This window comes from Saccostrea echinata, unplaced genomic scaffold (genome assembly GCF_033153115.1).
Source record: "Saccostrea echinata isolate AGI-Se365-2 ecotype Australia unplaced genomic scaffold, CSIRO_AGI_Sech_v1 ptg000007l, whole genome shotgun sequence".
Taxonomy (NCBI): domain Eukaryota; kingdom Metazoa; phylum Mollusca; class Bivalvia; order Ostreida; family Ostreidae; genus Saccostrea; species Saccostrea echinata.
In genome coordinates this window covers 2871888-3016066 of record NW_026889756.1, presented here as the reverse complement: position 1 = coordinate 3016066, position 144179 = coordinate 2871888, and the positions used below count along the sequence as shown (strand labels likewise).

Below are 144179 nucleotides of genomic sequence, written 5' to 3'. Positions count from 1 at the left end.
AAAATGGAATAGAATACATGAGAAAAAAACATTTGATTAACACTAACGACTTGAAATACGAAAAATTCCTTTATCACATGATTCATCTGTGGATATAGATGTTTTTAAAAAAGTCACCTAATTGTTAAGGTAAATATGTAGCCCTAAAATTGTCTTTGTACATGTATACCGTGTGTTTAGGTTTACTTTTAAATTTCAATATGGAGGGTATCATTCTATTTTTTTTTATTAAAGAATAACGGATTACAAAAAATAAAACAATCGACACCGTGCAATGACAAAAATGTCCCAGTCAATGTTTGAATTTCCTCTCATGTCTAAATTCGTAATGAAAGGGTGAAGATAACGAGTGAGGCGATCGACCTTAAAAAATAAATCTCCAAACAATACAAATACCCGGAAATTGCAGAGATGAATATTTACGACACCATTGTTGGCCAGAAAAATAAATAATATTCCGATCATGGTAAATTAATTTAATCTTTCTATTTCAATATTGATAATTAATATTTAATAATGATATCTTTTACTGGTAATTAAAAAAACATATTAATACTATCGCTCTGTCGTTACCAAGTAAACCTATTTTATATAAAAATATATAAATTGTTTATAGAAGTTTTACGCAAAATTAAGCAAGAAACGCGCAATGTTGATTACCAAAGACAGATTTCCTGTGTAATGCAACGTGTATATGGATTTTTGGCATGTTGAGTATTAGGGCTCTGTAACTGGGTTAGTGAATGAATTAAAGCCTATTAGGTCGTTCTGTTTATTGTATAGTTAAATAATTTAATTCTGGTTGTAACATTGTATTTGATTGGATAAAAAATTTACTTTATATCGTATAAAATGGGTTGCCTACGTCACAATGGCTTGTGTCAAAAACGTATCGATCCGCCTGACGTTATATTCAAATTTTGTACAAATTGAAATCATTTTTATGGACAATCATTTTTTTTTCTTACACCAAATTAATGAAAATTAAATTATAAGGAATGAATTTAATAGCTACCCAATTTATACGGTATAAACTGGGTTGGAACAGTTTACACTTTTTTGTAAACCGCTTCGCGGTTTATAAAGCGTAAACTGCCCCAACCCAGTTTATACCGTATAAAATGGGTAGCTATTAAATTCATTCCTTAAATAACATTGCCTTGAAATATATAACATCAATATTGAGAATATCATAAAATCATTAATGCACAATCCAATATTATACACAATACTGCATAAAGGGAGATAACTCTTACATTCATTATACATAATCCAATACTCCCTTTGAAATACACTTTGTGAATACAATTAAAAATACTTTACAACAAAATAAATATTACTATTTAAGCTTATAATATCTTCAAAGACATTATATACCTTTTGTAAATAAACAAAAAATCATAACAAGTAAATTCAAAGAAATGCGGTCCCCCTTTCAGTGTTTTAGTGGATGGGATGCCATTATTTATGGCTATAATATTGTAATTGTCTTATTTGTGTGTCCTTTCTTATCTGTGCATTAAACAAAATAAATAAATTATTGAATAAATAACAGTTATAGCAAACAATATAGCTTATCCAAACTATATCAAACTTAAAGATCAAGATCATGAGGTCATATATCATAATAAAATCCGAAAGGTCTCGTCACAAGTAATGCACATGTGAAAAAAATATCGAAAACCAGAGTATACAATCGGAAAGGTCGTGAAACAGGTAAGACATATATCAAATTCAAATGCCATATCTTCTCTCTATCAAAAGTTCTTAGCAATGTTAAATTTTTGAAAAGTAGGTCAAACTTTAAGGTCAAGGTCATGGGATTAAAAATCATAGTACATTTTGAAATGCTTGTCACAGGTAATGCAATTGTCAAATATGATTGCCCTATCTTCGCTCCTTCAAAAGTTAATAACACTGATTAAATTTTTGAAAAATAAATCAAACTTTAAGGTCAAACTCACGGGGTCAAATATCATAGCATATTCGGAAACATTTTGACACAGGTAATGCACTCGTCAAATATGAAAGGCCTATCATATGTCATTCAAAAGTAATCACAAAAGTTCAAATTTTTGAAAATTAAGTCAAACATTAAGGTCAAGGTCAAGGAGTCAAAAATCATAGCATGCTCAGATACACCTTCTCACTGGTAATGCACATGTCAAAGCCCTGTCTCTTCTCAATCAAACGTTATAAGCAAAGATAAAAATTTCGAAAAGTGGGTCAAACTTCAAGGTCAAAGTGACGGGGTCAAAAACCATAGTATGTCTGATTGTACACACAAGTACTCTGAAGTTGACATTAAAAAGATGCTTGAGTTTCTGATTGACAATATCTATGTGGTTTTTGGAGACCAGGTCTTCCAACAATCTATTGGAATTCTATGGGTACCAATTGCGCCCCGTTATTAGCAGACCTTTTTTTGTATTCATATGAAGCAGAATTTGTCCAAAATCTTGTACGTGAAAAGAAGAAAACACTTGCTGTGGCGTTCAACTCGACATTTAGATATATCGACGACGTATTGTCAATTAACAATGGCTATTTTCATTCTTATGTCGATACGATATATCCTGGTGAACTTGAGATAAAAGATACCACAGAGTCTGACACATCTGTTTCATATTTGGATATTTTACTTGAAAAAGACGTTAATGGTAATCTAACAACCAAGCTTTATGATAAACGTGATGACTTTAACTTTTCAATCGTCAACTTCCCTAACTTATGCAGCAATATACCTTCATCACCTGCATACGGGGTATATATCTCTCAGTTGATTCGATACGCAAGAGCATGCTCTACGTATGTACAATTTCTAAAACGAGGTAAATTATTGACAAATAAGTTGATGAAACAAGAATATCAGCTGTCTCGTTTAAAGTCATCATTTCGTAAGTTCTATGGTCGATACAATGACCTTGTCAGCAAATACAATTTATCATTGAGTCAAATGCTGACTGACGTTTTTCATACTAATTGTTAGGCCATTATTTACACACTGAATTGTCAGCGGATTTTTCCGTTATTTCCCGATCATGACAAGGAGCACACGGCGGGTGTGACCGGTCGGCAGGGGATGCTCACTCCTCCATGGCACCTGATCCCACCTCTGATGTTTAGAGGTCCGTGTTTGCTCTGCTCCTATTTTGTATTGTTTAATGGGACTTTTGAGCTTGAATACTGTTCGTTATCTCCATATATTTCATTGGGAAGGTCTTGTCACAGGTATGGCACATGTCAAATACAAAAGCTCTATCTCTTCTCAATCAAATGTTATAAGCAAAGATACAATTTTTTAAAAGTAGGCCAAACTTCAAGGTCGAGGTCTCGGGGTAAAAAATTATAGCATATTTGGAGAGGTCTTGTCACAGGTAAAATACACATATAATAGAAATTTTTGAAAAGTAGAAAAAACTTCAAGGTCATGGGGTCAAAAATCATAGTATATTTGGAAATGTTTTGTCATAGGTAATGTATATATGAAATATGAAAGCCCTATCTCTTCTCATTCAGAAGTTATGACCAAGGTTAAAGTTTTTGTGACAGACAGACTGACAGCTAGACAGATTGACAGACTGACAGATGGACAGCTAGACAGACTGACAGACGGACAGACTGACAGACAGACGAATGAGATTTAATATCCCCTCGCTTTCGCGAAAGAGGGGGACAAAAACAATAGCATACCATTCTGAGGGAATAGGCAAGCTCCCGCACATTAAATGCATCTACATCATGACTTGCATTCCAGATGATAACTATAAACTATCATAGACTTTATATAATTCTCTTATCATAAATTATATATGTACATATTTTCTGGACCATAAAATACGCTAGCTTTAATGCTAATAGCTAATAAAAAATCTGACTTCCAAATATCCTTCTTATAATATCAAATATATTAATATATTAAAGATATGTTAAAATTAGTAAATAAATATTAGCTTACCATAAGATGAAGATATTGTTACAGCCAGTTGGTCAAATTGTCAGACACAAAATCTACATGACCTCTCTGCAAAATATCTGGACAAATAGTGACTAGAAAAACCAAGAATATTTGGAGGGAATTTGACAAACCAATAAAACACAATGCAAGAATACAAAACTAAAACCTAATAGAAACAAAGAACTGATAGGACTATGGCCAGAACCTTAATTATGACCATTAAGGCAAATAACAGGGTAGCATTGCATGTTACACCTGGGTGACCTGAGTGACCATTAAACTTATTTAATAACCTGAAATAAAATATATACAAAAAGAATACAAGACATTTTGATATTTATTCATTAATTAGAAATTAATTGATTAATAGATTAATCACTCTTACAGCTCTCCAGGTAAATAACACCAGTGATCCAGAGACCACACCCCTCCTCAGGTTAATTTTTCTTTAAGAGAACAGTGCTAGTAATCGTTTATTTATTCATTTATTTATTCTCTCAAAAAAAAAACTACGTAAATGGTACGATAGATACTTATAAACATATATGAAGAGAGAGGTTCAAATCCGGTTATTTTGACTGAGGATAACAGACAATGTAATAAAATTTAGTTATAAATTTACCTTGTGTTTTAAAGTATACAAGATTGGTGCTTGTGATCAAATTATATTACTTTACAGCATTTGGATGTACATAATATTTTGTAGCAAAACAACCTTTAAAATACCTGTTTTGCTCATTTAATTGCATTACAATAAGTAGTGCAGTTAATCTCTAATTTGATAATTATTACATAAAAGAGGATTCTTTTATTTCTTTGAAAAACCAACCATTTACTGGAAAATAGCATATTTCTTTATCAATTTAAGGTCACCTGAGTAACTCTAGTGACCTATTGCTATATTTTTTTCTCCCTCATTCGTGTGTCGTCTGTTGTGCGACGTGCGTCAACTGCTAATATTTGAATATTTCAGCTTCATCTTTGGAACAGATGAACGAATTTCAACCAATATTAGCATATGGCATCTATGAGTGAAGGGGAACAAAAAAGTATTGATTTCATGGTCCCTGTCCCCTGTGGGCTGAAGCGCAGCTAAGTTAAGGACTCCCATATATACGTCAGCCTATGCAGAGGTTCGGGAAAGCTATTATGACGTCACGTTAAAACAATACAAATTAATCTCGATGATAAACACTATATGTTCTTTTTGAAACACACTAAATACTTTCGTTTCTCATAAATATTATAAAGATAAATGGATGTGCAACTTATCTTACAATAATAGCACTTAGCGTAGGTAGAATGAAAGCCAGCTTGATCTCGCTGTATTTACTGAAATGACGTCATTTCTTAGTTTGACACGCAGTTTCTCTGTACTTGAGGCGTGGATCAAGCTTTTATCGTAGCTTGTAAAAAAAAAATAAATATGAAACATGTGTAGTCGGACCAAAAGAGAGACATATTCTGAAATATATTAATCCACATTTTATTGTCAAACTAAATTGATAATGTGTAGGCTTTAAATAAAACTGTAGGGAGCTTATTTGTACAGTAATGTGCTAGAATGACAGGTCCAGCCCCTCGAAAATATCAAAAGTTCAACGATATCTGCTTCAATATAAATTCTGATTTTTTAAATAACACTCCTAAATACTGTGTACACAAGCTAATTCAGAGAATTTGTGTCCCCCGCTTAGGGAAAAAAGAAGAGCATGCGCAGTTTGGGGGGGGGTCACACTGCCCCCCCCCCCTCCCCCCCGTATTTGTAGAATTATTAAATGTATTCATGTATATTGAAGCAAATTCAAAAAAATGCCAATATGGATATAAAGATTTGATTGCTTATTCTTTAATATGTGTATAGAAAATTCTTTTAATATACAGAATATTTATCACACAGTAATGATGATTTTATGAGTTTGTACACGCCAGACATCATAACTTTTTCATTTCACATGTTGAATAGTATCATTAAGTAAATCCAAAAAAAAAAAATATTCAAAAAAGAAAAATAGAATCGATCGGGGATTGAACCCGGGCTTCTCGCTTGCTAAGCGAGCAACATATCCCTACACCACGGAGGCACTTGATTATACAGCAAATTAAAGGCAAACACTGGGTCACACACAAAAGTCAGTAATGATAATGTCGTAAGTGTATGCTTCTTTGACTATTTAACAAGAAGTTGATCTACTCATTTCCATAATATGACTCATATTGAGTTAAGTCTGATTAAATGCGGACATTAGGTCACATATAATCTTTATATTCACGTTCGATATTGTCAAAATTTTACACATTACACATTGTCTAATTTAGCCTTTACTAAACAGCTCTAATAGATGTAATTAGAATATAAAGTCGGCAGACAACCTGTATTATACGTAATAACTCTCCACGTGCCCCTGTGCTTAAAATAGTGCCAAGCGACTTTTGAATATACAATAAATTAAAAAAAAAACGGGGCGGGACACTTTGAGAGGGGCAAGAGATGCCATAGGGAGTTATGGTATAAAATTTCTTTGCAAAAGCTCAAAAGCTTTTTTAGAGATATCGCCCGGAAACGAAAGTGTTACACACAGACAGAATTTGTGAATTTACGACCTTGAACTTTGACCTTTTGACCTCAAAATCAATAGAGGACTTCCTTATGCCACAGGGAGTTGCTATGTAAAATTTCATCGCAAAAGCTTAAAGATTTCGCGAGATATCGCGCGGAAACGAAAGTGTTAAAACAGACAGAATTTATGAATTTATGACCTTGAACTTTGAGCTTTTGACCTCAAAATCAATAGAGGTCTTCCTTAGGCCACAGGGAGTTGATATGCAAAATTTCATTGCGAAAACTTAAAGGGTTCTTGAGATATCGCGCGGAAACGAAAGTGTTACAGACAGACAGAAATACATACGGACGGACAGACAGACCCAAATTAATATCCCCGACTTTCAGTGAAAGAGGGGGACAAAAATTGCATCAGGTACTATTGATAACAAAATAAAAATAACCTTGACAAATTGATAAATAGCGATCAAAATGGTCTTATTTCCAATTGGTACATAGGAGAAAATACACGTTTGATTTATGATATTATGCAATACACAGAAGAGGAAAATATACCAGGCTTGTTGCTATTTATTGACTTCGAGAAAGTTTTTCACACCATCTCATGGAAATTTATTCAGAACTCCCTGCAGTTTTTTTTTTATTTTGGCCCCACAATACAAAAATGGGTGAAATTGTTTTATACTAATATAAGTTCCACAATTAATCAAAGTGGTAGTTTTTCACAAAGTTTCAATATTTAGAGAGGCTCTATACAAGGGAATCCTCTATCACCCTTATCTTTATCTTGTGTGCAGGAATTCTAGTATTTCTGATTTACCTCTTTTAAATCATATACAAATGGCTATTCCCAATACATCAGAAAATCTTTTGAAGGAACTTGAATTTTTTATTTCATTTGTATGGAATGGTCAACATCGCAGAGTGAGGAAAGATATCTTAACAAAAAAATATGAAGAAGACTTACTAAAAATGATAAGTCTTAGAGCTTTCACTGCATCACTTAAATTATTTTGGATGAGACAGTTCATTCTGTAAGATAAAGGTTTAAAGAATGTTTTACCTAAATGTAGAATTGATAAAAATATCAACATGTGACATGAAGAATTTGAAAAACAAGTTTGGGAAAGATGTCTTTGAGGCTTGGGCTGAATAAAATAATATACACTCTATGGATCTAGGAGACACACCAAATTTTTATAATCCTAAAATTGTTATTGGTGGGAAATTTATTAGCAGTAAAAATAAGTATGACCTAAATATTAGGTTTATAAATGATCATACAGATGAAAATGGTTTCTTTTAGAGTTATGTGGATTTGTGTGTTACATATCCAAATATAAGGCTCAATTTCTTATAATTTGCAGGAATGATACATAGTGTAAAAGCATGGAAGAAGGCAATAAACATTATTGATATCACTGCAAATTTATCTAACCCATTAATTTTGTTAAGCACTCATATTCTTAAAAATGTAAGAACGGAAAGCAGTTTTTTTTTTAAATAATTGATGTTAATGATGTTGAACCCACTGGGAAAACAAGATGAGATAATATTTTTAATTTGAGGGAAATGAATGGAAGATGAGTTTTAAACTTCCATTTAAAATTACAAAAAAATAGGAAACTTCAATGGTTTCTATACAGAATTGTAAACAGAATACCGGGTACAAATTCTTATCTGTGCAAAACTAGGAAAAGATATGATAAATTATGTTCTCTTTACAATGTTGAATAAGAAACAATAATACATTTTCTATAGGAATATGATAATGTGCAGTCTTTTCTACACAATTTTGGAGTATTTTGTGAGCAAAAGATAGGGTTGCAACTGTATTTTTTTATTTTTCAATTTTCAAGTTTTATTTTGGGATTTCTAGAAAAAAAAAACAAAGATATTCATAACTTGTTGGCATTGTGGATAAAATACTTAATTATTCATACAATGAGATGTTTAGGAAAAACGGGACCATTAAACTTACATGATTTCACTTTTGATCTCAGTCTCACTTTTCCCTTATATATCCCTTTTGTAAAACTGAGACTGAGATCAAAAGTGAGCTCGACTAAGTTCAATGGCCCTGGAGCTAGATGCCAGACTTGCCAGACTTGCTTCATATATTAAACTTTTTTATGAAACTCAAAAATATTTAGTATATAATAATGGCGACAAAGAGATTTTTGACGCCAACTAGAATCAGTGGAATCAATTGTTTTTATAAAATCTGTTATGAGAATCAGTCTTTTTCATGTAAATGAAATATTTGATAACATCCCAACTCTCTCTCTCTCTCTCTCTCTCTCTCTCTCTCTCTCTCTTAAAAACCACAGTCTCAAAAATGTTCATTTTGAATTATGATATGACAGATTGTGTATTGTATGTCTTCCCCATCATTAATTCAAGTCCAAGGTCTTTGCCACCATTGACAGCTGATTTTTCAATACAAAATGAAACTCGTAAATTTACTTTTAATTTAAAAAAAAAAAACACACCGATTGTACATTTAAGTACTCTGAAGTTGACATTTGAAATATGCTTGATTTTCTGATTGACATTATCTATGTCTTCCAACAATCTGTCGGAATTCCCATGGATACAAAGTCGCCCCATTATTAGCATACCTGTTTTTGTTTTTATATGAAGCAGAATTTATTTAGAATCTTATATATGAGAGGAAAAAAAAACGCTTGTTGTGGCCTTTATCTCGACATTTAGATATACCGATATGGTATTAGCGATTAACAATAATTGCTTTCATTCATATGTTTATCGATACATCACGGTGAGCTTGAAATAAGATACTACAGAATCTGACACATCTATTTTATTTGGGTATTTTACTAGAAAAAGACGTTCATCGTAATCTAACAACAAAACCTCATGATAAAATGTGAGGACTTTAACTTTTCTATCGTCAACTCCCTTTACTTATTTAGCAATATACACTTATCACATGCATATGAGGTTTATGTTTTTCAGGTGATTCGATTCGCAAGAGTATGATCTACGTTAAAACAATTTCTAAAACGAGGGAAGCTATTGGCAAACAAGTTTATGAAACAAGAATATCAATAGTCGCTTTTGAAGTCACCATTTCGTGAATTATATGGTCGATACAATGACCTAGTCAGCAAATACAATTTATCACCAAGTCAAATACTGTCTGACGTTTTTCACACTAATTTTCAGTATTTACACTCTAAATATTTTGCTGATTTTTCCGTTATTTCCCGATCGTGACAAGGAGCTCACGGCGTGTGTGACCGGGCTGCAGGGGATGCTCACTCCTCCATGGCATCTGATCCTACCTCTGATGCTTTAAATGTAACAGAGGGTTGTGTATAAATAAATAAGCACGCCTCTCTCAGGGTTCAGGTCTAATTTTATTGACACAGTGAGCAGTATGTAAAGATATTAACATAGCCCTGAAATATAATAAAACAACAATATTATATCACATCAAATCAATTCTATTAATGCATCATTTATACATACATCTAGCTCTCATAGATAACATATTGATAATGATATATTATAGATGCATATATGTACATTTACTCTCAATTAAGGGAGATAAGTTTCAGATAATTCTTACAACTGATATATAGATATTACATATTTTCTCCTGTTTAAAGGCATAAAAAATATTACTAATTAAACAGTTCCTCACCATTCTGTGGGAAAAGGCTTTACCACATGAATGCATGGTGTAAACATCTAATCATGAACATGTATATGGACTCTGTAATTTAATACAGTATACATTAAAATATATATATTCCATTAAACTAAAAATCACCTGTTCACTTTGAACAAAGTAACCAAATATCTGGGTCATAAAAATATATAGTGTAACTTGAACATAACAATTTACACTTTCAATATATAGCATTACTGATCTTCAAAATCAATAATTCAAATCATAAAAATAAATATGTTTCTCTCATGGTCATTCATTCCATTAATATAAAGTGTAAATGGGATTCATTATAATTGCATATTTACAGACTGGACAAGTTAATTAACTATTAGCAATAAAGAAAAGTTAGTACTTACCAGAAAATGGAAAAAAAAAAAGTCTCCATGCCAAGGTCATGATAGAGTCCATAAAATTAAGTCTTGGCCATAACTCAACAAGACAAAGAATGAACATTTTTGGCCGTAAAACCAATGACCATAAGAATAAAACCAACGAGATCCAACTTCATAAACAAACTACCAATGAAAACCAATAAAACACCAAAACCTTTGACCTGCCCTAAGGTCACTAATCATCTATATACAGGTGTACAAGTTTACAGGTAGGGCTAGAGATATAAAGGGGTGGATTCAACTTTTTATGTTTATCTATTATGGTAGTTTAATTTATTCATATTTAATTTAAATATTTATTTATCAAGTATAGTCCATACTACTACATAAATGTCCGTGTTTGCTCTGTCCCTGAATTGTATTATTTGAATGGACTTTTCAGTTCGAACACTTTTTATACTTCATTGATATTAATTATGTAGTAAAAATGCATTAGTGGTTTACCACTAGCGGGTACAGGCCAGTAGATAGAACTGCTTATTTGATTTGTTACCGAGTACTAGACTAGTTATTTTTCTGATCTAGTCGTTTAAACAGTTCTTGAGTTTTGGTTTATTGAAATAGCAATTCACTAAACAGAGTAAACTTTGTTCATTCGAAACAATGAACAGTTTAATTTCGTTTAGATTATAATGTACACTAGTTATTATGGATTACTTATCTTCTTTTAGTAGATCTATTATAAAGTTGTGAATAATTAATACCACAATGCTCATTCTCATTTTCATGTAACAACTTTCCCTAGAAAGATATCATTCTCTTATAAATGCACACATACGCTGGGTAATGTTTGTTTCCAGCACACCATACAATTTGCTAAAGTATAATTCATATTTGTAGATTTGAAATACATATTTTAAAAACCAAACATGAAGATGTTCAATAAATAAATGTAATTTCTTAAATTCCCATATTTTGCAACCATATATCCAAATGGATACTACCACTATGTCAAACAGGTGTAATTGCCTATCAAAAGGTTAATTATTTTTCCTATTAGGACCACACAGTGCTTTTTGTGCTTGATCACATAGCTGTTTCTTAGTTTGATCTTGATAATAAAATACTTAGACAATTAAGTTCTTTGACTTTGAAATTAAACGCAAATTTAGAAGTGATTGTCCTTTTGAAAGATGACATTTTTATTATAATCCGAACTCCAGAAGGTCTCAATATTTGAAGTTGTAAAATAATTTCTTTAAAAGTGCTTGATAACTATTTTTATCAATTTGACGATTTCAGCAGATGTCACAGTTAAACAGTGAACAGGTGTTTAAAAAATTGTGCAGTGTTGTACTCTGCATTATTTGTGAAACAAACTATATAGCATATAGTTACAATTATAATATCTTGAGAAAAATGGATTTCAAAGAACAATAACTTTACTTGTAAGTTTTCAGCTAATTTATTAATTTTGATATTAAAGAAAAAGAGGATGAGATTTTTTTCTTTTATTTGAGTAAATGAACGTAGCAATTTTTTATACATTTTTGGATTGGATTCATTTTGTTATTCAAGTAATATATCTAGAATGTCCTTTTTTACAGCTATTTTGCTTAAAAATGGATTAGTTTGATTTATATAAGAAATGTGTGAGAATAGATTTTACTTGGGAACAAGGATATGCTATAAACTTTACACCAATGTCAATAATATCGAGGTTCCTTATTGAATTAGTACTTGTGACATATTTCACACTTAGTAATATTAGGAACCTTCATCAACTTTATTTTTGGGGTGACGTGAAATCTTTAAAAATGATTTTCATTTCTTTTATTCATGTATTAGGTATATTTGTATGCTTCAAGTTCATAAATAAATTTCCATGTCATCATTCCACAAGATGGAATGGAGAAGCTTGAAGCGTGCAAATCAAGAACATCGATATATTGGTGCTTTGATATCTCATTCCTTTAAAGGTGTTTTGAATGTCTATTTGAATACAAGTAATCGCATAAAATAATGATCAGACAAAAACCGTGACTAGCGATCAACGATTAAGTAACAAAATGAAACCTGTGAGTACGCATTTTTTTCACAACTTTTAGAAATTGTTTAAATAAAAATTGTAAAATGTCCGACAAAAGAGAGCTAGATATTTTTTTTTTTCAATTACGATATTATATTTTTTGAAAGCTAATGAGTAACATAATCATTTTCTTCTTGCCTCGTGTACGGAGGGCAAGGAACCTCAGATAGAGAAAGAAGTCTTTTAGGTTTAAGATAGCGAACAATTGAAATAATATTTTATTGTATGATCTTACAAAGTTGTTAAAGAGTAATTAGATTACCATTAACAGAAAGGGAAAAAAACGTGTATCCTAACTTTAGCATAATAGTGAGCTGGGAAAAGAACGAAACACGAAAGTAGAGAACAAAATTTTAAAACTTACATCATAGTAAATCAAATAATAGAATTTGTTTTGTTTATGCAGTTTTTCATTTCCTTTTTGTTTTTTGGTGTAAATTTACAATAGGACCTGTTGTTGTTATTATGCTGCATATAATGTAGATTATTCAACAATGTTCCTATACAGTATTTTAAATGCATTGATTTAAACATTTATTTTGATGTTTGTAGATAGTTCGTTTGAACTGCTGGGTTTTTAAATAATTAACGTACTATTTTGGTAAATGTTAAGTCCAAAGCATTTTAATTCTAAAGCACATACGAACATTTCATAATGAACTTAATAAAGCAAGTTTTAAAGTAATTATCCAACCATATAAATGTAACATTTTACTTAACCATTATGTATAACGGATGAATTTAATTGCGATTAAAATCAGTGTATGAACATTCCTCAATAGATTTTCTGAAAGTAAATTAAATTTTGCTAAATTTTGAAACCTTTGCATTAACTTTCATATCATCTAGACGAAAAACTGAATTGTAAATAGCGCAACCTCAAAATATGATGTACATCTATTTCTACAGTGAGTCTTATGGAGACAAATCATTTGATACCAATATTTGTCAACCAGTTTTCAAATTAGGTTACTTACTAATGTGTCAAAATGACAAATTTATCTCATTTTTGAGAGCTCAGTTTATTTCAAATTCTATAGAGAGCATTAAAAAATGACGCAGGGGATCTTTTCCCCCCATTCATGAATATAAAGTTTCACTTTGGAAAAATTTGCATAGACCTTGAAAATTTTTGAACAGCGTTGAGAAAGACAAAAAAAATTAGAAAGTGGAAAGACACATAGAATGGCAAGAGATCTTAACATTTCAGCTTGTGATAGTCCAAGTTCAAACCAGTCTTTCGTTTTTCATTGTAACGAAAAAACTAGATCACTAAATCAAGAGAAAATGGACACTTATACAAATGTCTCGGTTTTACAGCAAAAGTATAACCTTATAACGCGTATATTTGCGAATTTACAAAGGGAAAGTTACCCGTTGTATCGCTTTTTCTTTTTTCTTTTTTCTTTTTTTTTTTTTTTTTTTTTTTTTTTTTTTTTGGTAATGAGCTCAATGGGCTTTTGTAATATAAAACTATACATAAAGAAAAATAAAACAATAAACTGCACAAACTGTAAGGTAGATTTATGTAGTTAGAGTGATTTGCCCTTAGACTTACAACGGAATAAATGTGAATCTACAGTTACTGAGGTAATGTGTATACACTCAACTATTCTTAATACTATTTTATACCAAGAAAAAGTAATTGAAAACAATATCTACTTGTTGATTACATGTACCAATGTAAGTAAACAACAGTAAATTTTGTCAACTCTTTTCCTCTGAATGATTCCACTCCGTTTGATTTGCAATTAATTTTCAATTATTATACTCAAACACATGTTAGAATCGAAAATGGTCATTTATTAGGAAAATGACGAACAACTTTTTTTCATATACACAACATATGTACAATATGGAGGAATAATAACAAAACTATTTAACTGCTGAATACTTGTAGTTCAAATTGTGTCCCTGAAATTCAAAGGTGAGGGATCAATTAACTTCTGCCAAAGTATTACTTAACAAGTACCCAGATAGCAAGACATTGTTGGGCCAACGTTGGCCCAATTTTTTTTCCAACGTTGGCCCACTGTTGGTAGTCCTACGTTGGCCCACGGTCATTTTGCTCATCGGCCCAACATTGGTCCAACATGATGGCATATTGTTGGGCCAACGTAGGTATAATTGTAAGCCAACTAACAGCCAACCTTAACAACTGGTTGGTTAGGTTGGCCCAATGTTGGGCCTTTGTTGAAATGTCAGATGACATATTGTTGGGCCAACGTAGTTAATATAGTAAGCCAACTAACAGCCAACATAGAAACAACATTTGCAATCGGTTAGTTAGGTTGGCCCAACGTTGGCCCTTCATTGAATGATTGCTCCGATATTTACGGTTTATTGGCCTTAAGCTTCTTTCTGTTGGCCAAATGTTGGATGAAACTTACATCTGCATGTTTAAATAAATTTAATGAATTCTTCTTGAAAATGCATTTATAAATAATTCTTTATAATATAGACCTTTCTCATAATTGTTTAAAAAAAATACACACTTCAACCTGTATTCATAATGCATACACGTTCAAAGAAAACATTACAAGTGATTCACTGTAAAATTATTTTATAGATATATATCAATTCAATCAGAATTTACAAAATTACTTTTAAAATAGATAATGGTGGAAATGTATGAAAAAATATTAATTTAAAGTTCTTAATCCTGGCTCACTTCCTTTATCACTGTCCTTTTGTTTTGTTTCCCGCTCTTTCTTTTTTCCTCCCTTTGTTGCCTCCCCAGGCCTCCATCTTGATCTTAGGCAAACGTACTTCATACAGTCCTTTATGTTCTTCAGTTTCATTGTCAGTTACCGCTACAACATTTGTTTTCCTTACAGTCTCTGATTGAAAATACAAATAATTTGGTATTGGAAACAAAGCAAATACTGGTACAGACTCCAATATATAAATCTTGTAATTAAGTCTTTTAAAGACAACGATGTAAAATACTACTAGTACATGTTGATCTATAAACCTTAGTATCCTTGTTAAAATCATAATCGTGTATGCAATAGACAATAGATGGAGACAAGTTGAAAAATGTTTTTTTACCTTACTTATTATTGTATTTCTTAATGAGCACTAGAAGTTATTGTAAATAAAAGTTTAAAGTACATGTATGTGCCAACTGTATACACATATATAATTCATATTTACATTAACTTATATAGTGCTTGTGAGCATAAACAAGAAAAGGATGAATTCAGAACAATTTTAACAGTAAACTTGAATTAATAAGAATAATCATACTTACATCGCTTCTAAGATGCAGCTGTAACAATGGTATAATCCATAGTTTTTAAATCTCCCTTCTTACTTGCTCTGCATTTTGAGTCTATCACCCACCTGTGAGCAATTGAATCTGACAGCTCACTCAACAGTTTGGTGTTTTAATCGCCGCGACTCTCCAAGCTTTAACGAACGCCTAACTTTTGTTTCAATTTAAATAAAGCTGTGTTATCTTGATTTATGTATATGTAGGCTTCATTCACATCCTGTTCTCAGGGAACTTTTTAAATGTTATTCAGTCTTCTCTTATTCTCATGAATACAACGCTCATGAAATAATTCATAATTTAGAGCTAAGGATTTTAAAACTAATAAATAATCATGCACCCACTTAAAAAAAAAAAAAACAGAACAAAAAACATTTTGGTGTTGTGATCACTTTAGTTCAAAGATAAGAATGGTGAAAATATCAGATCTAAACAGATGCAGTCATCCATTTAAAAGCAAGGACAGCGAATGCCCTCTATTATTTCAGAATGTGCATCTAAATAAATGTTTTGCAATCAAATAAGCTTGCAACACAACAGTTCAATGGGGCAACATTGGGAACATAACGATTTAAGAACTTGGAACCAACGTTGGCCCAACGTAACGCTCATCAGCTTACATGGACACCATCATTTAGTTGGCAGTACAATAATTGGGCCAACATTGGCCCAATATAAATATCCCATCTTGAAACACTTATACATGCTAACATCGGGCCAACGCTGGGCCGACGTACTACTACCAACTTGATTAGACATTTTCAGTAAGGGTGTATTACAAACGTTGGGCCAATGTTGGGCCAACATTAGTATCCTAACTCCCTTTGAAAGTTGAGCGAATATAGAAGTTGGTTACGTCGGACCAACGTTGGGCCAACATAGGAATCCCAACATGATCAAGAAGGTTGACATGGTTACATTGGTCCAACGTTGGCCCAACGTTGTCCACCCAACGCCAACCATACAACCATTTACCAATGTTGGCCCAACGTAGTCATGCTATCTGGGTAATACCCCCACCCAGAAATCATTCAGAGGAATTCATGACATCAACATACATGCAGAACTAAAATACATATTTGAACACAATGCTAAATCTGTTGAAACATAGGCCGCTGTCCCCTGTTTCTTTTTAGTTTCCAGCTGAGGTAGGACACTGTTTAAATAAGACAAGAGGTTTATGAACTTACTTTAAACTGCTACAATTTTTTTCATTCGATTGAAACTGAGGCCCATTACCTATGCTCCGATGTAATTGATAAAGAAGTAGAGGTAGGTTAGAATTACAAGACACAATATTTATGACAAACATCATGTACATAAAACGGCTACAATTAAACTTCATTCAATTGAAACAAAGGCCCATTTCCCATGTTTCTAAGACGGTGTCAGCTGATGAGGATTGTAAGAAAAACAAGGGCCCATAACCCTATCTTTTTCTGTTATTTGTTGACAGTTCAAATGAAATTCAAATTAGATATTCATCAATGGAAAGGGAATATAATTTTTGTGTGCATTTGAATTCCATCGCCATAGCAACTGGATCTGTTAATCTGAGATTTCCTTTGATTTGGCTAATGAAGCTGCACCAATTCGGAATGAATGTCTTTTATAAAGTTTTGTGTCATAATTTAAATAATTAAGTGATATCTTTAATTGCTGATTAAAGTAATGTCTTGAAACTGGTGACTTGTCTGAAACTTGAAAAGTGGTCCATCACTACCTCCTCTTAATTCTTTGTATTCCCACTTTGCCAAAACTGCACATAATTGTGGCTTGTCTTTGTTGGCATTTAAATGAAATGTCACAGGTGCTTTTCCTCTATGATGTTTAGAATTAATTAGAATTAATCATTGTCGAAGGCATACTTTCTTGTACATAATTCTGTAGTTTCTCAAAGGACACTGCTGATAAATTTAAAGTGTTATTTGTCGGAGAAGTAATTTTAAAACCAACTGCTCACTCGTCATTGGAAACATCGGGGCTCCTGGAAAGTACTTGGATAAGAATTCGTTGCAAGTCAGTTTGGCTCTGTTAAAAGAACAACGCGATGAAACTGTCAAAGCATTTTCTGCGAAGTATTTTGAGAGGGATTTTAGAGCTTGAACATCTCCTCTGGTACAGGTGTCGACTGGTAATCCATATGTGATGCTAGTCTGTGAAACTGTGATATCAGTAAACGAGACAATTTGTCACTGAGCACGTTATTTACTCATGGATCATGTTTAGCAACAAACAATATATTGAATTTTAAACATTGCATAATGAGTTTACATAGGAAGTTTCATAATGGTTGTTTCTTTGGCTCTTTGTTAATTTATCACCAGCACAACTGCCATGTTATCTGAAAAGAAACACATTTCTTTATTTGACATATCTTGTCCCCATAACTGACAGCAATGGGAAAAAGTTCTTTAATAGTTATGTGATAGCTATGCCACTCTGAAATTCATTCCCCATAAAGTGACCATGCCTCTAGATCAGTTTTCACTTCCTTGTTTTGCCGACATTTGTTGTGTTGTTTACGTAATCCTTTAGTCAGGTCAATTATTCTGCAAAGAAAAGTGCGTCTTGGCTGTACTAATGCACAAGCAAAATTGAAGAATCCCACTAGAGACTGAAGTTCATGGAGAGTAATCTCTTTTCTTTGCTTGTACAGTGAAATTTTTTCACGCATTTTTTACAACTTATCAAAAGGTAATCGGATCTCCATATTGTTGGTATCTAATTGCAATCCTAGAAATGTTAAAACATTTGTAGGAAGCACAGTCTTTTCTTGCTTAAGGGACACCCCTATCTGTTTCATGAACTTTAAATATAACTCTAACTGACCAGTACACAGAGGAAGACATGGGGGGCCAACTAATTAAAAATCATCTAACATATGTACACAACCTTCAATACCTAGCTTATTATTGACAACCCAATGCAAAGAACTTGAAAATCTTTCAAAAAGACTGCATGCTGAACTTAAACCCATGGGCAATATCTTATCATAAATACTTTTTCGTACTCAGTGGGTTAATTGGATTGTTTTTATACCCATGTTCAACGTCAGTCTTTGCAAGTCTTCCAAACTGCTTAATCAGCTTAACAGCATCATCTACGGTTTGATATGTCTCACCAGAGTATTCTTTTTGAAATTACATCATTTATTGATGACCCCTTTGGTTAGGAAAAGTGATGTATAACTCTGAATTCTCCCTGCTTCTGTTTAAGCACCAACCCCAGTGGAGATATTTGAAGGTTGCTATAGGGTAAATTATCAATTGTAAATGGACCAGCTGTACGCCTTTTATGAACTTCAATATCAATTTTTTGCTGAAGAATATTTATGTTCTCTATGGCGATGAACTTAACTTGGTCCAGTGTAAGGAATTTTGAATCTAAAGTAAAACTATCAAAAATTTTTTTTTGATTTTTTAGAGTCATAGCCATGAAGCCAAATTTTAACGCTCCTGCATCAACAGGGATTTCAGCATCATTTAACATTATATCACTTTCTAGACTGGCTTGCTAGGTTTTGATGTTTACTAGAGTTTGCAATGAATTCAATGTTTTGTTTGGCTCTGAGAACATGCTGCAATCTTTCTGTGGGCGCTCTACCAAACATCTGCTGCAGATGTGTGCGTACTCACTGTTTGGTCGGACACAGTTTCAATTGTTGTTGTTGTAGCTGAAGCATGGCTTCTTACTTTTCCCACGAAAGGGCTCTTGATTCTGTGTTTCTGTTTGTCCGGTTTTTTTTTATTTATATCTAACCAACTTTTAAATTTTGATTTATCAGAGTCATAGCCATGAAGCCAAAATTTCAACGCTCCTGCATCAACAGGGGTTTCAGCATCATTTAACAGCATATCCTATCGTATCCTATCGTTCCTATTCACAGCTGTGAAGGGGAATGATATCACAAAACCTTGACATTGTGAAAATGTAGGTTATCACGGATAAAACATCGTTAAAGCATGCTTTCTGTTCAATAACCCGTAGATCCTAAGATATTTGTGTTGGAACAAGCTGCAAATTTGGAAAAAAAAGATAAATTAACAACTGCTAACGTCGAAGTTGGAATATTTCAGAATCTTCTGAAACAAAAGGATAAATGACCGTTCGCATGCATTCGTTCTTTTTTTAAAGGATATGATCTGCTTTGGTAATGATTTCTGAAATATTCCAACTTCGACGTTAGCAGTTGTAAATTTATCTTTTGGACAGTGCAAATAAATTATTATAATAAGTAGACTCAGGTAAACTTATACTAATTGAGCCACAGAAAAGCAATGTCAAGAACCTGCGGAAAAGTAAATTGTGGGTTTTGAATATAAAATGCAGAAAAGCAGGAAGACTGAAAGATTGCGTGCCATACTGACATACGCACAAAATCATTGTTTATCACTTGCAATCAAATGAGACATCCGCTTTAAGATGCAATGTGCACACCATTTTCTCCTCATGATAAAAACTTTTAAAGCCAACCATACCAATTAATTTAAAGATTTGACTTTAATTATGAAAAATAATTTAATAAGCATTGTATGCTATCACGTGTACCAATACATTGCAATGTACGTTTATGAAAATGAGATTTATCATTGAGTCAAATGCTGACTGACGTTTTTCATACTGATTGTTAGGCCATTATTTACACACTATATTGTTTTTTTCCGTTATTTCCCGATCATGAAAAGGAGCACACGGCGGGTGTGACCAGTCAGCAGGGGATGCTCACTCCTCCATGGCACCTGATCCCATCTCTGATGTTTGGAGGTCCGTGTTTGCTCTGCTCCTATTTTGTATTGTTTAATGGACTTTTGGGCTCGATTACTGTTCGGTTATCTCCATATATTTCCTTAATAAAAGCACATAATGAAATATACATGCTAACTGAATTATAAAACAGGACGTTCATTGCTTGTTCAAGACATACGTCGCAAAAAGCAACATCAAAACAGCACAACGTCATCGTAAACCAATTGCTACCTTTGCATTTATATACAACATATAAAAAGCTTTGTACATACAAATATTGATGATGTCATAAAATATACAGTCTAGTATTAAATGTAAAGCAAACTAGCACGGCGCGGCGCAATGCCCTTTTTCCTCGGCGTCATGACCTATTTCCAGCGCCATGCTGTTTTTTTTGTTTGCCAAAAATAAATAATTTGCACAAAAGTGGAGACTGACTAGCTGCTCCGTTTATTCAGTGCATACTGATAAGCCCCCTGTTTGTTTAATGTGTACTCGAAACAGGAAATTAATTCTCGCTTGAACGCACACAGCCACCTGGCCAGGTAACATGCCTCAGGCTTTTAGGGTATAGGAGATAACATGAGAAAACATTATTTGATTGCATTGAATATGAAAGAATTATCCCAATGTCTAAGATAGATGAAGATGTGAATTAAATAAATTAAGACAGAATCTTTTTTATACCGAAAGTAGAAAAAAAAATATTTGATGATGAAAAGTGTAAAATAGTCTGCTGATTTAATCTGAATAAACTCAACTTCTACCAAAACTGAATATTATGTAAGAAATGGGCTTGGAAACAACAAAGTATGAAGTGAATTTCTTGAATAATGATATATTCTTTAGAGTTGACACCCTGAGGGTCAATTGAAAGTTTTTTAAAAGATATATGACATTAAAGTTTTAATTTTTTGTTAAGTTCAAAATTTTCACTTGAAAATATTGATGGATTATTTTCCATATAAAGAAACTGCCCATAACAATTATTTTCTAAGTACCCCCCCCCCCCCTTTGAAAAAATAGTGTTTTGCATGTCATACACAAATAACACACATGTACTCCGAACAGGAAAAAATCCTGGAATGCCTCCAACTGATAATTCTTGGTGCATGCAACAGCTAGAATCACACTTATAATGGTTTTTAGAGTAACCTATCTAATATCTGTTTAAGAAATTATATGTAAATATATACAGTACTCGCATCGTTATTCTTTACAGGATACACGATACGATAGGATACACGCACGATGCGATAGGATAAACGCACGATACGATAGGATACACGCACGATAGGACAGGATACACGCACGATAGGATAAACGCAAAATACGATAAACGCAAAACACGATAGACCTGATAAACGATCTTCACGATAGGATAAACGCAAAACCTGATAGGATTGTTTCAAAATGCGAAACGTTTTTTTGACAAGACGAAAAGTTTTCTTTTTGATATACTATAGTATGATAATTTTAATTACTTACAAAGCCGCAAATCGAAATGATAAAACATTTTAAATTAATCATGATAAAACATTTGAAGTAATTATGCTTTGTAAAAGATATGGTGTTTTTCTCAATAAAATTGATCGTCATCAAATTCAAACTGTAATTATTTTAAGATTAATTCCACTCTAAGATGGAAATTAGGCGATTTTTTGTGTAATTATACAAATGTCGAAATTCCTTCGAATCGTTAAATTTGAATTTTGAGTCCGCAGACAAGCGAAGTTTTAAAGCCAAGTGCAATAAATTCACGAAACGCTATAAATATATTCATTATTTTAAAAAATAAAACCTTATGAAAATCATAACAAACATTGATTATTTTTACGGAAAAACATGTAAAAAAAAAATGAAATATTTGGATTCAATATATTTTGCTAGAAGTCTGTGAAGTATCCAAAATCGCCTTTAATAGTTTGAATTTAATAATTCAAATCTTACACACAAAAAATACTAGTCATAATTTAGGGGGGGGGGGTGTAAAATTATTGTTATAATTATTTTAAGGTTAATGCTTTCTCCTCCAAGTTTTTACGAATTTGATTTATATTTTATATAAATTAATTAATTTTTTTACGTTTTAAAATTGCTGAAATTGCTAGTTGCATTGAAACAGACCGTGCACTGGACTTTGAATAATTAATCTCTCCTATATATGTGACACATATCCCGTGCACATAGAAATTATTTACATATTCCAAGTACATTCCAAGTACATACATTGTATATGTATATATGAGGAAGGGGACCTGCGAAAAAAATCGAATTTGATAAAATTAATAAACGTCACTAGATCTTTCATTATCTATTATCCGAAAAAAATATCGCATTTCCATTCTTTTGTATTTATTTTGGTATTTTTATAGGCCTGTAAGATTAAGCTAGAAGAGAGCATGCAGTCGTATAAATAAAAAAAATGTTACAGTGTACGTACCAGCATGTGTAGTATACAGTAGTAATATAATGCTTATATAATATTGCCCATCGACAATAATAATGTCTTTAGCCAATTTTGTTAGCTTTTCAAAACATTTTTTTAGACCCCCCCCCCCTCCCCCCGGCCGCCCCCAAAGAAATGATATTGCTTTCTTAGCGTGCTTGTGTTATAAACATTTACCATAACAGAATTTGTATGTACTATAGATACGTGTAAACTAAGCTTACAATGTATATGAATGTATTTATTGGGTACTTAAACTTTGTATTAAATAACATTGAAAGGTTACGTACACTTGTTTACAACATGTTAGAACACACACAAAAAAATAAATAATAAATCAATTTCCACAATTTGACAAGTGGATTTTCGGATTGAATAATTGTCAATTATTGCTATTAGACTTTGTAATAATTGTTACAAAACCTATCTTATATAGGACGACATCGGCAAAATTAGACAATTAAAACTTTGTAAATTATGAAAGTCTTAACCCCATTTGAGGCACAGTGTCAGCGGGGAAGGGGGTCTATAACCCCCCCCCCCCCCCCATCCAAAAAAAAAAATCCAACTCAAAAAGCCAAAAAAAAAAAAAATAAAAAAAAAAAAAATAAATAAAAAAAAATAAAATAAAATTAAATTAAAAAAATAAATATTGACTTCTTTAATATACTCACGTATTATATGCAATCGATGAACACGAAAAAAAAATTAAATACAAGGTATTTACCAGTCTTGTGTATCACCGCAGAACCGGGTGATTTTTTTTTTCATGCATCTTTGAGACGCCTTTACATGTAAGAACGACAGACAACAAAGAAAACCCTAATATCCAGAAGTACCGCAAGCGCATTTTTTTTATTTGATCACACCAATCATGTTTATGACTGTAAACCTATAAAAATTACATAAAAATATACAAATGAACTAAATCAACGGAGTTTGGAGGACAAACAATTATTCAATTTTTAATCTGTAACGGAAGTGTACATTTACCAATTTTCTTAGTATAAAATCTTTAATTGTTAATTAAGTGTTGTTCATGAAAATTATGAACAATATCCAGAAAATAAGTAGATGCATTTCATTGAAACCCGTTAGGGTTCAAGGTAAATACTTGACACCAGGTGAGAGCTAGAGTTCAGGTATGTCTACGTTGAATACACACGGGCCGGTCATGTAGGGAAAAGCGGGGGGTGGGGGGGGGGGGGTCTTGACTTGACAAGAAGACAGTGTACTGATTAGGCAGGTAGGTGTCAGTTCTCTTGTCACGGGAGCGCTTCCACCTGTCACTAAGTTACGGTATATATTACTTCATCTCCGCGCCGAAGTAGGTAAGATGTATAATAAAAATTTGTGTGGTTTTGTTTATTTATTTATTTATTTATTTTTTACATCTTCTAAATGCAGTAGTCAAATATGAATGGCAAACATCTATATTATAATATATACTTATCAGAAAAAAATAATAATACAAAGGAACAACAAAACTTGCGCGCATAGACAAAATTTATGCTTCTTTTATAGATAAAAAGGATAGCCTTAATAAAGAAACTGATATTTTTTTTTTATTCATAATTTATTGTTTGCACAAATACTTAATGTTTAATGTTTCTATAATTATCAAAACAAAGTTAATAAAGGTCTCGCTTTTGTGACTCTGACTGTGTAAAGGGATTATAATATTTCTATCTTTGACAAAAATATTTCTTACATATCGACAAATTAAAAAAAATAATAATAACGAATGACTCAAATAATTTGACTTTCGATTTATGCTCTCTGCTTGGTGACGGTACTTGACGTTCATTTATTTATTTATTTATTTATTTATTTATTTATTTATTTTCTTTCTTTAAAAAATATACTAGAGTTAGAGTATTAATTTCTCTTTTTGTTCAACAGTTAGATTAATCCTAAATTAACAAAACGAAAGATGAACTCGAGATATCTCGGGTGTTTCTTTTCAAGGTAAGGATAAAAAGCGATGGTTTCCGAATGCACACGATAAACGCAAAACACGATACATATTGAACCTGATAAACGATCTTCACGATAAACGCAAAACCTGATAAACGGAAAACACGATACGATAGGATACACGCACGATACGACAGGATACACGCACGATACGATAGGATAAACGCACGATAGGACACGATAGATTGTGAAGAATAACGATGCGGGTACTATATATATATATATATATATATATATATATATATATATATATATATATATATATATATATATATATATATATATATATATATATATATATATATATATATATATATATATATATATATATATATATATATATATATATATATATATATATATATATATATATATATATATATTGTCTCAGTAATTGTCATGTCAGTGTGTGAATTGTGTTATGTTGTTTGTCTTTTCTAAAAATAAATAATTGAAAACAGATTTGTGAATTACATTACCTTTTAATTACTTGTATAAATAAAAATTTCAGTATAAGAATAGTTAAAGTACATAATGATTGTATGTTGTTTTACGTCCCATTCGAGAATTTTTCACTCATATAGAAACGTCACCATATACCGGTAAAGGGCTTCAAATTTTGACCTTTACTCGGCACTCAGGGCTATTGAGCAGTGAGGGATCTTTATCGTGCCAACGCCTGCCGTGACACGGGGCCTCGGTTTTAAGGTCTCATCCGAAGGACCCGCAACTTTATCTTCAAAGTGCCGACCGCATGGCGAAGGAACAGTTGCTACCCATTTTTTATCGACTTAGGTCAGTTGCGGCCGAGATTCGAACTCACGACCTCCCGATCACGGAGCGAGCGCTCTACAGACTGAGCTACCGTGAACGTATGTTAAAGTTCATAAAGTAAAAGTTTATAATTTCAACACGTTAAAGAGTGGCCCCATGAAAACGTGTCGTGGCATAAAGTGCCCTTTTGATTTTCGGATTACCATGCCCTTTTTAGGGTCTAGATTTAGCACCATATACACTCTCTGAAAGAATTGTAAGGAATACATTTTTAAAAATTTTAAATGGGGCCAAATTTGTCTTTTTCTGAAAGAAAAGGTTTGGAATTAGTTCTGAATCAAGATGCCGTCTTCAACCAATTGAGCATCAACTAGTCAGTAAAAATTCCATATCAAATTAGGAAAATTAATTATGTATAATTATATATATCACAAACTAAGAAATAAATACACATTGATAGATAAAATTATTTTTTTTCAGAGCAATAAAGGTAGTTAGAGAACAAATACAAACCAGATCATGTCCCATTCGAAGTATGCCGCTACACCTCAAACAACTAACCGAGCACGGATCTTCCATCTGATACTGGGGCCCTGTGCTGACGTCATGAGGGAAGTACTTCTCAGAGAGGTTCCAGCAACTAACCTTTCTAAAGCGGTTAAACGTTGGTTAAAAACACAGAACAGAAATCCGCTCTGTAAATCACAAACTGATACATGTATAATATTTCCGCAACCGACAAAAACTTACAGGCCATTGGGAAATTATTCAGATATTGATATATCTTTGCTTTATACTCTTTTGCGTAATGTGACTAACCTACCTGCACACAATCAAGGTTGGGGTAATAATCCAGACCAAACAGATAGGAGTGTATCGGCAAATATCGAACGTCTAAGGCTGATCAGAAACAAACATTTCGGACACGCTGTTGAAATAGACATGTCTGATGCAGATTTTCAAAACGAGTTCGATGACATCCGCAAAATTGCGACAGAACTGGATACGTTCCTTGGCGTTTCCAAATATCAACCATCAGTAGACTTAATCAAAACAGAACAATTGGATCCCAAACGGGAAAAAGAATTGATCGAAAAATTTTGGGGTATAAATTTTCTGTATTACTCTTTATGTATTTAAACAGATTCCGATTTTTCGGTCTAGAAATTATATAAATAATAAAGAAAATATTCAGTGTGATATTTGGGTCTGGCTATTGCATTGCCTAAGTAAGGACAATGTCAACGACAGGTTTCCGTGCAGTTTTTTGTGAATTTTTCCACAATAGAACGTGTTACCCGTCCTCAGAGAGGGCGTAGCAAGGTGTCTAACCAACCGTGACGATGACATTGACGCGTATCAGCGCCACGTCATGATCGGGCTATTAACCCTGCCACCTGTATAACCACCATCACAATACCTTAAAACTGCTATTAATACAACAGGCTATCGTAATCGTTATATTCACCCCAAAACCGAAGGAAATCGATAGCGCGATTTTGGTTTGTTAGCCCGTCAACTTTACGTTAGTGTTCCTCTAACACTCGCATGCGTGCGTAGTTTGCCTATTTTGGGGGGCATGTTAACCCCCCTCCTAATGCTGCAAGAGTTTGTCAAGATTTTCTCGCAAAAAATCACATTTATCCACTTGACTGGTCTCTTTAAGTCCACCTTTTTCGCATCAACCATCTGTGGGACTACGTGGAGGATAGGGTTTAAAATATTGAAGCTGGTCTCAATCAACTAAGGGCTAATCTTCGGAAGGGTTGAATAATATCCCTATTAGAAGGATAAACACACTGATGAACTCCATGCATAGGAGAATCAAGGCTTTGACTGATGCGCGAGTGAGACATGTGAGATAATGAAAATTTTCATTTTTCACATTTGGGGGATACCGTCATATGAGTTTAAATAACTTATGAATTATTGAAAAAAAATCGAATGAAATTTTGGTTACAATATCAAAGATGATATTAAACGTTAGATAGGAAAACTGGAAAATACGTCTGAAATATATAACCTTATTTCACCTAAAAAGTTTAACCTGCGTTTCTTTTTCCTTTCAGTATATTTTGCTTCTTGCTTCGTTTGCACTTAAATATTTCAAATCTCTCTCACAGACCAGCTAGCATTGCTCTCACTTTAGATACACGAGTTCTTTTTATACCTTATAAAGTTTTTGGTCCGTATATTTTTAAATGAATGTAAATTTTCAGTAAACCTAATATCGGTACCTGTATCGTGTATATTGAGAATCATAACACAATTAAATACGATTAATTAATTTGGAAGAGTGTTCATTCATATCGGAGGATGAATTGTACACTTCTCTGTTTTTTCCTACGAAAAAAAAGACATATGCAATATGTCCCAAAATAAAAGATAATTTATAGGCTGTGAAACGTCATAACAGAAAACACAAACGCATGAAAGAAGGCTTTTTTTAAAGTTATGTAGTATAGTTGAAATATCTCTTGGATTATAAGTATTATACGGATGAAATATGGAAATAACGAACAGTATTCAAGTCCATCAAAAGAATACAAATCGGGAGCAGAGCAAACACGGACCTCTAAAAGCATAGGTGGGATCAGATGTCATGGAGGAGTGAGCATCCCCTTCCGACCGGTCAAACCCGCTTTGTGCTCCTTGACATGATTGGTAAATAACGGAAAAATCCGTCGGCGATTCAGTGTGTAAATAATGGCCTAACAATTACTATGAAAAACGTCAGTCAGCATACAACGATAAATTGTATTTGCTGACAAAGTCAATGTATCGACCATAGAACTTACGAAATTATGATTTTAAACGAGACAGTTGATATTCTTGTTTCATGACCTTGTTTGTCAATAACTTACCTCGTATTAGAAATTGTTCATACGTAGAGCATACTCTTGCGTATCGAATCAATGAGAGATATACCCCCAGATGCAGGTGATAAGGGTATAATGCTGCATAAGTAAGGGAAACTTACGATGGAAAAGTTAAAGTCATAGTTGAACTGACTTAAAAAGATGCATCTATAAAGAACAATGAAACAATCTAATTCATATTATGTTTCCTCTTTCAGAGAATAACGTCAGAGCAAAGATTGGTAAGCCTTGGGTCATATTATTTTTATTTTAATACAGATACAGAAACAAGTATTAAAGAAATGAAAATTAAAAATAACAAAAACAAGCTTTTTTGACGTAAATTATGCAATTTAATTCAAACATTCCTCTGGATATATATTTAGATACAACAAGAGTTGCCTTGGAAGATCAAGAACAAAACATCAGGGAAGTATTCGTTCACACACGCGCAATACAAAGAGTATTAAATCTTCTAGACGCAAATTCAATTTTCTGTTGGCAAAGGGCTTTGACATCGAAACCAAAAGAAATGATGGCAAAACTGTCCTTTACTAATGTTGTATGAACGGAAAACTAGATATGTGTAAGTACTTGGTCAACACTTATCCTCATTTACTAGATGTCAAAGACAATGATGGAGGGACTGCCTTACATGATGCAGCCAATGGAGGTGACATTGAATTATTCAATTTTCTGTTGGGAAAAGGCTTTAGTATCGAAACCAAAAGAAGTGATGGGACAACTGTGCTTCACCTATGTTGTATGAACGGAAAACTAGATATGTGTAAGCACTTGGTCAACACTTATCCTCATTTACTAAATGTCAAAGACAATGTTGGAGGAACTGCCTTACATGATGCAGCCTTTGGAGGTAACATTGAATTATTCAATTTTCTGTTGGGAAAAGGCTTTAGTATTGAAACCAAACAAAGTGATGGGAAAACTGTGCTTCACCTATGTTGTATGAACGGAAAACTAGATATGTGTAAGCACTTGGGCAACACTTATCCTCAATTACTAAATGTCAAAGACAATGATGGAGGGACTGCCTTACATGATGCAGCCTTTGGAGGTAACATTGAATTATTCAATTTTCTGTTGGGAAAAGGCTTTAGTATCGAAACCAAAAGAAGTGATAGGAAAACTGTGCTTCACCTATGTTGTATGAACGGAAAACTAGATATGTGTAAGCACTTGGTCAACACTTATCCTCATTTACTAAATGTCGAAGACAATCATGGAGGTACTGCCTTACATGATGCAGCCTTTGGAGGTAACATTGAATTATTCAATTTTCTGTTGGGAAAAGGCTTTAGTATAGAAACCAAACAAAGTGATGGGAAAACTGTGCTTCACCTATGTTGTATGAACGGAAAACTAGATATGTCTAAGTTCTTGGTCAATACTTATCCTCATTTACTACATATCAAAGACAAAAATGGAGAGAATGCTCTACAGGATGCAGCTTGGGAAGGTAGCATTGATTTATTTCAATTTCTGATAGAAAAGGGCTTTGACATCGAAACCAAAAGAAATGATGGCAAAACTGTGCTTCACCAATGTTGTATGAACGGAAAACTAGATATGTGTAAGCACTTGGTCAACACTTATCCTCATTTACTAAATGTCAAAGACAATGTTGGAAGGACTGCCTTACATAATGCAGCCTTTGCAGGTAACATTGAATTATTCAATTTTCTGTTGGGAAAAGGCTTTAGTATCGAAACCAAAAGAAGTGATGGGACAACTGTGCTTCACCATTCTTGTATGAACGGAAAACTAGATATGTGTAAGCACTTGGTCAACACTTATCCTCATTTACTAAATGTCAAAGACAGTGTTGGAGGGACTGCCTTACATGATGCAGCCCTTAGAGGTAACATTGAATTATTCAATTTTCTGTTGGGAAAAGGCTTTAGTATCGAAACCAAAAGAAGTGATGGGAAAACTGTGCTTCAACTATGTTGTATGAAGGGAAAACTAGATATGTGTAAGTACTTGACCAATACTAATCCTCATTTACTAGATGTCAAAGACAATGATGGAGGGACTGCCTTACATGATGCAGCCTTTGGAGGTAACATTGAACTTTTCAATTTTCTGTTGGGAAAAGGCTTAAGTATCGAAACTAAAAGAGGTGATGGGAAAACTGTGCTTCACCAATGTTGTGTGAACGGAAAACTAGATATGTGTAAGTACTTGGTCAATACTTATCCTCATTTACTAGATGTCAAAGACAATTATGGAGAGAATGCTTTACATGATGCAGCCCGGGAAAGTAAAATTGATTTAGTCACTTTTCTCTCGGGTAAAGGCTTAAAAGAAACAAGGAAGAAATCTAATCTTAAAACTGTTCGCAACTTGTGTTGTATGAGTTGAAACTAGATATCTTTTAATACTACATGTAATAGGACTTATTTCTTCGTTTAATTGATTTTGTAGACTTAAGTTTTCAAAATGCTTCATTTATCGCTTCTTTGTTTAAGTTCCCCAGTTTAGCAAATATTCTTTACACAATTTTTTTAAGTACAACGAGGAAAAAACGAAAGGAATGCCTTAATTCCTCAATAAAAGTCTTAAAGAAAAAAATGTTTGGAATCCGAGATTTTTAAACCTCTCCTCATTTCATGTTTGACCTTGTGACATTGCTTATTTTCGCCGTGTGCATATTGTCGGCGGCGATAATATGTACCTTCCCTCACTGCACATATTGTCGTCTATCGGAACATATTGTCGTCGTCTGAAAAGTTACACATGTACACATTGTCGCTGACCTACCCTCACTACACATATTATTGCCCCACAGATATTGTTGGTTAAAGATTTTTTTTTTTGATTTTTTTTTTGGGGGGGGTGTAGTTTGTAAAATGTAATTGATGTGTAAATCACACTGACGTGTCTCGTATTCTAATTCATGAAGCGCAATTTGACGGTACATATTGTCGTGTTGTCGTCTCGTCGGCGACAATGTGTACCTACCCTCACTGCACATATTGTCGTCCATCGATACATGTCACATGACAATACATGAACAGTGCTTCCATATAAATATGACTAATCATTGCTTTGCTGATCTTCAGAAGATTTTAAAGAATTTTCCTATACATTCCTATGTAAAAATTTGATAGCTCATTGTGACCCCACCCTAGCCCCGGGGGCCATGAATTCTACACTACCTGAGTATGCTTCCATATAATCATCACAAATCATGGGTTTGTTGTTCCTGAGAAGATTTTTAAAAATATTTTCTGTATGTATTCCTATGTAAAACTTTGATCATCTATTGTAGCCCCATCATTCTCCCGAGGGTCATGGTCTGAATAAAATCAACCTACACTTTATATATTATGCTTCACATAAGTTTCAACTTCTCTGACAAAGTGGTTCTTGAGAAGATTTTTAAAAGATGCCACTAAATTATTACTTATTCTTAATTATCTTCCCTTGAAGGAGGGCATGGCTCTTCATTTGAACAAAATTGAATCCCCTTTATCCATGGCAAGTTGGGTTGAAATTGGCCGCTAGTTCAAGAAGCTGAAAATGTAAAAAGTTTACAGACGGACAATAGACAAAATGTTATCAGATAAGTTCCTTTGAGCTTTCAGCTCAGGTACGTGAGATAAAAATGTTGATCCTAACCCCAATTATATCGGCACATGTATAAAAATAACGCAAAAATATTTTCCAGATAATCATTACTACTGAACAATAAAAATCAACATTCAATCTCCTAGTATACATAACGAGAATGAAAGAATAGGCTGATTTATCAGATATTTCAAGATTTTGTGGCATATAGTAGTGGTGTACATCGATCCTGGACCCCATTTTCTGACTAAAACCTAAATAAATACTTGTTTATTCTTATTTATCTGCCATACATTTTGTTTCTCTCTCTCTCTCTCTCTCTCTCTCTCTCTCTCTCTCTTCATGACCTTAGTAAATATTCTTCAACACAATATATCAGCGACAATGTGTGCAAATGTTAACAGTACATATTTTCGCCGACGACAAAATGTGCCGATGTGTGTACATTTTGTCCTCCATTGTGCAGGAGGAAAACAAGGCTCATCTAGGTACCGATGGACGACGATATTTGCAGTGAGGGTAGGTACATTTTGTCGCCGACGACGACAACAATCTGTCCTGAGGATATGAGGACATGAACTAAGACGCTTCACACTTGCATATATCATGAAGCGCGTTAGCGCTTCGTGATAAATATGCAGGCTTGAAGCGTTGTGGTTCATGTACCTAATGAATTCTCAAGAATTAAATTCTTATATAACATTATTTTTCTGATGATTTGCCACATATTTTTTTTCATTCGATGATCTTTTTTTTAAAAAAGTTTGCACTAATTTTTTACTTCAATCACATCACAATGGAAATATTCCTACTCATCCCACGTTAGGTCATGAGAAAATGAACTTTTTCTAATCTGCAAACAATCTTAAGGAAATATAATTGGAAATGTACACATTTCTTGATAATTACACCTGAATGTAAATTTCACCAAGTGAAAGGTCAGAAGCCTAATATGCATGTCAATCTCTGCTGCTTTCTTTCTATCTGACGTCAGTGGGTGGGGACTACACATTGCAGAAATCGTATATATCTCGATTAGTACAAAAAATATCTTCTCCAAATTAAGATGCCAGATTGTTGAGAAGAGAAAATAAGCAGAAATTTGTAAAAAGGTTTTTGAATATGTGATAGGGTAATGTATTTTATAAATATTTATAAACAAATAGTACTTTTATTAAGTGTTCAAATATGCAAATCTGTGCTTTTTTCCGTATAAATCTTTGCACATTTACGACGGCAAATATTACTCGAGTTATCTACTAGTATATAAAAATAAATCTTAGATCTATTGCTGTGTCTAAAAGAAATGTGTTATTTATTCTTAAAACAATCTACATAAATAGTGCTTTTAACACTTAGCCGACTAAAGATGATGTGTATTTTGTATTGTGTTGATTTCAATGAATATGAGTGGGATATTCATTTTATTTAGAATAAAACTTTTATTAATATTTAGAATTTTCTAGAAAATAATATAGTATGTGATATATCTGTATTGCAAAGTGAACAAAATCATGAATATATTACATTTTATCATATGTTAAAAATATTCACTTCACTAATATTATACATAGAGTACATTGACTTTTTGATTGTTATATTTGTATTCTAGAGATCAATAAAATTTGTTCGATATTGGTAAACAATTAATTATCTTGTTTCTTATGGTTGGGTCTTTGTTGTTTTTGCATACGTATCGGCCAGTTTGGATGCTGTTTGTCCAATATAATTTTCCTCACATGTAGGGCACGTCATACAGTAGATGAGATTTTTTTGGATTGATATGTCATGATGAAGTTCAAATTGAAGTTCATTCCGTTTTTTTTTAAATATGGACTGACCGGATTGTGTAAACCTATAGGGTTTGAGACAATTATTTTAATCAGAAAATAAACATATTAAACTATTTACAATGTACTTCAGATAGAGTGCATTGACCTATAATCCAATCGGGATATGAAAGTGTAAGACTTTTCCGTAAGAATAAACAAACCTGGTAATCGGATTAAGGACAATGTAAGCTACCAGGATGTTTATCTGTCTTGGGACGACGATGCAGGAACAGTAATGGAACATTGTTAAAAATTATCTTAACATTATATTTACTTTTGCACAATACTAGGACGTTGGACTGAAGCTTATTAAAGTTTATGTTTCAATTACAGTTTATTTTATAAAATTCCAGGATTTTGTACAAATTTATTGAATAACTTGTTTACTTGAATCTGATTTGTCTATTTCATACGTAAATGCGTATTATGTATTGTACATTATAAAATACGATCTACGGCGCTCTTCGAGAGAACGACTGTACGATCAGCTTTACGACTCACAACTTTCAGTTAATAAACTCTTTGCAAACATTTTGGTTTCATTGGCTTACAATTGTATTACTTGACAAGTCCTGCATCGTTGATCTTCGCACTTTTGAAAATTTTGGTCTTTCAGGGTTTAAATTAAATTTCAAATATTGGCTGTAGTAAGGTTTTTTGTAGTTAGGTGGTTGAGTCTGCTGTGTAGTATATCCTTGCGGGTAATGAATTATCAAGTGTGCAATTTATGAGGGTTGTGGTTCTGCAGCATAACAGTTTAAGTTTGGAAAGGGACATTGAATTAACATGATTCAATATTTTAAACAACGTTCGGCCATCTAAAATCTGTAAGTCATATGCGGCATTCTCAGCATGTTTTGTAGTTTGCATCTTCGGATGTATTTTCCACACTAGTTTGATCTGGATATTTGCTTATCTAGAAAATAAATGTCATCAGGTACATTACCTCAAGCTAGTTTAGCCTGGGATACACTTATCGTTAATCTGGAATGAACTTGCTCGAAAAATGTTAACATTTTAAGTCATCAAACACATGTCGGTCAGCATACAAAGCATGTCTTGCAGCATTCATCGTTTATGCCAGCTAGGTCCAGGTGGGACCAATATTTGCCTTGGAAATAACCTTGACCTCGCTGTGCAATCATCTAGAAAATGTTGGTTAGATGAAAGCATTGAAAGTATCTAGTTAGTGGACATCCCTAGATGAATTCTACATATTACTTGTACAGATAGTGCCTTATAGTAACCCGATAATGGACCAGCTCTAAAACCCTTGAGCCTTGCAGGTCAATATACGAAAATATAATTGCCAGTTGTAGCATCTGAAGCAGTTCTGGTAAGGAAAGGGATACATAGTTACTTGGAAATGGAAAACATGCTCCAAAAATATTAACTATTTAATCATCTAGAAAGTGTCAATAGATGCAGCATCCACAGAAAGTCTGGTAGTTTGCCTCTATAGATGCATCAGTCCTAGGCAGTATTGATATACATGATATACTTGGAATGGACTTATTAATCAACAAAATGAAACCTTATTCATCTAGAAAAAGTAGGTCTACTCAGATGCATGACTCTTAGTGTACATTCCATTTCTTGGACTTCCTCGTATATTTTATCTTGAGATGCCAAGGACAGAGGTGTAGCGTCGTGATGAGTTATAAACATGACATTGAAATTTGCAAAAGATCATTCAGGGGTTGAGGGGTATACGTAATTTGAGGCAAAAGGATATTGCTAGTAAATTATTAGAATCATTTCTGTGAATGGTATTCTGCGAACTTGTACGGTGAAAATAAAATAATATTGGTCAAATAACACAGTAAAGGCAGAACATCAAACAGGAGAAGGTATGGTCATTCAGAATAAACAGGACAATATCAAGTTAATAAAAGGAAGCATTAAATATGTTGATTTACACTTTGGCTATATAGTATATTTAAAGCAGGAGGTCAATGCCTCATAATGATAACCTGTGCCATCTTGCTTCTCTGACTAAGGAGATTTAAAAACTGTTTTTCCTTTTTGTCATGTCAAACTTTAATTTTTAACTCTACTGATCAGAGATCAAAGGAGCTAATGCATTTATAAAATGCCCGTCGTCCGTCCATCAATCTGAGTGTCTGTCTCTCCATCTACAAACAATTTTACAAAATGCTTTTGGTCCAAGATTTGTTAACAAGGTGGTTTTTCTATGATGCATGATTCTGTATATCAGTCTTTGATTTTAACAATCGGTGTTGCCATGGTCATCAAAAATAAAGTGAAAGTCTTTCAAAAAGCTACAATCTTAATCCAATTTCAGTTAGACTTGGTACACAATGAAATATGAAGATAACAAAGACTAATCGAGCGCAAAAGTCCAATGAAAAAAAATAATTTGGAGCAGAGCAAACACGGAACCTCTAAAACATCAGAGGTGGGATCAGGTGTCATGAAGGAGTAAGCAGCTGTAACAGGGTTTTCTTAGTGAAGACAAACTCTGCGGTTCAGGTTCTCATACATGTAGTTTATTAAATGCTGAATGTATAAACAAACAAACAAAGCCCTGAAAATATCAATAACAAATAATAAATATTTAGAAAACAAACATGTTACATTTATAATATTATTCATCATGAATTTAGGTACGATTTCCTTTAAAATAATAGATCATAAAAGTAATACACGTTATACTGAGCATAGAAAAGTAAGAGTATATATATGTAAGAACTATTTCAAATAGAACTATTGCAATAAAATGAATAGTTCACAATCTATTTACAATAATAATTAAATAAAATAAATGGAAAATAATAGCATGTATACCTGATTGTGGATCAGGGCTCAACAATAAGACCACACCCGATCAATAACGGATCTTGATACATATAGACTCCTATTAAGGACCCTCTATTCACCAATGAAAAATGATTTTTAGGCTCTGAGAAAATTATATCATATAAAGATATAAATATGGAGTTTATCTATTTAATTTCCAACATAGGACACCTGTCATTTATCTCCAGGATTAATATTCAAAGACAATGAATTGTTGGTGAACTGAAATCACTGTTGCTCACAAACATTATGGATTCTGTAGAGGATTACGCCAGGCGATGGGCCAGACATGAAAATGAAGACCTTAAAATTGACACTGTGTCAGAATGAATTAAATGTACAGTATCAGATGTATGTTAAAATTGCGCATTAAGAGTCATTCTCTGTAAGCATCAAAATGTGATATGGAAATTGACTCTCGCCGATTTTGTTGAAACTTGCTGAAATAATTACATTATAAGCCCATTTTATAAAAATATTATTGGAAATGATCGATTGGTCTTGTTTCGATGGCAACAGGTTACCTATTTTCGCACATCGGTGGAAAATACCTATATATGTCATTTCATCCGGTTATAATTAATGTATATTTAATTAATATAGGTGACTGTTATTATTTTTTTCTTAAAAATATTTTTTTAATTTGTATTTTCTATACAAGAAAGTTTCAAAAAAAATCTTGGACCTGCCGATAAATGCCAAATGATCTTGGACCTGCCGATAAATGCCAAATGATATCAAAAATTAATTGCTTTTAAAAAAAAGTGGGGAAAATACAACAGTGTGCACAAAAAACGCAGGCACTGGTGGAATATTTTGATGCTCTGAATTTTACCCTAAACAATTATGAACATATTAAAGAATTGGAGAGGTATTATATATTTTAAGAAAATAAATTGATTTTTAAGTTTATAAAAATCATAGGCACTCCCCAGCTTAATTGTTAAAAAATATATATCTACTATACTATAAATATGTTTATTGTATAGTAGATATATATTTTTTAACAAATAAGCTGGGGAGTGCCTATGGACAGTAAGAAGATCACTATCGGCAAGTACCAGTGAAAATTTTTACTTTTCTCAATATTTACTCAAACTCACACGTTTTGTAATAATAAGTTAATTAATAACAGGGCATGACTATCCATAGGAAAGAAACATTAAAATATCCAAAACATAATACTGACATGAATCTAATTATATCAATAATTTAATGTCTATTACTATCTATATTTTTAAACCATCTGTTCATGAAAATTATGTTAACCTAATAGTTAACCTAAAGCATACCTGTAGTATATATGTCAAAAGCTACATTGATTTTAGGCATAGTATCACTCTCTAGGTGTGTTCTTTTAGAGGGGGAGGGGTAACAAGTTATTGCCGTGCAATGTATATCATCCATTTATTCTTTTTTTTTTTTTTTTACATGTTGACCTCAGTAGACACTATAGACAGTATACACATCTTAAATAACATCGCTAAACTGAACATATGAAAATATTGCAGTTTTTTTAGATTTCAGTTTGTGCAGGGCTTATAAATTTGTTGTTGCACATTGTTAAGGCTTTTTTTTTTATTTTGTTTTGTTTTGTTTGTTTGTTTGTTCTTTTTTAAAGGGGGGGGGGGGGGGTTGGGATTTAGGAACTTATTGCATAAAATTGTAAGAACTTTGAAATTTATCTCTTATCAGATTATAGAATTGCAGCAAAGTAAGAAAGTTAATTGTATATTAAGATTTTTTTCATCATTATTATCATTATCATCATTAAATAATTATGGGTGTAAAATTTCTTTGCTTTTTATTAGTTCAAATTTGCCGCTCAATAATACAACCATAGTAACGGAAGTGATGGGAAGCGAGGGGAGGTAAAAACTGATACATAGTCCTAGCAACCTCGTTGTTTGTTTACATGTGGTAAAATCGAATTATTGTTTGAAGTTAAAGGTACATTTATTTAATCTGGAATTTTCCATGAATCCCGAGGACTGGAAATGAGAGGATTGTATGGATACAGATGATTCAGCTGGTTGTCGGGGGGGGGGGGGGGGGGGTCCCCATACCAAACCAGGTTATACAGAAATAATTTGTGTTCCTTTTTGGATATTAACCAATCAGAGGCTAGAATACAAAGAAAATTAAATTATACCAAGTTACAATGTGTATATACTTTACTGAAATAATATCAAACAATACGATAAGGTGGGGAAAATATGGCAATTTCCGGTGTATAAGAGTTCCCTTTACATGCATCCAGATGTTGAGGATATGTATAATGCCCATTGTTGAAATCTTGATTCCCAAATATTAGCAGAGAAAGAGTCACATTATATTTTGATTTTTATGTCATATTTTATGAGGACATCTCATTATTCCATTTATTACAGACTTTATGTTCTGGAAAATATTTTAAAGAAGCTTTCCAAATAGTTTTAGGTAAAAATGAACCTTAAAAGAAATATTAATGTTAATTGATCAAGGCCCTTTTTTAAATTTCATTTTTTTTTCCGGGGGGGGGGGGGGTTCAAACTTTAGTGTTTCCCCACTTAAACCAAAGAAAAATATTTCAGGTATAGTTTCACTGTCATACATCATGTACATGTGTACTAAAGGTAAAATTACACTCACTTTGAGTCAAAATGACGTTCTCTGTTTAATGAATTTCAAAAGCTTACAGGGAGTTCACTATCAGCTCAAGATAACTAATTTATAATGTAATGCGTTCATTTAGATTTTGTATGGCTGAGATGAAAGAAAAGTAAAATTTACCCCAAATAATTATTATGAAAATGACCAAAACAAGAGGGCCATGGGCCACAACGCTCACCTGAGTAACGTTGGCCTTGCTGTTTTTCACCTGATTTACCCCCCTTGTAATACCTATTTTGGCCCCGCCCTAATCCCGGGGGTCATGATTTGAACAATTTAGAATTTGCACTACCCCAAGATGCTTCCACTTAAGTTTCAGCTATTCTATCTCAGAAGTTCTTGAGAATACAATTTTTAAAGATTTTTCCTATATATTTCAATGTAAAACTTAGATTCCCTATTGTGGCCCACCCTACCCACTGAGTGGGTCGTGATTTGAACAATTTACAATCTACACAACCCCAGGATGCTTCCACATTAGTTTCAGTATTTCTGACCCAGTGGTTCTTGAGAAGAAGATTTTTAAAAGATTTTTTTCTACATATTTCAATGTTAAACTTGGATTCCTTACTGTGGCCCAACCCTACCCCCGGGGGTCATGATTTGAACAATTTAGAATCTACATTATCCCAGGATGCTTCCATATAAGTTTCAGCTTTTCTGGCCCAGTGGTTTTTGAAAAGAAAAGATATCTTTAAAGATTTTTCTAATATATTTCAATGTTAAAATTAGATTCCCATTTGTGGCCCCGTCATACTCCCTTGGGGGGTCATGATTTGAACAGTTTAGAATCTACATTACCCCATGATGCTTCCATATAAGTTTTAGCTTTTCTGACCCAGCGGTTCTTTAGAAGAAGATTTTTTAATGAGCCCACCCTATTTTTGTCTTTTCTTGATTATCTCCCCTTGGAAGGGGGCGTGGCCCTTCATTTTGACAATTTAAATTTCCGTAAACTTTACCTAAGAATGCTTTGTTCCAAATTTGACTAAAATTGGCTCAGTGGTTCTTGAGAAGAAGTTGAAAATGTGAAAAGTTTACAGACGGACAGCTAGACGGACGACGGACATCGAGTGATCAGAGAAGCTTATATATTATTATTCTCTTTTCTTTCTTTCACATCACACACAAACATGAGTAAATATATGAATACAAAAATTAAATTAGCAAATATCTGATAGTTGAATAACATTTAACCGCAAGTCCTTGTTTCACAGAACGTATCAGATATTATAATTTCAAGATAACCGTTCTTTTATTAGAAATTAGAAAAAAGTTCAACTTCAGTGGATTAACCCCTCAATAAATAGAGATGGAATCTATGAGGTCGTACATTATCATCCATTAGGATAAAATCAAAATCTAGATAATGAACAGTGATAGATCTTTTAAAAAATCTATATAAAAGGAGGACATTAAACACAGACCCCTGGAAATTCCAGAGGTGCGATCAGGTGTCTTGGAGGAGTAAGCATCCCCTGTTGGCCAGTCACACTTGCCATGAGCCCCAAGTATAGGTCAGGTAGATGGAACATTCCGTAGTCGAATTCAGTATAAAACCAGAAGTCTCTGTCAAGACTGTAGCTCTACTTTGTACTTATAACAAAAGAAGAGAAAAGTAGCACTTGGGCTTGAAACTTTGCAACAGAAATAAATAAATAATAATCCTTGTTTTACTCTCTTTTTGTTGCAAGATGAATTGCAATCAGACTAAAACTGTAGAAAGAGTAGCCTTTTAAAAGAATTTTAGAGAAATTTTGATTCTAGTTACCATGGCAACATCATTCATCAAAATCAACCAAAAAAAAAAAAAAAAGAAGACTTTTATGTATCTCAGTGTGGTCTACTTGCATGCCATATTATATTAAAATCAGACCAACCTGTAGGCGAAATAATATTTTGTTTGTTTGTTGTTTAACGTCCCTCTCAAAAATTTTTCACTCATATGGAGACGCCACCACTTGCCAATGGAGAACTGCAAATTTTGACCTATGCTCGGCACTCAGGGCCATTGAACAGTAAGAGATGTTTTTCATGGCAGCACCTATTGCGACATGAGACCTTGGTTTATACGGTCTCATCCGAAGGACCGGTCTCCATGTCTCACATTGGGATTCGAACCTGTGACGTAAGGATCAACTCCTTACTCTGCGACTCTAGAGCAAACGTTCTACCACTGTGCCATGCGGGTGACAAGTTGTTTTGAAAATATGACAAAGAAATTTCAGCTTTTTTGTAACCATGGCAACACTTCACCAAAATCAAAAAATGGATATACAGAATTATGTATCTCAGTGTAATCTACCTGTGTGCCAAGTTATATTGAAATCAGGCCAAAACTGTAGGAGGAGTAGCTTTTTGAATGTATTTCACAGAAATTTCTGTTTTTAGTAACCATGACAACATCGTTTACAGAAAAATCAAAAACTGGTACACAGAATTATGATTCTTAGTGTAGTGTACTTGTGTGCCAAGTTATATTGAAATCAGACCAAAACTTTAGGAGGAGTAGCATTTGAAAAATTGTTTGCAGACAGACAGACAGCTAGACGGACGGACGACGGACAACTTACTATCGCATAAGCTCTTCTGGTCTCTGACCAATAGTGCTAACACATTGATATCGATGAAAAACTTCAGTTAAAATACACAACTATACGTTATATTTGCAAAATAGGCCATATATAACGACCATAGAATTTACGAATTGCTGATTTTATACGAGGTTGTTGAAATCCCTGTAACATAAACTATCTGTCAGTAGCCTGTCTCAGTTTAAAAATTGTCGGAGCAAGCTCTTGAGTATCGAATAAGTTGGGAGATGTAAAGACCATATGCAGGTGATAACGGGATATTTCTACATAAACAAGGGAAGTTGGTGATGGAAAAGCTGAAGTCATCTCGTTTGTTATACTATATTTAGTTGTTAGTTTGCCTTTATCGATTATAGTCAGTAAAACATCCAAATATGAAACGAATGTGGCAGACTCTATTGTGTTTTTTATTTCAAGTTCACTGTGACATATAAAGTCGACATATGCATGGAAGTAACTTGTTAATTACGTTGTTGATATTTCCAAATATTGAATTGAAGGCCATAGCAAGTGTTTCCTTCTTCTCATGTAGTAGCTTTTGAATACACTTGTAACTACAGAATGTATGAATGATATTACTACATAATTGAGGAAAAGTTACAATGTAAAAGCTGAAGTCATCTCGTTTATCATAACTTTAGTAGTTAGTTGGCCTTTCTCGTCTATAGTCAGTAAAAAATCCAAATATAAAACAGATATTGTAGACTTTGTGGTGTCTTTTGTTTCATGTTCTATGGGATATATCGAGTCAACATATGAATGGAAGTAACTATTGTTAATTGATAATATGTCGTCAATATATCTAAATGTCGAGTTGAAGGTCACAGAGTTTTCATCTTCCCATGGAGTAGTTTTTGAATAAATTCTGCTTCATAGGAATATAAAAACAGCTAATAAAGGAACACAATTAGTGCCCATCGCAATTCCAACAGTTTGTCGGAAGACAGGGTCTCCAAAGACTACATAAATGTTGTCAATGAGGAACTTAAGCATAATTTTAATATCATCTTCCGACACGTTATAAGTCATGTTGAAATCAGACTAAAACTATAGGCGGCGTAGCCTTTTAAAAGAATTTCACAGATATTTCTATTTTTAGTAACCATAGCAACATTGTTCATCTAGATCAAAAACCAATATACAGAATTATGTGTTTTAGTGTTGTCTACTTGTGTAATAAGTTACTAGTATTTTAAAATCAGACTGAAACTATAGGTGGAGTAGTTTTTTGAAAGAATTTCACAGATATTTCTATTTTTAGTACCATGGCAACACCGTTCATTGAAATCAAAAACAGATTTAAACAGAATTATGTAACTTACAATAGCCTACTTGTGTACCAAGTTATGTTAAAATCGGGCTAAATTTCTAGGAGGAGTAGCCTTTTGAAAGAACTTCACAGGTATATTTCTATTTAAATAACCCTGGCAACACCCTTCACCGAAATAAAAAAAAATTGATACACAGAATTATGTATCTTCGTGTAGTCTACTTGTATACTAATTTATATTGAAATCGGACCAAAACTGTAAGAGGAGTAGCATTTAGAAAAAAAACTGTTTACAGACAGTCTTTCCTATGGCATAAGCTCTTCTGATCTCTGACCAGTGGAACTAAAACTGAAAAGTGAAAAGATAACCAACTTCAGACAAAGGAACTGACCACAGATGATAAGAAAATCTAAGATGAGACTAAGCTAACAAAGTAAGAGTGAGCATGGGATGTGACAAACCCTACTTCATTTATATATAGGAAAACCTTACTATTCTAACAATTTAGGTCGATTATAATGCATTCACTGAAAATATAATTTGAAGATTTGATGTGTATGAAAGGGTATTGCATGAAATATACATGCTGACAATTGCATAAAAATATATTCTACGCACTGAAATTCAATGAAACAGAATAATTGTTGATGATTAAATTCATGTATTAGCTTTTGCTTTGTACATGAACTTTTCCCATCCAAAACTTTTATAATTAAGATTGATAACAAATGTATCCTTTACTGATTAACAGGAATATGGTGTCATTCATTTCGTTACATATACAATATACAAAGTTCATTCCATCCTCTTACCCATACATCTCCTTTTTTATTTGTAGTCTCGATTTCTATAATGCTAAGGAGTTATTTTTTGACAGCAGCACTATTCACATGCTACTCTTTTAGTATTTTGAAAATGGATATATTATCTTTAAGATGCAGACAGAAACTTACTGAGAAAATTCTCTTCTTTAATTGTTTTTTTATTATCAATAATAATTGATTTTCATATTATATTTTAATGATATAATATATAAGGATTGAAGTTAGTGGACATTTTCAAACTAATCTAATTCTTTAGAACATAAATCATAAGATTATTAGAAATCTCTTTGTAGTTTAGATTAAAAGAAAAAAAATCTCTATCCGAAAATTGTATTGTAAAAGATGAAAGAAAATGTGTGTTTAATGTTTTCTCTTTTATATACAAACTCATTATGCTTTTTATACAGATAAAAACAGACAGCCATTTTTCCAACTTATACATAAAGTAAAACATGTATACAGCAAACACACTTATAATGAATTTACACTTAAAGCAAAGTGATTTTCATTCTCTGTAATTTTAGAATAAAGGGGTTACAGAATTTTACACACATGTATTTAAGAAAATTCATGAGCATTTTATATAAGCGTGTTTCACTAATTTATTACCAATCATTTTCTTTATGCATACAATAATATAATGCTGCAGGGACATTGAATTTGCAGGAAAAAAGAAAAAAAACATTATGACGGTGCCAGTAATTATATTTTATACAGAGAGGTCAGGACATATGAAAAATGCAATGTAGCGTTTTATCATGATCATGAAACTTTCTTTCAATAAAAGTGTACATCCTGCCATATGGAGTCATTTATTCACAAAATGAAAAGTCACTAAAATGATCATGGGTCATGCTGATTGCAACATTATATTCAAAGAAAATTTGTTTAAACATATCAATACAATGTATAAATAATCCACCCAGAACACAGACCATCCATAACAGGAAGTTGATGTTTTTTGAAAGTAGGACTAGCAGTTTTTTCCAGAGGATCCTTTCCTTAATAATCAAGAAAGAGTCTGTTTCTCAGAGCCATGTCCTTATAAAACATCTGACAAACACACATCTGTCTGCACAAGGTTGGGATCACATGGGGTCACGTGATTGGTTAATCTTTGAAGCTACTATTTTTCCATAACCTCCCCTTCCTTCATCATAATCTGTTCTGTATTCATCACGGACCTGAAATTTAGGATAAATGTATTTAAAAAAAGGAAAACAATTTTAAATTCAACTTCAGTTAGCCCTTTTGTGACTGAAGGACTCAGTCAGCATAACTTTATTATAAGAATAATTTATTTTTTTTTATTTATTGAGTTCTGTCACTTGACTTGCATATATACCTAATGCTTTGATAACGGTACAGCTAGTTAATTTGAGACAGATTTATAAATGTGAATTTTTAATTTGTGGAAATTTTAATACCTTCAGCCTGGCATCGATACATACAAATTTAATGGCTCGCAGTGAAATTCATGCGTCCTGTGAGTCAGACACATGATTATATATACAAAACTTTTTCCTACTTAATCCAGCATAAATCTCTGACTCGTTATAGTGAATCCACCCTACCCCCTGGGGCCAATGATTTGAACAACTTAGAATCAACACAGTACCTCATGAAACTTTCACATAAGTTTATCTTTATATAAATATATGCTTTCTTTCTCTTAACTTGTACATGAAATTAAATTTCTTCATGAAGTTTATTTTCTGATTGTGCTAAAATATTGATGTGTTAGATTAGGTATTAATTTGTCCTTGATGTGATTAACTTTTCTAAAAATTTCCTTTTTCCCATCAAATTTTGAAGAAACAAAGTGAAATGTTAGAAATGGTGTACTAACAGAGGTATACCTAGACTGTAATTGTATATTATCAGCTGGTTATGTATGTGATAAATTATATGAAATAAATAATGTAAAACACACCATTTCCATAACCAAGTATCAGCCCTCTGGCAATATCAGCTCTCGGGCCTCTGGCCCTCTGGCTGATATGGGTGTATTGGGCTGATACAGGATGTGATATGGAAAGAGCTATGTTTATTCTCTATGTAATAGCCAAGGAGGAGTTTCTGATACATTTTGCATAATTTATAAATTTTTACCTGTCCCCCACTTTTCCCCCTCCCATACTGCCGACCCTCCTTAAAGCCGTGGTCCCAGTCCGTACGAATAATCCGGTCATCCAGCCTTGTTCCATTGATGTATCTCATTGCATTCTCTGCGTCTTCTCGTGTGTAGTATCTTGGTTGTTCAGGAAAAACTAATTGCCATTATCAATCTTGCATGTAATTATTTCAATAATGGAAATTAAGAATCTTTTCACATCATATTCTGTTTCATGGGTTGTGTCCCTTTAAAATTAAAATCAAAATTATAATTGTCTCTACATTCATATACACTGTACACAAAATAAATTAGCGGTGTGATTTATTTTTCTTTTAAAATAGTTCTGACTTCATGGTCATTTAGACTTTAAAAAGAACATCAAGATAGAGATAAAACAAAGTTTGGTTTGGGTTTTTTTTTAACACCTAATATTAACAAATATATCAAGTTTTTCTCTGTCAATTTTCCCAAACTGATATTAAAATTCTTTAATAAAAAATTAATGCAAACTTTGCAATTTTTAGAAAAGATGGTTTTGAAAAATTTTCTCAAAAATCAAAGACATGAAGCTAAATTGTGATTATATTCATGTATACTTAATCATATCAGCTAAAATATGCAATTCTGACTTTATCTTTAACAAATTAAAATGACTGTGCAATTACTTTTCTGAGAAGCTGAAACACATCATTGCATAGCACTGCCAGGAGAGAGCTATATGCTGACTCTGGACCGTGGCTTGGGACGATGGCTGAAACATGGCTCTGAATTTTTACTGATAATCACTTACATTACGAGTTAACTTGTCATTTATACATAAACATATTAGACATCATAGCACAAAAGGATACTCCACAAAGCAGAATCCGCAGGGCGTTTTCTTCACTTTGTCCAGCCCCATGATGATTCGCTTGATGTCCCCACATTTCCCAAACAACTCATGAATCTGCTCCTCTGTCGTGTAGTATGAGAGGTTTCCTACATATAACGTAGAGGACGTCAACAAGGCCTTCTCCTGCTCTGCTCGGCTTCCCTAAAATGTATGTATTATATATACATGATTTATAAGAGGTTTCCTAGACAGTAAAGTTATATAATGTATAGGACGCCATCAATGTTTTCTCAAGCTCAGTACAGTGGTCTTGAAAATATTGTGTATACTAAATAACAGAGAGCTTTCCAACATATAAAGTTGATCTAGAGTAGTGGTGTGATGCAGTGATTGACATTATAATCTTTGGAAGCATTTACCACAGTTTACACTGAGCTATCTGGCCACCAGTGATCAAATCTTACTTGAGAAAGTGAGTACACTACAACATATTTCCCCCACTTTTTAATGTCTCTGTTTCTAAAATACACACAAACAAGATTTTTTCCCCCTGGAAAGACATTCACAAGTCGAGGAACAGTCAGCAGCAGAAATGTTATAAAAGGGGGTAAATGCATGACCAGGATCTGAATCTGGCCCTGAACTCTTACAAAGGTGAGCCATATAGTCAACTGCAATCACTCAGAATTGTGTCCACACTCCTTAACTCAACTGGAAAATATATGGTAAAAGTACATGGAATTCCCAATGTGTAGTTGTTAAGGGGAAAGAAGAATTATTTATGTTTCTTTTGAGGTTTGAACATGACTGTGCATGTATCCTCTCCTACCCAAACTTCATCACCACAAGTGGAAAACACGCCAGATTACTCTCTCAATTATTTTTTTGATTTGTTTCTTGTTTGCTACACTTAGTAATGAACTTAAACATTGTTTTCAGAATTATTTTTAAAAAATTCAGTTATTGGGCTTATACAAAACTACTATAAATAGAACACGTATCACATCCCTGTACATTACGTTCAATGAACCCTAACTCCGTCACCAGGGCCCTCTAAAATATGTCAACGAATTGATTATAATTTTTTTTCCAGTTTGGTTTCTTCTCCCTTCATCTTAAACTTGTAAATATAGAAAATTAGTTTTGAAGATTTAAAATAGTATTAAGTTGTATTTCAGGAAAAGTATCTACAACAGGAAAAATAACATTAATATAACGTATTTCATATGTAATAACGACACGCTACGTTATCTCCAACGTGTAGCGTATTAGGGCAATTGAGACAAAAAATAAAATATTTTTAGCCATGCACATGATGCACATACAATATTGTATGTCTTATTAATCCTTTGTCAAAGACCTTCGTAAATACGACTGACATGTAAAAATGAGCATATTGACGCACATGTCGGAGGTATCGATGGAATAGCGCATAAAGGAAAAAGTACTTACTGATTTCACATAATATATGATAGAATATATGATAGATACAATATATCATGTGTAATTGTTATTTATTTTTGACGCATTCTTGAACTTGACTGTCATAATTTCTTTGCAATTGATAGTAGATTTTCAGCATGTAAAATATGATGTAACAATCGCATTCATTTACAAGCAGCACAGAGTTCGAGTAGTGACGGAGTTAGGGGGTTTGGCGATATGTGAGTGGTGGTGTTTAGTTCTGGTATCTTTGGATATTAGTGGTTGTCCAGGTGGTGTTTGGTTCTGGTATCTTTGGATATTAGTGGTTGTCCAGGTGGTGTTTGGTTCTGGTATCTTTGGATATTAGTGGTTGTCCAGGTGGTGTTTGGTTCTGGTACCTTTGGATATTAGTGGTTGTCCAGGTGGTGTTTGGTTCTGGTATCTTTGGATATTAGTGGTTGTCCAGGTGGTGTTTGGTTCTGGTATCTTTGGATATTAGTGGTTGTCCAGGAATCAATATTAAGTGTTGTTCAATTGTCCAGGGAAATAAATTCTTAGTTCTGGCAAATGAAACTGTTCATACTTGCCTGATCAGGCAAGTATATATATTTCAGATACTAAGTAACATCCATCTTTCATCTTAGGCAAATTATTTGTTTATCTATCCCTGTTGTCATGATTTTTGCCTCCCTTGTACAGTGTTGTAGAAACATGAGAAAGGAACGGGTATCAAAACATGTATTAACTTACCATTTATCGCATAATTTTTTTTTTATTCTGTGTACATTCTAGAGAGCATTTACAATTAGACTACCAAGCTAGAAAACTTTTTGTAAAACATGTTATAAATAAAGTGAAAGTACGTTCTGTGGAGAGTTTGGCCATGTCAAAAATCATATTTTAAATCAAATTAAATGTTATTATAAACCATAAACAATAAAGTCAGGTTTGAGCAAAGATTGAAATGTGTGCTTGTCTTTACCTTATAATGTTGGTCTCTGTACGAGCTAATTGCGATTGATCCAGAAGGAAATTTTGCTCGAAATCCAGACATTTCTCTCCTTTTTCGCGTGGTTGACTGGTTCTCTGCCTCTAGCTTTCTTTTTTTTCGGAACTCTTCGAATTTCTAGACCATATTATTAGTCGTAATTATAAAGATGTTCCGAATGTAAATGTATGGCCACTAGATAACAGTGAAAACATCTACTAAGATTTTGAGCATTACAAGGTAATATGACTTTTAAACTTATTTTTCCTGTTAAAAATTAAGATGAAATGAGCAAATGTTTTACAAAAAGTTTATGAAACAGTAAACTTTTTAATACTATTATTCCGTTTGTATACAGCTACAGAAACAGTGAGAAAGGTAAGGATATTTGTCCAAAGGGAATCAAAAACACCCAGAGACCCACATATACACATCTCTGATGAACCCAAACACAAGATAACCAACCCCAAGGATAAGGAAGATCGAGATTAAATTTCAATTTCATCCTAACCTTATATCATGCTTGCAAATATATTTGTCCAATGTTTGAATGTCTGACTGCCAAGCAACAAAATCTTTTTTTTTTTTTTTTTGTACATTACATGAAACATACACAGACAGCAGCTAATACTAGTGACTTTCCTGTCTCGCTGAATTTTTATTTTTTATTCAGTAGTATTGCATGTTGATTATCATACAGCTTAGTTAGAAAAATCTGTGTCATTGGGACAAGGCAATAGAACATTCTGTCTAGACATACAGCTATACTTTTAAAAAATGTAATGAATAAAACACATCAAAGACTCTACGAAAGCACTTTAAAACAAAATAATGGATGCAACAGTTTCTCTATGATATAGGATTGCTAGGACAGGGATGATTTATGGAAACATGGATAATATCAATTCTGGGTGAAGACGATACACATATTGATATGCATGACATGTGTAGAGAATTGTCAATATATATGGAGAACAAAAATTCAGACTTTTCTAACTTAGCAGGGTTTAATCTGAGTTGCATGCAGGTCCAGTGAAAGGAATCTGTATGTACCTATTGAAAATTGATTCCACTTTCTCCAAAATTAAGGAGAGATGAACAAACAAACTTTTATCAAAATTTTATGAAAATAACAGCTAAAGTCATGTTTATATATAATTATTAAGTAAAATGAATCAGATGAACTGCATGTAGATTTTCACTTCTCATTCAAAATTTCACAATTATGTTGTATAAAGCATAAACTGTCCCATTTCACCAAGGTTATTCAGTATAACTTGGGTAGCTGTTAAATTCATTCCTTAAAGAAATCGTCAGAAAGCCATGCCATTGGGTGATCTTTTCCTTTACTCATCACCTGGTGATGTCAGTCAGTAAAAGATGAGGGTATCTAATGATCGGAAGAAATGTATCATATATATCAAGACGGGGCTTAACTGACCCTTTATGTACAGGATCCTGTACCCTTTCAATTCTGAATTTTAATCCAAAAAAATGACAAAGTTTGGAAATACTGATGACTTACATTATATTCATTTTAAATCTATATAACAAGCACTGAGAAATTCTATTTGCATGCTTATCATTTAATAATTTAAACCCTAAAATTAAGGAGGAAATATAGTAAATTTTCAATTGGGACAGGGCCTTTTTACTGGACCTTGATGCAATGGATATAAAGCCAACCTGGATAATTTATTAATACAGGTAGAGTACACTTAAAGAAGGCAGAACTTTATGAAATAATTAAGGTAGACTATTTATCTTCCAGCATCAGAGCCATGATGCCATACCTAGCCTGGCTTCAGTCCCACAAGATCTGGTTGAGTCTGGTTTTACTCCGATTCTGTTTGGTTTTCCTTCCACAACAAGGATACATACATCCAGATGAGTTTTTCCAGAACACAGAAGTTGTAGCAGGTATTTATAAAAATATAATTGTGGAATTCATTACTGGTTACATGTATTTAAATTAATGCAAGGGCTCATGGCAGGTTGAGATGCTTATTTCTCTTAGGCACCTGATCCCACCTCTGGTGTTTCAGAGGGATCTATTTTTTTCTTTTCTCCCCTGTATAAAGAATTTATGTGATCAGATTTGTTGTCTTTACCTTTTTCAGGTTTCATAGACCAAACTCTACTTTTAAATATTTTGTCATTTATATACATGTACATGTATATACACAGTTTCATCTTGGACTATTTTAATGACTAAATATAAATCATAGACATCTTAAAGAAAATTGAATGTTTTAAGTAAAGCCTTAAGAATGTTTTTATTTCTCTATTTTAGGTGATGTTCTGAATATTTCTGTGCTGCGGAGCTGGGAATTTTCTGCAGGACTGCGATCTGTACCACCCATTTACTTCCAGTCAGGTCCCCCATTTTATCTGATGAAGGGGATTCCCCTGTTAAGGACGTCTTGCTGGGCAGTGGTGCTGCCACGGCTTAATGCCTGCCTCCTCAGTCTGGTGGTGGATTTTGTGGTAGCCTGTGTTTGTGGTTTGTCTTCTTTGGAGAGTAAAACTGTTCTCCCTATCTTAGCGTCATCCTACATTATGCTTACATATCTAACAAGAACATTCTCCAATTCCATTGAAACTGTAGTTTTCTCCCTTCTGTTATTGTTGGTGATGAAAGTAGTGAAAGATATACAAGCAAATAAAGAGTTTAAAGAGACTCAGAAGGAACAGCATGATAGATACCAGAGGATGTCTCTAGAAGAGTTCCGAAACAAACATAATACAAAATCAGTCGGATGTAAACATATCACGAACATTTCCAGTATGACTTTTTTCTGGATAGGATTTTTATCAGCTATAGGACTATTTGATAGACCAACTTTTGCAGCTTTTAGTGTGGGCCCCGTCTTGTGGCTGATTATGACAGTTGTGATTGCCGGGGATGGTTTGATGTCATGTTTCACCTTTATGACCTTCGGAGCTGTTCTTCCCTCCCTTGTAATGGTTCTTATTGACACACAATACTACAGCGGAAAAACAGTGGTAGACATCCTGTCCAGATTTAGACAGTGTGTAGTGACTTCTGAAAATGTTGCTGAATGCTGGGAGGATTTTTTCAAGTTGTTTGTTGTAACTCCCCTGAATTTTATAAAATACAACACAGACCCCAACAATCTATCCTCCCATGGACGACACCCCCTGTACACACATCTTGTTGTCAACTTACTCATTTTGTTTGGTCCTTTTGTGGTGCTTATGCTTGTAGAAGTTAAAAGACTCCTTTTGAGACAGTCCACATCCCCTCGTCATGTCCTGTTGTGTTTCGTGATGGTCCCTGTCTTCATACTGTCCATGTTTCCTCATCAAGAACCAAGGTTTCTCCTCCCCATTTTGCCCGTAGTGATTCTTCTGTGTGCCTCCACTCTGCATTGTGTTCGTTACAGATATTTATTTTTCTCCGTGTGGAGTATATTTAATATCACTTGCACATTTTTCTATGGAGTTTTTCACCAAGGAGGAGTTATTCCCCTTTTATCATACATAGAAAAACACACACACAACCCTCATGCAGTTTTTACTCATCAGGACCAATTTCTTTTCTTCCATACGTACATGCCTCCAAGATCTCTGTTGCTTAGCAACTCTTCTCTAGAACAAATCACAGACCTTCAGGGTTCCTCCATGCAAAAGCTTGTCGAAAGTATCAGAACACGACACAATGATGACAGTTATGTAGTCCTTCCAGGCACTCTGATGGAGGAGTTTTCTCAGCAGAATATCAGTTTTGTTGTCACCAAGATGTTTCCCCTTCACTTGTCTATGGAGGATCCCCCTCCACTGAGGGTCGTCAGGGATTTTTGGGAGAATTTTACAGGAACTTCGAGGAAGCTCTCAGACTTACTATCATTGTATCTTATCAAGTCAAAAAGCTAACACTGGACTTGTATTTATAAAAACAAATAAGGGCAGTGAAATGTTTATACGTAAGTTTGTTTTGCCATGTTTGTTTACCATACAATCCGAAGCACATGTTTCTTGAAGAAACATTTATCCCACAATTTATTACAGAAACATACAGAACCAGTGCATTCAAATATTATTGTATGATATGGAAACATTTAATAATACATGTATATACTTTTCAATACATGTAATAACTTTTTGTATGGTAAAAAAGCTTACAAAGAAATCCATTGTGCAATTTTTAATTTTTTTTTTTTGTAATTATTAATGACTTTAATACTCAGTTGTCTGTGTTTTATTGTTTTGTCTTTCTATGTACTGCATTATGAATCTTTACATAAACTGCCATCTTCATTGCTTTCTGCAATCGGAAAATCAATGTCTTTGTTTTTATTTAAATGAGCATGATAAGATTATGTCTGTTATTCTGACATTTTACATGTAATCCTTCATTGTGCAGTATCAATTTTATATTTCCTTTTCTATACATGTGAATTAAATTTATATTATGTAATGAACACGTTTCTTCCCATGTATCCAAAATTCCTGATTTTTTTACGTTTTGGCTGGAGGTGAGAATGGTGCACACAAGTCTGCATTAGATTTACTTGTATTTAGTGGCAGCTGACAATTATCATTAAATCTGATAATTTTTTTAAACATGTGGCAAACTAAGTGAAATATTGTACCAGAGGCATGTGTTCTTGCTCATATATATGACATTGATTACTAGTATATTACATTATATGAATTTTGATAGATATATAACTTTACAAAGCTTTGTCCCATTTTGAATCATATACATGTGTGTTATATTAAAAGGTAACATTTTATACACTGTGGGTGAACATATCAGAACTACTAGTATATAAAGACCTCAAAAATAGACTGCAATGGCTTGTAAATTTTGAATTTAAATGTAGAATATATGGTAATACATGTATAAGAAATGTACATTGTACAAGTGCTTACTGCTGCTGTCATATGGTTAGTGCAAATAAGTTAATTAAATGACCTAACATTGATTTATTTTTTTCTTTGTTTTGACCATAGAGGACTTATATGCATATAACTGTCTAATGTGTGACAAGAACTTTCAAACCAAGATTTGATAATTGAACTCAGATAATCTACCATCTGGGCTCTACGAACTGAGCAATCTGGCCACCAGTGATCAAACCTGCCTGACCCCTATTATTTTTATGTTGGCTCTGAGTCATGAATATTGTCCAGCAATTAAGTCATTATTTTACTCTGTATCATACTTGTGATAAACAGGTGCTTTCTCCTGAGTCACTGCATCTAACATACAGTCAAACTTAGTTATCTCAAACTACATGGGGCCAAGAAAAACTTCGAGATATCTATGGGACTTCAAATTTTAAATAACTTCAACTGTGGCAGTCAGATGGGTTTGATCTCTGGTGGCCAGATAGCTCAGTTGGTAGAGGACTTGACTGCAGATTCAGGGGGTGTGGGATTGAATCCTGGTCTGATCTGCTGCATTCTTCTCTCCCATTACATTTGGTACCATGCCATGCCCTGGAAGTGACAGGTGAAAGACCTGCCAGGGAAAAACCTAGGTTTTTGTCTATGGGAACCAAAGACCTTTAAGGAGGGAGGAATGTGGCAGTCAGATGGGTGCAATTGCCGGTGGCTAGATAGCTCACTTGGTAGAGCACCTGATGCAAGATTCAAGGGGCCCAGATTCGAATCCCGGTATGGTCTGCTGCATTTCTCTCCTCTACCATTACACAATATATCCATGGACATTGGTATTCAAAATATTTTAAATTAGTGTTTGAGATACTGAGGTTCAACTGTTTAGAACAAATGCATCCATCAATGAAAGTGTTTAACAAAGAAAAGTTTACATTTACACTGGATGCATGCTTGATTTGTATGGCTCTATTTATAGACTAAATGCTGTCCATTACTACAGCCTCTCAAGGGTAAAATGTTTGCTATGTGCAGCATCTAAATCTTTCTTGGAATGGAACTTAAAATGTTTTGTTTGTATTTCATATGATAAGCTATAAATACCGGTACTGTGCTGAACTAGAATTAAGGATTTAGGTTGTACTGTTTGCTGTTGAATTATGCATCAAATGGAGCATCAAGCTTAGAACCAACCTGACTCACTTACATAGGCAAGCAAGATGCAGTCATATGCAGCTAGCGTCAAAAACATATGTTGGAAAAATCTGCTGCAATTCCTGAGGTGTGTATATTTGTACAACATTGGTTTGGATATCTAAGTGATGATAGACTTGTGCAAAAACATTAGCATGATTAATATTACCTTCAAGTACTTGGGTCCTTGTTAGAAATATGTATAACCTATTGATATATATGTAAAAACTCCTTTTTACAAATCAATACTAGGTATTATTAATACATATTTATAAACCAGACCCAAGTCTTAACACTCAAAAATTTCTTAAAACATAATTGCATACGTGTATTTCAGTGCTATATTTCTGTATCAATCGCATATTGTTGATTTTATTGAATGTGGGCGTGTCCTATGAATTGATAAACAAACGCACGTGTTAATGTCACTGTAAACATCCGGGTATTTACGGAATGTTGTTTAGGATACAGTAATGGCGGCCGGGGACGACTCGGAGATTCCTGGTAAGTCTAAACATGTCCAGCAGCCGATAAACGGAGCTTGTGGTGCCACCAGGGATGTTAGAGAAGAATCTGATAACATAGAACGACATCAATATGCGATAAATCCCACGCACTTTGACACAATATTGTTATAAAGGCGTGGAATGCGAATTTACAAGTTAGAGATAGGGAGGGGGGATGGGCAAACCGCGGTAAATTGGCACCATTCAAAACATTTGTTCTTTCGAAATTTGCAAAGTGAGATCAAGTCCTAAATGAGGTGTTCATCTAGTATGCCGTCCACACCGGACCGAAATCTCTTTTTTTCTGTATTACTCGGGAGTTGGAGTGCACTTCAGAGGGGAGGGGGGGGGGGGGGTCGTGTACAAAAGGGTAATCTATTTAGAATTATTTTTCGTGTTGACCTACAAAAAAATTACAACAATAAATAATATTTAAATAAAATAATATTTTAAGCATTTAATCCTTCAAGCTTTCATGTATGGCAGTCATGATTACAAAGTAATTTTCTATCAGGAGCAAGAGCATAAACAAAATACAGTTGAACTTTAGTATCTCGAACATCGATGTCTCGAATACTATAGATATGTTAAAGTGATAAATTTTTCATTATAATTTTTAATCTCAATATCTAGAACCCTCAGATGTCTCAAAGATTTTTCTTGGTCTCATCGACTTTGAGGCAATTAAGTTCGACTGAACTGTCTATAAATACTGAGCACTGTCCCTGTTGAAGAGATTTTGATACCTTAGTTCCATAAAAGGTTATCTAGTAATAGACAGTCTTGTCTATTCTATGCATCACACTTGGCTTGTATTAAATGCACAACCAAATAAGCTGAAGTAGCTTTAGCAAGCAAAATATTTACTACTCCATAATGAGTTCCAGTTTTTCATGAAGGTGACTCTTGTTTAATTTTTAAAAATCTGAAATTGCCTTTGGTGTTTGACGTTTGTCATGAGTTAAGGGAGTGCTTTTTAAAGTCATTTTTCAAATTTCTTATGCTGATGAGAGAGTAAGGTACTTATCTCAATATACAAGGATAAACCATATAAACATTTCTGTTGTAAACATTTACTTATGTTAAACAAAACCATTGGGACCTATGATATGTTTAAGATAATTTTTTTTATGTGTTACTGGTCATTTAATGTTATTATTTTCATGATGAACAGAGTCTGGAGCTGTCTTCACATTTGGGAAGAGTCGATTTGCAGACAACTTACCAAACAAGTTCTGGGTGAGAGGTGATAAAGTGAAGTCTGTAGCATGTGGGGATGAACATACGGCACTAATTGCAGGTAAAATATGTCTCTTAGCCTCCATAATTAATAAGCTCAGTGAGTAATGCTGATTGTGTGTGACAACAATACAAATGCTCCTCATAATGAACTGAGAATATTATTTGTTGTCAAACACATTCACCATTAGGGTTATAAACATCTCTTAAGCTATGGAAAGATTTAAAGTTGACATGTTTGAAATGAAAGAAAATTGTGTACTTTTATTTTCAATTGAAATTTACGATTTCATTGTAAATTTTGTTAGGTCTTTTTTCACATGTTTATTTACTTATACTGATATGACATTTACTAGAATGGGTAAATAAGAAAAGGCATCCATTTTTTAAAAGAAAAATCTGCAGGAATTTAACTTCTAGATGAAATATTAAAAAGAAGAATTGAACAGTTGCTAAATTATTAGTTAATGATTACCACTGAGAAAAATGATCCCTGGTTTGTTTTCAGAGAGTGGACGGGTTTTCACATTTGGGGTTAATGACTGGGGTCAGCTCGGCATTGATTCCGTCAAAGTCTCCACAAAGCCAGTCTGTGTGAAAAGTAAGTTTTATTCAGTGTGTCTCTAACCTAATTAGTCCTCTTCGTGCTTAGAACACATAAGGCCTGCACTGAGGACCGCCATCTCTGTCTGTCAGCTGACATTCTGTGAATCACTTTTTATTCTCGAGAACTTTCTTTTCAGGTAATCAGCAAGACTGTCTGCTTGCGGAAATTTTATTCTTGCTTATATTTTTATTAGACAGTATAAGTTATATACAACAAAAACCAGAATTCATGAAAATTTTGTCTCGCTAGTAAATACCAAATACCCTTCTTGCGAAAATAAGTTGTCAGGAAAATTTGGCAATCTACAGTAAGCTGCACCATGCCCCAAGTCCATCCCTTGTCTCTCCTTCATCTCAATGATATTCCCCATCATTTTAACTCTTACCCTATCACATGATTTAATATTTTTTACAAATACAACAGTATTATTGAAAGTTGACTGTTGAAGACTTCAAAAGTACCTGTACAATTTTATAAGTACACTGTATTTAGTATAAAACCACTACAGTATATCATATTTTCTGTTTACAGAGCTTAAACCAGAGAAAGCTACAGTGGTGGCCTGTGGGAGAATTCACACCTTAGTAGCAACAGGTTTGTTATTGTGAAAGTACTGTAGTATAGATTTATCTTTGTGTACATTAATAGATTGAAGCACTAACTCGAGGACTTTTCATAGTTATCCATATCTCGCCCATTCAGTAAAATGCTTGTTGCTCGATCAATGTGATTAGTAATTGTCTTACTTCATATTTGTTGGAATGTAATTAAAAACAGATACTTCGGGAATAACTGTCCTATCATTTGTTATTTGTGACCATAAATGCTGATTTTACAGTTGCAAACTGAGTTACCTGCAATGTGTAAGCGGATGTGGCAAAACAGATGATTGCAACTGTTAAACCAGCATTAATGGTTTCAAGTAACAAATGAGAAGATAGTTATTCCCAATTAAGTGCAATTTTTTTGCATTTTGTTTGATGTTTACCTCTTATTTTGTTGAGTTTTATGATAAAAAAATACATCATGAAGTGCAGTGATTGGGAAGGGCTTGCGCCATGCGCCATAGTCGCATTGAAGTGAAAATTGGCACATTAAATCGATCATTTGTAGCGCCAAGGTGCGCATTCAAATTTTAGCGATGTTAGTTGGAAATATATTGCGTACGACTTTCTTGTTTGTTTTACTTTCATTTTAAATGCAGTCATTTTAACACAACAAATCTCATTGGTTAAAATGAGACAAAAACTGCTTCCTGTTACATGAAGCACTTTAATTAGGACAACAAAGGTACATTAACTCAGTCATTTCCAATGTTTAATTGATATTTTGATGTTATTGATCCAAAATACAAGAAAATTATATTGTTGCGGGTTCCTTTAAATGTGCTTCACTGCATACGTGAAAAATAAAATTTGGTTAATGAAGAAACGTGTTTTTTTTCATATTTGATGTTCGTTTGTCATTTTGTTTTTTTTCTTAAAATGACCCATCAGAATATATAGATGGCCCATTCATTTTCAAAATGGCCCATTAAAAACTTTGACAGTTGCGCTATAGTCCCATTGACCTTGATGACCTTCCCAATCACTGGAAGCGTTACGTTTTGAATTATCCTATTGTAGCATTACAATCAAAAGCTTTCACTCTCATTCATGCTCGTTTAACTGCCTAAAACACCAGTGCATGGGCCAATCAAAATGACAAAACACACATTAGAATTTATATTTGTTTGAATGTAATTTAAAACAGATAAATGTAAACTGCAATGAGTCCACATACATGTATTTATGTTAGAGCTCAGAATTTTTTTTTGACAAAGACTGTGTTTATTCCAGAGTCTGGGAGTCTGTTTACGTTTGGTGCTAATGGCGACGGACAGCTGGGGGTAGAGGATATACCAAGTAGTAACTCCCCAATCAAAGTCGATTGCGAGCCCCGGCAATACAAGGCGCTAGCCGCAGGGGCAGACCACTCTGTGGCTCTCACAGGTTTGTATTAAGGGCAGACAACTGCTGTACTTAAAGTTTAGAGCAAGCTGCTTTTACAATTTCAGCATCATTTGTTTAATGTCATTTTTCAGTGGGTTTGTACATGTAGTTTGTTATATAAAGTACTGATGGATTAACCACTTCTTTATATGTATCAGTAAGCTGTAGCATTGATTGTTTGCTTTCCAGGGTTTGATACAGTCTTGGGTCTACGTTAATGCAGATTTTTAGATAGGGAGATAGAATGTTATAATGTTGAGGTGATTATGTGTTTTCACTGTACCTTGGTGTTTTCTTTGTGTAACGTGTAGTGCCTTAATACAAGAATGTTAAATGTTACTATGCTTTATATATTTACTTTAAATGATGGAGACCTCTTCATTCAGGGGGAGGAGAATTATGTTGAGTGATTACATATTGTTTGTTTTAGATGATGGAGACCTTAATATTTGGGGAGGAGAATTATGTTGAGTGATTACATATTGTTTGTTTTAGATGATGGAGACCTGTATATTTGGGGAGGAGAATTATGTTGAGTGATTACATATTGTTTGTTTTAGATGATGGAGGCATGTATATTTGGGGAGGAGAATTATGTTGAGTGATTACATATTGTTTGTTTTAGATGATGGAGACCTGTATATTTGGGGAGGAGAATTATGTTGAGTGAATACATATTGTTTGTTTTAGATGATGGAGACCTGTATATTTGGGGAGGAGAATTATCTTAATGATATGTTTATTGTGTGTTTTATTTTAGAGGATGGAAACCTCTATGTTTTGGAGGAGAATTATCTTAATGATATTAATGATATGTTTATTGTGTGTTTTATTTTAGAGGATGGAAACCTCTATGTTTCGGAGGAGAGTTATCATAATGATATGTTTATTGTGTGTTTTATTTTAGAGGAAGGAGACCTGTATGTTTGGGGAGGGGGCAGCGAGGGACAACTTGGTCTGGGGGACACAGAGGACTATTCCAAACCCACGTTACTAAAGACAGACAATAAAGTGACCAGTGTAGCCTGTGGCTACTACCACACAGCCATTGTCACAGGTGAGATAGAAACACGGCCATTGTCACAGGTGAGATAGAAGCACGGCCATTGTCACAGGTGAGATAGAAACATGGCCATTGTCACAGGTGAGATAGAAACACAGCCATTGTCACAGGTGAGATAGAAACACAGCCATTGTCACAGGTGAGAAACAAAACGGATATCTCTACTTCCATGATTTAAGTATGCAGTAAAATTTATATTAGTTTATATTTGTTAGTACTTGATTTTCTTGGTAATTAAGATTTACTTAATTATAATGATAAAGGCTTGTCTAGGGCTGTCTCAGTGAAAATTGTTGTGAGTTCAGTAGATGATAAAAACAGAAGTAAATTTTATTTAGGAATAAAAAAAAACAATGTTTTCTTTGTTTTCTATTGCTGTTTTTTCTGATTGGTAGAATTTCTCAGACAGGTTATACTGACTTTCAAACTGGTGAAAGTTTCTGTCATAGATAATACATTACATTGTAGACAATGGTGAAGTTTTTACTTTTGGAGAGAGCGATGGAGGGAAGCTTGGACTCGGGGATGAATATGAGAAAGCTCACAAACCTCGAAAAGTGGACATCCCAGAAAAAGCCAAGTCTGTGGCATGTGGGGGGTCACATACAGTAGTATTGACAGGTAATTAAACATCCCGGAAAAAAAACAAGTCTGAAGCATATGAGGGGGGGGGGGGGGGGGGGTCACATACAGTTTATCCACTAACAAGAATTAAAATTAACTTCTAAGGAATGTTAAGTCTGTCTGTTGAGGGAAATGAAGTGATTTGGTCACACACAGCAGTACATAATCATATGGTACTTTTTTTTTGGATATAAATTCAATGTCTGGTGAGTGATGGGTTGGCCAGGGTCACACATTATTGTTAAAGGTGAGTACAATTTCAGGAGGGGTGGGTTGAATGTTGGGGGGGGGGGATTGGAGATCTGAGGGATAGGTTGGCCAGGGTCACACATTGTAGTTAAAGGTGAGTATAATTTTATGAGGGGTGGGGTGAATGGAGTGGATAGAAATCATCCGCAGTCTTACTGTTAGAGGTCACAAGTTACATGCTGGCAGGTTAGAACAATAAAATATAACAGAGTTTTACTTGTAAACTATATGTAAAGATCTCCTCTGGTAAAATGTATGTGTAACCTACATATATCAATATTTATGAGGATCATGGTATACATATAGTTTACCCATGTAATTCACAAAAATTAAACTTTCACAGAGTAATGATTCTTTTTTTGATTCACTATGAGTTCTATTTAATGTTTAGTAATATCTTTCAGAGTGTGGCAAGGTGTACACTTTTGGAGAGGGCGGTAATGGACAATTAGGTCACGGAACCAGAATATTTACGTATCCTTCACCTCTCTGTCACAAATTCAAGTTTAAGGTCACCCAAATAGCTGCTGGAGAAAACCACACAGCCTTAGTATCAGGTACCATGACGATAATGTGGTGATTTTTATGATTATGAGAAAACCGTTATGTATATTGTTTGGTGAATAAACAGAGTGAAATAAGACAAAGTGGAGAAATTTTTTCATCATAGATGGTGATTTTATTGACAGCTTCTTGAAACATGAAGATTATATATTTTTTATAAGAGATTAAAATGAAGATAAAGATAGAGCTCATGACATAAAATGTTTGAACTTGTACCTATTATAAATGTGATAATTGTGTTCTGTGATGATAAGATTTGGTTTATTATCGCAGAGAAGGGACAGTTGTACACGTTTGGTGATGGTCGCCATGGAAAACTTGGCCTGAGTCAAGACAGCTACTCAAACCAATACTTCCCATGTAAATCAGAGCGCTTCAGCAAGTTTATAGTCACCCAGGTATACAACAAATACAAGAAAGAAACAGGGAAACACGATATATAGCTAAACCTCAATAATTCTAACAGGAGAGATTGCTGAACATCTTATTGTACAAGATATAAAAATTGAGACTTGAATTATTAAAGAGAGTTTGGACTGCCAAGTCACTCCAATATATCCCTGTTGTTTAAATTATGTAAGTTGACCAATCCCTGGTGTTTTAATTAGCTAAGCTGACCAATCCCTATTACATGTATTTCAGATCAGGGTTGTCCCTAAGAATTAAAATAGAAGGGGACATTAAAAAAGTAGAAAGGGTCTGGGGTTTCTTCCTTACACGTTTGTTACAGGGGAATGAGGGGGAATACCAGAGTAACCGGGGAATTATGTTACTATAGGTGGGGAAATTCCCCCGCCCCCGGGTCTTTGGGCAACCCTGGAAGATGAATATATTGTGCCTAAGTACTTGTGTAGTCAAATTAATCAAATAAATCAATGAATTATTTAAATTAATGAGGGGTAAAGTGAGAACTAAAATTTAAGGTTTTTCCAAAGGCTTGCATTCATTGACTGGTTTTTGACCATTCAGAGATGTATGAAAAATATTGACACGAGTAATCTATTTATAGGTGTCCTGTGGAGGTTGTCACATGATCGTGACGGCACATAGGCGTCTTCAGAATGGTGACATAAACAGTGAGTCATCGGAAGAGGAAGATGAGAATGAGAATTTGAACAAAACCAACCTCAATCAGTCGATCAAGGCCGATGGTTCTGTGGACCTGGGAGGGAGCTTCGGGGCAAGGGACCGACGGCGCCAGGAGTCCATTAAACGGGTAAAACATTCCTGTCTCTGTGTTCTTTGTTTTCTTGATTATGTATGGGTTTTTTTCAAGATCACCTTAGTCACAAATTTTTGAACAGTTTTAACTTGTTGTCTGAATTTACTGAACCAATTTCAAGCAATTTTGGGTTTTATATACCAAGTTCTCAGATTTCCCAAAAAAAATGAATTGTTGATTTTTCTGTATTATTTTTCATTGCAGGCACCATCATTAAACCGAACTCTGCCAGCACTCACTAATAACGCAAAAAATGTCAGCTCTCTAAGCGAGACCCACCCCCCAAAGCCTTCACCCCTGGCAAAACGACCACTACCACAGGCAGCTAAACCAGGTCTGACTGTTTACAGAATTAGATAAGAATTTGACCAAAGAAGGTGTTGCTAGTGTCTGTGATAACTAACAGTTTATATTTAATTATTTTATTCATCATTATTCATTTTACCAAAGAATGGGAATATGAGATTTAAGAAGTTAATTAAAATTCAGAGAAAACCTTTAACGAATTACTGGTATGAATGGCATACATGTATGTTATATTTATTTAGAATTATAAATAAAAGTTTATAAGGTATAAGGTTTATAAATTACAAGCACAATCTTTAAAGAAATCATTATACAATTAATTACCCCTTATGAGGTCAACATGGTGAAATAAGGAATTGAGATTTGGCCCACGAGGTGACCTGACCTGACCGAGGCTGCTAGGCGGCTGAGGTCAGGTCAGGTCAGCAAGTGGGCCAGGTCTCGGATCTTTATTTCACCATGTTGAACTCATAAGGGGTAATGAATTGTTTTATTATACCGATATAAGTTAAGGCAATTTTTGTAGGCTTAATTACTAAAATTATCAATTTTATATTAGACCTACAAACTGTTATTATCAGTGTTCCATCAGGATTTGCTAGTGAAGTTGTTTACTTTTTGCCTGCAAGTATTGTAAGTTTTTGCACCTCCGATTTATTTAAACACTGTGATTTTCAGTAACATGCATTTTTATAAATTCACAAATACCATTCCGAGTACAATGACAATCTGGTGCAGACTTTACTGTACAAGAGAGCTGAGTTTGACATTGTAACGAAAGTTTCAATGAAAACGATAAATGTTATGACGCATCTAAAGGCCAATCATGTTCCATATCCTAAAAATACTATACATATTTTCATAACGGCATTTTTTGTAATGTGCAATCATTACTGTATGCATATTTTTTTAAATTTGAATGGAATTTGGATTAACAGGTCATTTTTAGTGGTCATTATTTTTATTGACTGGTCATTATACCCCACGTGCAATGATTCTTAGGTCATTATTGCTGTAAACGGTACTTTTTGGAGTCATTATTGAGTTTAAAAGCCTTCTAACAAGCCAATCAAATCTGAGTATTCTTAATAGAAGTATAATAAACTCAAGATTTTTTTGGCTGGTGGTGTGTAAGGTTGCAATTACAATGTTACAAATGGCATTGTTGCTTATGTAATGTTTTATGCCAGTTTTGTTTCATGTAGATAATTGATAAGAGATCCCAGTAGTTCTCTATAGAGACCATTTCTTGATTTCTTATGTTGGTATTTATTGTTCTTCTACAGAAGTCAAGAAGCCAGAATCTGAGGAAGAATCAGAGGAATCGGAGGAAAGCGAGGAGGAGGAGGAAGAGGCAGATGCTGCAAAGCTCAACCATGTACAGAAGTCAGAGGTAGGTTAGAGGTCAAAAGTCAGGAGGTCATGTACAAAAGTCAGAGGTAGGTCAGGAGTCCAAAGTCAGGAGGTCATGTACAGAAGTCACTGGTAGGTCAGGGGTCAAAAGTCAGGAGGACATGTACAGAAGTCAGAGGTAGGTTAGGGGTCATAAGTCAAGAGTTCATGTAAAGAAGTCAGAGGTAGGTCAGGGGTCAAAAGTCAGGAGGTCAAGTATGGAAGTCAGGGGTCAAAAGTCAGGAGGTCATGTACAAAAGTCAGAAGAAGGTCAGGAGTCAAAAGTCAAGAGGTCATGTAAAGAAGTCAGAGGTAGGTCAGGGATCAAAAGTCATGAGGTCATGTAAAGAAGTCAGAGGTAGGTCAGGGATCAATAGTCAGGAGGTCATGTAAAGAAGTCGGAGGTTAGTCAGGGGTCAAATGCCAGTCAGGGGTTACAGATAAACAGGGAGGTCATGGTGTTCAAGATTTTCTTGAAGAGTAGTGGCCACAAATAAGTCAGGGTTCTCAAAATAGCAGGGTCAGGGATCACAAAATAACAGGGTCAGGGATCACAAAATAACAGGGTCAGGGATCAGACTCACAAAGGATCAGAAAGATTGTATAGTAGATTACGCAGCTATGTTAAGGCTTCCTGAAGCTTTAAAATGCGCTCAAAACATAATATGTCATTGCGAGGTCGGTTTTGGTTTTAATTTATAAGTATTGAACTTTAGTACTTCCAATTTATATAAAGGGTTTCCTCGGCTATATATTAGCATATTTGTTATGAAATCACATGACTTGGTTGATCATGTGACGGTCATTTATAATTTTTTGAAGTGTTTCATATAAATCGCTTCGGCGCAGGTGATTAACACAATAATTATTAACATTTTGTTATATAAATGAACTCATCGTATCCTTGTGTATCCGAAATGTGCTTGGGAAAAGTATTACTTGGGTACAAAATATTTCCTGAGAAATTCAACTTACCTACAAATTTGAGGGTATTTTCCACACAATATCGTAATCTGTATTAAAACAAAGCCAACACACATTTTTCCCAAGCAAGATTCAGTTAGAGAACAACCTCTTCTTACAGATTTCCACAAAAATTCTCAGATTAATCCTCATTAATCACCTGCGCCAGACTCTTTTATACGCACAAAATAAATTCTACCTCCAACCACGGGTATAAAACAGAGTACATTTCAAAAGTATATTTTTCATAAGCATTTTGAACATAATGAATTTCAATCAAGGGTAGCTAAGCGGTGTATTTTTAAAATATTCGGACATATAAGACTTAAAAAACCTTTAACGACCCATGAATTTTGCAATTGCTATCTAGCATTTTACATGCAGTTTGAAATAAAGTGTAAAGTTCATGACACTCTCCCCGTCATAACACCTCAAGTTTGCAGTGACCTGACGTCATTTTCCATTATGACGTCATATTTTGGTAGTTCAGAGATGTGAAGGCACAGAGTGCACTGTCATATTCTACGGGAAGCCTTAACCTACCTGCGTAGGGGACACTTGTAAATTTGGAGACAATTGCATTAGGTATTGTTGGGAATTATGAAGGGCATGGCCAGGTCATAGAAAGTGTACAGATAAGAGACAAGTCAAGTAATTTATAATGGAGAATAATCTGAGTGGAAAGAATGACAGTGTGTTACAAGTATAAGTTTATAGCTGTAGAAATCTTCAAACATATTCAGATGTATTAGGCTATCACTGAAACTATGCAAATGTTTTTTCTTTGGTAATTTAGACTGAAAGTGAAAGTAAACCAGTTCCAAAGCCAAGGCCATTACCACGGAAACATGGAGAGGTAAATATAATGAATAATGTACAGGGCTCGCTTTAGCATGAAAAGTTTGGAATGTATGAGGCTAGATTTGATAGACAGCATGCATGTTAAATCATACATTTAATTAGAGGACATGTGTATAGTTTAGAGAGATCATTCAGTACCATCAGAGTAGACAAAAATTCATTGATTTAGAGCCAGTTGATGCTGAAAGTTTAAACACAGAGAGGGGTTTGTTTGTTTAAAGAAATATTTACTCCTTTCTTTAATATACATATATGTACATTTGATATGAAGTTTAGAATTTAGTGCTGTTCCATGTTCAATATAATTATGTTATCAGAATGATCGTTATGAAAAAAAATTTCAATAAACATTCTCAGACAAAATGTATCCTTTGGGTAAATTAATGGGCAATTTGAAAAGCAAAATAGTCAAATTATACAATTTGTCTAAGATGCATACCATCAACAAAACACTGATACATGTAAATACCATATACAAAATCAAAGGAAAAGAGTATAGAACTGAATGTTAGGATATATATTACCCCATCTAAAATGTATTTAAAGAAACATGTGAATGAAATAGTAAAACTTGAAAGCAAGTACAATTAAAGAGAATAAGGTTTTTCAACTAAAACCTTAAGTTTAAATTTTAAGAAATGATGTTTTACTAATTACTGTTGTCTGGTTCTGAAGGATTCTAGTAGATGGACAGTTAGACTGTTCCTCTTCTGTTAAAAGTAGAAACATAGAAGCTAGTAACATTTTATAGGACGAGGAGGAAGAAACAAAGTCTGTAGACTCAGAGAAAGACAAAGAAGAAGAAAAACCAGAAACAAAGTCCACTGAAGAGAAGAAAGAGGAAGAGGTCAAGAAGGGGTCAGAGGAGACTGAGGAGGTCAAGAAGGGGTCAGAGGAAAGTGAAGAGGAGAGTGAGGAAGAAGACAAGAAGCCAGAGATTAGCCAATCAGAAACACCAGCAACTGAAACTAACCAATCAGAATCCCCTGCAGTTGATGCCAACCAATCAGCAATAGAGACTAAAGAATCTGTTAGTTCATTGGTAGATTTTCACCTCATAAGTGTGTGTGTGTGGTTCTTAGTAGTCTGCCTGTTTTCTACCTTTCACTTGATGGAGTCTTCTGTTCTTTACATTAATTAGTTTTCTATACCTGTAATTTTCTCACAATTATTAATCAGTTTCAATAGCAGTATTTTCACTTCTGATCTCCTTGATATTGGTGTGGTTTTTTCACTGTCTCTTAACCACTGACACTTTGCTTTGGTTGATGAAATGTTGATTAGACTACTAAGTCTAGCATATTTATTAATACTGACAGTAGTTAACAATTAGTACTGTACAGTAATTTTAGTTTCTTGATGAACAGTCAATCCACTGGAAATGTTGAATAGATTTTCTACTAGATACTTCTTATACATATTTATATTTTATTTTTAGTTCAAATTTTGCACTTTATAATTAGGTGTATAGTGTAAGTTAGAAAATTCTGGTATATTCTTTGTGTTATAGTCCACTTGTATTGAACTTAAAGTCACTTATCAAATGTTTTCTGTGATATAAATCAATGCTTAGAGTAGATCAATGAAATGAAAAGAACTTCAGTCTGTAATTCTAAGTGATAAGGTATATGTTGACGTGGACTCTTGACTAAATTGCACCTCAGTGAAATCACAGTCAATATTCTTGTAGAACATTTACTCTTCATATCTCATTGTGTTTTGTGTTGTTAATATATCACTTGACACCGCAGTAGACTGTAGAGCAATCTGTATTAAATGTTAAGAAAGCCAATCTGTATTTAAACTTCATCAGAAATCACTATCATTTGACACCATTGCATAATTTTGTGAAACAATATTCTAACAGACTTTTTGAAATAATGATCAATGAAGGGACTCATTGAAGAATCTTAAAATGTATTGGCTTGAAGAATTCTTAAAAGTTAACACAAAATATTTTCTGAATTTAAATATGTAAAATTTAAAATTTTCTGAAATGATTCTGAAAACAGAGGGCAAATCATGCATTTTTTTTTTTTATAAACAATCACTTGTTCTAAAAAGTTACATGCACACTACTAACTGCTTTTATTTGGACAATGATATTAATTTTGGTTTTTAGAAGTATGGTCATTTAATTTGTTTATAACTTAATTGTTTTGATAGAGTAAGGTGATTAGATATGTGTCTGAGAATTTTAGTGAATACAGATTATTTTGATAATCAAACAAAAAGTTTATTATAGCATCATTCGGAATGATTTGGAAGAAAAACATTTATCAGCACATAGCATAACTTCTCTTTTTTTAAAAAAGTTGAAGTGAATTAATTGCTGTATATATTAAATGAAGATTTTTAATGTTCAATTATTCACAGGTTATATCAATTAAATCAATATATATAGTGAATTATTTTCTTCGGATGTTTACTTCACAGAAAAAAGAGGAAGAAGAAAGTGAAGAGGAGGAGGAAGAAGAAGAACCTGCCAAAGAAACCACAAAGACTTCCTCCAGGGTAAGTCAGCCAATCAAAAGTCTGAACATCCCAAGTCAGCCAATCAGAAGTCTGGAAAGAAAACCATGTCAGCCAATCAGAATTCTGAATATCCCTAGTCAACCAATCAAAAGTCTGTACCTTCCAGTCAAAAGTCTTGAAAGTAAACCAAGATGGGCAATCAGAAATTTGAATACCCCAAGTCGGCCAATCAGAACTCTGGAAGAAAAAAATGCTGTCTGCCAATCAGAAATCTGAATACTTAAAGTCAGCTAATCAGAAATCTGAATACCCCAAGTCAGCCAATCAGAAGTCTGATAACCCCAAGTCAAACAATCAGAAATCTGGACAAAAAAAAAAATGCAGTCTGGCAATCAGAAGTCTGGTTACCCCAAGTCAGACAATTACAAGTCGGGGAAGAGAAAAAAGACAGCCAATTAAAAATCTCAAAACCCAAGTTAAAAAATTAGAAATCTTAATATCATTCAGTCAATCAAAGATTAATATGATAACTGCTTGGTTGGTCAACCAATTTCAGGTCATCTAGTAGTCTGTTTAATGTGGAATTTTCTCTGTCACTCAGTCTAAATAAATTTTGTCAAGTAATTTAAAAAATGTTATCCCCTCAACCAAAGTTGAAATACTCCAATTGATCAATAAACAGTGATCCAAGACTGAAGTTAATGTGAAAATAAAAAATAAGAAGTCTGTATATTTGACTTGAAACCAGATCTTAATTATCTTAATGCCACTCTTACCATAATGCTAGTCATACTTGTCCTTTCAATTGTGAAATAAAAAGAAAACATGTTAATTAAATGCCTGATTACTTTAAGGCTATGCCTGAACCTCCTGTCCCAAAACCCCGAGCAGCAAAGACAACAGAGAGTGAAGAGGAGGAAGAAGAAGAGGAAGAGAAAGGAAAGAAGAAGGACAAAGAGAAGAAGAAAGACAAGAAGAAAGGTAAATGCTATTCATCACACTCAGTTTATGGGCTCTCATTTTATATTCATTGTGTCTCAGTGTTTCATGTTAACAAGGAAAAAGTTTAATTAAATTCATATACATGTACCTTAAGAGTCATTGTCAGATTAGGATGAAAGCAGCATTTTGTTGGATCTGTCTCTATTTGTAAATTGTTTACTTTTCATTAATATGTACTAAAGTTAAAAGATGAATGGGATAGAACTTGTTTTATTAATAGATATACCACATTAGTGCCTTATGAAGATTTTTGCAATAATAATTAAATCTGCCATTATATGTTTATATCCTTCTTTACTGTGTTCTAAATAAGGAAATAAATGTTTTCTTCAGTGTTTATTGGATAGGATTAATGTAATTTAAGCCACATTAATATGTTGCAGATAAAGAAATGTTAATTTCTTTAATAGGCAAGAAGGAATTAAAAGTGTTTGGTAAAGTGTCCACAGGACTGTCAGATGAGGAGGAGGAGGAGGAAGAAGACGAAGAAAAAGAAGAAGAGGAACCAGAGGAGGAGGAGGAGAAGGAGGAGGACACAAAGAAGAAAGACAAGAAGAAAGACAAGAAGAAGGATAAGAAGGTAGGATAAGAAGGTAGGATAAGAAGAAGGATAAGAAGGTAGGATAAGAAGGTAGGATAAGAAGGTAGGATAAGAAGAAGGATAAGAGGGTAGGATAAGAAGAAGGATAAGAGGGTAGGATAAGAAGAAGGATAAGAGGGTAGGATAAGAAGAAGGATAAGAGGGTAGGATAAGAAGAAGGATAAGAGGGTAGGATAAGAAGAAGGATAAGAAGGTAGGATAATGGGGGTAAAATGTAGAAGTAGGAGAGGATCACTAATTTTCATGGGGTTTTTATTTTCATTGTTTTCAAGGTATGAAGATACCCATGAATTAATGTCCACCACGAAATGTGATTTTCAATATACATCTATTTCGACTCAATAATTCTTAATCCATGAAATCAAATCCCCACGAAGCAATATTATTTCCTCAAGCCATGAAAATCTGACTCAATGAAAATATGTGATTTAACATGTATAAGTAGAAGAGGATTATAGGTAAGGGAATACAGTTAGAAAGGTTTGATAGTGAGGAGCTGAGTTTATGGCAAGACAGCACAAAATACATACATTGAATATACTGTAGCATTATTATATCTATTGCCCTTCATTTGTGTTTGTGTATAGGACAAGAAAAAAGACAAGAAAGATAAGAAAAAGGGAAAGAAGAAGAAAGGAGAGGAAGATGAGGAGGAAGATGACAAAGAAGAAGACGACGAAGAAGAAGAGGATTCTAAAGGGAAGAAAAAAGACAAAAAGAAAGGTAAAGCTAATGGTAATAAAATCTGCTTTCTGATCGATTTGACAGACTGGGTTACCACAAGATGCAGGTCATAGTTTTATTTAGTTTGAACCACCTTGAGTAAGCCACAGTTTTATAACACACACAAGAAAATGAAGGAGAGCTCGAATAAGATAAGCCTGCTGCTATATCCCAGTCAGATGTTTTATATACAGTCCCTGAAACGTTCTACTTTCCCATTTTTCCGTTCGCTCACCGTTCGTTCACCGTTCGTTCAGCGTGCGTTCACCGTTCGTTCACCGTTCGCTCTCCGTTCACTGTTTTGCGTTCACCGTTCACCGTGCGCTCGCGTTCACCGTTCACAAAGCGTTCAGCGTTCGCTCTTCGTTCCGTTCACTTTGCGTTCACCTTGCGTTCACCGTTCACCTATCGTTCAGTTTTCATTGTCATTCGGAACTCCGAAGTGAAAGGACTTATCTTTTTGTAGTTAAGGAGTTACAGGTTTTTTTAATTTATTAACTAACATATCGTATTTGAAGAATAATTATTTCATGAGGAAAAATATCTACGATGTATATTTTTATTATTCTAACTTAGCTGTTAGGTTATTTATTAAATTACTCTGGAAAATAAATGTTGTTACAAACACATTCTGTACCTATGTAGAACGATGCTGAAATATTAAATTTAACTAAGGGCAATGTGCAAATACTTCAAGCACTGCAACATTTTGTTGTTTTGTTAAAGACGACAAATCGTTAATGGAGATATAATTATTCAAGTCAAATAATTACGCAGCAAAATTACGAAAATATTTATTTCTAATACGTTTTTTTTCAATTACTACAGAAAATATAATAGAACTAGTTCTGAGAGTTACACATAGTACTGCGGATATCCTGTCAATTTATTATCTTTAGAACGAATTAAATTGATAGTGTGGTTAAAGGAAATATTTATTTAAAATGTAATGCACTACAGAATTTCTCTACTGTAATATGTAAAGTCTATAGTTATAGAGAAAAAAAATCTTTCTTCACCGTAACTTTATATGTTTGCCATTCGATATGATTAATACCCCCCCCCCCCTTTCCCCCTAAATCGGTGACTTAGTCAGTACCGTATTTTCAGAATATTTTAATTAACATTAAAAAAAAAAAAGCTACGGTCTTTTTTAGAACAAAAATTTCAGTCTCAAAACAAACATGCATCTTAAAAAAGTCACAAAACAATAGTAGATCAAAATGTACACGTGTCGGCGGTGGTATTTGAAATTGGCAGAGAGTATGTTTCACATTCAAGTGTTAATGCCCAATGTATTTACTAATTTATTATTCAAATGTTGGAATCAAATCTAGAAATGATAATAATAAATGTTATAACTTGTTGGAAATACTCGCACTTCGTCTTCGATGTGACGAAACTTTCACACCTGCACACCTGCACAGTGTCGAATGATTTTGATTGACAGGACAAGCACGTGGAGTTCGTGTGAACTTGAAGCAGGAAAATAAAAACGAGTATGACTGTCAAACAAATGGATATGATTTGTTGATAAAAAAAAAAAGTTACTTTCACTGTCTGATATATTTAGAAAAAAAATTTCAGAGGTTTTGTTTGATATAGGTACAAACATTTGGTGAAGCCTGAAAGGAGGGGGGGGGGCTAAAACTGAATATTACTCACTCTCTCTCTCTTTCATTTGTCTGTTTAATAAAAACTATAACACCATATTACTTAACTATCAAGTTCTGAAAATTGAATGTATAACAATAATATGAATATGTATCTTTGTATCATCTTGTCCGAGTATAATCACGGCCATCTAGAGATACATGTAGACGTCTGCTCAATAAATCATAATGAAAAATAGAAATGACACATAATATATTATTGTATTAAAAGTTTAAAATATGAGCGTATAAATGTAATTTTTTTTTTTTTTCATAACTTTACACGAAATCGCCTTGACACGGAGATATTTATATATGAATATAAGTTACAACGGCTTTAATTCATTCTATAAATCATAAGTTTTCTCTGATTTGTTATCAAATAAGAATAAACATTTTATTTTCCAAATAAAAACAATATCTTTTATACTTCAGCGTTCGGCAGCAATTGCAATGTTTTAATGCGATAAAAATCGTGTGATTAAAAACTTACCGGTAATGTGCATGCACCGTCTTTCTTAGGACAATTTTGGAGAATTCATTTTATTGACTTATTTATTCATTCATTCATTTGTTTACTTATTTATTATTTGGTTTTTTTTTGGTGTGTTTTTTTATTGGCACCTGACATTATAATACAATAAAATAGTTTCAATGCAAGGAAAAGATCAGAGGCATTCCGAATATATCGTTCATCTTGCGTTCACCGTTCGTTCACCGTTCACTTTGCGTTCGCGTTTGCGCTCCGTTCGCGTTCTGCGTTCGCTCACCGTTCACCGTTCACACATCGTTCACCAAGTTGCGTTCAGCGTTCACACATCGTTCACTCACCGTTCGCTCTGCGTTCGTTCAGCGTTCGTTCACCGTTCGTTCAGCGTTCGCTCACCGTTCAAGTGGGAAAGTAGAACGTTTCAGGGACTGTACATGTATATGCAATGAATTATATTTATCAATGAAATTTTATTATATGTACATATGTATACATTTTAATTTTTAAAGAAAAATATTACATGATATCCCATTGTTCTTTCTCTGAATATATCCGTGTGTCAGTGCAGTCAATAAAAAAAAGTTAATGACTCAACCACAATAGCTATATGAAGTCAGTAAGCAGCGTGAATATTTTACAGACAAAAAAGACAAAGATAAGAAGAAAGATAAAAAGAAGGATAAAAAAGACAAGAAGAAGAAAAAGAAAGGTGAAGAGGAGGAGGAGGAGGAAAAGGAAGAGGTAGACAAGGAGGAAGAGGAGGAAGGGAGGAAGAGTGAAGAAGAAGAAGAAGAGGTAATGACAAATATTGACTGTAGTTACAAAGCCACGTGATTATTTTAAATAACACTCCAACCCCCCAACCACCCAACTAGTAAACAAAAATATTCACAATAATTGTAAACCTTTTGATTACAGAAAGAAGATGAGAAGAAAGATGAAGAGAAAGAAGAAAAGAGTGAAGAAGAAAAGAAAGAGAAAGAACCAGCCAGTAAACCCCCAGAAAAGAAGGTACAAGAGACAGCTAGAGGTTGTGGCTTAACTGATTAGAAGTTAAATCTATTATTTTTGCTAGGAACACTGGTTGTTGAGTTTTACAAAAATAAATTTCATAATTAATGCCATTTTCAATGTCAATAACATTTAATTAAGCTAGTTATTTCACTGCTGGTGTTAAATTATTTTGATTTTTTTTTTTTCAGTCAAGAACTTGTACGATATTATGACGAAAAAGTATGCAGTCTTTTATGAAAGCATTGCAAAGGGGAAGAACTCTTCTGTAGAAAGCTGAACCCGAGCTGCGATACAGACAATAGAAGACGGGAAATGATGTAACTGACTCTACATGGAACGAAACTAACAGGGTGACAGACAACAAAACTTAGCTCTTCTGGAGTTGTATTATTTAGATTATTTATTTGGCCTTTGTTATTAACTTTCCTTTCTATTTAAACATTTAGTTCTAAATCTACAAAAGTTAAGCCATTAGTCTTTAGAAAAGTCCAGCTCTGTTTAACTCATCTGGGATGCATCAAAATTTCTTAGGCACGGAAAATTTAGAATTATTTAGGCAGAATTTCATAGATAGGAATGAATTACATGTATAATCATTCTTTATACCTCAAACATGGAAGTGTGATTTGAAATTAATGACCTTGTACTAAATTATTGCTGTGATTTTTTTAAATTAATGATAATTATGTAATAATTAATTTCAACATTGACTGTATAGTTACTATATATAATCACCATAGAACACAGTGACCTGGAATTTATTGACAGTTTATGGTTTACACAGTTTTTCTTTGGAATCTCTTGTGAAGTGCCCTGTTGCATTCACATAATTCCGTCCAATGATTTCTTACATTAAATTTAACCTTTATCATACTATATAATACTTATATATTGTTATTGTAGTGTGCTCTATAAAACAATTTTTAAAATATTAGGATCTTTGAATCCTGTAGAAATTTTAAGATAGATTCATAATCCTTGTACCAATGATGCATTTTTTAAAATGAATACCAGTATTCATCTAATATCAGATTTGTGACACCATTTCGTAACTGAAGAAAACATGGAATTTAACCTGCATGTTTTTGATGATCATCTGTACTTTCAACCAATGAAATCAGGGATAACAAACAATGTTTTGGTATGTAAGTCAGATATGATGAAACATCAGCACAAAATTAGTTTGGACAAGATTTTGTATTTTTTAAATAAGATTCAAAATTTTTCAATATTCAAGAAAGGAATAATGCCAGGATCAATACTGACACACAATGACAAGCATGACAAGGGTTAAATACATAAGTATAATGAACTTTTGCACTTGTGTAAAAAAAAAAAAAAAACTTTGTATGTGATTGGTTGTATAATGAAGAATTGGTTGATTATTTGAGTGCTCTGTTTTTGGTGCCTCATAGACATATATACATGTTTATTTTATTTATCAATGCCTCGTATCTGCAGATGGTTGTATAACAAATGGCCTCCACACATAAAATTGATTTCGTTTAATTTATACATTTGTCATGTACATATTATTGATTGTGTTATGTACTCCTGCAAATTAGATTTTAAATGATTGAGAAAAAAGTGAACGATGATATTAATTCTACCAGGCTGTTCATTAATTTTCATGCTTGATATACATACATATTGATCATACAACACCAAAGACATATTTGTCAAAGCAAGTGCCCTTACCGTCAAGAAAAATATTTTTAAAAAATATGGGAAATGGTAGATACAGATGTATCCTAATATCAAAATATATAATTGCTGGAGGGTATGATTATTTTTTTTCAGTTTATTATGGTGTTTGTGTTTGTTAAGCCTTAAAAAATGACATATAACAATGAATTCCTGAGAATCAGATGATAATTGATAAGTGTCTTTTACTCTTTCTAAATGCTTGGTTAATGAAAAAAAAAAGCTGATGATCAGGAACATAAAAATCTTCCCAATTTTTTCCTAATAAAGGGGGAAAATTTTGGAGGCCTTGAAAGACAGTTGCAGGGGGGGGGGGGGGGGGGGAGATCAAACATAACAGCTGAACAGATATGGATCACATCATATTGCTTGTGTTTGGGCATATCTGAGTACATGTGTACTTATATCTGATTAAGATATTGTGATGTAGGCTATATAGTATTTATATATATGTGATACTGGAAAATGAGAGCTAGAGTTTGTAAAAGTGAAATAGTGACATAAGGATGTAAAATTCAATTAGAAAGATATTAAATAAAAGAACATTTCATGTGAGAGAGAGAGAGAGAGGAAGAGAGAAAGGAGGAACAACTTGGCATCATTGCAGCTGAAAGTAGATTTTAATTTTTATAACCAATTTTCATTACAAATAGACAAAATACTAGTATTCAGATTTGAACATTTTTCTATGAGAGCTGATGTAGAGTTGTTAGGATTATGTATAAATTTGGAACTGTTGCAGATTTCAACAATATCTATTAAAATGATTTATATATAATACAACATGTCTTGTCACTTTGAGAAAAGATGTGAATGATGATATAAAACCAATTCAAGCCCGGTGTGGCCAACTGTAGACAAAAGATGTAGTAGCCATGGGTACTTTTGTAATGGGTAATTGTAGTCAGCTGTAGACACTGGACTTTTTTCTAGAGAGTATCTATGTGGAAGGTAATGGTAGTCAGCTGTAGACACTGGACTTTGTTCTAGTGAGTATCTATGTGATGGGTAATGGTAGTCAGCTGTAGACACTGGACTTTGTTCTAGTTAGTATCTATGTGGTGGGCAATTGTAGTCAGCTATAGATACTGGACTTTGTTCTATAGTTAGTATCTATGTGGTGGGTAATAGTAGTCAGCTGTAGACACTGGACTTTGTTCTATAGTGAGTATCTATGTGATGGGTAATGGTAGTCAGTTGTAGACACTGGACTTTGTTCTAGTGAGTATCTATATGGTGGATAATGTCAGTCAGTTGTAGACACTGGACTTTGTTAAAGTATCTATGTGGTGGGTAATGGTAGTCAAATATAGACAATGGACTTTTTTCTTTAGTGAATATCTATGTGATGGGTAATGGTAGTCAGCTGTAGACACCTGACTTTGTTCTAGTTAGTATCTATGTGGTGGGCAATTGTAGTCAGCTATAGATACTGGACTTTGTTCTATAGTTAGTATCTATGTGGTGGGTAATGGTAGTCAGCTGTAGACACTGGACTTTGTTCTAGTGAGTATCTATGTGATGGGTAATAGTAGTCAGCTGTAGACACTGGACTTTGTTCTATAGTGAGTATCTATGTGATGGGTAATGGTAGTCAGTTGTAGACACTGGACTTTGTTCTAGTGAGTATCTGTATGGTGGATAATGTCAGTCAGTTGTAGACACTGGACTTTGTTCAAGTATCTATGTGATGGGTAATGGTAGTCAGATATAGACACTGGACTTTGTTCTAGTTAGTATCTATGTGGTGGGTAATGGTAGTCAGCTGTAGACACTGGACTTTGTTTTAGTTAGTATCTATGTGGTGGGTAATGGTAGTCAGCTGTAGACACTGGACTTTGTTCTAGTGAGTATCTGTGTGGTGGGTAATGGTAGTCAGCTGTAGACACGAACTATTTTCTAGTTAGTATCTATATGATAGGTAATGGTAGTCAGCTGTAGACAATAGACCTATTTTCTAGTGAGTATCTATGTGGTGGGTATATGTGGTGTTTAATGGTAGTCAGTTGTAGACACTGGACTTTGTTCAAGTATCTATGTGATGGGTTATGGTAGTCAGCTGTAGACACTGTACTTTGTTCTAGTTAGTATCTATGTGGTAGGTAATGGTAGTCAGCTGTAGACACTGGACCTTTTCTCTAGTTAGTATCTATGTGGTGGGTAATTATAGTCAGCTTTAGACACTGGACTTTGTTTTAGTTAGTATCTATGTGGTGGGTAATGGTAGTCAGTTGTAGACACTGGACTTTGTTCAAGTATCTATGTGATGGGTAATGGTAGTCAGCTATTGATACTGAACTTTGTATATAGTGAGTATCTATGTGGTGGGTAATGGTAGTCAGCTGTAGACACTGGACTTTGTTCTAGTTAGTATCTTTGTGATGGGTAATTGTAGTCAGCTATACACACTGGACTTTGTTCTAGTTAGTATCTTTGTGATGGGTAATTGTAGTCAGCTATACACACTGGACTTTGTTCTAGTTAGTATCTTTGTGATGGGTAATTGTAGTCAGCTATACACACTGGACTTTGTTCTAGTTAGTATCTATGTGGTGGGTAATGGTAGTCAGCTCTATAGACACTAGACCTATTTTCTAGTTAGTATCTCTGTTATGTTTAATGGTAGTCAGCTATAGACACTGGACCTATTTTCTAGTAAGTATCTCCGTTATGGTTAATGGTAGTCAGCTGTAGACACTGGACCTATTTTCTAGTTAGTATCTCTGTTATGGTTAATGGTAGTCAGCTGTAGACACTGGACTGTATATGAATGGTTATGTTGTGAATGAGCTGGCTGTTCACAGAATCATCCTTATCTTAAACTTAACTTTTCTCCATACAAATGTGTTTCTTGTTTTAGGCTCGTTCGCTATTCAAAGCTCAATAATTATATATTATGAAAAATCAAAACAATTCTATCTATATATAAAGAAATGAAAGAAGTGTTAATTATTTATATATAAAGAATCAAAATAACTCTTTCTATAGATGTATATGGAGATTCACAACAACTTTATATCTACATGTATAGAGAATTAGAACAAATCTATAAATAAAGAATCATATCAACTCTATCTACATATAGAGAATCAAAACATCTCTATCAATATATAGATAATCAAAACAACTCTATCTATATAGAGAGAATCAAAAAACTCTACCTATACATAAAGAATCAATATAACTCTATCTACATAGAGAATCAAAACAACTCTATATAGAGAATCAATACATCTCTATTTAATTTTTTTTTGTTTCATGATGAACATGATGAAAACCACTCAACAGAAGGGAAATGTAAAAATAAAATTCTTTTTCAGAGTTCTAATACTAAATTGTCTATCGTTATCAATTTTAAACAACAGTAAAATGTATGCAGAGATCAGAATTATTCTTCCATGGTTCTTTTTTTTTTATATAAACAATTTGTGATGGATGACAGTGCTAACAATAACCTACTGTTAATATAGACTTTCCTAATAAGCTGTTTGCCACAGTACTTGTCCAGTAGTGGAGGAATACTCCTTAATTAACTTCGTCAGGGATGTCCCACTTGGCCTCAGAAGATAGTACCTAGTAACATAATAATCAATGTATTGTACGTGTTGACCTGTTTAATGAGGGTTTTTCTTCTTCTCATTTTCAATGTCTGCATTGACAGACTATATCTCCCATATGTTTACCTTTAAATGCACATTTTTAAGGGCAGTGAGCTATTCAAACATCTGGCACAATATGCTGCTTAAGATAATATGTAAACGTGGCAGTTTTCAAAATTTTATCTGTTTTACCTCTCTTGATTCTTAAAAGGAACCTATATAATTATTTAAATTTATGAGAATGATTGATAGATATAAAAAGGTATAATATATATTACACGACTTACAGAGTAATTGACATGAAAAACTAATCAATCAACTGAGCGGGGTTCAAATTTTTACTCTCTATAGATAAATATTTGAAAATTCAAACACTGCTTGATGGCTGTAAATTGATCACAATACATCATTTTGAATTGAAAAGATGTCGTCGACAAAACAATAATTATATATTATATGTAAAATATATTCAAATTGCTTGGTCCGATTGTTATAAATATTTATTTCTGTTTTTTCTTGAAAACCAAATCTCAAAAAAACAATTTATTTTTCTACATCTTTATATATGTATACAAGTATGTTGACTGTGTGAGGAAAATAGGATATTTAAAAAAATTCAAATTTCCCGCCAGTAACTACATAAGTAGGTCATCAAAACGTAAACAAACATTACACATTTCTTGGCTACGGGCGATTACTCTTGTTTACAACTTGGAGTTCGGGGGACAGACGTGCAGACAAAGGCAGGTAGGGAATTGTATTCTAAGTCCCGGGAAGATTTTTTTGTAAAGAATTAAGGGATATTTAATCGCCTTCTTTTTCTCTCAGTTACGAGGTTTAGTATTGGTCTTTTTCAAAGTAACTGCAAGGTAACTGGTTTCTCATCATAGACTAAAAACAAATGGCTTAAAAAATAGACTATCATCTGTTTACTAGTCGTCTAGTGACTAATTTTGTGATAGTTCAAAGTATGTCTGTAACTGTTTAATATTAAATAAGCTTATAAAATAGTATATAAATGTATTTATACAGATTAGTGTTAAAATATACTGACAAGATAGGTGTCAGACCGAGTATACATTCAAGATCAATATACGCAATGTTTCGGAATGTTGACCTTAAGCACCAAAATTAACATTGTGAAAGACAAACGGATATTAATTATATATTTATAAAGGAATCAATAATAGTTAATTATTTGTGTGTACATGCATTTACTGTAGAAAGGAAATGGATGTTGTAAATGTATATACAAGGATTACTCCCTGGGGCAAGTAATCGACCTTTATGTTTCTGGCAGTCTTGTAGAGGCCAAAGTCCATTTTTTATTCGGTGTACATCACGTAGGCATTTAGGCCTACACTGCGATGAATAGTGGTATATAATATCTTGAAAACTACTAAACATGTTCATGTCTTTGCACAAATAAGTGTAATTTATGTTTCTGTGTGTTTGGCCAAAAAAGTATTTTTTAACATAATTTTAGAGCCTGCATGTATATCACAGGTCCTTGCACAGGCACATGAAGCATGGATCAACCCCCCCCCCCCCCCCCCCCCCCCAAAAAAAAAAAAAATAAATAACTAATAAAATATAAGGAGTCTTTATTTTCTAGAAAATATGTGATTCCTCCATCAATTCTATCTGTATGTCATTCTGTGCAATTTTTTGGTTTAAAAATTGCCATATACGGTATAATAAAAATTAATACACCAATTGCACAGAATGACACGTATACAGAGAGAATTGGCGGAGAAATCACATATTTTCGCGAAAATAAAGACTCCTTATATTTTTAATTAGTTGGGGGTGGAGTGAGGGGTTGATCCACGCTTCAGGTGCCTGTGGTTCTTGTGGACAGCTGGGACCGTGCTTCTATGGTGCAACACAACCACTCCGTAATGATTTTTGAAAATTATTTAAGGAATAACTGTCTAATTTTTTGGATTCATGATGTGATCAATCGAGTGGCTTGCGTGATAATTTGCATAAACGCCGAAGGCGTTTATGCATAAAATTATCACGCAAGCCAATCGATTGATCATCGTCATGAATCCAAAAAATCTGACAGTTATTCCTTATATTTACATGCTCCTGATTCTGCAAATTACCGTGCTAATAGCCCCGCTTCTGTCTCTATTTGTCCCGCCCCGCACGTGATTTTTTCATTACCGCGCCTATCGATGAACCAGTAGATTTATGTAGAAATAAAGTATTTTTACAATTTGTAATTTTATCTCGGACAAAGACATTGAAAATGTAAATATTTTAATATAAATATACATGTAATTTCGTAGAAGCACGGTCCACAAGGACCTATATGATGTATATTACATTTTCTTAAATTATGACTACATGAAGTTAATATGGTCAAAATATGACTATTATCATACCTGAAAAATATAGTTACACTACATTATCAATAGTTTTACTTTGTTTATATTTTGTTCTGATGAAATATTACATGAAGTAATCAATAATACACCTAAACTGTGTATGATACTTTTCACATACATTGTAAAGTGATACGCCTACAGGTCGCAAAACGGGACGGAAATTCAATTTTTTTTTCAGATGAATAGAAAATGATTCTCTATTTAAAAAAAAAAAAAAGAGAACAGCGTATATGCCATACACATGTTATCGTATATTTAAAGGCAGATTCCTATGTACTAACTCAGCGAAAAGGGGAGGGGGGTACACGTATATATACCATAATTCACACAAATGAAATTTTGGCATATTAAATCCCAATTGATCTTTACTCAAATATTTTCAATTTATAGTTTGCATGTTGTGTACTTTTTCTTCTTAATTTAAATGCACACTTTATATATATGTAAATAATTAATTGTAAAATAAATAAATATGTAATAAATTAATCAGTCTGATTTTTTTAAAAAAAAGAATCCCATGGTTGGTCCTTGCATCAAAGAAATATATACATCAATGTTTTGTAGATGAATATGGAATTTATTTCACGAGTGGGACAGGATTTTTTGATATTTTCACGAGTGCGAAGCACGAGTGAAAATATCAAAAAATCCTGTCTCACGAGTGAAATAAATTCCATATTCATCTACAAAACATTGAATTTTCTGTTTATTACATTTTCTTTGATTTTCCCTTTGCCTCTGTCTTTTCTTAACACAGTGTCATAGGCTTGACGTCATAGTTAAGCGGTTGAGACGTCATAGTTTAGCAGTTGTGTGATTGAAAACATTACATAGCATGGATGTTCATCTTCGCTAGCCAAGGGTTTCCGATCCGAATAGATTTCGGATCGGAAACCCTTGGCTAGCGAAGATGATGGATGTTTAGCAACATATTTATGAAGAAATTTGCAGTTTTAGCTCTATCAAGATACTTAGGTACTATCTCTATCTTATGACAGGCCAGAAATTATTTTTTACTTACTTTGATATCCTTTCACACTGTGAGAGAATATCATTTTGGTATCCTTTCACACTGTGAGAGAGTATCACTTTTATTCAATAAATAAATCACAGTATTTCACTGTTGAAAATGTAATAAAATACTGTACTAGTATATGTATGATTGCATTGTGCTCAAGATATTGTCGACACAAGTTTTCTTTCACCACGTGTGCATGCCTGTTGACCTATTTAGATACCTGCACACATGTACTGTTTACTTTTAACATGTATGTCGTGGTCGCGTCTGGTGTCGTGGCCCGATATGACCCAAATGATAGCACATATCTATAGATATAATTATAAACTATCTGCACTTGAGAACAATTTTATCTAGAAACTATGACATCCAATGATTAAAGAAAAAATTGAGAACATTTAAAACCGAATTTTAATTATTATGGAATGTATACCTTATAGACTCGAGAATTAAGGGCACTGGAACACTTATGCTCTAAAAATGCCCCATGCATTGTTATTCTTAACATTTTTATGAAACCGGGGTGGAAGTGAAACAACAAAAATCCATTCCTGGTTAAGTGGGTTTTATTGTAGTTTTGGTGTGATTTTCTATATGACATTCATTCATTTATGACCCTGCAATGCGTTTAAAAGTTATAAATACAAGAACAATAACTCTGCATGCAGATTTTTAACAAGCAAAGAAGTCATGAAATCAAATAAAACCAAAATTTACCAAAATAACTATATCCTTTCATACAACAATATTTCCCATAAACTTATTATACATAAGCTTATGATATTCACAGTTTCTGATGAACACAAACTAAATAATTCACAATAACCGGTCACTCATGCAAATCTTTCAAGTTACATGAATTGGACAAATAAGAAAAATTGAGTTTAAATAATTCAAAAATAATTTTGCGTGACATCAATATTGAAAAGTAACGGGTAATTTATTTTTTCTACCAACACACAATTAACCTTTACCTCCCATGAGGTGCAAAGGTCTGGTATGAAAATAACCTGCATAGATGTCTGAGTAATACATGGTGTTCTAAATGTAAAATAAATGATATGTTGTTCAAAGTAAGGAATTATTTATTAAAATGAATATTTTAGAAATTGGTATACTTCAAAACTTTATAACTTCAATGCACTCATTTTCTCCTTTCTAATTTCATTATATTATTTAGGAATAAAATAAACTCTATATTTAATACTATTATATTTACATAAATTATTTACAGCTTTCATACAAATCTCACAGAAGACATTCACTCCCTCATACTGCCTAACATTCAAACATTCACTCAAAGTAGGTAAAGTAGGGAAAATATAGAAATAGTGAAAAACTAATTAAACACTAACCTGATTGTAGAAAATCACTTAATCCAAAAATATTTTCAATTTAAGAAAATTAAAATCAGCTCAAAGAAAACTTCAAAGCTCTAATAACACCCTCACACCCATCTGTACGCTTGGGCATGAAAACCAGTAATACTGAACAATAAAAAATTCCCTCCTAAAAATCATGTGACCAGTCCAGAATGACCACTTACTGAAAAGATCTATAAATAGTAATACAGCTAAGGTAAATCCTAAAGAAGGATAACTAGTACTTTACCTGTCTGACTTAATAAATAATAGAATAACAAAACACATGTTTTGCCACCATTTTATTTTAGACCCCTTTCACCCTTATCAATAGACGAATTCTAAATGGGGCTAAATCAACAAAGACAGATATATTTTTTTAGACGAAATCTTTCCTGAAAACGAGTCAAAAGTGACGTTTTCCTATAGAATTCAATAGAATAGCGTCGAAAATGTTACGACAACGATGGCATGTTTGGGATTTAATAACGCAAAAACGATGCAGACGAATTTTATAAAATTTTCAGAGAATGTACAACGAAAATAGGAGATTCAAATAACTAATTTTCATAACAACATATTTAAAGGTCAACAACCCCGCGACCTACGTTAATACACCTACACTGTGTATGATATTTTTCACAATTACAATTGTAAAGTGATAGGCCTTCAATGACGTCGCAAAACGGGACGGAAATTCAAATTTTTATCAGATGAATAGAGAATGATTCTCTATTTTATAAAAATGACAACAGCGTATTTGCCATACACATGTTATCGTATATTTAAGGGCAGATTCCTATTTACATGTACTAACTCGGCAATAATTTGGGGGGGGGGGGGGGTACCGTAAATTAAATTCGCTTTGCACACAAATATAATTTTTGCTAATTAAATTCCAATTGATCTTTATTTAAATATTTTCTATTTCGTTAAATAGTTTGCATGTTGTATACTTATACTTCTTAATTGAAATGCACACTATATGTATGTAAATAATAAATCACTCTGATTTTTTGAAAAAAAATTTCGTATTTGGTCCGGGCATCAGAGAAATATATAATACTAGTATACATGGTATATGTATGATTGCATTGTGTTCAAGATATTGTCAACACAAGTTTTCTTTCACCACGTGTGCATGCCTGTTAACGTTGACCTGTTTTCTTTAGATACCTGCATACATGTACTGTTTACTTTTAACATGTATGTCGCGGTCGCGTCTGGTGTCATGACCCGATATGACCCAAATGATGGCACATATCTGTAGATCTATATAATTATAAACTATCTGCACTTGAGAACAAATTTATCTAGAAACTATGACATCCAATAATTGAAGAAAATATTGAGAACATTTAAAACCGAACTTTATTGTAGAGTTAATTCTTATATGGAATGTATACCTTATAGACTCGAGAAGGGCGTTGGAACATTTCTGCTCTAAAAATGCCACATTCTTATTCTTAACATTTTTACACTGAAACATAACAAAGCGTTTTATTCAATGAAAATTATTGAATGTTTTTTTTACAGGGAAATTTTTGCCACCGTTTTATTTTAGACCCCTTTAACCCTTATCAATAGACGAATTCTAAATGCGGCTAAATCAACAAAGACAGATATATATCTGTATCTGATAAAATTTAAAGTCGTTTAGGGCAAAAAATAAGTTAGATAACACTGTATTTAAAAATAAACTTCTCTCTTTGTAGAAAACTTTAAAAAATGCTGAATCTGGAAAATGTAGCGGCATTCTTTCTGTTCTTCTTGGAGTGCTACCATATCTGTGGTCATCTAAACATCCTGTTCCGGATCCGACTACTTCCCCGGAAGGATCTGGTCCGGATCCGCCTCTACTTCCTGTTTGACTTGTTGACGGTGTTTTCCTCTTCCTTTCTGTTCTTACAGAGGCTTCAGTGGTTGGCGCTGTTACAAATAGTGCAACATCTGTATTACGTCCTTTACTGGGAGAAGACAGGCCCCGCCAAAAAAGTAGGACCCTTAGTTATGCTAAAGTGGAAAATTTAACAGTGTTTAACCCTTAAGATTTTCTAATAAAATTAATGTCATGTTGAACAAGCATTCTGAGAGTATTGCATTAGCAGTATTGCATTAGCAATACTAGTCCCCTAGTGTAATCTGGTTCCCGTTAAAAATTGAAAATGCCATAATTCCGTCAAAAGTCAATGACTCCGAACGAAATGCAAACTTGATCTATAACTCATCAAGGTAAAGTCACATACCAAAAATCAGCTCAATATCTGCAAGCGTTTAGAAAAAAATTGCGGAAAACCCTGAAAAATTGAAAAGGTCGTAATTCCGTCAAAAATTATTGCAAGAGGAACGAAATGCAAACTTGATCTGTAACTCATCAAGATACACTCACATACCAAAAATCAGCTCAATATCTGCAAGCGTTTAGAAAAAAAGTGCGGATAACCAAGTGGGACAGACGGACGGACAGACAGACAGACAGACAGACGGACGGACAGACTCAGAGGAAACCTATAGTCCTCTACGGTTTCACCGGTAGGGGACTAACAAGCATTCCGAGAATATTGCATTGGCAATACTAGTCCCCTACCGGCAAGTGTAATCTGGTTCCCGTTAAAATTGAAAATGCCATAATTCCGTCAAAAATCAATGAAGCGAAACGAAATGCGAACTTGATCTATAACAAATCAAGGTTAGGTTACATACCAAAAATCTGCTCAATATATGCAAGCATTTAGAAGATAATTGTGGAAAATCCTTAAAAATTGAAAAGGCCGTAATTCCGTCAAAAATCAATAAAGCGAAACGAAATGCAAACTTGATCTGTAACTCATCAAGATACACTCACATACCAAAAATCAGCTTAATATCTGCAAGCGTTTAGGGAAAAAATGCGGAAAACCAAGTGGGTCAGACTGACAGATAGACAGAGGGACAGACAGACAGACGGACGGACAGACTCAGAGGAAACCTATAGTTCCCTCCGGTTTCACCGGTAGGGGACTAATAAATCCACAAACTTGACAGACACTCGGTAATATATAAGCATGATCACTTTGATCGTCCATTGTGACCCCACCCTACCCCTGGGGGCCCTGATTTGATCAAACTTGATAAGGGCATTTTGTATTTCAGGCCTTTATTGACCCTTTTTGGTACAGGGTCCTGTACCCTTTTAGTTGTGAATTATAGTTAAAAAAATGTCAAAGTTTAGATATACAGATGACTTGCATTATCTTTAACTGTTGACTGAAAAGTTAGATTTCAGACTTTTTCCCTATTTTCATCTTTTAGAGTCAATATTATGTCAAAATTCAAGTTATTTTTGTATCAAAGCACTGAAAAATTACTTATCATTTAGGAATTTTTACCAAAATTTTGGAGGGAAAAAAACGAAAAACGTCAATTTTCAATTGGGAAAGGGTCCGTTTAACCGGACCTGAATGCAATGGAAAGATTGGGGGAAAAGAACGAGGAACTGTGCTTATTTATCCTAACAACATCAGGGGTCCTGCGTGAACACGTCGCCGTCCCATGGGTTAATGATTCAGGGCCCCTGACGTTGTGAGGATGGGGCCTAATGTACTTTGTAACGAAAGCAAATTGGTTATTTGCGGTTATTACACATAAGTGTAGTTTAAATAAAATATAAAATAAATCCGATGTTACAACAAAACACAAAGAGTTACTGAGCCAATCTTTAAATCAGTCAGTCATTGATTTTTTTTTTCAGATTGTTAGCTGGAGTTCCCTGGACTGGACAGCTAGTCAGTTTAAGGAGGAGTGGCATTTTGACTCCATCCTGGGGACTGCTTTTGACGTCGGTGTTCATTGCACCATGGCTTTCTTTCTCGGCCAATACCTGTCCACGGTACAAATCTTCGTCTGTCTGTTTTTGGTACAGTGTTCCCTATTGGCTGTTTTATGTGGACCCTGGTTTGCCTGGAGCTGCCCATGGGCGGCCCCGAAATGGGTCCAAAAAAGGATCCGCCCCCTCAGCGAGGAGGAATGTCGCTTAGGTCTCGGAAAACAATCTTAACGATCCTCCATGTTATATAGTTCTGGTTTGATTATGTCCTCATAGCATAATGTTGTTAGTCATTTTCAGTATTGTGAACCTGACATTGCTTATCTATGATTTTTAAATAAGAAATAGAATTTCTTTTAAAAAGAATATGTCATGTTCATTACTTATTATATTATCGAAAATTTCGGTTAATTTTGTAAAAACAGAGAGAAATAGGCCTTCTTTTTTTTTTAATTCTGTGATTGGTGTCCATGGACATATACATGTATTAAAAACATCAGGTCCACCACAACGACGGAAATTTTTATTTTGACTCTCATGTCCGTATTTTGTCGACACAATCAGACGTGAACACAAATTACATGATAATTGATATACATGTAAGTAATTAATATAAGTAAATGTACTTTTAATGAAAACTAGAGTCAAATGCATAGATAAGAAAACGCGAAGAAAGAAATCTTATTTTTTTTAAAACAAGAGAGCAGTATTTACATGTATTGTGATTAATGTAAATCAGTATTTGATTGTAGATTTACTTTTATTCTATGTTGTTGTACTTGTCTTTAGTCATATTTTACATTTGCTAAACAAGGAATGCATTTTTTCAAAGCCTTTTCGTCATTTTGTATTTTAATATATGCTAATATTAGATTATTAGCAGGACTTCATTCGTGTCCATATTTATAAACATTACTTTATGTTCCTAGAGTATTATATAATTCATGACCTGGAGAAATATAATCACATGACTGTGGTGAATGGGGGTTTTAATCTTTCAGATTCCAAATATTTTTGAATAAACTTTTTTTTGTTGGTATGTATAACACATGTGCTAGTCACCTGTATTGTATACATGTAGTTTTCTTCCTACTTTTTTTTCTTCACATTTATCAATCAGTATGTTTCTGTATAATATTGAAGTTCTAAATGAGAGCTTGATTCTTTTTTGGTGAGAATCCATTAACTGAATCTAGAAACGGGAAGAAACTAGAGAAATGGGTGTAAGATAGATGTATGTGTTAAAGAGCACTTGAAAATGACTTCATATTTCATATCTTCCTTCCTCATACGTCATAATTACAGTTACGACCCACTCATTTGATACTAAGTGCTGTTAATTTTTTTTTTTTTTTTTTTCATTTTGTTTCTTTTTTTATGTGGTTATTTGTGTTTGTGTGCTTTGCTTTTTTTCCTACATGTATTTTAAAGTATTTGTTGCCGTTTGCTGTTTGAATGAGCATAATTTTACGCATTTTATCACTTGTGCTATACATTAGATTATTGGTCAATCTTGGTCAATCTTTCATGTCAAGTGCTGTACGTCCTAGAATTTATATGTTAAAGTTTTTCGTCGTTTGAACTGATGAATATTTCTAATGAGAAATAAGTTATAATTAAGTATTAAAGTCATATATGGCGTATTTTTGATAAGTTCAGACTAACTAAAATTAAAAAGATCTTTCTATTTGTTTTATTACTTTATATAAAGATAGGACTTTCTTGTGAATTACACCTGGTAATTCCTATTTACGAAGCACATTTTCACAGACCAAGTGTTCAGATTTATGAAAATTTTATCTTAAGTGACGGAGCTGCAATGCTTTTTCTATATACCGGTGTGTTTAAATTATGTAATTGTGGAATACAGATCTAAACGTCTCTGTGTGGTTATAACGCCCAAAAGTGATTTAAGTGTATAGACAAAAAGTTGTTTGATTTTGATTTTAACTTTATTTTCTTTTATTTCATGCAGTTTAAACACTTTTAAGTCTACTACTCTTTTTTATATTATCTTCCTGCTTTCACTTTCTTTTTATGCATATGGAATATTTATCTTAAAGATATTAAAAAGAATAGAATATATGTTCAATTTAATATGTGAATTTATGTGTTATTTCACGGAGAGATTGCTTAAAAAGACTTAAAAAGAAAAAAATATTTTACTTAGAACTACTTTTAGAATTCATCTTTCTGTCATCATGAACAAATGGGATGTCATGGTATCATATATATATTATTGTGCATATTATTGTTTCAAGAACGTACATAATATACAATTGTATATAGTTTTACAAATGTATGATTTTGTGGGAAATTTTTCTTATGTATTCACAATGTTTTGTTGAAATATAATAACACGCCAGGATTAATACATGTAGTTGAGAAAAGAATAATGATAGATGTGATCAAGGATGTATATTATGCATATACGATGCAGTATTTTTTTTTCAAAATCTGAACTATACGTGTACAAATAGACCGTTACAGTAGTTCTTTTGTTGTCGACTGCAACTAAACAATGCAACGTTTGTTCCGTTTGTTTTTCGTTTTGATTACGAGTTTGACTTAATAAACTTTCACTGTTATGAGACTTGTGGTTTTCTTTTGTGTATCAATGTTAAATAAACTTTTAAAAAAATATTATAAAAAGTAAATAAGTACATATAAAAAAAAATAACATACCGATAGTTAAGGATAAATACATGTAACACAAACAAACAAAAAACGATGCATGGGTCGGTATACATTTTTTGACTGATTTTGATTAGAAATGACACAAATAATAAATTCCTAAAATATTCTGAAATCGTTACATATTCTTTGGTGTTTAAATTTAAAATGCCATTTTCGATATAAATTTATACAAATTTTTACGCACACTGTACGACATTATTATAAAATCTTACAAAATTTCTTCACTCTGGTTAACTTTATTCATATTATCTATGCGAAAATAAACCTATAACACCTATTGCTGATTTCTGGTGAAAAAAAGTTTGGTTGGTTATATTTCTCCTTAAATAATTACAAGAATTGATTTAAGGGGGTTTGATCCCGAGATTTTGAGCAGATTTTTGTCTGGACCTATATTTCTAAAATTCTGCATCTTATTTTAGTTAACAAATTTGGATTTTACAACGCCAATTTAACTATATTTAATTAAAACCTCACGATTGAATTCCATATATAAAAACCATTAATCGAGGAACTTTTTTAGGGATTGGAATTTTTTTTAAAAGAGGAAAATGATCATTTTTTTCGGAGTTTATACAGTACCGGTAAGTCCAGATTCCTATTTTTCCATGCAGGCTACACACAGAGTTATTTTGTGCAGTGAGTTATTTATTGCTGGTCCCGACTCATATATATTAAATTGTTTATTTTGAATTCTTTCGCCATATTGTGTCAAAATAGCAAATATATTGTGAAACTTCAGAGTCCCAATTTTAGCTTAAAATTAACATTTTTAAACTAATATCTAAAAATTGACATCATAAACCTCCACTTTTATAATGTTCTTTTCTGAATATATATAATAACGTTGCCCATTCTGCTTAAATTCAGTAAAAGTTTAAGATGTACCTTTCAATACTTTTATTGCTTGTTAAATTTTTTATTGCCAGAAAAATGATATTTTGTGAGTACAGAAAGGTCCAAAAATTGATTATGTGAAGTAATTTGAAACTTTTTCTTTGTCAAAATTTATATATCTATATAAAGCAGAAAGGCCTCAAACTGTCTATTCTGTGAGAGAAAAAACTAATCGAGGGCCGTAGGCCCGAGATTAGTTCTTTCTCTCACAGAATGGACAGTTTGAGGCCTTTCTCCTACTTAAAACATGGTTTCCTTTGTTCTGAAAATTTAATTAAAAATGTACAAAACTGGTATCAGATATGACATGTAGCACACATACAATGACAAGTTCAGTGTTTACAGAATGGACTTTCAAAGGTTAGCTAGGGGTGCACAGCAATTTGTTGAATAGCCATTGTGTTTCCAGATGCAAATAACGAAAGGTGTCTTTGTCTCAAGAATGGACAGTTACAGGTGGATTTTGGGGAATACTAGTATTTATACAAGTTTGCGATGCTTCAAAATCAGTTTTTAGTTTGCTTGTAAAGGCATACATGTTTTCCTCCGCCGGATGGAAACAGTATAATTATGATACAAAATTAATGAACCAAAAGCTGCACAAAATCAGTGATATTTGGATCTGGAAATAGAAAATAGTAAGAGTAAAAGAAAATATTAGCCAAAATTTGACCCAGAAATGAACTTCTTCTCCGACAGATACAAATGATCAAATTCGAATCAAATCTGGAAATGTTTTATATTTGAATTCAATTTTTGAGGATATATTGACTGCAGCAGTGTAATTGTAAGATACAAATTGTGTTCTGAGTGTTGGATTAGGCATGCGCCAAACATAAACCTGAAAATGTTTTTCAAATGAAATCTGGAAATGTTACAATTTTAACTATTTTCTACGGAAATATTAAATGCAGCAGTGTAGTGTTCATGGTGGGGTGAACATTCTGGGTGGTGGATTTAATATTAGGCGTACTTCGATCTTAAAATGAATTATGCTCGAGGGAATGATTCTGAAATTTAAATCAAATGTGAAATTGTGTCATTTAAATTCAAGTTTTGTGAAAATTGAGTTTTGAGTATTGAAATTATGTGCATTATTCATGGATTTAAAAGTGTAAAATCGAGTGGATGCTGTGCAGACATTGCGTTCTGGATTAACTTAGATCTTCGCAAATTATTAACTCTTTACAACTTACTGAACTGTGACGCAACATACACTTAATGTTCACGTCACAGAAATATATGGAACGCCATAGCTGCCTTATGTGGTTATTTCATAGAAAGATGGTGCTTTTTTATGTTATGCTGTGGTTATTTCATGTGAAGATGGTGCTTTTTTATGTTATGCTGTGGTTATTTCATGTGAAGATGGTGCTTTATTATGTTATGCTGTGGTTATTTCATGTGAAGATGGTGCTTTTTTATGTTATGCTGTGGTTATTTCATGTGAAGATGGTGCTTTATTACGTTATGCTGTAAAAAAATATATGTATACGGTAAAAAAATTGTTTTCAATTGTCATTCTATTTCTAATGATTTAATGGATCTTTCCACCACAGTAGTTATTCATATTCTTATTATCTGAATTTTTATTTAAAAAAAATCGTTTGTCTCCATAGACTTCAATGCAATTTCTATTAATTAAATACTGCTTAGTTAATTACGTTTTTGAAACTTTCACTTGGTAAATCCTTTTCTACTGTAAAGTTCTTTGAATTAATATCAGAGTATTATATACGTGATTGATATTTAAGGATAGAGAATTAGTTCCTATTAGGGATGGAAAACCTTAATAAGACAAGTCTACCTGATCATTAAAACTATGAAAGGACTTTTTGTATTATACAATAAAAATTCTTGCATAATTCTCTTATTCTATTAACTTTTCAAGTACATTATTTACAGTGATTAATTATCACAAGTAAATGGCAAAGGGGAATAACTCCTCTCAGTAGAATACAAATTAATAGAGCCCTGGCCTGGACTAGAACACTTGACCAAATGGTCTTGATGTTCAAAAATCTGGTAAAAATACCCTCCTTATTAAAACTTTTACCCTTTTTGCCTCTGATATGCCCAGGTGCAGAGAAGATTTTTAAAGCATTAATGCATTTTCACTATATAATCAAAAGAGCCCCGCCCTAGCACCAGAACCCCTGACCCAGGGGCCATGAATTTCATAATTTTGGTAGAGTCACTCTTGCTTATCATAACTATGTATTCAATTTGTTTCAATAATACCCAGGAGTAGAGAAGAAGATTTTCAAAGAAATAATGCACTTTCACTATATGTTCTATATAGCCCCGCCCTAACACCAGAACCCCATGACCCTGGGGCCATGAATTTCACAATTTTGGTAGAGTCACTCTTGCTTATCATAACTATGTATTTAATTTGTTTCAATAATACCCAGGAGTAGAGAAGAAGATTTTCAAAGAAATAATGCACTTTCACTATATGTTCTATATAGCCCCGCCCTAACACCAGAACCCCCTGACCCTGGGGCCATGAATTTCACAATTTTGGTAGAGTCACCCTTGCTCATCATAACTATGTATTCAATTTGTTTTAATGATACCCAGGAGTAGAGAAGAAGATTTTCAAAGAAATAATGCACTTTCACTATATGATCTATATAGCCCCGCCCTAGCACCAGAACCCCTGACCCTGGGGCCATGAATTTCACAATTTTGGTAGAGTCACCCTTGCTCATCATAACTATGTATTCAATTTGTTTCAATAATACCCAGGAGTAGAGAAGAAGATTTTCAAAGAAATAATGCACTTTCACTATATGATCTATATAGCCCCGCCCTAGCACCAGAACCCCTGACCCTGGGGCCATGAATTTCACAATTTTGGTAGAGGGCTCAATGCTTATTACAATCATGCCAACAGTTTGACTGCTTGATGTCCTGGAGTAAAGAAGAAGATTTTTAAAGAGTCGCGGAGTAAGGAGTTGATCCTTACGTTGCGGGTTCGAATCCCACTGTGGGACGTGGAGACCGGTCCTACGGATGAGACCGTATAAACCGAGGTCCCGTGTCGCAGTAGGTGCCGGCCCGAGAAAGATCCCTCACTGCTCAATGGCTGTAAGTGCCGAGTATAGGTCAGAATTTGTAGCCCTCCACCGGCAAGTGGTGGCGTCTCCATATGAGTGAAAAATTCTCGAGAGGGACGTTAAACAACAAACAATCAATCATTAAAACAATATACTCTCGCTTCGAATTTTCAAATCAAAAAGGCGGTCGCAACTTTCACTTTGGTATCAACAACCTTGTTATTTCCGGTAGAAGATATTTTAAAAGAAGAATCAAACCATCGGCGGAAGAACTTTATCCGAAATAGTTAGGATATAAAAATTCGCGATTTTTTGTATTTTCTTTATATATAAACCTTTATAAATTCGGCCGCCATTATAATTCCAAAATGTCCGATATGCAAATCAGCAGAATGAACACCATTTCTCTATATGCGGACAGTTTTTCAAAAAGAATGGACACTTATAGGGCTGGGACGATACAACTTTTTCTATATCGATACATATCACGATATTTGAGCCACGATACGATACGTATCACGATATGTTGAATTGGTTATAAATTTTTTTTGTATTGAAATGAACAAAACCTTTCTTCAAAAATAAGAATAATTTATTCAAAGAAGTTGTATATATGTTGTAAAACAAAATTATCTTACACAAGTGGTGTTAATTATTATGTATTTCATATTTAGCATATTTATTTTATAAACTAAATCCTAAATGTTAAGTAAACAAAGAAAAACCTAACTCAGAATTTTTTTTGCGATATTTCGATATTTCTTCATACGTATCGATATGCGTATCGTCCTCACACAGTATCGATATTATCGATATCTCGATATATCGTCCCCGCCCTAGACACTTACAGGTGACTTAATGGATTGTATGGTGAGTAAGCTCAACATTAGGCCATAGAATGGACAACACAAACAAAAGGTTTACGTCACAATCATGTTTTAAATTTTAGATAGAATAACCAAAGATTGACTAATTTGGATTAAAAATACTGATTGGAGGAAAAACTTGGAAAAAGTGATCAATTTGTGTGTTACAAGACACAACTGTGGTGCAAAAAAGTCAAACACCGTAGCGCCAAAAGAAGCATATTGACCCCTATTTTTTTGTCTTGGTTTTAAATTAAGCTTTGTGTGTAGTTAATAAAAATATACCCGTTTTACAAAAAATTCTGAAGACTTTTGATAGCAGTATTCACCCCCCTTAAATAACCAAATAAAAAAGTGGACTTAAAAAAATTATTAAAGAGATCGAGTTTTACATTTTCATAAATAATACTGAGGATAAATATTTAAACTTTCTGCTCTGACAATGCAAGTCATTGAACTGAGGTAGTGTACAAGTTATTGAATTACACGAAAAGAATTTGTACTAGTTATTTATTTCATGTCAACATCGCAGAACTTCCGGTAAAACAATATCTTGAAACACACGTGCCGTGGGAATGGGAAAGCAAAATAAAGCACAGAAATCTTTACCAACAAAAGCAAAAATGAAAGGTTTGTAGTATTGTAAGATACTATATAGATTCTCCTACTCGTTTTTACTTTATTTTATCGGCAATAGTGTTTACCAGGTCTGGTACAATCACTAGATTTAGCTACGTAGCTTGAATTACCTACATAGCTTTATTTACCTACCAGAAGTTAAAGTAGAGCTCTTTATTTACCTACTAAATCAAACTTATTTCTCAAATTAGCATTTTCCCCAGAAAGTGCAGAAAATTGTACTTTGATGCAGTGATAATTTTCAACTTTGAACTCGTCTGAAAACAATTCATGAAAAAATCACTCTTGGAAATGTGTCTTTTTCTGCGCAATTGCAATCAAAGTTCTAAAAGTTTTGGGGCTATGTACAACAGTTAATTTGTGACCTAACAGTTACTTCTTGAGTGATATAACAAAGAAAACCAGTTTTGGTTAACACGAGCACGATGTGAAGTAATCATACTTATCCACGCCTCATCGCACATAAGGTGGTGTACAGTTAATCAAACAATGAAAATACATATTTTCCTTAAAAGTGTTGAAATGCAGCAATGTTAAAACTATCTTTGCTTTGGATTGCTTTTAATTAATACCTAGAATAAATATTAGTAGACATTTACTTGGGATTTTTTTGTCTTTTTAAAATAAAAAGCAAAATTGTGAAAAGTTGCCTTGAAATAGCTAAATAAAGCTACATGAGGTAGGTAAATAAAGCTACAGTAGGTAATTTAAGCTACGTAGCTAAATGTACTGATTGTTCTGGACCTGTTTATGTGTCATTTTTCTATTAAACGTACTTAACTAGTAAGAGACTGAGAGAAATTGTTCCACTTTTTTTTAAAATTCTGCTTTACAGATCTAGAAATGTTACTCTAAGTGAATTACAACATGTAAGTGTTGGAATAAAATACATATTTAATCCCATTTTAGGAATAAAGAAAAGAAAGATTGTAGAATTAGAAAAAGAAAAACCATCCAAAGTTACAGATATGGGTGAGATATCAATTAAAATCACTTATCAATCATGTGGGTTTGATTTTCTTTTAACAGTGACTGTTTTTAATTTCCATGAACATGCTTGGTATACACTATAACAATTTCTTTTATATGTGGTGATGTTACAGGCAGTGACGATGAGAGTGTGGTTGATGACAGTGACATTGATTCTGGTGATAGTGATTTACATAGCAATGAAGGCTATGAATCAGATGTTAATGAGGAAGAGAGTGACGAGGACAGTGACGATGATGATGAAGAAGAAGATGATGAAGCAGATGACAATGAAGGAGATGAGGAGGAGGAAGAGGAAAAAGTAGACAATCAAATGGTCAAAAATAAACAGGACAAAAAGAAAAGGAAACTGAATTCACAACAGGCAGATTCTTCTGAATCAACAAGTAAAATCTTCAAGCAACATTTTAAAACACTGATTCTTATACCTGTCAATTTCCATAATAATTATGTTTCTTTTTTCTCTCTCTCTCTCTCTCTCTCTCTCTCTTTGTAGTTATTTCATGCATTAGAAATACTTTTATAGTGAATTTTTTGTAATGTGTCTTTTGCAGAGAAAAAGTTGAAAACAGAAGCTGATTCAAAGGAAGAAGAGAAATGTAAGCTTTCTATATGTATATATAGGATGATTTATCAAAGATACATTGATACTAGAAAAATACACTTCATGGTAAATCATGTATAAATTGCTTGATGGTAGACCTTTACAGTGATTGGAAGGTCATCAAGGTGAATGGGACAATGGCGCAACTGTCAAAGTTTTTAATGGGCCATTTTGAAAATGAATGGGCCATCTACTTATTCTGATGGGCCATATTAAGAAAAAACTAAATGAAAACAAGCGTCAGATTCGAAAAGAAACACGTTTCTTCATTAACGAAATTTTATTTTTCACATATGCAGTGTAGCACATTTAAATGAACCTGCAAACAATATAATTTTCGTGTATTTTGGATCAATAATGTCAAAATTTCAATTAAACATTGGAAATGAGTGAGTTAATGTACCTTTGTTGTCCTATATAAAGCAAACTTCCACCAGAGTTCGTTTGTACCAAACCGGAGACGCAGGTAGTTTGCTATATAAAGTGCTGCATGTAACAGGAAGCAGTTTTGCTGGGTTTTAACCACTGAGATTTGTTGTATTAAAATGGCTACATTTTAAAACGAAAGTATAATAAGCAAGAAAGTCGTATGCAATATATTTCCAACTAACATCGCTAAAATTTGAATGCGCACCTTGGCTCCACCAAAGGTCGATTTGATACGCCAATTTTCACTTCAATGCGACTATGGCGTGTGGCGCAAGCCCTTCCCAATCACTGCCTTTATAAATTGCTTGATACTGATAGAATATTTACAGGTTATACATGTGTTATAAATTTTAAAAAATTCCTAAAACTGTTAACGTTTTCTCGTGAGATATGTAGGATGTGTGTGTTCTTACACATGAATAATAGGAGATTAAAAATACATGAGTAGATTTATTCAATAATGCTTCTAGTGCCAGGGACAACGGTAGGGGGCGGAATCCTGACCGATACCTCTTTCTCCTCACTAGAGGGCGTTGTCTCCGACCTCTCTCTGAAGGGGATCGCTGACATGGGCTTCACCCACATGACAGAGATACAGGCCAGCACTATTCCCCACCTATTGGAGGGCAGGTGTGTATACTTGTTTATCTCTGTAAGTACTAGATGTACATGTAGGTAATACTGACCCAGCTTTTTCACTTGTGAACTTTTGTATCTATCACTGATCTGTTGAAGTACCAGTAAGGTTGAAGTCAATACCACTTTCATTTTATGTATTTTAAACTCAAACTCTCAGATATCTGAAAGTTCTTTTCTGAGTCCCATCAAGTTTGAGATAACGAAGTTTGATTGTTTAAACATTTATCCCATCATGATGTGTTTACCATTGATATTTAACTGGATAAATCTGTATTCTGATGCCTCATAATGATGACATATAAACACACACAGAAGTGTGCCCATATATATAAACATGGTAGACTGAGGAAGAATTTCAAATAATATGTTCGATAAAGTTATTGACAAACAAACAGATTTTATCTTTTTAAAAGTAATTTTGTTTTTATTTTATTAAGGACTATTTTTTAGTGGCGTAATGTTGTTTTATGTTGTTAGGGATTTAATGGGAGCAGCCAAGACAGGAAGTGGTAAGACGTTAGCCTTCCTGCTGCCCGCAGTAGAACTGCTGTACAAACTCAAGTTCATGCCTCGCAATGGTAAGATAAATAGACGTCTAAAATAGAAAACTCAGATCGATCGTTGTCAGCTGTAAGAGATGGTTTTAGAAATGCTTAAAAAATTTCTGTTCTCTCTAGATATTTCTGCATGTTCATTTTTACGTCTCTTGTATACTTTAAATTACCCATGAAATAACATCCCCTCAAACCAGTAAAGTTTTGATTGTCTACAAACATTGACCTGTAGGAATTAAATGATTCCACAGTATTGTCTTGAGAGAATGGAACACTGTCCATAGACATTGACTGTGTATTTACATGTATTCATAGGTACTGGCTGTATTATAATCTCTCCCACTCGGGAGTTGTCCATGCAGACTTTTGGGGTCCTGAAGGAGTTACTGAAATATCACTGTCACACTTATGGTCTGATCATGGGGGGCACGAGTCGTGTGGAGGAAGCCAAGAAACTTGGCAAGGGGATTAACATCCTTGTCGCCACACCTGGTCGATTACTTGACCATTTACAGGTAAGTGCTAAAGTGTTGGTTACAGGGGAGTGCTGAAGCCATGACAACATGTTAGCATGCTGAAAATTTTCCATCATATCTCTGTTTATCACAGAATGGCAATATTGAACACAATAAATTCTTCTTAAATCTTTTCATACTGTAACTGTTACATTTGAGAAACTGTCTGCCATTCTTTACCTTATTCCCAGAGGATGTGCTTGAGAGTTGTAGTGCAAAACAGTCAAAAATGAAAAAAAGGAAATGAAAATTTCTCTGCATGTTTGTAACAGAGACTTTTATGTGCCTCTGCTGGGGATTGAACCTGGGACCTCTGGCTTGCCAGTCTAGTGCTCTACCGATTGAGCTAAAGGGTTAACCCACTAGCCCAAGCTAGTAGGAAGCTGTGTATCTGTCACTACCAAATGTATACAACATTACTGCATCACTTATGTAAGCTTTAACCCCTAGTACATCACTTCTTGAATATGTAGACTTTGCACAATACCTCGGCAGTTAGATGAGACTAGAGTTAACCTATATTATTACTGTACATGTGTTGATGTCAATGATGACAAACACTGCGCAAATCTGATTGATCTCATCATCGTCTCCAGTATCTCACACGAGTCCTGTTGAGATGAGTTGAGATCAATATGATCTCTGTGTTAACTGAGACATTTTCTTGTACTCTAGCTTCTGTATTTGACTTATCACATCTAGTAACTTGCATAAGCCCTGTTGATTTGAGCATAGTCTGTGTTCACAGAGGCATTTTATCTTATTTGTTATAGGTTTAAAGCCACTTTATTCAACACTAATGGATGCAAAAAATTGCTATGAATTCAAACTATATAAGGAAAGTTTTTCCTTTAGTAGGACATAAGTTTTCTTGATTTACAAAATTATTTCCTACAAGAGAAATGATCAAATACAGTCTCAAGTGCAACAAAAACTAGAGTTTTTGAATTTTTGGCTGCATGTACTCATGAGCTTGGGATTGATGAATTCTAAGTTCAGAAACTGTTGTATAAGTACCTATTTTTATTTCAGAATACCCCTAACTTCATGTATAAGAACCTCCAGTGTCTGATTATTGACGAGGCGGACAGGATCCTGGAGATTGGATTCGAGGAGGAAATGAAACAGATCATGAAGCTTCTGCCAAGTAAATACTGTCTACAGGATTAATTTTCGCCTCATGTTATTTTGTCCTTTTACACTTGCAAATTATTTTGCCCCATTTTAAATTCATCCAGGCACAGTAGGGTGAAAGAGATATGCTGTCTTATTTTAATTTGCCTCGTTTTATTTTGACCACTTGAGCCAAGTGCAAAAGCAGGAAAAAAAATGGGTGAAAATTTCCCTGTATACAGTAAGCCTCAATAGATAGTATCGTTTATTATATTTTATTGTTGTCTGAAAATACTTATTGATGGAAGAAGAGCAAAGGCTATGGAAGTTTAAAAGAAAAAAAAGAATGTAAACCTCGTGGATCCTTGTTGAATGGCCTCTTACTGTGTTGGACGTAATCTTTAATCTTTTCCTCCACCACCATTTACATGTACTGCCATTTCATGTTTTTTTTTTTTACTGATTTAATGATATAGATATAACTCCATATTGTATTTACAAAGGTGAGAAAGCCTTACCAATGCTTACAGATTCATCTACAGTATAAATTTTTTACATTGATTATTTTTGTATCACATCAGAGAGGCGTCAGACAATGTTGTTCTCAGCCACACAGACAAGGAAGGTGGAGGACCTGTCGCGGATTTCTCTGAAGAAGGAGCCGCTGTACGTCGGTGTGGATGACAGGAAGGACAGCGCCACTGTGGAGGGTCTGGAGCAGGTAAGCAAGTCACAGGATTAGAATAAAAGTACTGTAAATATTGATACTGGCTGTGCATAATAGGATAGGGGTAAAAATAGGTGATAACAAGGGGGACAGGGTAGTGGTAAAAGTAGATATTGTGTTTGTAATGTGAGTCAGAGATAACTGCTGGTGAAAAAAATAGAATTTCTTTTCTTTCTATTGATGGAGATGAGAAACAAACAAATTGGATTTTTTTCACAATTTTCAGTTAATAGCTAGGTAATTTGTAAGGTATATATTGTGATTCAGTTTTAAAATTATATATTTACATTTTGAAATGTTTTCCTTTATATTACGCTATCTAAGCAAGGGGTATTTATTTCTGTGTAAAGACAGGTTCATTATGTGTCCTCAAATTCATTGTTTAGTCATAAATGATTGACATAATTTTACAGTGATGCCATAAGTGGTAGACTTGTTCAAAACATTCAATTTATACCATTGAGGTTTGAAAAAATTAAAATCATTTTATGGGTGTAGAACTTTTGTACAAAATATATGTTGTAAATCAGTTTCAAATGTAAATATAAGTAATAAGGTATCATTTTTAAACATTTATCGGGATTTAAATGTGGGTTGGCATGTGATCAAATCTACCATAAAGCCCTTTGGGCATTATGGAATTTGATCACATGACCAATTCGTAATTACATCCTGATAAAAGTTTTAAAATGATACCTTATTTCTTAAATGGAAGAAATATATTGATTATTAAGATTTTTCAGAATTTCTTGTAACGACCAAGGGAGAAATCAAGATTTTCATTAAAATGAAAAAAAATGTTTGTTTGTTACCAGGGTTACGTCGTTTGTCCGTCAGACAAGAGATTTTTACTGCTCTTCACCTTCCTGAAGAAAAATCGGAAAAAGAAAGTGATGGTTTTCTTCAGTTCTTGTATGGCTGTCAAATACTACCACGAGCTTCTGAACTACATAGATATACCAGTGATGTGTATACATGTAAGTGTGTGTTGAACTTTACCCTGAGCTAGTAAGCAACATCAATATGTAAATGTGACGGTTAAGAATGAATTGAGATCTATTTTAAATTTACTGGTGTCAAGCTTTTATAGAGGAAAATCCATTAATGGTAATGTTATTGATAAACTAGACAGGCATGGTTGTGACTGGTAGCCAGTTACCTCAATAGATAGAGCACCTGTCTAGAGAACTAACGGGGGTCCAGATTGAACCTCTGGTCTAGCCCTTCACAATTCCTCCAACTGAATCCTGATCCCATACTTTAGATAATCAAGAAGCTTTGAAATTATGCTTTGAAATTATAAAAACTGGGTCAATGCTTACACAGCTAGAGTCATCTACAGCTTATTTATTGTAGGGAAAACAAAAACAGACAAAGCGGACCCAGACCTTCTTCCAGTTCTGTAACTCTAAGGAGTCCATTCTGTTGTGTACAGACGTAGCGGCCCGAGGTCTGGACATCCCTCGAGTTGACTGGATCGTCCAGTTTGACCCACCAGATGACCCAAAGGTTAGTGACTTGTAGAGGTCAGAAAATTAAACAATATTCAGTTTGTTTTCTGCAGTGAAGTAAACAAAACTATAAAAAAGGTTACTGTTAAAGTACAAACTAATAAAGTTCTATATGTGAAGCATTTTCATTTTTTGTTTCAATTTTACTAAAATTATGATGAAAATAATTTGAATTTTTCTAAATGCCTTTTTTTTTAATAAAAAAAAAAGCACTTCAGTATCTTGAACAACCAGGATCTTTTATTGTTTTAGTTTCTATTGTGATCTTAATACATGTATATTGTGTGCTCGTTCAATTATTAGTGAATGTGTATTTTCAAGATATGAGCATTTTATATACGAATATGTAATCAAAACTTGTGAACATTTAAACCAAGTATTGACACATTACGTGTAACTGAGTTGGAACAAAATCAACAAATAAATTCAAATTATATTTTAATGTTACTGCAATTTTTTTTTTTACTTTCAAAGCTGATTTTTGTTTTTGTTGTTTATTTATTTATTTATTTTTTTAAATGCAATTAATTGACAGCTGCATCTACCTTATCCTATTCTGTAGTTAGGAAAGTGTAGCTCTGTTATCACCTAATTTCGAGGTTTGACTCGACAGCAAAAACCACCATGATTGATATTTACTAAAAAATGATAAACCACAGTAAGTTTCATAATTTAAAGCCTTTGTTTTTGTAGGAATACATCCATCGTGTTGGTAGAACAGCACGTGGGGAGGGGGGTATTGGTCACGCTCTGTTGATTCTACGTCCTGAGGAGCTGGGATTCCTGCGATATCTGAAACATGCCAAGGTCCCACTGAATGAGTTTGATTTCTCCTGGAGTAAGATTTCCAACATACAGGCACAGGTAAGAGGAAACTTGTATTTGTGTTAAGGAGGATTAATTAACCATGGAATCATTAAAATTTGTGGGGGCCAATTTTTGTAGATTGCTTAAATTTTACTGATTTACGGGTACGTAATTTCATGTTTTCTCTTAAACCTACAAAATGAAATATGATTTTATAACCCTAATTTATGAATTCGAGGAGGATGTTAATTCGTGGATGAGAGTACCCACAAATTCCACAAAAATTGAGCCACCACGAAGTCTAATGGTTCTACAGTAACTGGGGAGGCTGTAATGGAAGGAATGTAATAGATTTACTTGATAAACCTTTGTATAAGAAACTCTTAAATGTGCTATAAAAATCAGCAAAGAAAACCTCTTTGTTTAAAAAAAAGAATGTTGACGAAAATATAAAAGCTCATGGTAATATGGATCTCCTGAAATACTGTTTAACAAACATGAGTTTTTCAACTTCTGAGCTGCATGTATTTACATGTAGATAGACAATACAAATGAGCAGAAGAGATAATTTAATACTGACAGAACTACCTCCTTTCAATCATCTATTGTATTATTTTGAGGACTGATTTTAGTTTTAGCTCACCTCGACGAAGTCGAGATGAGCTTATGTTATACCCCCGGCATAGGCGTCAGCGTCCGCGTCCCGGTTAAAGTTTTAGGAGCAAGTCCATTCTCAAGTTACTATAAGCTCTACCTGGACCAAACTTGCATGGATGATGCATCTAGGGATGGACACTACCACACTTGCTTCGGATGCTGGATCTGACCTAGATTTTCCAGATGAGTGACCAGGTTAAAGTTTTTGGAGCAGGTCCATTCCCAAGGAACTATAAGCCCTACCTGAACTAAACTTGCATGGATGATGCATCTAGGAATGGACACTACCACACTTGCTTCGGATGCTGGATCTGACCTAGATTTTCCAGATGAGTGACCAGGTTAAAGTTTTTGGAGCAGGTCCATTCCCAAGGAACTATAAGCCCTACCTGGACCAAACTTGCATGGATGATGCATCTAGGGATGGACACTACCACACTTGCTTCGGATGCTGGATCTGACCTAGATTTTCCACATCAGTGAATTTTAGCCATATTTTAACTAAATTAACATAGATGATGATGTATCTAGGGATGGACACTTCCAGAATTGCTTTGGATTCTGACTCTGATATTGATGGATATTGATCTTTGGATGTACACTAACTAGGAAAAAAATATCATGTGAGATTTGCCTTACTTATAGATAACATTCGTCGAGGTGAGCTAAGTAATCTTTGATTACCTATGTTTATAATGTTGTCTGTGTAATATTTGTATCTAGTTGGAGAAACTGATAGAGAAGAATTACTTCCTACACAAGTCCGCACAGGAAGCCTATAAATCTTACATCCGAGCATTCGCCTCTCACAGCCTCAAAAATATCTACGACGTCAACAGCTTAGATCTCCAGAAGGTGGCGCTGTCATTCGGATTCCGTAACCCACCCTACGTAGATCTGGGTAAGCTTTAGTACAGGTATAAAGTCTAAGATAGTGTACTATTAAAAGGTCCATCATAGTAACAGAAATTCCATAGTTACATTTTTTTTTGCATTGATAAAGCAATGCAAGAGTTATTTTTATTGGATTACATGTATAATGTTGTATGAAAGTTGTTGTTTAATTCAATTTTAGATTTTTTTTTCAGTAACCATGTTTGGTGTTATTTTGCCATTTTTATGATTTTATTTTTATCAGTCATTTGAAGTTAATTTAATCTTTCTTTCGGTGTAATTTACACCTCTCTTTTGATGATATTTTGATTTCACTTTTGGTATTTTATGACATGTTTTGGATTTTAATTTTTTTCGTTTCCCTTTTGATATTATTTTGATCTCACTTTTGGTACTTTATAACATTTTTTGGATGTAATTTTTTTGTCTCTCTTTTGATGTTATTTTGATCTCACTTTTGGTATTTTATGACATTTTTTGGATTTTTTTTTTCACCTCTCTTTTGATGTTATTTTGATCTCTTTTGATTTTAGATGTACATGGAAAGAAAGGAGGCAAAAACAAAGGTCACAGAGGTAAACCTGGAGGATTTGGTTACCATAGAGACAAGTTTGAACACAAAGCAAAACTGTATAAACCACTGAAAAGTAAAGGACACGGCAAGAGACAATTCAGTCGGTGACCCATGGAGGTTTATCAGACACTGTTGACATGGAAACAAAATTAATTGACCCGAGGTCCTTTATCAGTGACCTTTCAACTTAATGTGATGTGAGGTAGGAGGGGGTGAAGTTATACATGTATTTACTACATTGCTGTCTTATTTCACACCACTGACCAGGAAGTTGATTAGGAAAGCAAATAAATGTTAGCTGACATTTGTAAGAAACTGTGTTCTAATGGTTATAGAAGAAAAGGTTTAAATATGAAATCTTGTTCAATGTAAATTCATTGTACTTGTATATATATTTGATTTTAGAGGATGGATCATAAATGATAATGCAGATTTTTGTCATTTCTGAGTTAGTTAAGATTCTTAGGTACCACTTCATAAGGTCAAGCACCACTATATTGATAAATTTTTATTGATATTAACAAAGGAATAGTAATTTTTTAAAAAAATTTCTTCTAAATTTTATTTCTACAATTATTCCCCTTCTTGCAAAAACATTTGTATAGAACACATAATACTATTTCTTGTTATAACTTTGTTATGAATAAATTTTTGAATGAAAGAGTTGTAAATAATATTTACATTATTTAATGGTTATTGAGTACATGTATCTATGTAAGATTATATAAAAAAAACTTAAAATTCAGTTTATATCATATACATGTAATTAGCCAAATGAAGGAAAGGTAACAGTTTGCTTCAATAAAAGGAAAAAAGAAATGCCAGCAGCATTAATTTGTAATCTGTAATAAGACTAGTATAGTCTCATAGATCATGTTTACAATACAAACCTTCAAAAGAGCAAACTCGGGGGTCCCTTGAAACACTTGAGTTGGGATGAGATGCCTGTCAAACTTGTTGAGAGCTGTCTGTATTAATGCAGTAGTCAAAATAAATAGGTTTAGTGAAATGGTTGTATAAAGCATTAAAAAGCTGTACATTTTGATGATAAACAGTAATCAAAAGTTTAATTAAGCAATGCCAAATGGGAGTGGTGCCAACATGGATCTCTAAAATCATCGTTAGTGGGATCAGGTGCAGTTGAGAAGTAAAGGACCTGTGAACTGGCCACACCAGCCTGTCCAACCATGAGCCCTTTTGTCTTATCAATGAAATTGAGCCATTTACCTAACAATGTATTAAATACATTGATCTTAATGACAAATACGACTTGGTGACAAATTTGACATAAAACAGATTGTAATTGTATTCAAGGCCCTTTGTATTGACAACAGAATGTGCACATAAAATGTTGATTTAAATGGATTGTGGATACCCTTGTATTATCCACTTGTTTGTCATCATTATGTTTATCATACAGTTGTGTTTTTGCAAATAATGTATTTTTTCCTGTAAAATTTCCAAACATGAGACATGTGTCAAACTCTCAGTGGGATATATAAATTCAACGTAAGAATAAAAGTGAAAATTTTGATAAGAAGAAGGTCATCAATCTAAATTCTAAGAGAAAGTCGGTTTTTCTTGTTGAAATGTTTGAATAAATTCTGCTTCATGAGTATTAAAATATGTCTGTTCATAAAGGAGCTAAAATTCAACAGATTGCTAGAGGTCCTTGTTTCTGAACTGCGAAGATGTTGTCAATGAGGAAATCAAACATCTTAATATCAACGTCAGAGTAACTGGGTATAGGATCTGAACGATTTTTTTAAAATCACAGATACCCAATCACAAGATATTGAAATGTACGAGTCACCTGAAGAAACAGTTTTCTGTTATATCGGAAAGCCTGTGCTGAATTTTACTAAAGGTCGTAAATTTTGTCGATGACGTAGGCGTAAATTTAATTCATCATGAAAAATTGCCATATAAAGTGTTGAAAATTCATACATCACTCTACATCAATATATCTGAGAAGTGGTGTAGATCAGATGTGGATAAATAAGAATTCCAAGGAACTTTTAGAAAATTGGAAATCACAAAATTTTACCAAAATCAATAAGGTCAATAATACGACTTCAACACTTTATACAATCATTCACCACGATATAATAAAGCCCGGGCTTTTTGGCACCATAAAAAGCTGCTTTTTCAATAGAAATGGAACTCGTTAATGTAGTTACATTGTCATTAGGCATTTACAAAAGTATTTTGTTAAAGAAACATTCTGATTGTACACACAAGTACTCTGAAGTTAATACTAAAATGATGCTTGAGATTCTGATTGACAATATCTACGTAGGTTTTGGAGATCAAGTCTTCCAACTGCCTGAATCTCCTTGAATACCGATTGCGCCTCGTTATGAGCAAACCAATTTTTATATTCATTTGAAACTAAGAATTTATTCAAAAACTTTTACATGAAAAGAAGTGTCTTGTTGTGGCCTTCAACTCAACATATAGATATATCGACGACGTTTTCTGAATTAACTATTCATTTTCAGTCCTACATTGATTCGACATATACCTTTGAATTTGAAATTTAAAAAAAAAATCACGAAGTCTGACAATCACTTTCGTATTTGGATATTTTAAAAGAAAAAAAGTTTATGGAAACCTATGAACAAAACATTATGATAAACGTGATGCCTTCCACGTTTCTATCGTCAACTTCCAATATATTTAGCAATATACCCTTAGCACGTGCATTTTGAGTTTTTGTCTCCCAGTTGATTAAATTCTCAAGGACACGCTCTATGTACGAACAATTTCTAAAACGAGGCAAACTATTGACAAACAAGTTGATGAAACAGAAATATCAAAAGTGTCGTTTAGAGTCAACATTTTGCAAATTAAATGGTCGGTACAATGACTGTCAGCAAGTACTATCTATCATTAAGACAAATGCTGACTGACGTTTTTCATACGAATTGTTATGCGATTATTTTCTTACTGAATTGTCTGCGGGTGTTTCCGTTTACCCGATCATAACAAGGAACATATGGTGGGTGTGACCGGTTGACAGGGGATGTTTACTCCTCCATAGCACCTGATTCCAGTTCTGATCTTTTTAGAGGTCCAAGCAGATGTTTAATTTATTATATGAATTAATATTCCATTTACAAATCATGCATGCAACATTGTCATACAAATACAATGAACGTAAAAGACAAAGTAAGTATAGAAAATTTGTGTAGATTGTGAAGACACGGTACATTGATTAGGACATCGTAGACAAGATATACAAGAAGTAAGAACAAAATATACAAGAATTAAGAAAATGGCAGTATTCATATTCATGGTCAAAATTTTCCTGTTTAATCATGAACGAATTTTGTAAATTTCACATTTCTTCAATTTGATGTTCTACATTGTTCTAATCTTCAAATTAAAAGTTGGTTTTGAATTGGCAAAAAAAAAAAAAAAAAAAAAAAAAAAAAAAAAAAAAAATAAATAAATAAATAAATAAATAAATATAAAAATAAATAAATAAATAAAATAAATAAATAAATAAAATAAATAAATAAAAATAATTATATAAATAACCAATAATTAACAAGTATCTCACAACTAATAAAATGTACTTGGAAATTTAGTACGAGTTGTACTTAATGCAATTTTGACAGGTTGTCTAACGTCCAGTGAATATAAATGTTTAATTTTCTTTCTTTTGGTAATATTTGTACACAGTAACAGTAGAACTATCCTCACTTCCGACCATTAATGTGTCCTGGTCATCCAAACAGAGAGCACGTGGTTTCTTTGGACATTGATCTGGTGGGAGTAAAAGTGACAGGAACTGACCATCCATATCCAGCAGGTGGACACTAGGGCAATTTCTTCCAAACAAAGGACAGTAGCTGTTGCACACCAAGATATGTCCTAGCTTGTCTGTACAGATTCCATAAGGATGGAATCCGGACTGAGACTGGTGACCAGAATAAATGAAGCGATGCTGTCCACTTCTGGTCACCACCACCACGCTATGGGCAGTATAGTCTGATGTACAGATGTCACCGTTGATGTTCTCTGTGATGTAGGTTATACTCTTATAAAGGTTGTCCCCTTCCTCACCCCTCTGAGTCTCCTGGAGTTTCTTCCCTTTTTTACTGTATCTGGTCACATTTGATTTTTTATTTTTATTCATCCCGACTAGCATATCTCCATTGATGTGGGAGGAATGAATGGCCCCTGGTTCCCAATCATCAGTTGAAATTACTCTTGTGGTGTTAATTTCGCTATTCACTCGGAAGATTGATTTACATTTGGCATTTGTGAAGAGTAAGTGGCCCTCTGTTGTGACTGTATGGTAACCTATGACATCTAATACGTTAGTGGATATTTTCTTCAAAATATTTCCCTCCATGTCAAAGAGGATGAGATTCCCCGAACTGTTACTGCCCCAGAATTTCCCCGATGACGAAAGAGATAAATGATTCGCTGGTGTACAGACGTTAATTTGTCTTAGTTTTTTCAGATCTAATTCAATTGAATGAACAACTTGAATCTCACAAAGCGATTTTGTCATTTTGCTCTCTCCTTCTTTCCCTTTACTCATAGGTGGAAAATTCTCACTTGAATTCATTGCTTCTTTGTTTTGAGAAATAATCAAATCTTTTACTGGCCAATTTATTTCTCCAAACTGTTTTTCTATCTCCCTTTTATCGTCAGTACCTTTAATAAATGTCGGTAATGTTGGATGATCTGTTATAGATTCTTGCATGATTTCCAGTGCTTGTGAAGACAAATTCTGATGGAATGTTAAAAGAGTGGATGGCTTTATTGATGCAGTTTCCATCTTGTTTTTTAGTTCTACAATTAAGGCTTCCATTTTAAACCTGTCTTTTAATATATCTGTTTCTTTTAAATATGATTCTTTTATTGCATAAAGCTCAGCAATCTTATCGGAGAGGACGGTATCCACAACTTCTTTCATCTCCTCAGCTCTTTGCGTCATGGCTGATACCGTCAGATTAAATCTTTCCTCATCTTTTTCTGTTTGTTCTGTCTGGGAATTTGATTTTTCTTCACTGATCTTTGTCAGTCGATCTTTGCATTGCTGTAGTTTTTCATTATAGACAATCTCTAGGTCAGACATCTGGTGATTTCTGTGATTTGAAGTAGAGCATTTGGAACAAAGAAGATCCCTGCAAGAGTCGCAGTAGATTTCAAGGTCTCTTGTTGGATGAAGTGGACATTTTTCTACAGGCAAGGGTATTCTTCTGTTTGTATGAAGAACAACTTCATGGTGTCTGTTTTTCTCTTCTTTGAGATGGACATCTCTGTGCTGCTCACACATGCTCTGTTGGCAGTCATTGCAGGAGAAGCTGGACTTCTCTTCACATATTGTGCACAGTGTGTAATACTCAACAGTCCCAGATTCATTGACACTATTTTCAGCCATATATTTCGAGGCAACTGCATTTGAAAAATAAGTCAATGCATTATAATATTTAATAGTGTAAATAATTAATATAAAATGATTTTAAAACAGTATCATACAAGAGCTTCCATATTTTTTTTTTCAAGCAAGTAACATGATCACTTGATTTTAAGGAAGGGTGTAATACAAATTGTAAGTCAATTTCATTGTTCAGGAAGATCCCCTACAATTGTGAGTATTTTTTTTTCAAACGCTATACATTTCATAGCTAAATATCAAAGAATCAAAATACTGTTGAATCAATTTAATTCCTTGGGGTCAACGTTTGCCGGCAAGCAAAAGTTTACTTGTTCGTCAGGACGTTATTTCGTAGGTAACTCGTTTATACGGTAGATTTCATGACACGATATTATTGCAAAATAGACGTTTGTGGGGATGTCAACTCGTGGGTAAGTGTAACCTACGAAATCCACGAACATTGGTCCCCAAGAACAATGATGATTCCATAGTAATCGATTTAAATTTAAACTGGCAAAATAAACATAAGGGAAATTTAGTTCGTAAAAGTTATTTATATATACACCATTTATTGATAAATGAGTATATGTTAGACTTTTGATAGCAAATTAATAGTTTTAATATATTCATGTAACTTCGATCTGACAAACTTTGTACTTTATGGCAGATGACCAATTTGTAGATAAAGACAATCTTATTTTAAACGAGCAATCACTTTATATTCCTTGTTCAATAATTAACTTATCGAATAAAGCGTTTATAAACAGTGATAAAAATGACGAAGATAATATATTAACTGATGGGTGGATGGTTTGCATGTCACATGTGGAAATTTTTTTTTCCCCATTATATTCTTTATTTTCCCTTTAATATTGTATATTACAAGATTTTTGATGCATAATTTGTACTACTTGTATTGTAGTTTTCATTTGTAGTGTATGTTTTGCATCTTACATTTTTTTCCTATTATAAAATTCAAGAATTCCTAACTCTCTTATAAAATATAGAATAACGCAGGACGCTTACACAACTTTTTAGGAAAGGAGCCAGAATGGGGTCAAGATTGAAAAAAATAGCCACCTTTTAGGAAATTTTGGGATAACCATTATCCTTTAAAATCATGATATATTGGGTTTCTGGTCTTTGTTATCAACTAAATTTTGTTTTGCAATACAAAAGAACATGAAAAACAAATGAAGTTATCATATCTATCCGGATATATTTTCTTTAATTTTTGGGACTATTGGAAAAATTAACACATTCAATTGGGCAGAAAAGAACATTTTTGAATATTGGGAATTGGGCCCATAAACGACCCAAATTATAGACAATCGAAAGTCCTGTAACGAACGGTATATAAGCTCAAACACTCTGCCTTTCAAACAATACAAATCAGAAGCAGGGCAAACACGGACCTCTAAAACATCAGAGGTGTGATCAGGTGCCATGGAATAGTGAGCATCCCCTGTCGACCGGTAACAACCGTCGTGTGCTAATAGCCTTGTTATGATCGGAAAATGGCGAAAAAATCCGTATTCAGTGTGTAAATAATGGCACAATTAGTATTGAATACGTCTATCACCATTTGACTTAATGTTAGATTGTATTTGCTGACACAGTCATTGTTTGGACCATAGAACTTGCGAAATGATGATTTCAAACAAGACAGTTGATATTTTTGTTTCATTAACTTGTTTGTCAATAACTTTCCTCGTTTTAGAAATTGTATGTAGAGCATGTTCTTGCGTATCGAATCAACTCAAAGATATAAACCCTATATGCAGGTGATAATTAAGGGTATTTTGCTACGTAAGTGAGGGAAGTTGACGACTGAAAGTTATCACGTTTATCATAAAGCTTGGTAGTTAGGTTACCATTAACGTCTTATTTCTGGTAAAACATCCAAATATGAAACAAATGTGTCAGACTTTGTGGTATCTTTTAATTCAAGCTAACTGTGATATATCGTGTCTACATATGAATAGGAATAACTTTTGTTAATTGACAATACATCGTCGATTTATCAAAATGTCGAGTTAAAGGCCAAAACAAGTGTTTTCATCTTCTCATGCATAAGATTTTGACTATATTCTGCTTCATATGAATACAAAAATAAGTCTGCTAATTACGGGGCTCAATTGGTACCCATGGGAATTCCCACAGATTGTTGGAAGATCTGGTCTCCAAAAACCACATGATATTGTCAATCAGAAACTCAAGCAATCTTTTAAATATCAACTTAATAGTGCTTGTGTGTACAATCAGAATGTTTTTTTAACAAAGTAATTTTGCAAATGACCAATGGCAAGGTAAGTAAATTTCAATTTTATTAAAAAGCAGCTGTCAATGATATCAAAAAGCCTGGATGAGATCCAACATTACTAAAAAAAGGAACTTTATGTTTACCTGTACGTAACCCTAAAGCTTGACATAGGGATTTTTTTTTTCGACATTTAAATAAAAAAGATCGGAAAATTGAAAAAAATTATGCAAATACGAGGGTTGTCCGTAAAGTTCGTGGACAACATTGATATTTACTGACAAACATTGACAAAATATATGAAACTATTATTTTCATTAAATTGATGTTTCAGTTTATTAATATGCAAGTTTTAATTACAAACAAAGCACAAATAGTTATATTTTATCAGATACAAAAAAGATACACACTCATACCCGGAGCAGTAAAACGAAAATCCTTGACGTTACTCGACGTCGAATGCTAAATACATTTAAGTTTTCTCAACGCAGTTACCGTTTCACCCAACACATTTCTTATGTCGTTTCAACCAGTCATCAAAAATGTGCACAAACTGCTCTGGTTTCATACATGAAATAATATTTAACACTTCCTGTCTCAGATCCTGCAAATCATCAAACCTCTGTCCGCGTAAAACGACTGTATGTACGGAAATACGGCAAAGTCACGTTACGAACTTCATTTTTTACAGCACTACAATCTCGAAACGATGGTCTTCCTTCACGCATGTCATCCAGTAAACAGTCTCTTTCATCCGAAAATCTTCTGTGCCACTTAAACACTAAAGAATAGATTACTTTGCCATGATTTCCCGACTGTTTAAGGAATTTATGGGTCTCTGTTGGTGTTTTTCCGATGTCTACACACAATTTTATCACTACTCTCTGCTCCACCTTTTCCGAAAACGTCCCTTTTTCGAACAATGACGAAACTATCTTAATAAACTCTGACCTCGATTTCTCTGCCATTTCGAAACTTTGAACGTTCAAATTTTACAGGTTTGACGTTATTACTTTTGTCATCCTTATAATGTAAAAGCCATCCAACTTTCCGCGGAATTTTACAAAATACAAATGAAATGTATAAAGTGATTAATAACTTTTTAATGAAAACTTTGTTGTGCTCCGGGTCACCATCCCAAGTTTAATAATGAAGTCAAAATTGTAATTATACACTTAAAATTGAATAAAATTTTTCATTTTGTAATTCACATATAGTAAAGGATTATAAATATGCTAATAATAAATATATATGACGCAACTTTTATTTAAACTTTAGCTTGTCCACGAACTTTACGGACAACCCTCGTAGTTTTGGAAAGGTGTTTTAATTAGCTTGTACCGACTTCCACTCAGGTGAACATAACAATCTTGAGTGAGGGGTGGGCATTTGTTATGCATTGCGCCTATCCCCCTTTCCATACTTTTTTCTAACTGTATTGTTTTTTTACTTTTAATTTGATATAAAAACATTTAAGTCTTGAAAGCCTGATCCCTCGCTTAAAGTCCTCAACATGCCCCCAATAAAATTTGGAGTTGGAAGTTTTTTCCTATTTAGAGGGAGGGGCTTCTCAACAGAAAAAAAACCCATAAGATGATTGATCAGGTGTGCTGTAGATGTGTAAAATGGTTTCAGATTTTCCAACTATTTGTTGAAAATAGCTCTTTTGTATATAAACCTGGTTTTGAGAACTCCTCTTTCATTTTACCTATACATAAACGATACACGAAACTCTCTATCTAGTTAGAGTTTACTTGTACACTTAATAAAATCAGACCCAAACTGTATTACGAAATGCATATTGAAAAAATTTACGACATATGACCAAAAAATCAGAAACAAAAACATTAGATAGATTAGAAAGAGCAGTACAGTTATGTATTGTTTGAGTAGTGACATTGACATTAGCCTGATTTTAGATGAACATAGTCCTTCACGAACTATACTCGGCGCTCAGCGCTATTTTGCAATTAGGGATCTTTTTCGTGCCTTCTGTGACAGGACTTCGATTTATACGGTCCTATCCGAAGGACATATATCCACGTCCCTCAGTGGGATTCAGATTCGAACCCGCAACGTAAGGATCAACTATTTACTCTATTACCCAATCCTTACAAAACTTTTCTATAGATAACTTAAGTTTTCTATAGAGGTTATAGACCTCGAATAAAAAATATACATTACAAATGGAAAATTATACAATACAAATTGAATACTTTAAGAATACAAATGAAACAATCTAAATTATAAATATTAAGGATCGAATATTGCAACATTTGACATTTATAAATGGAAAGAATGCAATATTGCAACGCTTGACATTCTGGAATATAAATGGGAAGGATAGAATAGAAATAGAAATGGATGGAGTGTATAAGTCTTTGAGTTGATGCAAAAAATTGAATGTGTCAAATCTAATGCGTGCATTTGAGCTTGTAATTTATTTAGAGTTTATATCAAAAAAACCCCTTAAAGAGAGAAACATGGTAACATACCTTTCTGTGGTAGAACTACAGCTGATCGTGGTTGCCGAAGGATTTTCGACGTAGTGTCCACCATTGCATGAAGTAGTCAAATATCTTTTTGATAGAAAAATGTAATTTCAAATCACATGATCACTCGACGTTAGCTTGAACTTCTTCTAATGATGTTAAGTGTCTACTTCATGACAATGGATACGTAAGAAACTCTCAAGTAGCTTTACAAGTATTCATCCTGTCACTTCTGTTTAAATATCACTTCGTCTACAATTACATTAAACACTTCACTGATTATTTTTTTGATTAAAATAAAGTTTACCCTCGTCAAACTTAAGGGAGCCGACTGGGGTTTTATTGTGTGAAAACTACTATAGAGAAACTCTTTGATTTTATACTATATGTACCTTACACTGACTTCAGTATACAAGCATAGTTTAGTGAAAATCTACCGTCTGGTTATTTTTAGGTACCATCTCAAAATACAAGTAAATTTACTATAGGATTATATAGGAAAATACTGTTTTTTCGCACTTCGGAGCAAATTATACAAATGCTATTATAGACTTTTTGCTAAAATTATATTATTTGATTAGTAATACTATATTGTACATTGTATGCAAGGAACACAAAATTCTACCGTCTCAAAATGTCAAAATTCATGATTTTTTCCTGTTTTTATGGAGTACTACAGAACATGACAGATACCAAAAATTTATATAAAAATAATAAAAATAATTGTGAGATTCTCAATTTCAAATTTCAAAGCACATATTTTATACTTTTTATTTTATGACATAATTAATTACCCCTCTTAAAGCAATATGAGCTGCAACTTTGATGTCAGAAATTTTTGTTGCAAAATTGTAATATATATAATTAACTATGTCAATGACAGAAAAAAGAACGTATATAAACTTCTGTTGTTCATATAAGCGATGGAAGAACTATTTATAAGCTTTGATTGAAGCAAAATACATTATTGTCGTCCTGTACAATATTGATTTCTTATATCGCTATATATTTTATTGCAGAATCCTTTATTCTGAAACAATTTGATACTTTATTTCTGTCTAATTGATCAAAAAGGTTTAAATTACATACAAATTTATCATAATAACACATTTAAACAGCAAAATAAAATTCTAAAAAATGCATCTCATATTGTTTTAAAGAACTTTGGTTATTCATAATGTCAAAAACACACTATTACGACGTCTATCTACCCATCATTTGAAAAATCGTTTAAAATATCAGTAATTTACAAACGTAATTAGATTTTTAAACCTGAGATTTCCTAATTTTGTTAATTTTTATAAATTATGTAAAAAAAAGTTGCTTTAAAAAAGTAAATACGCTTAATTTTACTATGCGTGAAGTATTGCGCAATGAAAACCCCAATCGCCCCACTTAAAAGAAATTGCGCGTAAGGATAAAGCAGATGGACAAGGCATGTATGACACATAAACTTAATGATATATATATATATATATATATATATATATATATATATATATATATATTTTTTGGCTTTTCATTTTCACTCGAGTTCACATGAAGTAAATAATATAAGGCTATATAATATATGTATTCATGTGAAGTAGAATTTATTCAAAATCTAATACATGAGAAGAAGAAAACACTTGCTGTGGCCTTCAACTATCAAATAAGAAATATAGTTACTTCCATTCGTATGTCGACTCGATATATCTCAGTGAGCTTGAATTAAAGGATGCGAGAGAGACTGACAAAAAAAAGTTTTAATGGAAATCTAACGATAATCGTGAAGACTGTCAACCGTCAACCTCCCTTACTTATGGACGAAGGACCTATTTCGAAATTTCGCGCCACTGCGCAGAAAACCGTGCATATGCCTTGAATCAAATTGACTTAATTATGTATTGCAAAAAGATAAGAAATATACATTTTTAATTCTTTTAAAGATATTCAAACGTTTCCTCTCAATTCAAAAATATTGTAAATATTTCGATTTATATTCATTTGATAATTTTATAAATAAATGATTTATTTGGCCAAGGTATTTTCATTGAAAAATTCCCCCCAAATGTGCCCAACACCTGAGTTTGAAATCCCCCCCCTCCTCTGAAAAATCTAAGCCTATGACCCATTTATTTTTTTTTGGCATATTTTGCTGGTAAATTGTCTTGTTAACATTGTCCTTTAAAGTATTCAATATATAATGAAGGGCTTTTGAACAATTCTGAATCATTTTAAACTAGTAAAAATTGCATTGCTAGATAACGATGAACGTTAAATGAACCAAATTCACATGACTGATAACGTGAAAAAAGATAATCAGTTTTTGAAGAGTTATCTGCCCTTGATGCAAAGAAGAAGATTTTAATTTCGTCAAAATATCTATGGTAAATGATTAATTTTATTCCTTATTATAATAATGAGATAATGTATGCATATTTTCACCAAGAGCTTTTTATGAAATTCAAAATACTTTTCACAATATCTTAATAACATATGCATTGCCCATAGACTTCAATGTAAAATTCAAGGTGCAATTAATGTGACAATAATCAAAATTTTTGTAATTTTCTTTGGTGGAGTATTTTTATTTCACAACACCATCAAAATGATACCATAAGGACCGTTCATTTATTAGATACAAAATGTGGTTGTTATACATTGAATACCTTAATATGAATAAAAATTCTATCCCAGATTTTTTTCAATGATCACTCTTATACCCTACACTGACAATTTCCATCGCCAACTTTTGAAACGCTTCCCATTAAAAATCTACATCATTGACCATATGATTTTTTTTTATTGATTTTAACTCACCATAAGTCACTTTACCTCATATTAAAATTTGAATAAAAAATCTATTGCAGAAATGAATTAGGTCCGTCGTCGTTATGTAGCAATATACCCTTATCACCTGCAAATAATGTTTATGTCTCTCAGTTGATTGGATACGCAAGAGCGAGTATGATCTACGAACGAACACTTTCTATAACGAGGCAAGATACTGACAAAATAGTTGATGAAAGAAGAAAGACAAACAGTTTCATTTAAAGTCATAATGTTTTCGCAATTTCTATGGTCGATACAATGATCTTGTCAGCGAATACAAATACAGTACTGACTGATGTTTTTCAAACTTATTCACATGCCATTATTTTCACACTGAATTGTCTACGGATATCTTCGTTTTTTTTTTTTTTTTTTGAGAAATGCTGTACACTTTATTCATGAATTCATGATCAAGTGATCGTAACTAATTAATATTCATTATTATGGTTCAAAAAATCCACATAAATTATTGATCAATCAAAGGCCTAATTATCTCACACTATGATCCCCGAGAAAATAAATCCTTCATTAGATTTGTAGCTGACGGTCTACAGAAAAAAATCGAGTTCATTTTGATACATATTGCTTTAGGTCTTTCTTGTTTAGGCCTAATTATCTCACACTATGATCCCCGAGAAAATAAATCCTTCATTAGATTTGTAGCTGACGGTCTACAGAAAAAAATCGAGTTCATTTTGATACATATTGCTTTAGGTCTTTCTTGTTTAGGCCTAATTATCTCACACTATGATCCCCGAGAAAATAAATCCTTCATTAGATTTGTAGCTGACGGTCTACAGAAAAAAATCGAGTTCATTTTGATACATATTGCTTTAGGTCTTTCTTGTTTAGGCCTAATTATCTCACACTATGATCCCCGAGAAAATAAATCCTTCATTAGATTTGTAGCTGACGGTCTACAGAAAAAAATCGAGTTCATTTTGATACATATTGCTTTAGGTCTTTCTTGTTTAGGCCTAATTATCTCACACTATGATCCCCGAGAAAATAAATCCTTCATTAGATTTGTAGCTGACGGTCTACAGAAAAAAATCGAGTTCATTTTGATACATATTGCTTTAGGTCTTTCTTGTTTAGGCCTAATTATCTCACACTATGATCCCCGAGAAAATAAATCCTTCATTAGATTTGTAGCTGACGGTCTACAGAAAAAAATCGAGTTCATTTTGATACATATTGCTTTAGGTCTTTCTTGTTTAGGCCTAATTATCTCACACTATGAAACTCATTAGATTTGTAGCTGACGGTCTACAGAAAAAAATCGAGTTCATTTTGATACATATTGCTTTAGGTCTTTCTTGTTTAGGCCTAATTATCTCACACTATGATCCCCGAGAAAATAAATCCTTCATTAGATTTGTAGCATATTGCTACATAATACATATTGCTTTAGGTCTTTCTTGTTTAGGCCTAATTATCTCACACTATGATCCCCGAGAAAATAAATCCTTCATTAGATTTGTAGCTGACGGTCTACAGAAAAAAATCGAGTTCATTTTGATACATATTGCTTTAGGTCTTTCTTGTTTAGGCCTAATTATCTCACACTATGATCCCCGAGAAAATAAATCCTTCATTAGATTTGTAGCTGACGGTCTACAGAAAAAAATCGAGTTCATTTTGATACATATTGCTTTAGGTCTTTCTTGTTTAGGCCTAATTATCTCACACTATGATCCCCGAGAAAATAAATCCTTCATTAGATTTGTAGCTGACGGTCTACAGAAAAAAATCGAGTTCATTTTGATACATATTGCTTTAGGTCTTTCTTGTTTAGGCCTAATTATCTCACACTATGATCCCCGAGAAAATAAATCCTTCATTAGATTTGTAGCTGACGGTCTACAGAAAAAAATCGAGTTCATTTTGATACATATTGCTTTAGGTCTTTCTTGTTTAGGCCTAATTATCTCACACTATGATCCCCGAGAAAATAAATCCTTCATTAGATTTGTAGCTGACGGTCTACAGAAAAAAATCGAGTTCATTTTGATACATATTGCTTTAGGTCTTTCTTGTTTAGGCCTAATTATCTCACACTATGATCCCCGAGAAAATAAATCCTTCATTAGATTTGTAGCTGACGGTCTACAGAAAAAAATCGAGTTCATTTTGATACATATTGCTTTAGGTCTTTCTTGTTTAGGCCTAATTATCTCACACTATGATCCCCGAGAAAATAAATCCTTCATTAGATTTGTAGCTGACGGTCTACAGAAAAAAATCGAGTTCATTTTGATACATATTGCTTTAGGTCTTTCTTGTTTAGGCCTAATTATCTCACACTATGATCCCCGAGAAAATAAATCCTTCATTAGATTTGTAGCTGACGGTCTACAGAAAAAAATCGAGTTCATTTTGATACATATTGCTTTAGGTCTTTCTTGTTTAGGCCTAATTATCTCACACTATGATCCCCGAGAAAATAAATCCTTCATTAGATTTGTAGCTGACGGTCTACAGAAAAAAATCGAGTTCATTTTGATACATATTGCTTTAGGTCTTTCTTGTTTAGGCCTAATTATCTCACACTATGATCCCCGAGAAAATAAATCCTTCATTAGATTTGTAGCTGACGGTCTACAGAAAAAAATCGAGTTCATTTTGATACATATTGCTTTAGGTCTTTCTTGTTTAGGCCTAATTATCTCACACTATGATCCCCGAGAAAATAAATCCTTCATTAGATTTGTAGCTGACGGTCTACAGAAAAAAATCGAGTTCATTTTGATACATATTGCTTTAGGTCTTTCTTGTTTAGGCCTAATTATCTCACACTATGATCCCCGAGAAAATAAATCCTTCATTAGATTTGTAGCTGACGGTCTACAGAAAAAAATCGAGTTCATTTTGATACATATTGCTTTAGGTCTTTCTTGTTTAGGCCTAATTATCTCACACTATGATCCCCGAGAAAATAAATCCTTCATTAGATTTGTAGCTGACGGTCTACAGAAAAAAATCGAGTTCATTTTGATACATATTGCTTTAGGTCTTTCTTGTTTAGGCCTAATCTCATAATTAGGCCTAAACAAGAAAGACCTAAAGCAATATGTATCAAAATGAACTCGATTTTTTTCTGTAGACCGTCAGCTACAAATCTAATGAAGGATTTATTTTCTCGGGGATCATAGTGTGAGATAATTAGGCCTAAACAAGAAAGACCTAAAGCAATATGTATCAAAATGAACTCGATTTTTTTCTGTAGACCGTCAGCTACAAATCTAATGAAGGATTTATTTTCTCGGGGATCATAGTGTGAGATAATTAGGCCTAAACAAGAAAGACCTAAAGCAATATGTATCAAAATGAACTCGATTTTTTTCTGTAGACCGTCAGCTACAAATCTAATGAAGGATTTATTTTCTCGGGGATCATAGTGTGAGATAATTAGGCCTAAACAAGAAAGACCTAAAGCAATATGTATCAAAATGAACTCGATTTTTTTCTGTAGACCGTCAGCTACAAATCTAATGAAGGATTTATTTTCTCGGGGATCATAGTGTGAGATAATTAGGCCTAAACAAGAAAGACCTAAAGCAATATGTATCAAAATGAACTCGATTTTTTTCTGTAGACCGTCAGCTACAAATCTAATGAAGGATTTATTTTCTCGGGGATCATAGTGTGAGATAATTAGGCCTAAACAAGAAAGACCTAAAGCAATATGTATCAAAATGAACTCGATTTTTTTCTGTAGACCGTCAGCTACAAATCTAATGAAGGATTTATTTTCTCGGGGATCATAGTGTGAGATAATTAGGCCTAAACAAGAAAGACCTAAAGCAATATGTATCAAAATGAACTCGATTTTTTTCTGTAGACCGTCAGCTACAAATCTAATGAAGGATTTATTTTCTCGGGGATCATAGTGTGAGATAATTAGGCCTAAACAAGAAAGACCTAAAGCAATATGTATCAAAATGAACTCGATTTTTTTCTGTAGACCGTCAGCTACAAATCTAATGAAGGATTTATTTTCTCGGGGATCATAGTGTGAGATAATTAGGCCTAAACAAGAAAGACCTAAAGCAATATGTATCAAAATGAACTCGATTTTTTTCTGTAGACCGTCAGCTACAAATCTAATGAAGGATTTATTTTCTCGGGGATCATAGTGTGAGATAATTAGGCCTAAACAAGAAAGACCTAAAGCAATATGTATCAAAATGAACTCGATTTTTTTCTGTAGACCGTCAGCTACAAATCTAATGAAGGATTTATTTTCTCGGGGATCATAGTGTGAGATAATTAGGCCTAAACAAGAAAGACCTAAAGCAATATGTATCAAAATGAACTCGATTTTTTTCTGTAGACCGTCAGCTACAAATCTAATGAAGGATTTATTTTCTCGGGGATCATAGTGTGAGATAATTAGGCCTAAACAAGAAAGACCTAAAGCAATATGTGTCAAAATGGGGTACGGCGGAGCCACAAAAACAAATTACGATTAAGGGTATTAATAAACTATTGAAACTTAGGATGGGTTACAATATTCCTGTTAGTTACTGAAAATTTATCATAAATGCACACTTTCCACCCTACTGCAACCAAAAGTTTGCGTGTTGGAAGGGATGAGAGGGGAAAGCTGAGGAGTGGGGACATTAGAGTCTACTCTACAGCATTTATCAATGTGAAATCCTCCCTCCCCCCGAAGTTCAACTGGCCTGCAATAAGTGATGATCAAGATGACTGAATACAACAAATAGGCTAATTTAAATTCAAAAGTTCCCAACATTTCGACCATTATATATTGTCAGTATCGTGTTCTGTCCAATCTCATTTCGACCATTATATATTGTCAGTATCGTGTTCTGTCCAATCTTGTTAGATTTCAATCTTATCGATACCTTTTACCGTCAAGCATTTGAGACTGAATAATTTGTTTCTGTTTACGTTTCTCCTCTCTTGTTGAGCGAATCTCGGCGTGAAGCAGTCCAAACAAAATGACGTCATTTCTTAAAAGGGCCACTACTCTAATTTCAAAGATATAACATAATGGAGAGTGGTTTCCGTAATAGATGATTTTACAATATCGAAATGTAAACGCAACGCACTGGCCACGTTGTCAGCTATTAATTGTCATCTAACGGACATAGACACATAGTCGGTAGTCACTTGCTGTGTGAAAACAAAGAAATATGCCACATTTCAATTCGAGGAAAACTTAAGTACATATATAGCGTGTAAGTGTCTGTCTCGATTCATCTGCTTTTTTTTTGTCATGACACTAAAGTATGAGGCGCCGTTTTGGTATTTACTGTGAAGTGATATCACCTATTGGAATAGGTGATATCACCAATTCAAGTTGAATAGGTGATATCACCCATTCGAATAAGTGATATCACCTATTCGAATAGGTGATATCACTTTTTGGCAGTAAATACCAAATCGGCGCCTCATACTAAAACATCTCTCCTAGTCATCTCTCCTAGGCTTTGTTAGGACGGACAATACTTATCGTTAATCTGAGCAAAAAGTTACTGGTTTCATGCGCGGATCTAGAGGGGGTACGGGTGAGGGGGGTCCGGCAGAATTATTAAATGTATATACTAAAGCAAGTAAAACCTTGCCCCCCCCCCCCCCCCGAAAACGCGGATCCCTGTTAAGTTGGTATGTAAAGTCATAAAGATGAAGCTTAAGAAGTGAGCGGCTACCCCCCCCCCCCTCCCCCCCCAAGAAAAAAACAAAACAAAACAAAACAACACAAAACAAAGCAAAAAATAAATAAATAAAAATAAAATAAAATAAAATAAACCGTACAGTTTTTTTTTCATTTTGGAAAGGAGTTTACGTGAGGGTGTGTATGTGTGTGTGTTTTCCTTGTCAAGAAATTTCTGGGTTAGAATTATTTTCGACTGGGGTCGACCCCTCCCCCCCCCCCCCCCCCCTGGAAAAAATCCTTGATCCGGGTCTGGATTTAATAATTTTCTTGTTGTTGTCAAACAAAGTTGCTCTTAGACTAGGCCTAGCTGAATTGTGACTTCTGTTTTAATCATCTTAATTTCTACTGACAAACAATTTATAATTGAAAACCTCCTCATAAAAACAATTCAACCTAAAGGAAGCCTTAAATGTTCAAATTACAATGTAATTATCGCAGGAAATGTTTAATACCTTCGATCACGATGATTGGTTTACATTAACCAAGCAGAGCTAGTCACACTTCAAATAAGATTTCCGGTGTGTGAGCATGGAGAGCGAGATAGAGTGTTCTATGGTTTATATGCGTCGCCTGTTTTAAAGAATAAAAAAAAAGCAAATAATTTAAGAGATTATAGTTCATATATTTGTCTGTAAAGAAAAAAAAAATAACATCAACTAATAGAAAGACTTCGATAGAACGGCCATTTTCAGATAAAATGTGACAATTAGATAAAAGAGATTCCAAAAAGAGTTCCAATAAATAAAGGACCTGTATGCTGCTCTTTCTATGTCTAAATATGGTGCTGTACACTTCTTTTAAAACAAATTTGGATAAAAAAAAAAACATCTAGAGTATATGTTTAGCAATTTTTGAATATTTTTCGTATCATTTGATATCTATTTAAAACCCCTTGTAATGCATGCTGATTTTTTGTCTGTGAACATCTAATGGTACTACAACGTTAAATTAAGAATATCTTGAAAAGTTATCAGAAGGTAAGGTACGTTGTGTATGTCCTTAACTGAATAATAATTAACTGAATAATGAAATTGAAAGTTTTAGATACAATTATTAATCATTTTACTAATATGTCAATCCAATTCCTGACCAGTGCCCTTTCCCCAGTATTTCGCCTAATACCATGCTTAAATGGAATAAAAGTATCTGTTATATATTAAAAAGATTTGCTTGGCACATTGATTTAATAAGAAACCAACTTAATGAAATAAATATTCGGTACTACTTCTACATGTATATCATTAGTAATACACGAGAAACATTTTTAAAACGATGTAAGAGATCTTTCTCTTTAACTTCACTACCAGCCTCTCTGCATATATGATCCCTATAACCAAATAAAATACGTTTCATAATTTAATATTTCTTTGTTCGACATTTTATAGAATTATGTATTAAGATTATTTCGTGAATGTTTTCAAGCATCATCATCAAGTTATCATGAAAGATCTATATTTACACCACTCTTCGTTTCTGGAATACTTCTGTATATTAAACACGTTGTCAACGAATCCATCCCCCCTTTTTTATGTGTCTTTTCTTCCCAAAATAGACAGAAAAAATCCCATATTATACTGTCGTGTTATATTAAATTCATAATAATGTGTATATGGTAGGCAGAAAGGCTTAAAAAATGTATAGATCTTTATAAATGTATTTGTTTCTGATGTGTATATTATGTAGAAAATAATTAAAATGATGATTAAAAAGCAACTAGATTAAGGCAATAAAAGATAGTTAAATATTTACTTACAATGATGTATGCAAAATAAAAAAAAAATCTGGAATTTGGGGGATTGAACCGGAAACCTCAAACACAAAAAACAGTTCAACGAACACAGCTATAGAGTAGGCAGACTGATTTCAACTCAGGCGTCTTTTGTGTATATTACATAGGAGAAGTGTAAGAGTCTTTAGGAAGAAAAGATAACAGAGGTAAATAATCAATTTTAATATGTAGACCTAGTTAAAGGATTTTAATAAAACAATATACTATGATGAGAACATAACCCCTTTAAGATGTCTCTGGTTTAAGTTGGTTCAAATACAAAAAAATCTTTAATGTTTTTAATGCTCACTGGATAGTTTTCCAAATATCTCATGCAAATACTTTTGATTTCCATTAATAAAAGTCTTCTAATTAGAGGCGCGTTTATGTGTATGATCAGGTTCATACAAGGGATATATATATATATATATATATATATATATATATATATATATATATATATATATATATATATATATATATATATATATATATATATATATATATATATATAGGTTTCCCTTTTACTCTGTCTGAGTTAATGCTTGAAATGATTATTAAGACACCTCTGTCCGAGGGTTTGTCCCACAGTACTTAAATTTTCTCGTATCTAGAGATGGGGACTGGGTAAGGTACTTCTTCCACCGTGTTTCTCCTCTAGGTTCCCATTGATAAATAAGAACCGGGTATCTCGATCTTCTTCAGATTTACTACACCCAGAACTTAACATCAATTCCCTAGGATACTTGCCACTGGTGTTTATAACATTTATACTTTTATTTTGCCGTTACCCTTAAGGTTTTCCATCCTATATCCTTAAATATCCCTCACATACATAATAATCTGATATTAATTTAACGCATTGTACAGTAGAAAAGGATTTACCAGGAGAAAGTTTCAAAAATGTAATTAACTAAGCCTTTATTAAATAACAAAGATTGCATTGAAGTCTATGGGCACAAGCGATGTTATAAAAATAAAAATTCAAATAATAAGAATATCAATAAATTCTGTGTTGAAAAGATGCATTAAAACATTAGAAATAGAATGGCAATTGAAAAAAAAATTACCAAATAAGTTTTTAAAAATTGATTTTTTTTAATATATTAAAAACAGAGGGAGATTACTCTTACCAAAATTCAAGGTCATAAATTGGACACACCCCACCCTTACATGCTAATAGCAACAAATGAGAATTATGCCTAAATATACTGAGTATTCAACCCCTACATATCTGTTATGTATTCAATTTCACCGAATCTGTTCCTATTAGGGATGGAATACATTAACTTTATTGCTGATTCAACATCCAACTTCTTCAGCTAGCTTCTGAATGCCTGACTTTCCCAAAGCTTTGCCTTATATGCCCTTTGGTTTGGCTTGTCCATTCCAAATGTTGTCAGGTCATTCCACTATTTGAAGTCTTCAATGCGTTTTACTCAAATGTCCCCTAATCATTACACCTATATATTCCTAGGCAAAAATTTTGACACACTGTTTTGGCCCTGCCCTAACCCCGGAGGTCATGATTTGAATAAACTTGAATCTACACTACCTGAGGATATTTCTGTATCAATATGACTAATAATGGCTTAGCTGTTCTCGAAAAGAAGGATTTTAAAGATATTTCCTATATATTCCTATGGTAAACTTTGACCCCTTTTGTGGCCTGCCCTACCCCCAGGGGTCATGATTGGAAGAAAACTGAATCTACACCAGCTGAGGATACTTCTTTTATAACATGACTAGTCATGACATTGCTGTTCCTGAGAAGATTTTTAAAGACATTTCCTATATATTCCTATGTAAAACTTCGACCACATCTTGTGGCCCTGCCCTACCCCCGGGTGTTATGATATGAACAAAATTGAATCTAGAGTATATGATGAAGCTTTCACATAAGTTTCATCTTTTCTTGCCCAATGGTCCCTGAGATTTTTAAAAGATGCCACCAAATTTTCACGGATTCCTAATTATCTCCCCTTGAAAGAGGGTGGGGCACTTCTTTTGAACAAGGATGCATTGTGGCAAGTTTGGTTGAAATTGACCCATTGGTTCTTGAGAAGTCAAAAATGTGAAAAGTTTACAGACGACTGACGACGGACGGACACTTTTTGATCAGAAAAGCTCACTTGAGCCTTCGGCTCAGGTGAGCTAAAATATCTGTGATGCGTATCATTTATCAGTGGGATACTAATCTCGGCTGAGATATTGCTTGGCTTGTTACAAAATATGTGTACTTGGACTGATGCTAACATCGCAGGATTTTCAGATTCAACATTTGCTGGAAACATTTTACATTTATTTCTCTCTGAACTCAATATTTGTAAGAGTGTTGGTTTAAACTATATTTACTCTTTGAAATAAACATCACGACTGATTGCCTTTGTAAAACGTGTTTCTTTCTACATCATCAATCATGATAGAAAAAGGAATAAATATTCCACAAATTCATGCTGGTCTTACTCATCCACCATTTTGACTTGTTTGATGATGACACTCACTAATCCTTCCTACACTCTAATTGTTGGTAGATTTGGTGACCTACGTATATATACATTCAATATGAAAGTAAACCTATGGAACGCCATAGCTGCCTTATGTGGTTATTTCAAGAGAAGAAGCTTTATTATGTTATGCTGTGGTTATTTCTTGTGAAGGTGGTGCCTTTTTATGTTATGCTGTGGTTATTTCATGTGAAGATGGTGCTTTATTATGTTATGCTGTGGTTATTTCTTGTGAAGGTGGTGCCTTTTTATGTTATGCTGTGGTTATTTCATGTGAAGGTGGTGCCTTTTTATGTTATGCTGTGGTTATTTCATGTGAAGATGGTGCTTTATTATGTTATGCTGTGGTTATTTCATGTGAAGATGGTGCTTTATTATGTTATGCTGTGGTTATTTCTTGTGAAGATGGTGCTTTATTATGTTATGCTGTGGTTATTTCTTGTGAAGGTGGTGCCTTTTTATGTCATGCTGTGGTTATTTCATGTGAAGGTGGTTTTTCGCGTAAAGTGGTTTTTCATGTGAAGTTGTTTTTTTCATGTGAAAGGTGGTTTTTCATGTGAAGATTGTTTTTTTTATATGAAAGTGTTTTTTTTTTATTTGAAGGTGGTTTTTCATGTGAAAGTGGATTTCTATGTGAAGGTGGTTTTTTATGTGAAGGTGGTTTTTCATGTGAAGTTTTTTTTTAATATGAAGGTGTTTTTTTTATGTGAAGGTGGTTTTTCATGTGAAGGTGGAAAAAGCATAAAAATACATCCATAATCCGTCAGCATAAATTTGCATGTTCGATCGCAGTACAATAAAAGAGGAACTTTTATTGTCCCTTGGAAACCCATTTTCAATTCTTTTTTTTATATTTATGAAAGAAATATTGAAAATGAATACGAAAATGACATACGCAACGTAGTTTGAATTTTATTGTCTTTTTCCCTGGAGATGACGAGTTCCAGTACTTAGAAGAACTGTGTGCTACATTTTAAAGTCTATATATTCTGTCGTACACTTCTTCTAAAACAAGTTTTGATAAACATAACATCTACAAAATATCTTTAGGTATTTTTTAAAAATATTTTTCTTTGAATAATGAAAGAATTTTCATCATTTGACATCTTTTCAAAACCCCTGGTAATGCATGCTGATTTTTTGTCTACGAACATCTGAAGGGATTATAATCTTAAATTATTTTGAAAAATCATCAGTAGTCAGGGACGTTGCATATGTTTTCAAATCTTTTTTTTATGCCCCCGGATCGAAAGATCCCGGGGGTATATTGTTTTTGTCCTGTCTGTCTGTTTGTCTGTTTGTCCGTTTGTCTGTTTGTCCGTTTGTCTGTTTGTCTGTCTGTCTGCTGTCAACTTTAACCTTGCCCATAACTTTTGATTGGTTGGAGCTATGACTTTCATATTTCACATGTGTATTTCTTGTGACAAGACCTTTCTTTGGGTATCATCATATTTGACCTTTTGACCTTGACCTTGGAGTTTGACCCACTTTTGCAAAATTTTATGAGACTTTAACCTTGGCCTTAACTTCTGAACAGTTGGTGCTTGGGGTTTCAAACTTAACATGTGTATTGTTTGTGACAAGGCCTTCCTTTGGATACCAACTACTTTGACCTTGACCTTGGAGTTTGACCTACTTTTGAAAAACTTAAACTTGGCCATAACTTTTGAACAGTTGGTGCTTAGGGTTTCAATCTTCACTTGTGTATTCCTTGTGACAAGACCTTCCTCTGGATATCAACCACTTTGACCCTTTGACCTTGACCTAGGAGTTTGACCTACTTTTGAAAAACTTTAACCTTGGCCATAACTTTTGAATGGTTGATGCTAGGGCTTTCATACTTCACATATGTAATCCTTGTGACAAGATCTTCCTTTGGATACCAACCACTTTGACCTTTTGACCTTGACCTAGGAGTTTGACCTACTTTTGAAAAACTTTATCCTTGGCCATAACTTTTGAACAGTTGGTGCTTAGGGTTTCAATCTTCACATGTGTATTCCTTGTGACAAGACCTTCCTCTTGATATCAACCACTTTGACCCTTTGACCTTGACCTAGGAGTTTGACCTACTTTTAAAAAATTTAACCTTGGCCATAACTTTTGAATGGTTGGAGCTAGGGCTTTCATACTTCACATATGTAATCCTTGCGAGAAGACCTTCCTTTGGATACCAACCACCGCTTTGACCTTTTGACCTTGACCTAGGAGTTTGACCTACTTTTGAAAAACTTTAACCTTGGCCATAACTTTTGAATGGTTGATGCTAGGGCTTTCATACTTCACATATGTAATCCTTGTGACAAGACCTTCCTTTGGATACCAACCACTTTGACCCTTTGATCTTGACCTTGGAGTTTGACCTACTTTTGTAAAACTTTAACCTTGGTCATAACTTTTGAATGGTTGGTGCTAGGGCTTTCATACTTCACATATGTAATCCTTGGGACAAGATCTTCCTTTGGATACCAACCACTTTGACCTTGACCTTGACGTTTGACTTTTATTTAAAAAACTTTAACCTTCGCCATAAGTTTTGAACAGTTGTATCTAGGTCTTTCAAATTTCACAGGTGTATTCCTCGAGATAAGACCTTTCTTTGGGTATCAACATTTTTTATCTTTTGGCCTGGATTTTGACTTGCATTTGAAGAAACTTTAACCTTCGCCATAAGCTGCCATACGGGGGCATCAGTGTTTCACAAACATATCTTGTTTAAAATTGAATATAATCCCAAGCCACTTTTTTGATAAAATGCATTTTTTTTGTAAAACGGAAATGAAAATAATTTAAATAAGTCATATATCAAGGATACTTGAGTCCAAAACATTTTTACAATCATAACTAACGGCTTGAAGGAAACGACTCGCCGTTGCTTTTTTTAATTATATGAATTATTAAAAAATGACTTCACGCCAAATTGTTTATGTTTTTAAGCAAGGTGATTTCAAGCCAATGGCACCCTAATGATTTTACATGAAGGTTGCACTACAGTATTAAATTTTGCTTTATATTCTTACCAAAATGCGCAACTTAAAGTAGGTGGTCTTAATTAAGACAAAAGTTGAGAGGTATCTTTTTCACATCTTGTAAAACAATAAAAGAATTCTTTATAAAGATTTTAGTAGCAAACAATACATAGTCATCCAGCAAGGCACGTGGGTTTATTTCGGTCGAGAAAAGTGCAGGACCTAATCACTCCACACTCAAATACAGTATATAAAAATCAGCACGCCCTAAATTAATGAATCTGGTATATACAGGAAGTTTACATATAGTTTTTCATTTCATACAAAAATCAGCTCAAGTCTCGTGCAAAAATGCCCGAACCGGGAGCAGAGTTTCAGGAATTATTTTGCGTCAGCCATGAACCTTAACTGAAATACACCTAAACTTAAATAAGGTTATGACACCTGCATATCTAGCAAGGTGACTTCACGGCATTCCACGTTTATAGAATATCTAGAAAGGTGACTTCAGGCATTGAACGTTAATATGCATACAAGTATGTATCTAGCAAGGTGACTTCACACCATTGCAAATAGCAAGATCCGTGTGCTGTATACGGTATACCTCTTTATTTGAAGTACGATTAACTTTGGTATACCGATCCCGATGAGTACCCTCTGCCTCAGAATTATTTACATTTTCATATAAAATGCACTCAGTCTGGCAAACTGTTGGCCCCTTCACGGTAACTGCGGTACTACTCTTTTGCAGGACAAAATAATAATGTTTGGCGAAGTTTTTGTAGAAAGATAATCAAATGAAATATATTAAACATATTAAACAATTACTTTTACGTCAAATTTCACCAAACTATATCATTTTACCCTGCAAAAGAGCAGTACCGCAGTTAACGTGAAACAGTCAATGTCTTCTACTGCTCCCAGCTGACAAAGCAATTAACAACATTGTCTTTGTTTATAAGGCTCATTATTTTAATTTCATTTTAGAGGAAATGGGATAATTCTACAATACTTAGTGGTAATTCAACTTATATCAATAGCTCCTTTTCTAAGGAGGAAACTCTTTAAAATGTCTTGAATATTTTTAATATTCCCAACAATCAATATGAATTTGAATTAGATACTATACTGAATTCCTTACATTTATAACAAGAGGACCATGGGCTACAATGCTCACCGGAGTGATTTTGCACTGCTTTTCTTCAACAGATTTCTCCCTTGTAGTTTTCATCGTGGCTTCACCCTACCCCTGGGGGTTTTGATAGGAAAGATTTAACCTAAAAAAATATGTTTGTTTATGTTATGTTTGTTTCCTGTAACATTCCAAAAAAATCAAGGGTCGGTTGGTCGGGATTTTTTTTTTGCTTATGAATAATGGGATTAAACATCCCGGGACTGAATTAATCAGGTTTGTATTTATACCCAGCATTGCTGCCTAGCGTCAGAAAATGAACTTAAAAAAGTTGTGGGGAAAATTGTTGTTACAATAATGATTACTCTTTATATTTAAGGTAAATGTGGACTAAGTTGGCATATTTTATATTGCAAATAAAGCTACAATTAATATTAATATTTTTTGAATAAATGGAATCAGCTGATTGATCAAGCCAGAGCAAACGCAGATTTGGCAGGGAAACACCCCCCCCCCCCCCCCGTGGTAATTTAAATGGGTCGGTCGGGTTACAGGAAACAAACATATTTTTTTAGGCCTTTAGAATCTACACTATCCAAGAAAGCTTCCACATAAATTTAGTCCTGTGGTTCTTGAGAAGAAGATTTTCAAGATTTTAACTGTATATTTCAGTGTAAAACTTGGATTCCCTATTGTGATCCCTCTCTATCTCCAGGGGCCTTGTTTTAATGAATTTAGAATCTACATTAACCCAGAATGCTTCCACATAAGTTTCAACTTTTCTGGTAGAGTGGTTCATGAGAAGAAGATTTTTTAAAGATTTTCCTGATATATTTCAATGTAAAACTTGGATTCCCTATTGTGGCCCCGGCCTATTCCCGGGGTCATGATTTGAATAACTTAGAATGTTCACTACCTCAGGATGCTTTCACATAAGTTTCAGCTTTTCTGGTCCAGTACTAGTGGTTCTTTGGAAGATTTTTAAAGATTTTTCCTATATATTTCAGTGTAAAACTTGGATTCCCTATTGTGGCTCAACCATAATCCGGGGGTCATGATTTGAACAATTTAGAATTTAGAATTAGAATTAGAACACTATCCTATGATGCTATCACATAAGTTTTAGCTTTTTTACCCAGTGGTTCTTGAGAAGATTTTTTAATGACCCCACCCTATTTTTGTCTTTTCTTGATTATCTCCCCTTGGAAGGGGTTGGCCCTTTATTTTAACAATTTACACTTCCCTTTATCCAAAGATGTTTTATATTAACTTTGTTTAGAATTAGCCCAGTAGTTCTTGAGAAGAAGTTAAAAATGTGAAAAGTTTATTGACAGACGGACGACGGACAACAGGTGATCAGAAATGTTTACTTGAACTTTCAGCTCAGGTGAGCTAAAATCCTTTCAAACAAAGATAAATAGCGGGTTCCAATAAATTTTCGTGCTCCATGTGTCAAACCCTGACTACTATTTAGACATAGTGCATGCAAAGTACAACACTATTATATAATTGCTTAATGGACTTTTGAGCTTGAATACTGTTCGTTATATCCATATATTTCATTGCAGAACATTATTAATGGACGAAAGCAGATTTTCCCTAGCTTTTTTTCTGCATTATTGAGCCCCCTCCCACATATCATGTCATATCAGCATTATTTGATATCAGTGTGGGACTGCTAAAGATGAGATTAACTCGCTCGTACTATTATTTTTTTCCGTATGCAAAACTTATAAAATGGCCAACAGTTGAAGAATGGCGCAAAAAAGTAAACACATGGCCATAGATTCCTTGCACTGTAGGTGCTATTGATGGTACATCAATAAAAATTAACAAACTCCAAACAGAACCCCAACAACTGTATTTTTCTGGTCACTATCATTTCCACACCATTCATACCCAAGAAATTGTTGACAATTTCGGAACCATTTGTTTTGATGAGTGTGGATTTATGGGTCATCTTAATGATGCTCATCAGTATTCGGGAGAAAAAATATATTCTGTCACCCTGTTGTTATAGTATTTACGGAACAGCAAAAATATGAGAAACATTTTTGAAAGAAGAAGGTGTCGAAAAGTAAATCGTATCATGTCAATACATAGACCTCTTGTTTAACTATCTATTTGTAGATTTAAAAAGTTATAAAATATGAAGTAGTGTTTGGAGGTAAAAAAGAAGACAACCTCGCCGAATTGTGTTTATTGTTGCAGGGTTGGCTTCAAGAAGAGAAAGCATTAACATTTCACTACTCTCGTAATGTACAAATATTGTTAAAAAAATACATATATTTTCTATTTTATTAAGATATTGACCATTTACATGGTATAGATTTGTTGTCACTACAATATTAAAAATACTATTACTCAAACATTTTTTTTGTATTTATTGCACTAGATATACACCATACTTCGTAGAAATATGCATCACGTGTGCCTTCTTTGGGGTATATGCTATTCTGTGCAATTAAAGAGCGAAACGTTCAAACAAAAAGAGACAAAATAATAGTTTTAAAAGACAAAGGGTAATGCTCTATTATTAACCAGATGGCTTTGTTTGTCTTTTGCTTTATTTTATAGGTAAATGGCTCTGTGTATGATAAGATCCAATTTCAGTAGTTGGAGTTCGTCCCTTTAAATTGCAAAAGTCAGTTATCGATTGTAAAAGAGACTTACTTTGTGTCAAAAGATTAATTAACAACAGACATTGGATATGCGCCTTTGGTTTACAAATCTATTAGACTAGTATATTCTTTAAAGGTGCTTAGACACAGATTTGAACTTAATATTTTCTCAAATTTTCTGTATAATATCATATTGCAATAGCATTTCACACGAAAATATAATTAAAAACTTATTTTATCTGGAAATTATTGGAACTACGAATTCTGGGACGCGTTTGATTAACATATCTATGCACATACACAAATTTTCACTTTATCCATAATATTTAAGAAAAGAAGCGATTTTGTTATGCATTAATGAAAAATATTACATCTATAATCCAGAAAATTCAGAGTAGAAATGTTCGAAAGCAAAACCAGCTCACCAGTATTGTCAGTCCGTGCTCTGTGATGTATACAGAGTTTAACAAATTGAACACACCTGGTGAAACGTAAACTGTTTTTGTAAACAGGGCACGAGCTCTGTTATTGTTAATGTTTCCGATTCACCGGGTGTGTTCAATTGCTAAACTCTGCACACACCACTGAGCACGGACTTACAACACTGTGAGTGGGTTTTGCTTTAGAACATTTCTACTCTTAATTTTTCTGGGTTATAGTTTTAATATTTTTCATTAATATACAACAAAATTGCCCCTTTTCTTAAGTATTAAGAATAAAATTAAAATATTTGAAAGCGCAAGGATGTGTCAATCCAACGCGTCCAGAAATTTAAAGTTTTGATAACTTCGAGATGAAATAAGATTTTTATTATATTTTAGTACGAAATGCTATAGCAACATACAAGTCATGAAATTATACAGAAAATTTTAGAAAATATTAACTTCAAATCTGTGTCCAAGCACCTTTAAAGAAGAATTCAAAGAGAAAGCTCGGGAAATAAAAATAAAAATACATGCCAAGTATAGGTTTAGCTGCCAGTAGCTACCAGAGTTATTTGGGTTGTTTGAAATACTCCGATCACTAGTTATAAAAATAATAATTACAAAAAAACCAAGATGTGTTTGTGAAACACTGATGCCCCCGTATGGCAGCTTTTGGCGAAGGTTAAAGGTTCGCAAATGCAAGTTAAACTCCAAGGTCAAGAGATGAGAAATGTTGTTACCCTAAGAAATGACTTGTCCCAGTAATTATACCTGTGAAATATGATAGCCCAAACACCAACCATTCATAAGTTATGACCAAATTTAAACTTTTTAAAATGTGGGTCAAACTCCAAGGTCAAGGTGAAAAGATTAAATTAATAGTACCCAGGAGAAGGCGTTGTCATTAGAAATATACATGTGAAATATTTTAGCCCCAGCACCATTTGTTCAAAATTTATGCCAAAGGTGATGTTTTCCAAAAGTAGGCCAAACTTCAAGGTCAAGGTCAAAAGATCATATTGTATGTATTCAAACAAAAGTCTTTTCACAAAAAAATATCCGTGAAATATGAAGGCCCTAGATCTAATTGTTCAAAAATTATGGCCAAGGTTAAAGTTTTTTTAAAGTGAGTTAAACTCAAAGGTCAAGGTCAAAAGGTTAAAAATACTTATATCATTAGAAAGGTCTTGTCAAAAATAGATACACATGTGAAGTATGAAAGCCATGGCTCCAACTGTTCAAAAGTTATGACCAAGGTTAAAGTTAGAAAAGTTTTGGCAAAAGTGGGTCAAACTCCAACATCAAGGTCAAAAGGTCAAATATAAGTTATGCTCAAGGTTAAAGTTTTTGCGGACAAACAGACAAACAGACAGGACAAAAACTACATACCCCCGGATCTTCGATTACGGGGACATAAAATCGCCATTGGAGGATTGATTTTGAGTTATGGGTAATGTTAATAACCAGGGCAGTATGAACAATCAAACCTTTAAACATTGGATAGAAAAATATATTTTGTAGAATTTCAGTATTTCCAAATGGCAGTAAACATCAAAGGTCAGAGAGCAGCTTGGTTGCCCCTAGTAAGGCCCATGCTGCCCTTATCCCACCACTACTAACCACAACAAGTTAAGGCACATATTTGCAAAACGCAGGGTATTTCACTCTCAATGCATTGCCCGATTGGTAAGAGTTAAGACCAAAATCACCTGGCAGAGTCATGAGTAGGTCTTGTTCATTTGAACGATGGGAATTTCACCTAATTCATGACTTGTACAATTTAGATGATTTTCCTTGATCTGAATATATATATATATATATATATATATATATATATATATATATATATATATATATATATATATATATATATATATATATATATATATATATATATATATATATATATATTGATTGTATGTTGTTTTACTTCCCGTTCGAGAATTTTTCACTCATATAGAGACGTCACCATATACCCGTGAAGGGCTTCAAATTTAGACCTTTACTCGTCACTCAGGGCCATGCATTGAGCAATAAGGGTTCTTTATCGTGCCAACGCCTACCGTGACACGGGGCCTCTGTTTTTAAGGTCACATCCGAAGGACCCGCAACTTTCACTTCAAAGTGCCGAGCGCTTGGCGAAGGAACATTTGCTACCTATTTTTTTTATCGACCTAGGCCAGTCGCAGCAGTGATTGGAAAGCTAATGACAAGATAGCGGAACTCTCATCAGGTTTGACTTGAAGGGATAGAATGGAGACTGTTATATCTATGCTTATGTGTCTACCCCAAGATAAATTGATTAAGCTATGTAACATTCCCATGATAGGTGTTAAGAATGCTAAACACAAATTAAGTAATTGAAGATATGTAGCTGATTTTCTAAAGGATATCCGCTCCTCATCAGCCACAAAGAATAACTCTGAAAAAATTTTTAATAAAAAAGACTCAAAATTAAAATCTGACAATCAAATCTTTTCGTGCAACAATTTTTATTTCATTCAACTCAATATGATTTAAGGTTCTTTGAAGTCTAAAATCTGTATTGTAAAAAAGTTGACATTTGTACCCCACAAAAGTATAAAAATAAATACATCTTTAGATAAATCAAATTTCCTTTAATCTTGCCTTAGTTACGAAAGCTCGATTACCTTGATATGAGATTAGAAGTGATTTTTTATGTCTTCTGATGATACATGTAGCACATGCTTTAACACTATGTGTTATATAATAATTGAAGATCCTTTTATAATATGATTAACTTTAATGATGTAGAAATGTTGAAGAAATATCATGGGTAAAACCGTAAATACACGCTGTAAAAAAACGTAAAACCGTTAATAAAACCGTGAATTAACGTTGCTTTTTGAAAAGAAATGACATTTTTGTGAGCATTTTCAATAACTTTACTGCTGATTTTCAGAACCTGAGAATTGGACAGTCTTAATCATTATAATTGTTTAACTCTCCTTCCAAGGAGGTCATTGGCTTCCAACAGTGCATTACAGTAATTTACAAACATTTATAGGTGATATATCTTTGGTTTAGGAATATTTTTTACAATAAGTGGGCTTTAGGTGATCGCCATATCATGTTAAAATAGGTGGAATGACGTTTTTGGTTTTTGTTAAACGTCGGCATTCATATTTAGTGTGAGGTACCTTTGGCTAACAACAGTATATCATTTCATACCGACAAGCAAATAATGCAATTCTGCTTAAATCAATCTATTGGTTAAAAACGTGTACTTAATATCCCCTATTTCAACATTATTTTTGAAGCAGATTTCATACTTATTACATCAAATGAAATAACAGGTTCTATTTTACATTGACAGTGGCTTTATTTTTGGTCCTCTTGCAGATCTAACACTAACTAATGTTTCAAAAGAAATGGGGGCATCTCAGGTTGATAATGGAAACACAGTAAGTTTCAATAATTTCAGGTATATTTGTTTAGCTTATCATTAGCTTGGTCAGCTCATTTAAATCAAATATTTCATGTTATAATTTACGTGACAATGTAAAGTAAAGCCCTTCAAATTGTTGGAACTTTTATATCGAACTTGTTGTGTGTTTACAAATTTCATTGTGTTATGAACCTTATCAAATCATCTATAGTTAATGAATTGTCCGTAGCGGCTAAACAATGGACAGACATAATAGTGGGACACACGATTTCCAATAATTTTTTCAAAGCTTTTGTCACTACTACAGACTTTAGGGGAAGTCTGCACTGAATTGTGTATAACAATTTTCTGTTTCTTATGAGAAGGTGAATTGGCAAGCAAGTCATCCAGAGGTTATGACCCACACCTTTCCAATAATGTCACATTGGCGTCATTCAGCTAGGTGGATGAACAATTCCCCAACAAGTTGTACATCTATACATGGTTCATTTCAATGGCAATCCACTACCTCCACTACATTTAATACTAACACGTTATCAGTTCTCAACCCCTTATTTCAATACTATTCATTTCTGTAACATAAACAAATGTTGCTTTAGATCACACTCTTTTCAGCAGCAGTATTGGGGGGGGGGGGGCATTCGTCAACAAGTAATTTAACAATTGGGCAGGTGGAATGCCTCAGACATTGGTGCAAGATTTGTGTAAATGCAATATAACAGCTCAATTTCAATTTTGGCTTAAACTTTTTATACTTCTATACAGTCATATGAAAGTTTTTGTAGGTTATTGTACTGTAGCCTGGGATATGTCAATCACAGTGGCAACACTTGTCCTAAAGGGAAAAGCCATCTCACAAAGAAAATAAATAGAAAAGATTTTAAAAAAATCAATGTATATTTGGGTTTGGAGTCATGAAATTAGATTGCAAGAATTTAAATAAAATGCACTTGGGTGGTACACTTAGGTTTCAAGGACCTTGATATCTTGCCCGGATCATTACTGTTTCAAAGTATGAAATGTTCCTGTTTAGGCTGCGAGATATTAGTCCAACGTTTGTCAATTAATTGGTCTGATATAAGTATATTCCCAGATGAGTCTTGATTTCATGGAATAACTTACTTACAAGTGTCTATTATATATGAACATTAATAAACTTTGAAATTGACAGAAGGTCAGTTGGGTGAAATAAAATTAATTAAAAACTAACAAGTATACACAAAAAGCATTAGCACTGTATAGACAAGTTCATTTGGCGGAAGTCGGGGATTATCTTATGTCTGGCTAAAAAAAATTAATCTATCCTCAGTACCGGGGAAGACACCGGTACCTGAGGGACAAGCTTGATCTTTGCGGGTACCAAAGGCAAGCTTTTGGGCCTACCCTTGGGAGTGTTATCCCCAGGTAGTTTTTGCATACCAAGGGAGGCAGGTATAGAGTTAGGAGCCGAGCCAGAACTTGAATTCATTCATTTGTTGTGGACGCACGCACTCTTATTGGTACCAAGAGGTCTGTTCCCACCACGGTCACCTGTAGGGGGCGCTAACGCGCCAGATTCTTAGGGAGGTAATCCCGGTAGATAGGTAGCTTTTCCCTGGGTTCCGTTGGATCCTCTCATAACTCAGGAGAAGTTGAGAATGATTGAATTCAGGTCATCATTTTTACCAGTAATGAAGTTTGCATCTGGATTATAGTTAAAAGAAATTGGAAAATAAAAAACAATATTGAGGAATGAGGATATTGTTTTAGAACGCCAATATCTATCAAGCAGTTATCAGGCTTAAAAGTATATTGAACAAATACTTATTTGGAGCAGAGCAAACATGTACCTTAAAACATAAATGGTATCAGGTGCCATGGAGGAGAAGGTATGTCCTGTCGACCGGCATGACGGAGCAAGCAAAAAATCCTTACGCAATTGAGTGTAGAAATATTGACTTAATATCAAGCATGAAAAAAACTGGACAGTATTCGACTTAATAAGAGATTGTATTTGCTGACAATGTCTTTGTGTCGACCACAGAACATTCGAAATGTTGAACATGCCATACTGTTGATATCCTGGCTCCATCATCTTGTTTATCAATAACTTAGCTCATTTTAGAAATTGTTCCTACAAAGAGCATATTAAATGCATAGAAAAGATTGAACCAATAGATGGGAAATGTAAAGTTGTAAAATTCAATTTAAAAATAATTTTGTCAAACCCAAAACAGGTATTTTATTAAAATGGAAATTTCTTTTTCTGCATATAATAATAATTATATAAACAAATTTGATATAAGAATAATTTTAGATGAGAAAGCTTTGTCGATTGTGAAGATGCACTGATGAACACCTTACGCAGCACAGCTAAGGCTACAAAAAGGAGGCAGAGCTTAATTTTATACGGTAAATATACAGTAAATAATAAATAGAATACAAAATAGAAATCTTTTAAAAAAAAAAAAACTATAAAATTTTAAACTGTAGGAGAGAATTAAACTACATCAAAGCTTACTATAACATGTTTTCTCATCAGTTAAACCCCGCATAAACAAGTCACTGATCGCACTGCTCTTGTCAATATGACGTCATTCCGTAAAACGTGTTGCAGTTGGTATGCCGAGAAACGCAGATCAAGTAATATTTTAACAACAAAGAAATGTATTTTATAATGAAATGAAATATTATTTACAGATATTTCAGAGGTCATTGATTTGGGTGGAATGTCTTTTTTTGTGATTTTGGTCATAAATTATTCGTACATTTCCTGGTTAACTGCAACAGCCGTATATTTGCATGCAGGTACATTGGAGTGTAATCTAAGGGTCTTCATAAATCGAACTCTTGCAAGGGCATACGCTCAATGGATCATGGCAAGCTTCTACTCATAAACTCTAGAAGTACTAATCTATTTGAAAAGTGCGGCAATCCTCTTGAAATCTTGAAAATCAATTAATTATTTCTATATTTAATACAGCTGACCAACAAAAAATTCAGTATGCGGTCATACAAATATGATTTTAACAATGCAATAATAAAATCTAAATGGGATCACAGCACTTTTCACAAAATACAGTGGATGTTGAAAACATTTATAAATTAAACTTAGAATTACAACTTGATATGCCCTTCATAGTCGACCTCAATACTGCAGGTATATGTGTCACATCACGTGACAAGTCTAAATATAACATTTCATCGTTAATAATCATAATTAAATCTGTCCAATATAAGTAAGGTACCTAACAGAATCGCCATTCTGAAAAAGAATTAATTTTCATTAGAAAAATTGATATTTCCATTGTGGTCCTTAACTGTACTGCATAAGGATATGACTAAAATGTTGATGGTGCAGTAGTTGACAAAAAAATGGAATAAAGTAT

General features: G+C 33.5%; 9 protein-coding genes and 1 long non-coding RNA gene across 10 annotated transcripts; 7 read left to right on the top strand and 3 right to left on the bottom strand.

Annotated features, from left to right (window-relative positions):
* Nucleotides 1-15188: 15188 nt before the first annotated feature.
* On the bottom strand, nucleotides 15189-16129 carry LOC133180843 (uncharacterized). Its single transcript, XR_009720399.1, has 2 exons — nucleotides 15896-16129; nucleotides 15189-15482 (listed from the first exon to the last, which is right to left on the bottom strand). It is a non-coding gene; the product is annotated as an uncharacterized LOC133180843 (long non-coding RNA).
* A 13176-nt stretch (nucleotides 16130-29305) lies between these two features.
* Nucleotides 29306-30296, top strand: LOC133180636 (ankyrin repeat, PH and SEC7 domain containing protein secG-like). Its single transcript, XM_061315107.1, has 2 exons — nucleotides 29306-30124; nucleotides 30231-30296. Exons 1-2 carry the CDS (start codon nucleotides 29306-29308, stop codon nucleotides 30294-30296), a joined length of 885 nt encoding a protein of 294 aa, XP_061171091.1.
* A 14-nt stretch (nucleotides 30297-30310) lies between these two features.
* LOC133180635 (putative ankyrin repeat protein RF_0381) lies at nucleotides 30311-31105 on the top strand. Its single transcript, XM_061315106.1, has one exon. The coding sequence runs from the start codon at nucleotides 30311-30313 to the stop codon at nucleotides 31103-31105; it is 795 nt and encodes a 264-aa protein (XP_061171090.1).
* Nucleotides 31106-45207: 14102 nt separating this feature from the next.
* LOC133180734 (nuclear cap-binding protein subunit 2-like) lies at nucleotides 45208-49770 on the bottom strand. The gene is made up of 4 exons (XM_061315203.1): nucleotides 49663-49770; nucleotides 47275-47456; nucleotides 46420-46558; nucleotides 45208-45491 (listed from the first exon to the last, which is right to left on the bottom strand). Exons 1-4 carry the CDS (start codon nucleotides 49732-49734, stop codon nucleotides 45396-45398), a joined length of 489 nt encoding a protein of 162 aa, XP_061171187.1. The 5' UTR covers nucleotides 49735-49770; the 3' UTR covers nucleotides 45208-45395.
* Nucleotides 49771-51443: 1673 nt separating this feature from the next.
* LOC133180729 (GPI mannosyltransferase 4-like) lies at nucleotides 51444-53825 on the top strand. The gene is made up of 2 exons (XM_061315197.1): nucleotides 51444-51588; nucleotides 51962-53825. Exons 1-2 carry the CDS (start codon nucleotides 51450-51452, stop codon nucleotides 53563-53565), a joined length of 1743 nt encoding a protein of 580 aa, XP_061171181.1. The 5' UTR covers nucleotides 51444-51449; the 3' UTR covers nucleotides 53566-53825.
* A 2352-nt stretch (nucleotides 53826-56177) lies between these two features.
* On the top strand, nucleotides 56178-71381 carry LOC133180726 (X-linked retinitis pigmentosa GTPase regulator-like). Its single transcript, XM_061315195.1, has 17 exons — nucleotides 56178-56232; nucleotides 57409-57534; nucleotides 57982-58074; nucleotides 58612-58674; nucleotides 59919-60071; nucleotides 60979-61128; nucleotides 61603-61755; nucleotides 62412-62564; nucleotides 62845-62969; nucleotides 63581-63787; nucleotides 63998-64127; nucleotides 65386-65492; nucleotides 67251-67310; nucleotides 68067-68345; nucleotides 69752-69829; nucleotides 70645-70771; nucleotides 71203-71381. Exons 1-17 carry the CDS (start codon nucleotides 56202-56204, stop codon nucleotides 71379-71381), a joined length of 2214 nt encoding a protein of 737 aa, XP_061171179.1. The 5' UTR covers nucleotides 56178-56201.
* Nucleotides 71382-71594: 213 nt separating this feature from the next.
* LOC133180634 (cilia- and flagella-associated protein 251-like) lies at nucleotides 71595-75092 on the top strand. Its single transcript, XM_061315105.1, has 3 exons — nucleotides 71595-71600; nucleotides 71981-72116; nucleotides 74899-75092. The coding sequence occupies exons 1-3, from the start codon at nucleotides 71595-71597 to the stop codon at nucleotides 75090-75092; spliced, it is 336 nt and encodes a 111-aa protein (XP_061171089.1).
* Nucleotides 75093-87069: 11977 nt separating this feature from the next.
* On the top strand, nucleotides 87070-91748 carry LOC133180733 (uncharacterized). The gene is made up of 2 exons (XM_061315202.1): nucleotides 87070-87345; nucleotides 89081-91748. The coding sequence occupies exons 1-2, from the start codon at nucleotides 87079-87081 to the stop codon at nucleotides 89384-89386; spliced, it is 573 nt and encodes a 190-aa protein (XP_061171186.1). The 5' UTR covers nucleotides 87070-87078; the 3' UTR covers nucleotides 89387-91748.
* Nucleotides 91749-97217: 5469 nt separating this feature from the next.
* On the top strand, nucleotides 97218-107984 carry LOC133180728 (uncharacterized). The gene is made up of 14 exons (XM_061315196.1): nucleotides 97218-97307; nucleotides 98226-98288; nucleotides 98420-98692; nucleotides 98861-98905; nucleotides 99810-99969; nucleotides 100456-100556; nucleotides 100848-101047; nucleotides 102080-102194; nucleotides 102742-102881; nucleotides 103703-103864; nucleotides 104244-104396; nucleotides 105092-105262; nucleotides 106586-106763; nucleotides 107290-107984. The coding sequence occupies exons 1-14, from the start codon at nucleotides 97253-97255 to the stop codon at nucleotides 107436-107438; spliced, it is 1965 nt and encodes a 654-aa protein (XP_061171180.1). The 5' UTR covers nucleotides 97218-97252; the 3' UTR covers nucleotides 107439-107984.
* Nucleotides 107985-110982: 2998 nt separating this feature from the next.
* On the bottom strand, nucleotides 110983-112731 carry LOC133180633 (uncharacterized). The gene has a single exon (XM_061315104.1). The coding sequence runs from the start codon at nucleotides 112729-112731 to the stop codon at nucleotides 110983-110985; it is 1749 nt and encodes a 582-aa protein (XP_061171088.1).
* Between the last annotated feature and the right edge of the window lie 31448 nt (nucleotides 112732-144179).

Excerpts from the sequence above, each read along its gene's own strand:
- LOC133180726 (XM_061315195.1), top strand. The coding sequence starts at position 56,202 with ATGGCGGCCGGGGACGACTCGGAGATTCCTG. Across the intron at positions 60,072-60,978 it reads CCACTCTGTGGCTCTCACAG|AGGAAGGAGACCTGTATGTT; the intron begins GTTTGTATTAAG and ends GTTTTATTTTAG. Across the intron at positions 62,565-62,844 it reads CCACACAGCCTTAGTATCAG|AGAAGGGACAGTTGTACACG; the intron begins GTACCATGACGA and ends TTATTATCGCAG.
- LOC133180728 (XM_061315196.1), top strand. The coding sequence starts at position 97,253 with ATGGGAAAGCAAAATAAAGCACAGAAATCTTTACCAACAAAAGCAAAA. Across the intron at positions 97,308-98,225 it reads AACAAAAGCAAAAATGAAAG|GAATAAAGAAAAGAAAGATT; the intron begins GTTTGTAGTATT and ends ATCCCATTTTAG. Across the intron at positions 106,764-107,289 it reads CCCACCCTACGTAGATCTGG|ATGTACATGGAAAGAAAGGA; the intron begins GTAAGCTTTAGT and ends TTTTGATTTTAG.
- LOC133180633 (XM_061315104.1), bottom strand. The coding sequence starts at position 112,731 with ATGGCTGAAAATAGTGTCAATGAATCTGGGACTGTTGAGTATTACACA.
- LOC133180729 (XM_061315197.1), top strand. The coding sequence starts at position 51,450 with ATGATGCCATACCTAGCCTGGCTTCAGTCCCACAAGATCTGGTTGAGT. Across the intron at positions 51,589-51,961 it reads GAACACAGAAGTTGTAGCAG|GTGATGTTCTGAATATTTCT; the intron begins GTATTTATAAAA and ends TCTCTATTTTAG.
- LOC133180635 (XM_061315106.1), top strand. The coding sequence starts at position 30,311 with ATGTGTAAGCACTTGGTCAACACTTATCCTCATTTACTAAATGTCAAA.
- LOC133180734 (XM_061315203.1), bottom strand. The coding sequence starts at position 49,734 with ATGTCTGGATTTCGAGCAAAATTTCCTTCTGGATCAATCGCAATTAGC. Across the intron at positions 47,457-49,662 it reads ACAGAGACCAACATTATAAG|GGAAGCCGAGCAGAGCAGGA; the intron begins GTAAAGACAAGC and ends CATACATTTTAG. Across the intron at positions 45,492-46,419 it reads GGGGGAAAAGTGGGGGACAG|GTCCGTGATGAATACAGAAC; the intron begins GTAAAAATTTAT and ends CCTAAATTTCAG.
- LOC133180636 (XM_061315107.1), top strand. The coding sequence starts at position 29,306 with ATGTGTAAGTACTTGGTCAACACTTATCCTCATTTACTAGATGTCAAA. Across the intron at positions 30,125-30,230 it reads TAGATATGTCTAAGTTCTTG|AAAAGGGCTTTGACATCGAA; the intron begins GTCAATACTTAT and ends AATTTCTGATAG.
- LOC133180634 (XM_061315105.1), top strand. Across the intron at positions 72,117-74,898 it reads GAAAAAAGACAAAAAGAAAG|ACAAAAAAGACAAAGATAAG; the intron begins GTAAAGCTAATG and ends AATATTTTACAG.
- LOC133180733 (XM_061315202.1), top strand. The coding sequence starts at position 87,079 with ATGCTGAATCTGGAAAATGTAGCGGCATTCTTTCTGTTCTTCTTGGAG. Across the intron at positions 87,346-89,080 it reads AGACAGGCCCCGCCAAAAAA|ATTGTTAGCTGGAGTTCCCT; the intron begins GTAGGACCCTTA and ends TTTTTTTTTCAG.